This window comes from Glycine soja, chromosome 4 (genome assembly GCF_004193775.1).
Source record: "Glycine soja cultivar W05 chromosome 4, ASM419377v2, whole genome shotgun sequence".
In the NCBI taxonomy this organism is placed as follows: Eukaryota; Viridiplantae; Streptophyta; class Magnoliopsida; order Fabales; family Fabaceae; genus Glycine; species Glycine soja.
In genome coordinates this window covers 6,443,316-6,550,734 of record NC_041005.1, presented here as the reverse complement: position 1 = coordinate 6,550,734, position 107,419 = coordinate 6,443,316, and the positions used below count along the sequence as shown (strand labels likewise).

Below are 107,419 nucleotides of genomic sequence, written 5' to 3'. Positions count from 1 at the left end.
CTTCGAACACCCTTATCAAATATAATTAATTACTAACCCCCTTATCAAAATCTCGGGAGTGTTGCTAGGTGCATCCAACAACACCCAATAATTATATGATTTTTCCATTTTGTTTTTTGGTAAAAGGAATATGGATTAATTAATTCATAAACCTTGACCAATTTGTATCTGTAAGTCTCATACAGATTAATGGCTCAAGCAGGAGTCGAACCTATGAGTTTCGCGTTATTAGGACGATGTTCTAGCTAATTAAGCTAATAGATCAATTATGTTATAAAATAAATGTTGCTATATATAACACTAAAACTTTTAATATATATTTAATGCGTATGTAAATTTAAATAATAAATTTTGTGAGAATAATTTTAATATAATAATTAATATGTTTACATATATGAATTTTTATGAAACATATAATTTTTATTTAAAATTTTTATATATAAAAAAATGCATTATAAGATCAAAATCAATTATAATAAGATCATTTATAATTTATATATGTAAATATATTAATTATTATATCAAAATTAATTGTCATAAAATTTATTATTTAAATTTATATGCGCATTAAATATAGATTAAAAATTTTAGTGTTATATATAACAATATTATTTATTTTATAACATAATTGGTCTTAACTCAATTGGTTAAAGCGTCGTGCTAATAACACGAAAGTAATCGATTTTACGGATGAGCTAATCCGTTGCGGGGTGTACCAACTATTTTGCTGGATGTATGTAACAACGTTCAAATATCAGGTGTCACTTGTTATTTAAGTTCAAAAATACATTAATCGTTTCAGTCCACCAACCCACCTTAAAAATGTATATTATGTTTTTATCAATATTGTATTAGACTATTAGTAGAAATAATTAAGACTTATTTACTTAAGGTTTAGTATAACACAATATTCTTTATGTGCATTTCGATATTATTTATTTTGATATATATATATATATATATATATATATATATATATATATATATATATATATATATATATATATATATATATATATATATATATATATATCCAATAAAATGTCTTAATTTTAGTGTTATAATTTTTTAAATTTTACAATTTAACTATACATAATATTAAAATTAATAGATTATATTGACAAATTGAATTGATCTAGTTCATCTGTTATCTTGTTTCCAATAGGTTGAGTTCAAGTTTAAAATTTTGGCTTCAATAGAAATAAAGAAGCATGTGTCATAAACAACTTTGTATAAATTGGTTTATTGTTTATCGATGAAATAATGAATCAAAATTTGATGCATGCAAGTGTAGAATTGAAAGCAAGGGTACACAACAAACATCAAATAAAATAATGTGATACAAATAATAATTTACAGCAGTGAAAAGAAAGGTAAATCCGCACATCACATAAATTATTTGATAATTCTTTAATAATAATGTAGCTTCTTCTAACACCGTTATCGAATATATGATTTAAACAAATATCATCAGTCTTCACATTCTCACTCCAGCATCATTACTAAATATCATCATAATTCACAAACAATGAAACACTTTCTTCACGTATTTTTTTTTTTAATCTTAAATACGACTTGTTAGAACGTGTTCAATAAAATGAGTGATGGGCAAAACTCAATAAAAACAACTGAGAAAATAGGGAGACAAGCTTAGCAAGTGCTGTCGCGTGAGTACCAAGAACCAGAGGTGACGAATGACACTCCTTTGAGACTTTAGGAGACAATTTAAAATTGAACATTGAGACATTGTGTTATATCAGTATCACTAGGTTGTGATCTATCACTAAATATGATGACAACGACTTATATGATGTGTATCAAGGCGTGAATATAGGAAGAGAGTATCAAGTTGCAATATTCACTTATATGAAAAAGGACAAAGAAATTAATGTGACAATGAACAATGCATGAGTGACTAAGCTTAAGCCATCAAAGATACCTAAAATAAATTGCTTAAGCCATCAAAGCAACAAACGAGGCAAAGGGTATATACAACTCCACCTTTTTATTTATTTAAATTCATTTTTTAACATTTATATTAACCAACTTAACCAAATCAATTGCAACACGGATCAATAAATTAAGCAAAAAAACTCATTTAGCCCAAGATTTGAGAATGAGCATAAGACACTGACACTCACCAATTGCAAAATTTTCAAAGGACCTTGGATAAATCATACATGTTACCAATTAAAATAAGGCAAGATCAGTGTTCTTAGAATTCGATTTTACAAAACCATTCAAAGCAAAACAGTCTCTGTTCAATTCACTTATAATTCAGTTCCAATTGAGTCCACCAATATTCATCCAGTAAAGCAAACTCAATCAATCAACCCAGTGTGTAATGCAACAGATTTTGAACCAGAGTAAATTATTTTGTAGATACTAAACTACATATAATGCAAAACATCATTTACATCCTAATTAACAACTAGGAAGTATTTCCGCCATTACATATAGATGTTTGGGACAACTTATTTTTGAGATTTCAGCTGATTTTTTATCGTAAAAACACTGTTTGCAAGACTGTTCATTCAAATTTGTGAATTGAATCGTACAAATCTTCCTTTACTCCTAAATCAAATCAAACCGTAATTTGTGAACTAAACCATACTGACTTCCTTTCCAACTAAATCAAACCAAACCTTACACAGATAAATAAACAAAACTAAACCAGTTGTCTCTTGTTTCTTTATAAAACACATGCAGATCAGGAAAGACAATATAGCCCTCACGTAACAATAAGTCAATTAGTTCTCTATGTTGCATAATATGAGATTACAAATGTTTTGCGATTTTCAAAGGATAATTCAAGAAACTTGAACAGAAAAGAAGGGAGAGGGGGGGAAATCAGCAAGTTCCAAAGAAGAATAACTCATGAATTAATTTCTTTTAGTAATAAATTTCAAGTTCCACAGACAACCGCAATAGACAGAACTAGTTCTGATTCTGATAAACATACATTAAGTGGAAACATTTCTACTATGTCAAGAATTTAAGAAAATAAAACCAACAGGAAAAGGGAGTGCAAGGAATTTAAGAAAATATAACAGTGATAATACATGAACATCTAAACATACTGTGTGCCCTTTTCTACAGTGAAACATCCTAAAGTTACCTCACCCAAAAAAAGAGAAGTAAAATATTCGAAACCCCACACGACAGGAAAGATATATCCCCTCAATAAGCTCATGCGAACAGGAAAAATTATCTGCAATAAACAGAAACGGGTATGTTTAGAGCATTGCATTTCAATATAGTTAGTGGGGAAAAAAATGATGTTAAAAACTAAACTGCACAATAAACACTAAGCCTGTTAATGAAAGAAATGTTGCATTGCATCATAGTTTCATGCTTCCATTTATGACAATATGATAGACCACCATCCAGATGTCCAATTGTCTCACTACATATGGAATTTAAGAAGACTTATGGGCACCGACCCCAAAGTAATAGGACTCATTTCAATCAACTAAAAGTGATTTGTTACCCATAAGATGCTCAGACAATGTTGCCGATAGCATTCTACTTTCCTTTCTTCTATTTTTGTTGGCCATCATTCCTCTGTTCATATCAATTGTCAAATTCATATAGCTTTGAGCATATGAAGTATCCTCTAAAGTCTAAGACTCTTGATGCTCTTTACTTGTTTTGCTTAGATTAAGAAAATATTAAAAAACTAGTTTTGCAGAAGGGACTTAACTCAAGTGGCACCTAGCCCTTAAGAGATTGTTTGATCCTGGGACCAAATCCCCTTTTTTTCCTCCATTTTAACCTACTCTCCCTCTCCCTACACTAGGTCATAGACCTCCTTTATAACACTCCCAAAAAGTATTTTCAAGATACTAATTTCACAAGGTAGGTGGTCATTCTACTGTGATGTATCTCCAAATGTGAAACAAAATTATGATGGTCATACAGATATTGGTTTTGTTTACCCTTCCAAATGGAATCACATAAATTGACATAACCTAAGCACATTAACTAAATAACTTACACGTGCTATGGAACTTAACATTTTACCCTTATCCTCAAAAACAATTGTACTATATGCCAGCGACTTATTAAACACCACAACATGATATCAAAGCAGAAATTGAGGAGGAAAATGAGACACTCGTTTTTTTCTATTGTTAACACTTTGATCCAGGAGGAGTGTTAAAGAGGCTTCGTTCCAATCTCACAATTTAGTGAATTAAGAGATACAATGTCTGTTTTCCTCTCAAAAATATCAATTCACAATAAGGTGGTTTTGGTATTTAAAAGACCAAACAAAGCTTCTCAAGGATGTTCAGTTCAATACTCAAAATTATTTCCCCTTTAGTTTTCAATCTTTATTTCCCCTTTAGTCTTCAATCTTTGAAGAAAATCAAATTAGCCACTCAATTGAAAATCCAAGATGGCAAAGGAGTTCATTATATAAAAATTGAGAAATGTCATCAACATACTCTTTAACATACTTTGTTGTACCCCCAACCAACAGAGACTAATCCCTTTTGAGGTGTAGAGATCATCAATGTAGGCTTTACCTTTACCAACAAAAACATTTCCATATACACAGCTAATAGAACATATTTTTCTAAAGGACTCCATCATTACACGAAAATCATGTGGAACCTGTTAAAAAAAGAGTAGGGCTCAAATCATTTAGTAGAATCCACATTGAGTTTGTCCCTGAGAACTTCAAATCTTGCTGCAGAAAGGGGCTTAGTTAGTACATCAGCCCATTGATCCAGAGCTGGAATATGCACAATGGAAAGCTGCTTGGCCAGAATCTTTTCTCTTATGAAGAAGACATCAATTTCCATGTGTTTTGTACGGCTGTGAAACACAGGATTGCGAGCAATAGACACAGCACTCTGGTTATCACAAAAGATTACAGGAGTAGTGAATGGAACTTGCAACTCTGTTAGAAGAGCATGAATCCATGTTAACTCGGTGGAAGTTTGAGCTAAATTGCAATACTCAGCTTCAGTACTAGACTTGGCAGTGACCTTTTGTTTGCGAGACCACCAAGATATTAAGTTTGGACCAAGAAATATGGCAGCCCCTGAGGTGGAACACCTGTCATCCACATCAGATGTCCAGTCAGCATCACAAAAAGCGCGAAGAACCAAGGGCTTTGTAACAGAAGTAGGCTGAAGAAGTAGTCCCTGAAACAAAGTACCCTTGAGATACCTCAAGATTCTTTTCACTACTGCCCATTGAGAGTCTAGAGGTGCAGCCATAAATTGACAAATTTTATTGACAGCAAAGCTGATTTCAAGTCTAGTAAGAGTAACATATTGTAAGGCACCAACTACAGATCTGTATAGAGTTGGATCGTGAAAGATATCAGCACCATGTCGAGATAACTTGCAATTAGAGACCATGGGGGAAGAAATAGAATAAGCTTCAGCCATGTGAGTTTTGTGGAGTAAATCACAAATATATTTACTTAGAGTCATCAATATAGAGTTATTGGGTAGATACTTGATCTCTAGACCCAAAAAATAATCAAATGACCAAGTTGCTTGAGAGAGAATGCAGTGTGTAGTTTGGTTGTGAGCTGCTGAATTAGAGAAGCAGAGCTACCCGTGATGATGATATCATCCACATAGACTAAAGATAGACAATATGCATTTGTTGCCTGTAGATGAAAAGGGAAGAATCACATTTGCTCCCAACAAATCCAAACTGCAGCAGAGTAGTTTCAACCTATCAAACCATTGCCTTAGGGCCTGTTTCAAGCCATAGAGAGCTTTGTTGAGCTTGCAGACTAGGGACCTATTTGCAACTTCAAAACTAGGAGGCTATGTCATAAATACAGATTCTTCAAGAAGCCCATTTAGAAAAGTATTATTCACATCAAGCTGAAACAACTCCCACCCATGTGGCAGAGCAAGGGTGAGAACAATACGAATGGTGACAGGCTTGACCACAGCAGAAAATGTCTCATGAAAGTCAAAGCCATGAATTTGATGAAACCCCTTGGCTACCAACCTTGCTTTGAACCTGTTGATGGGCCCATCAGCATTTTCCTTTACTCTGAAAACCCACTTACACCCAATAGCCTGTCTTTTTTTTGCTCAGCAAAAGTAGGTGATATATTATAAATAAGTACCAGAGGTACTAAAATACATAAAAGGATGGGTATACAGCAGGTTCAGAGCGCCATACAAGGAATACTAAGAACCTGATTGAACCCATAGTAGGAAATAAAATACCCTGCATGAGCTATTGGAATTACTACATCTGTCGTCACTCCCTAATTATAGAAAAATGCTTTGAGGTGGGAGGACCAGTGACTAAAGTGCACTGTGAAACCCTTCTCCATTGCCTTAAGCCAAGACCATAGTAAGAATAGTGCATCATCCATCACTTTGCTTCCGTCGAAGGATTTGTTTTCAAAAACTACCCCGTTTCAATGCTTCCAAATGGTCCATGTTAGCGCTACCCACCAGCACTTCCATCTTTTAGCTTTAATTCCAGCAGCACATCCATTGTCATGTTGCAGAAAGTGGTGTTTGGGATTTTGTGGGAATACACCCAATGAGTTCACCCATGACAGAGATTCCCACCATAGAGGTAGGGTTTTATTGCAATGGAAGAATAAATGTGCTGCATCCTCCTCCGGGCTGTTACACAGTAGGCACCGTGAATCATTTATCTCCACTTGTCTGCTCCTCAGGTTGGTCCTAGTTGGCAAGCGGTCTCTAATGAGCCTCCATGTGAACACTGCTGCTTTAAGTGGGATCTTGAGCTTCCATAACTCCACAAAGGTCTGATCTTCAGCAGCCCCCGTTGTTGCTTCCACCAGTAGCTGGTATGCAGATTTCGTTGAGTAGTTCCCACTCGGGTCATCCTTCCATACCCATAAGTCTGGTCTGTGTTGATGAACTGTTACTTGTGCTAGCTCCTCTAAAAATTCAGCAGCCATGCCAATTTCGTTTTCAAAAAGAGATCTCCTACAACTCAATTCCCATTCCCACCCTGCATCCTTTTGACTCCCCACCCCAATAGCCTGTCTATTAGAAGGTAAGGGAACTAAGTCCCAAGTCTTGTTTTTCAGAAAAGCATCATACTCTTGTTGCATAGCAGCAAGCCAATCTACATTTTCAAGAGCCTGTTTCACAATTTTGGGCTCAGAATGTAAGAAATAAAGAAGGATGTAGTCTAGGATTGTGAATTCCAGACTTGGACCTTGTTTGCATAGCATGTGTATTAGCTGGTATAGAATTAGGTGCTGAAATGGACTCAAAAGAGGATGCACTAGGGGTTGTGGATTCTGAAGTTTGAGGATGAACAAAGGTAGGCTTAGAAGATGTGGATGGATGAGACATAGAAAGAGAGGTTGTGGGAGAATGGATTGGAATAGGGGGAAAACCAGGAGGAACAAAAGGTACAGAAGGAGAATGAGAGGGAGACAGTTGAGAGGATTGAGGGGTGGGAATAACAAAAGGTGAAGATAGGTTAGGATTAAGGCTGAAATAGGAATCAAGATTCTTAATGGGGTTAGAAGAGGAGGGAAACAGGTTAGAATAAGGGAACCTTAATTCATTAAACAAAACATCTTTGGAAATATAGACTCTGCCAGATGAAGAAAAACATTTGTGACCTTTGTGGGAGGAGGAATACCCCAAAAATAGACACTCCTGGGATCGAAAATTTAGTTTGTGTATGGTAAGGCCTCAGCAAGGAAAAACAGGCACAGTCAAAGGTTTTAAGGAAATGAAAATCAGGATCCTTGTTGAAAAGGGTAACAAAAGGAATGGCAAAATTGAGGGAAGCAATGGGAAGTCTATTAATCAGATAGACAGCAGTAATAAAGGCATAATCCCAAAACTGTAAGGGTAAAGAAGCATGATGCAACAATGTAAGGCCCAAATCAACTATATGTTTGTGTTTTCTCTCAACTACACCATTTTAATGATGAGTGCGGGGACAGATTAGTTTGTAAGAGATGCCATAGGAGGTTAGGAGAGCAGAGAAAGGTTTGTATTCACACAACCCCCCCCCCCCCCCCCCCCAAAAAAAAAATCAGATTGAATACTTTTGATTTTAGTATTAAGTTATAGTTTAACCATAGATTTAAAAGCTTGAAAAACAGAAAGAGTTTCAGCCTTCTTGATAGGAAATATCCAAGTGTACCTGGAAAAAGCATCAATAAAGGATACATAATATTTATAACCAGCATCTGAAGTCAAATGAGAAGGTCCCCACAAATCTGTGAAAATAAGCTCCAAAGGAAAGTAAACAGAAACAGAAGTGTGAGATGGTAATCTATGAGACTTTCCCATACAGCAGGAAGAGCAAAAACCTAAGAAATTTTTATTTGATGGAGAAATGTTACAATGATTGAAGACCATTAGGGTGACCTAATCTAACATGCCAAAGACTAGCAGTACTAGAAGAAGAAACAACAGAATTGGAAACCGCACTAGAGTTATTATTAACAGTAGCAGCTGTACTAGGCAAGCCAGTATCTGAAATTGAGGTTGAGGTAGACAACAACAGAGGAGAGTTGTCTTGAAGCTTGAGATTACAAAAGGAGTAAAGACTATCAGCACCAACAACTCCTTGAAGAAGTACTTTATTGGTTTCCTGAGATTTCACAAGACACAAGTGAGGATGAAATTCAAAGAAAACATAGTTATACTTAGCAAACTGACTCACACATAACAAATTTTTCGAAATTGAAAGAACATGTAATAACTTGTGAAGTTTAAATGTTATGTGAGAAACATTGGGGGACACAAAAGAAGAGAAACCAACACCAGAGATACTCAAACCTTCACCATTGCCTATGAAAATTTGATCAGGTCCATCAAAGTGAGTGAATAGCTTGATATTTTGGGATTCACTAGTTTAAAGTACTCAGCGATGGATGGTGAACATCACGAGATTTCGTATGGAGACTAAAGTACTCATGAATCTTCTCCCAAACTTGATAGGAGTGATTCGAGCCAAAGTACGCACGACAGAACTGATTTCGAGAGAGTAGATTGAAGCCAAACAAGGAGCGTTTGGTCTTGAACTTCCCAAGCTTCATACTCAGGATTCACACGATCTGCAATGCGATCATCCTCCGTGAGATAGCGAGGCAGAACGATGGGATTGACGACGAAACGCTGCAATTATACAACTTGATAACCAGTTCTACATGTTGTCGCTAGTGGAGATAGTTTAAGTCATCAAGCTTCTCGGCAATGGAGTTTGGGAACGACTGAGAAACGAAATTAAAAGGAGCGGAAGCCATGGATGCACAGATCTGGAACTTGTGAGAGAAAGTGAGAGAAAGAGAGAAAGGAAATTGATATTATTGCAATCTGAAAAATTGGTTAGAGTAAGTTACAACAAAGGTCTATATAGACCTCTGACCCTCTGAACTAACACTAACAGAAATTGACTTCCTAATACTAGTGAGGTGCTGTTAGCAAAAGCTAACAACCCTTACATTCATTCTACAAAACTGTTTTCACAGTTATACAAGCACATACTCTAATACTTTGCATCATTCATGCCGCATAAAATAATTAGTATAAGATGAAACTGGGCTAGTCATTACATTTATAGTAATGAAGGCATCCATAATCAATTAAATAATAGAATACAATAGCATACCTAATTTCTTTCCAAGAAAAAAAATAAAGCAGGAACCAACTTCATGTTGTGTGCTTGTCTAGATGCCCTCGCTTAGGTTTACGTCGTGCATGGTGAGTGTTTCCATTTCGAGCAGGTTTACTCACTTTTTTGCTACTGCAGACAATAAAAGTGTCTGTTACTATAAGTTCCAATCACACACACATATATCAAGAGGACATACACATCAACAAAAAGCAAATCAGTATATGGATTTTAAAAAAGACATTTAAGACTGACCAGAAAACAGCTGAAAACACTCTAGCCATTAAAACAATAGGTAAAGCCAGAAGGGCAGAGGCCTGCAAAAGTGCAAAAATTGACAATATTATTTGTCAAATCAACTGATCACTGTCAATTTCAGTAATATTAATCAGGAAATAGAAACTCATTCATTGCATACCGCAAACCATTCCAACTCTTTAGTAGCAAGAGGTCTAGTAAGCTCATGCTTTTTCAGTGTCTCTTGGACAGAAGCTTGGACCTTCATGAAATAAAAAAATCAATACTCAGAAACTGCAATTTATCCTTATATCAATACCAGGCCTAATTTTCAGCATTTCTTGATTAAACAATAATTAAAAAGTTAACAGAACTTTTTACTAATGCCGTGGCATTGAAGGAAAAGGTTATTCCAGATCCTGGAACTGTCATGAAATTCAGTGAATATGCAGTCAAGAAAATATAATCCTAGTTTTATAAATCACAATCACACTACATGATAAGCGAAAAGGAACTTAAGAAACACTTTTAACCAAATCTGTCTTCAACAACATCACAGCTATGTCTAAATCATGTTATGATCTCCAAACTAAAGAAATGTTAGCATGTAGCAGTCACGACTAATGAGCAGACACTCATACTGCCCCCTAAAATTAATAAATACACAAATTTAGTTCTGCAACAATATTAAGTTGGTTTTCACTATATTTCGTCATTGATAAACAACCAAGACTGATTGCACGAACGGGCAACTATAAATTTCAAAACACAGACTGCCAACCAAAGTTCATATTTCAATTTTCTTAAGAGTAGATACAGTGCAACAGGAATAAATGGAAGAAAAAAAAACACAATAAAAGCATTGATATCAGCAATGAATAATGAAAAATACAATAAGGATTTGCATAATTTTTTTCAATATCTTAAAAAAAAGATGAAGCTTGAAACCTGGCGATGATATGTAGTAGCTGATTCCAAAAACTTCCCATAAACACGAACAACCTCCTTTGTGTAGGGCTTCAAAACCTCTTGTACTTTATCAACATGAGGTTTAGCTGCAATAGCAATCTGATCAATGTATGGCTTGCTGAACTTTCTAGCTTCCTGTCAACCAGTAGTGAATACCTTAAGAAACACATCAGCAAACAAACAAACCATGAGGATGAATTGAAGAGGTTTATACCTGATAATAAGGATCTACAACTTCTTTTGCCTTGCTTAAGTGGGGGGAAATTGCATTCTTTGATGCCTCATAAACTTCAACAGTTTTCGTGGTCAATAATTGCACATGAGGTTCAGCATTTGTTTTCACCACAGACCACTGTTCTTTTACGGCCGGGACCCATTTCTTCAATTGAATAAGAGAAAAAGTGAGGAAGAAAATAATTAAATTTGGCTGGATGTTAAAGAAAATTTAAAGTTGAAAGATATGAAAGATTGATAACAAACAAGCAAAGCATAGCAAATAACTGAAAGATATAAAAATGGGTCTTACAGTTTTAATGGTTTCCACATGAGGTTCAGCCCACTTTCCAGCTTGTGCCTTTTTCTCTAGGGCCTAGAATAAATAGGAAGGACAATGAAATGAAGAAGCCAATATGACTTGCTTGTAGTAATAAAGAAATAAAATAAACCTTGTATCTGTAATTGATTAACATGTCAAAAGAAATAACAGATAAGAAAGATTGATAGCCAAAATGAAAACCAAAACATTACCTTTTGAGTAACCATTTCCAAAGCAGGTTTCCCATGTTTGTTCCAATGACTATCAACAAAAGACTGGCAGAAAGATAAAATTCTCAGAACTTGTGAGGAAGGCTGCTTTAACAACCATTAGAGGAGATACAACATAGACACACCTTACTATGAATATAGTGAACAGCAAGCCAAGGGGGAAGCCAAGCACCATGAGCCTGAGTATAACACCAGTGACCAGTATGCGTCAATTCAATGCACATAATTATAATTATTCGTATTCATATCATCAAAATTTCATGAGGATGGAATGGTTTTCTCAAATCTATCATTCATCGTAGCAATAGGAAGCTGTTGCTTACAAAACCAAAATGAAAAATCTAAAACCTACAATTTAACAATTATAAAAAAAAATATGGTAAAATAATTATAGAATGCATTTCAAAACAATAAAATTGTGAAAACCTGGTTTCAACTAAAGATTTTACATTTTCATATTTGAAGGGTATTTGGGCTGGGTGTTCTAGGTTATGGATATTAAACTGGAATTAAGCAAGGCTTAAAGCAGTTTGGCATTTGTTTGGAGCAACATAAAAATTCACATCACAGGTTCAGGTCTTACCCTGGCTGTCTGTTAGTGTGACTCAAACATATTAAGGCTGACCTTTCTATGATTGAGTCACATGCTAGTTTGAGTTACAGTGTTCCACAATGGTTTGAACTTTCTAAAGTCCTTTACTGGTGTTTGCTCTGTTTTCAATAAAATTTTGGAATGTCAAGTGTTGCTGGTAATAGCAGCTCTCTCCAGGCTAACCACACTCAAAAGATCAAATAAAGGATGAATTATATAAGATTTTATAGCTTTTCTATTTTTGTGAAATACAAGTGATGAGCTTATGGAGTCCATTCATTTAGTACTTAATATAATTTGGAATTTATACCTCAGAAACCAGCATTTTATGTACATGTATGTGTGTAATTTTAAAAAAATTATTTTACATAGTATGTAACATCTATACTTTTACAGTTCACTTTTACTTGACCCTCCAGTGTTTTTAGGTAAAAGAAAAAGGGGTTTTGAGAACCCCGGTCAGTGCCACCATGTTTATCACAAAGAATTTCCTGAATTTCTTGTTAAGATTTTGACATTGTAAGTAACAATCCGAAAACCTTAGCCACCGAGATGAACTATTCACAATTGTGCAAGGCTATAAAATGAAAAGACAGAATTAAAAGAAATTCTTTGGTTTCAAATAGAAGGCACAACATTGATAATTAACCTGGACTACTTTGGAGGTTCTCAACTGGCTATCAAAATTTACAGACATATAAGAAAGATAACATTGTTTAGATAGTCAACTGAATTGATGAATTATTACCTCCCTCAGCTCTTTTTCTATGGCAGTAGCCTCAAACTTTGCCTTTAACATTTCTTCCTAAACAAGAATATTAGGTGAAAAACAAGAGACTTCCATTAAAAACATCATCAAGCATCCTGCAACATAGATAAGATCTATGCACTAACATACCTCAGCAACTTTAAGAGCGCGTTCACTTTTTTGAATTTTTGTCTTCTGTTCCTCATTTATCTTTTGAAGCTGTGAAGAATGTACCACTCAAGTCACCACATCATCCTTAAAGACAAAATGTTTCGATAACTTGAAATTTAAATTGATTACAGTACTGCAGGTAACTAGTGAAAAATAATAGCATAATGGTTTTTAATTTAATGTTGCATGTGATAGAGCCAAATAGCTGTAATAGTAATTCTCTTTGATCTACAATGAGTAGGATCATCCTAAAGCCAAAAGCAATAAATATTATACTGACTAATACGACACTAACAGCTAATTACAATGCTGCAGTAATACACAATACATTAGAAGAGGAAGGCACATCAAAACATGTGTAATTCAAAAGCATGCACCAATCAGGAAAAAAGAATAGTAAACAACCAACCAGGTGCTGCTGAGTTCTAAACTTACGTTGCTTAGACCTACAGAAGGATCCTAAAATGAAATATCCTAATTCACACTTGTTTGTCATTAATGGCATAAAAAAATTTACACCATCAACAGGTCAAATTAAACTCAATAAAAATTGCCTAATTTGAGGATCAATACAACATATATTAAGTCATAGTGGGAGGGGAAAAGTAAAGGTAACAGGATTACACAAGCAAAAAATTAGCAGAGAAGTATTTTTTTAGCATGTTGATCACAACTAGAATAATACAGTTATAATCACAGTACCAAGGAAGAATGGAGAAAGAGAATAACATGTGAAAAGCTAAAACTAGATATGGAGAAAGTGGAGAGTAAGATGTCCTTCCCATTGTGAGCATTGAAAATGATAAGCTGCATAGGGTACTCCTAGGACAGATCAAATATATATTACTGGGCAAATTGACGAGAAGGGAAATGAAAAGGGAATATAACTCAGTATAAGTGTTTTCAAATGAGTAAACTAAGATACATTAGTAATGACTTTACCAAGAACAATTACACCAAAATCAACAGTAAAAAGTGAAAAAGTAGTTCCAGAGACAACAAACTTAAGATGTAATTGAAGCAGGTTTGGAAAAAAAAATGTAGCCAAATGTAAAACTTACATCTTCTAATTTTGAGTTCAAGTCATGAATCTTATTCTCTAACTCAGGTACTCGAGTTTCCCAGTTCACTTTCTCCTTGTTTTGTGTTTCTAGTTCCCTTTTAAGTTTGTCCACCTGCATAAAGAATTTCAGAGTATGCACTATAGAATATCGATCATAAATGATACATCTACTAGCTCATTCATGTATAACCTGCTTCTGTAGTTCACCAGCACGTGCATGAGCCTTTCCAACCTGCTCCTCAGCATCCAGTGACCCTTTTTTCTGGGAGGAAAAATTGTTATCGAAGGTTTTTTATAATACAATATATAAACAGAATAAGAAAAGATACTAATAATAAAGTATGAGAATAACATACTAACATTTACTACCGTTACTCAAATTATTAACACATGAAGTAAGAAATGCAACAACCAATATTTAAAAAAAAATAATACAATGAAGAAAAATTGTAAGCCAGTTCTAGTCCCACACCTGGAGAGAAGCAATCTCATTCTGCAAGGATTGTATGGTAATTGATTTATCTTCAATGGAATTTTCTTTTTCTGCTATAATTTTGTCCTTCTTCTTCACTTCTTCCAACTTTTCACTGATTTGAGACTCTTCAAATTAGGCACGACATGTATTAGCCATAAAAAGAAACCATCAGAAACCACAACATAAAATTCGAAGTATATATAGAGGTCACTTCAATCGTAAATCATTAGCCACTACGCAAAAAAGTGACTTGTATAGAGATCATTCAACAACACTTTCGCCAACAACATAAATTAAACTCAAAAAATTGTTTTTTAAACACAACGCTTTCTCCTATTCAGTGACTGCAACTAATAGAAAATTGTAAACACGACAACACAACGACTCGCGATTATAACACGGTCCTTATTTCCTAAACAAAAATAGCACAGAAATATAAGAAGAAGAAAAATCGTAAACGTGGACTTCTCTCAACGAAACAGTGTAACTACTAAAATTGAAATCTAAGAAAGGAAAAAAAAATCGAGATTAAAAATATATTTAGGTTTTATTTCGCATAGAAGATGAAAACGTACCGAGAATTTGGATCTTGGAATTGAGTTGATCTAATTGGATCTTGATGGCGGAGGTATCAGGCTCTGGAGTGGCTCCTTCGACGGAAACATCGGCTTCGGCCCCAACGATGGCAAAAATCAGGGTTACTGAAAGCGCAAATACGAAGAGCTTCGGAGGCGCCATCGCTATGCAGATTTGCTTTGCCGCCAACAAAGCTTCGGAGTTCGGAGAACAGAAAAAAAAAAAACTCTTCTGTTCTGATATTTATAACACCGTCGTCGTTTACAAGGAAGGAAGGTTTCTATTTTTCATTTTCATTTTCATTTTTTAATAAATAACATATTCACTCCTTTTCTTTATTTTTAGTATATTCACTCTACGCTATTATTGAATCAGAAATCATCATAAGCAGGAAATTTAATTAATTTTATATTAAACACGTTAATAATAATGTAAAAATTAGTACCCATTCAAACCTAGAAATTAAATTAGACTCTACTTTTTTTTTTTCTCGGGTGAATTAAGAAATTATAAACTTTTATAGTAAAAAGATGAAAAATAAATAAAGAAAAAAGGAAACACGAGGTGGGCGTGCGTGGGTTGATTCTTCCTTGCGGGTCCAGTCTATGTTCTAAGAGAATCTAACCTGATCTTTATTTATGGTTTTTTCCTTTTCTTTTCTTTTTTTGTGACAATCTAATCTTTATTTTAATGCGATGCGATGTGAACATGTGGCAAGCCAGGGCCACCAAAACCCAAATGATTGATTGATAATATTATTGATGGAAGACCGTTTTCTTCACAATTAATTAACTTCTTCTATGTTGAAAAAACCTTTTAGCAAAGTAGTATATCTCTCGCTTACCCAATACCAAAATTAAACCAAGTATGTATCTCTGTTAATAATATTCATTTTTTACTGGTAATTAATACTTTTAAGTCTTTTTTCAAATGTTTATGTTATAGTTATAATAAATTATTAATTTACCATTCAATTTTTTATGACATCATTTTTAGGGACAAGACAACATTTCATTGCACATTTAATGGATCGATAAAATATGGGGGGGAAATTTGGTGATAAAATTTGAAAAAAAATGATAATTAGATGGTAAAATATGTAATTAAGCTAAACATAAAACTTATAAGAAATTCCTTATATAATTTCAGTGTTTTTCTCCGATCCAAAATTGGAATTCACACTTGTAATATAGTTTAATGAACTTAAATTCTCATTATCAACCAAAAAACTTAAATTCTCATTGAAAGAGGTAAAAATATGTTTAATGATCGTATTTTTATAAATAAAAGAAAGGTGAATATTGTATTTTTATCAAGTGTAAAATTACCAGAGGATAAAGTGATTTTTATTTCTTTCAAATAGACTTAAAATAAGGCGGTATTCTGTGTAGATTATTTTCCAAGACGAGGTGAGCTAACCTAACCTAACCTCCTTTTAGCGAATCTAGGTAGGTTAACCCAACTTCTTATATATCCTTAACATGCATATAAAATGTAAAGACAAAAACTTAACATAATAAAATTATTTTTAATAATTAAAAATTATAAGAAGTAAATATTAACTATTATAATTAGGATATCAAAAGTATTCATAGATAAAAGAATTGAGATAAGAAGTATAATTAAGCTCACATTGTTTTCTTGTTTAAAACTTTAAATATAAATATATATATATATATATATATATATATATATATATTAACAAAATAAATCTTTCTTACCTCATAAAAGGATGTGAAGAAGAAAAAAAAATGTTATATTGCCTTTTTTATTGTTAGTTTCTCCAAGTATATATGAGTATAAATGAGAAATGTGGTTGAGTAGTTGTGTTCAGGGGTAGGTGAGGACACATGAGTGCCGCCGAGGAAGGTCTGAAATGTATCGAAGGGATCAGCAAAAAGTAGTAGACTAATAATAGGATCTGAAGAAGAAAAAAAAAGTTATACTATTTATATAATATTTTATTATTATTATTATTTCCATTACATTATTTGTACTATCACATATTTTAGTCTGTTTTATTTCTTTTTTTCATGTTTATAACTTTTTAATAAATTTATATTACCAAAATACTTTTTCTTAAAAAAAATAGCGAAGTCGTTGGCAAAATGCTCATACGAATTTTATTTAATTATGGAAGTCATGGCTACTTATTTATTAAACGGGAAAACATTGATATTTTACGTGAGACATGGTGAGTGTGATCATATGAAAGGTTGGGATTTGTGGTTCTGGCGAGTGAAAAGGGGAATTCTACGGATGGCAGCTTCTTCTTGTTTATTCCATATTCAAACACAGGTTAACGTAACAAAGACGACGACGACTCAAGCAATTAAATCAGATAGATAACCTAAAAATATGACAGTGTCCTTCCGTTGATCATGAACAAACTTATAAAATAAGTGGAAAATAGACATAGGCCAAACGTTTGTTGAAAAATATGCTACGAAACATGATAGGGGAAAACAATCTTCTGTTGTAAATGTTGAGTTTAAAGTTGAATAATTTATGTATCTTAAAAGTAAACTTGTAGAATTTTTAGTGCAAAAACTACATAAGATTTCTGTTAAATCACGTCTAGCTATATTTTTATATTACTAGTAGTTTTTCCAAACAAGATTGAAGATAACAAAACAATTATCCTGATGGCAAGCTGCAAATGTATTATTATTATTATTATTATTATTATTATTATTATTATTGCATATCAACTTGTTTGGCAAAAAAATCATTTCTCAAAATTAATTACACCGTGTGTAGAGTTGAATTTAAAAGGAAAAAAAAGTATAAATTGAAAACTTTTCAGGTATAAAATTATTCTAAATGTGAGACCTTTTGAGAGAAAAAATGTCTATACTTATCGTTCAAAAGCAATTATAACTTTATTAAAAAAAATAATTCACTTTTAAAATAATAATATTCCCCAAATGCAAAACTATTTTACTAAACTACAAAACAAGTTGACAGCATTTATCTGGACAACATCTGTAAACATGATGCAGGTGGCAAAACAAGTTTTATCTTCATAATTTTCACGAATGTATCTGGACAAGTTTCTCCAATGCATGTAAACATGGTTTGGTGGCAAAACAAGGATGCAGGTGGGCTTGAAATAACAAAACGAGAATTTGATCCTATGTTTTAATCTCTTTTTTCATGTTCCTTTGTTGTCAAATAAAACTATTTTTGTTCGTAAAAGTATATTGAATTAAAGTGTATATTACTCTTAGAATGTGTTAATTAAGATTTTCGTATTACAGATATATAAGATCCATTTTGTAGTTGAAAAGGGATAAAGAAAGAATACAGGAAAAAAAGATTTCGAGTTCAAATTTTCTCAAATAATATTTTAATAAAATTAATATTTATGGATAAAAAAATATTTATATTACATTTTATAACAAGTTGTTCATAAAAGTAACTCGTGTAAAAAGAGAAAGAAGGAGAGGAAAAATAGTTAAACAAGACCTTATTATAACAATCAAATCATCAGTACAAAAATAGGGTTTTTACATTAAATTTCTTAAAAAATCAAATTAAATTGATTTTTTATTTATTTGGATTTTTTTAAATTGATGGTTTAGTTTGGTTTAATTTGTGGTTTGTATTTTTTGAAAACAAATCAAATCCAACTGTTGTTATGTGTATATCATTTGAATTTCACACTATCTTATAATTTTATGTATATGAAATTTATAATGTGTATATCATTTTAGACAACTTTTTAAACATATGTTTAATTTAAAGTGAATAAAAATTTGATAAATTTTTATTTTAAAAGGTTTAACATATTAATATTCATAAATTATTATTAACAATTTTTAATGTAATTTAATTTAAAAGATGAAAAGAAAATATATAAATTTCAATAAAATAATATTTTAATAAAAATCATAGTAACCAAACTAAATTAAATAAAAAATATTAGTTTTATTTTATTCGAATTTTATTCTAAATAAAAATCAAATCACATATGTTTTTAAAGTTTAGTTAGGATGAATTTTTTTAATGGAAAATGGAATCAAACCCAACTGCCAACTATGTAAATATAATTTTTTTATAGACTCACAATATTAATATATTATTAATTAGTTAATAAGATATTATTTTACACAATGATAATATATAAAAATTAAACTCACCACATTGATGTTAAACTGTTTTTTTATTGTGTACAGTACAATGTATTTCAAAGTAGAGTGTTGTTAGAAATTGTTTGAGACATTATATGATAAAAGCACGTTTTATATTAATAGCTGAGTTAAATAATTACACACTTTCTTGGTGTGTGATTTATTTAAATGAATAATAGTATTTTATTTATTTATTTATATTAGTTATTTTAATTTGAAGGAGAAGTCTTAGGAATTGAATGTAGGTTGTCGTGGGCCAACTCATGTGGAGTAGCTCAGTACTTAACACCAACAGTAAACCGTTTGCTCCTGGATTGGTTGGTTCGCAAATTAATTTTGGAGAGGCCCATACGATACACGCATTTATACATCTTTGGGTTTTTAGTTTTTTTTTTTTTTGTGTTTACCTTTTTGTTATTTCCTTCTTATTGAGAAGGGTTAAAATACACTTTTTAAGACATTTTATTTAATATTTTTTAATTGCGAATAAAACGCTTTAAATAATAAATAAATTTAAAAAATTATGATTTCAATCAATTTAGCCTAATAGAAAGCATATTAAAAAAATATGTTGGTGACAGTTCTCGTTTGTATTTCATCAATACTTGCTCATTGAATTTGGATGTTTCACACACGAAAGAGAGGAAATGTTTATATTGGGGTGAGACAATTTTAATATTTTTTTAAAGGACAAAATTTTAATCTTTTATGATTGATATTTTTATTCAGGATATATTTTTGTCAATTATAAAAATTTAACATTCGAATATCCTTTAACATTAAAAAATTTCATTTATACAAATAAAAACTAATTTTTGACATATATATAGGTAATATATATTATTAAAATTTGATTCACGTGTTTTTTGAAATAATATTATGTGATTCAATAATTTGATTGAATTTTTTTTTCCATAAGTTACTAAATACTCTATTTCACAAAATTTTATTATTGGGCTAATGTCTTTCTTGGGGTCCATATAAGATTGCTAAAGGGTATTCATAAATATACCCCCAACAGTTAATATACCCCTTTTATATCTTTTCTCTCAAGAATACCCCTTAAATCTTATACCCCTATTAACATACCTCCTCAACTGTTTCCGGCAATTTTACACTTCCGAAAATAACTTTTGGGAAGCCTGCATTGACATTCATTGGACCATGCGAACATCATGATCACCATGATCAGACGTTGATGCCATTGTTTCTAACCACATTCAGTAGCAACGAAAACTCAAGTTATTCATTTCTCAATACCCCTAAACCATTGATTCTTCGGTCTTGCTCCTTCATGTTGCTTTCGAGTATTGTGTCTACACAAATTTTACTCCTTATCCTTTCTGTTATTACATCTTTATATACATTTTGCTTGTCATTGTATTTAACATTTTTATGAGGATACCATACTACCATGTAGTTTTTGTATTGTATGTACATCACATTGAGTTGCGTTGAAACCTTGCAGGTTATCTTGTATCTTTAGATGTATAAATAAATTCATTTCCATGTTAAAAATAAGTGGACCCATCACATAAGAGAGGATATCACAGCATTTGAACTTGGCTGTGTTGCACACAAGGGGGTATTCTGGAAAGGGGTATACTTGAGACAAAATATAAAAGAGGTATATTAAATAGTTAAGGGAGGTGTATCTATCAATTGTCTTGTTAAATTTGTTATGAGTTTGTCTAATGATACTGGGCTCATCCAATACAATAGTTAGACTATTAAAAATTGAGCCCATGAAATTTTTTATTTTTTATGGTGTAGGAACTAACAACCTAAAAATTGATTCACTCCCCAAAAAACCACAAGTTCAAATCAAATTACCGGAGAGAAAATTAAATTAATCAAAAGGCAGATGCTATTTACATTCCTCTCTCTTTTTTGTTACTTTTCGCCAACCAATCTTTTTTTGTATTTTTTTAAATAAAAATATCCTTAACAAAAACTAGTTTCGTGAAAAGCAAAAAAAAAAGAAACAGATCAAAATAGCCCATTATGGCTTTAAAGAGATGAAAATAAAAGAAAACTAAGAGGAGTGGGTGTAGGGAAGGGGAGGGTGGTGAAGGTGGGGATAGTTTTGCTATTTTAAAAAGTTCAAAAAAGTTGGGGTATGTGGATTAAAAAAAGGAGTTAGCATTGCCCTAATCAAAATGCTGAAAATACCCTTAGAGTGTGTTTGGATGAGGAAATTTAAGAGAATTTTAAATTTTGAGAATTTTAAATTTTTCAATTTAAATTCTTTCATTTCTAAAATTTTGTGTTTGGATAAGAAATTAGATTTCTTCATTTTTAAAATTTTGTTCCCAGTAACTACTTTTTCTCTCTCCCTATCGTTCCCAGTAACTACTTTTTATCTCTCCCTGCTTTCTACATGTATAATTAACAATGACAAAACAACATTTTCTGACTTTCATTTGTTCCTGTTTCCACTATTTTCTATACAAACTTTTGAAAATAGAAAATGAAGTAAAGATAACATGATTTTTTTTAAAAATAAAATTGAAAAAAAAATATATTTTCTCCAGGGTTTTAAATATCACTATAGAAGCAGACCTTGGCTGCTACAGGGGATGCTGTAGTAAATAGCAACTGTAGTTGACAGGATAACAGCTCTATGTAGTTTATTCTAGAAAAGCCCTCTAAACAGAGAGGTTAGGCTTTTTCTGGGGGGCTATTTTTGGGGTTTCAATTTCTAAAGTGAAACCAAATCTACCTGTAGTAGTGAAAATGATAAATAACAAGACTTCAATTTAGAAAATGATGATTGTTGATTGATAATTCTAATCTTGAAAACTTGTATTTGACTTTTTTGGTATCTTCTTCTGTGTTTTGCTTAAGGCACCTACAACTTTTCCTTGTTGTTTATGAATGTCATGAATTTTGAGTAATTTGATAATTTATATGGATATATAGTATATGTAGTAAAAACTATATAAAAAAAATCAAAGTAGCAGCTATCCTGTGATAACAGTTTTGGGGTCAGCTGCTACACACTGCTGCTATCTCTGGGTTTTAAAACACTGATTTTCTCAAACCATATCACCTCCTATTTTCTTAATAAGAGAACATGAATAACTAACAATATGTTAATATTATTGCTTGTCGATATGAATCTTCAGGAATTTCAAGCATATCTCTGCTGTTACCAATTTTAAATAAAAAACTTCCCCTAAACTGCTTATTATCTTTCATTGTTTCTTCAACTAACAGATCCCAAAAGCTACATCTCTCTCAAAAAACCGGATGATTTAATACCCCTAAAACACATTCTTGAATCTCATATTTATACCATAAAAAAACTAAAAAAACCAACTTCCCTATCACAAACCTACTAATTTCACTAGCTTTCTTTCTTCAACAAGGATTAACTTATAGGAATTGAATCTTGTTTGAATGAACTATTATCAAAGGAGTCAAATTGCAGGCATCAATAAGAATTAGAAATTCCAGCACAAACTACATAGCATATGAAAATAGACAAGAAATAAATGAACACCGTGATTTCTAGATCTACGCCTTATTACGCTTAGATTGAACAATAAAGATAAAAATAGAAATAATAATCGTAGGAATAATGAAAAATGAACCATCTATTTGAAAAGTGCATCGGTGGAGGCGAGAACTAACCTTGCTTATGATCGACACCTTTTTCAGAATAATGCAGAGGAAAAAACTGCTGCAAGAGAGAGAGACAAGAGTGAGAAGCTTTGCAAGAATGAAGGAGGTTTCCGATGCTGTCAAACTTTCCGTTGCAGTCAAGAATGAAGGAGGTTTTTGATGCAGTCAAGAGTGAGAGAAGAGGCAAGAACTGACCTTGCTTGTGACCAGCACAAACTTTCCGATGCAGTCACCGGAAACCACCGTCGGCAGCTGAGTGCGGAGGTTTTCGATCCCGAAGCCAAGAGAGAGAATAGTGAAAGGATGAAGGATGTTTCAAGAAGCTGTGGTATTCTGGCATAAAAGAATTTCAAATTCTTTCATAAAAGAAAGGAATTTGAAATGTTAATATTTAAGTTAACTAAAATCCCTTATCAAAATACTCAAATTTCAATTTCTTTTCAAATTTTTATCCAAACATCTTATTTAATTGAAGAGTAATTAAAATCCTTTAAAAAATTAAATTACCCTATTAAATTTCTTCATCCAAACATACTCTTATGGTATTTTCGGTTACAAATAGTAGTTACATTTTTTTATTTCTGAGGTGCCATTTTTTTTGCAAAATTTTTGTAACTTAGTGTAAGTTGCTTTCGTTAAGCGCAGTTTGAAAGCATATTTGATCTCCGATGGTGTACGTGAATTTTTTAGGAGTATATGGTGATTTTTGATCAGTTTTCGTCGTCGAAAAATGAGAGGAGTGTCAAAAACAGTTGACGTACGTACGGATTGACAATCCGTATGACCATAAGGATTGTCAATCCGTACGTACGTCAACTTTTTTTTTTATACCGACATTTTCGTCCTTTCATCCACATTGTTGATGTGCCAGCAAAAATGATGGGTGCCCCAAACAACTCCCAATAAATTACATGCATAATAGATTGTACTATCTTTTCTTTTGAGTCAGAATGCTCCTTTACAAACCACCTTTTTCTCTTGCATAATATTGTTTATTTCGACATAGTAGCAGCAAATCCTGTGTATCTGTGGTACATTTATAGTACTAGTTATGTCTAATGGCTTTGGGGATTGAATCTCGCATTATTAAGCTGACAAGCTTTTGATTTTTAACTATCTAATATTCAAATCACAATGGTAAACAAATTAAAAATAGTCCACGTGATATGGACACAATTCATGCAGGATTAAGGCCAACAAATGTTTGAAAATTATATTTAAATACTTGTTAGTACAGCAACAAAACGCGGTTTCAGACCATACATGTTTTAAAAAATGGTTGTAGCAAAGTATCTTTTTCAAAAGCTTGATTCGATCTAGAGCATAATATTATATATTATATTCTGGAGAATTGCAATAGACTATAGTGTCTTCAAGGAAGGTACTGCCTAATGGGACGGAGACTTAACCAAGCAAGTGCATGTTGTTGTCCAAAAATCTTCACTTTTTTCTATACCAGTTTTCAATTAAAATAAAATTTTACATTATTACATACGTGGGTGTATTAAAATTAAGCAAAATGCTAATCAATGTTAAGAAATTTTTCAAGAAATTATAAAATATATTAAAAAAATATAATTAATATACGTAATTAATTTACCACAATTTCAAATACATTTCCACTTAACATACCAGTTTCTTTCAAGCACGTACTGATTAACATATTAGGAAAAATCTAAGACTTACATAGGTAAGGCTAATGCCAAAATAAAACAGAGCAATTTTTATCTTTCAAGTTAGTTTTAGATTGAGTTAAACTTAAACTCAAATTTTAAAATAATAAACCCTTGAAAATAAATGTAGGTCTATAAATAAACTCAAGTGAACGTGAAGCAAATGGTATTTTTAAAGGAAACTGAATGATCTTTTTAGATAGAAGAAGGTCACACTAACTTGATACGGGAAGTGGGGCCACAAGAAGCTTTCCCTTTCACAAAGAATCATCTGGAGCACGAGATAGTATTATATATATAACATGTTTGATTCTGCCTCTTTTAACAAAATTTATGCGGTTTTAGTGTCCAAACACACTGTAATCACGACAAATGTTAGCAACACAGTTTTCTTGTCTTTTTTTTTTTTTTTTTGTTAACGAGTGATTTGTGTAAGTTTCATTGAATAATCTAATCACTTTCTATTTAGTTACATTTACTATATCTGTTTACTTGTTTAAAAAAATTATATTTACAGTAAAATACACAGAATGTAATAAAAAGTTTAAAATATTGGTTTTAAGGAAAACATGAACTTTAATTACATTTCTTAATTAATGTATAAATTATTTAAATAAGCAAATAAAAAAGAACCAAATGACAAAATACATGCATCTTGTTAATTATAGCGGGTATTGATAAAAAGAAGACATCTCACTGTAGAGTGTTGAGGACTAGGACACACAGTATCAACTAATTTATTTATATTCGTTAACGTATTAGTGCTCAGTAAACTTGCCATGCCCTTGGGTACAGTGAACCAAAATGTAGAATACATCTAATATGCACTACATAATTAATGCATACATACATACATATATATATATATATATATATATATATATATATATATATATATATATATATATATATATATATATATATTATCCCCTTAGCGAATGCAATTTGCATGCCAGCTGCCTCTATAATGCCAATTAGCTGTATTCAATGATTATTATTATTATATAATTGATGATTTGCACCATACAATGGCACTTGAGTGATTTACAATTGAAACAAGGGTGTAATATCAAGGATCTAACTATAAAAGAGGTGTGTCACAACAAGTTTAAGTTCTGTACCAAAACTTGCAATTGCTTCGTAGCTATTGCTAAGTAAATCATAAGTCACAACATATAGACTCAAATGGGGATAGCAGAAGCATGCTCCAGATTCCTTGGGGACTTTTTACAAGCATTGAAATGCTCCCCACAAAGCTCAGTGTCTCACCTTGATCACAAGCCCCAGAATGTGCTCAAACTTAATGACAAGATGGTTGGTGCCCTTGTCAGTGTTTTTGGCATGGAAACCAACGGAAGAATCAAGAAGGAAAATGCTAGGCAAGTGGTGGAGAAGCTAGGTTTGATGTATGATAAGTCCTCATCATCATCAGGGTTTGAGCTAACTAAGGGTGGCTTGCTGGATGATGAAGTGCCTGTGGAAGAGGTGCTTGGTGAGTTGGAGGACATGTCAAAGCGGAGTGAGCTTTTGCATGAAGCCTTCAAGATCTTTGATGAGGATGGGGATGGATACATAGATGCAATGGAGTTGAAGAGGGTGCTTGATTGCTTGGGGTTGGACAAGGGTTGGGATATGAGTGCTATTGAGAAGATGGTGAAGGTTGCTGATTTGAACTTTGATGGCAAGGTTGATTTTGGTGAGTTTGAATTGATGATGGGGTAGCATGCACTTAGCATCAGTTAACCAAAAAATTTCATTGATTTTAGGAATAACTATTGAGCTGATAATTGTACATTAATTGATGATACCAGCATTCTATGACAAAAATATGAAGATTGTTATTGTTTTGCATTACCTGTTCCCCTTCATTCTTGGTTGCTATCAATTTTGTAGGCAAATCACATTTAGTCTGTTCATCATGTGCGATTTCTTCATTTCTAGAGTTCACACATAAATTTTTGTTTGTTCTATTTTACTATGCATGCAAAATTGAAAATTTCAGCTAATTAATGAATTTATATATATATATATATTTGTTCCACCGTTTCCTATTTATCAAGGAGGCAAAAAATCTAAGCTGTAATATAATACAATGACCTAGAAGCATATAAATTTGCTAAATATTTAAGCATCGATCTGTGAATTGTACGAGCAATATTGCAGTACGTAGTTGTCGAGACCAGTTGCTATGAAAGGAGAATAAAATGACAGGTGACATAGAAACGATGGTCTATACAAATCATTCATGTGCTTTTCCTAATTAGTCGTTGGAATATTATAATTAAAGAAAAATGATATTGATTTTTCTTATTTTTTCAAATACTTATATTTTATTTTAGAAATTTGAATGGCATTTATTTAACATATAATGCTTGCGCATTGGCGCGTTGTTGCCGTTTCATCACAGGGAGAAGGTCAAACGAATATAGAATTAGAATTTTCGTAAGTGAGAAAATAAGGATCTATTCACTATTGATTTTTTAAATAAAAATAATCTATTTCAAATCAATGGTAGATAAATGACCCCTTTATCACTTTACATATCTTTTCATTTTAAGCTTAACTGAACATTAATTTTACCATCCAACTATTATTATTTTATAAATTTTATCATGTAAGTTTTTTTCTGCCTATTATATTATTATGTTTTCAAATTTTTGTACCGATTGGTCAAATATGTAACAATGTGTTAACATGTCCATAAAAGCGACCTTTTGTTAGCAACACAATAATAAGATATATACAAATTGAAAACATAATGAAAAAAATGATCCGGTGAAAAAAAACTTGAGTTAAAATACACAAAAATTAAAAAATATGATGACAAAATATACAAAAATAAATAAATAATAAAATTCATAAAATAAAGAAAATTGATTGATAAAATATGTGATTAAACCTTTATTTTAAAGGAGTTAAACAAAACCGACAGGGATTAAATCTAGCAGAAAGGACTAATCTCTTATAATTTAGTGAATTAAGAATCAAATTTATGTTAAAAATAATGTTTATATTTAGTGCAATTATTTCTAAAGAAAAAAACGTATGAGACAAAAAAAAAGTTAACAAATGAATTTAACTCCTCTCTTTATTTTTATTAAAAAAATTTGTAAGCATAACTTATTTTAAATTAATGGTAGATAACTATTATTTTATTACTTTATATATCTCTTCAGTTTAGAAGAGTTAAATTCAAAAAAATAATTTTTAATTAAAATATTTTGTAAACATAATTCAGTTTATTTAAATTAACAATAGATAGACCACCTTATACATCTCATGCAATATTACTTTAGAGGAGATAAACTACTTAAACAATTTAGGGTCTATGAGTCTATCTACCAAGTTGATCCAACGATTTATGATTTAGGTTGAATAGTTCATTATCCATTCAATAATAAATGCTAATCTAATCTAGCTAATTAATTCATTTTTATTTTTATAACTGAATAAACTAATTGAATTTACGCATGGATGGACGGGATAAATGTATAGTATAGGTAAATTGGTTGAATTGTCACTCATACCATAGGGTCCGTACCTTTCTATGCAAATGAATATATATATATATATATATATATATATATATATATATATATATATATATATATATATATATATATATATATATATATATATATATATATATATATATATATATATAGATAACGAGGTTTTGAAACAAGAAAAGCATCTAACTATAGTTTAGATAAACATTATCGATTTCAATATATAATTTATTTATACAGCACACGTGAATCTTCCCCAGACATAGCTTGTGAAACGATTCACTCATCACTTAATCTGATGATTCCTGCCAGGTGTTTGGCACATGAATTACTGGTATATTCGATCTAAAACAATAATATTAATGAACAAATAAAGATGAAGAAGAGAAATAAGTATGTCCGTCCATCCGAATGGAAGAGAGGTAAGTTCTTTAAGAAGTATTTAATTTTATGAAATAAGATGGAATAACGAAGTAAAATAAAATATTATTAGAATTATGTAAAATAAGATGGAATGAGATTGAATTTGGTGAAATGTATTTTATTTCATTCTATTTAAAACTTTAATTTTTCTTCTCATTTTAGAAATATGAAATATTTATTATTTACTAATCAATTTCTCATTCCATACATTTTTTAAATAATCAAATAAATTTTTTATTTCATTTTATTATAAAATATCTGAATAATATGTTAATTTTGTTCATTTCATTATTTATTCTATATTTCATTCCATTCCATATTTCAACTAGCTATCTAAATATTATGCAAGTATGTATGTAGTCTGAGATTGATAAATTCTTTATTTATGTGTATAAAAAGAATATTTTTTATCTTCTAAAATCTCAGTTTTGGTCATAACATGAAAAATTAACATCAGGCAAACAAACCGATCAGTCAAGCAGTCTATATAAGTCTTAATCGTTTAGTGTAAACTAACTAAACAACAGTATTATTTATGATTTCAAAGGCCCATTTAAAAAAAAAAAATTGGCATGCTTATTTTCAAAGAAATTTTGACTATTGATAAGCGGTTGATAGTTTTTGGAAAATGTTTAATGTCATATATATTTTGGGTGAATTGGAGTGGAAGAGAGATATAAAAAGTATTAGATACAATAAGCAACGTAAAAGAAAAAGAAGTGAAAATGAAATGGAAAAGAATATAATTGTATATTTATAATAACCCATAGCAGATATAAGATTCTCGGATTGTTAAGAAAGAAAGAAAAGAGAGAAAGATTATAAATTCTATATCTGTTACTAAAAAATAAGAAATTAACAATTAATATTTATCCATAAAAAATTATAATAACTCATAATTTTAGTAGCAATGATTTATTATTATTAAGAACTTTTGACTCTCAATAATCATGAAGAATTTTCTTTTAGTGACAATTATATTTAACTACATCTAAATGTGTTTTGATATCTTTTTTAGTTTATTGTAATTTTTTTATTAATAAGATTCGTAATCACTTAGTTTAGAGGAGTTTAATCACACTTAAAAATTATTATTCTTACACAGGAATATATTTTATGAGAATCAAATTTATATTTTTTTAATTCAACATGTGAGTATGTATTACCAACTAAATTATACCTCTTGACTAGTTTATTCTGATTTCTAAAGTAATATTTCATATATAAATGAAGTAAAATAAAATAAACATTTTTTTCATTACTTTGGTGATTGGTCAGAGCCAAAATATTCTACTTTTTAATCTTATGTCTCATTTTGTTTTCTTTAATTATTTTGTCGTATTTTAATTTGTCAGCCAAATGCTTCGTAAGCATTGGCATGACCCTAATTAGTAATTAGAAACCATGTCTTATAGGTTTTGTTGTCTGTCTATTAGATGATATATATGGCAAGGTGAGATGTTTGTCTTTTTACAATTACATTCAGAGAAATGGATAAAGCAATCATGTCCTTTTATACAAAACTAGATACAACGAAAGAAGACACCATTTTAAACAGAGGCATCATTAAAGAGGAATCAAGCGAAGACAAATAACACAGCTTGACATTAACATAGGCTACTAATCAAATTAGACAAGACAAATAACATAGCTAGAGTCTAATCAAGTGGCCAAATAGTCCCACAACTCATAGCATTGTTCATGACTCCATTGTTGATGTTGTTGAAAGTCATATCCAAGTTTCCAAGTGCTGATGAATTCTGTTCACCAACTGTTACACCATTGTATGAGGCATCATTACCATGGACGGTGATGGTTGGCGAAACATGCGCCATGCGGCGAAGATTAGTCGTGTTCAGTTGCGGGGGTGTGCTCATTTGATGTTGTTGTGTCTGAAGAAGCTGATAGTTTAACGTAGTAAAAGAGCTCCTAGTGACCATATCCTCCGCTAACTTCACCTATATAAGTGGACACAAATTTCTTCAGTCATGGGCAAATTGCTGGTTTATGCCGAGAATGTAAAAGATTTTTATAAACCTTCCTTCAATACCAAATTACTAGTTTATTAACTTTTATAATAACTATCTTAAACTCTTTTTAAATTAAACTAGACAGATTAACTTATCTAATTGATTCTTTATCTAAAAAAAGTGTATCTTAATTCTTCTGAGCACTACTCTGTTGGAATTCTATTGAGATGTTTTTCATCATCCTTAATTAAAAACTAAGCTTCCTTTATTCTTAGTTACTACTCCTTTTCTTACCTTGGCTCTCAAAGCTTCTACATCTGATTTTAGCACTCGGTTATTCGTATCAGCCTCACGAAAATGTTGACTAGCATCCGTGAACTGCTTGTATAGGGTTGCATTTTCCACTTTGAGTTTTTCAACCTGAGAAAGCAAAATTCAAACGAAAAAAAAAAAAAAACATTATATTGCTTCTTGTGCATTTGACCAAATATTGAATGTTGATGTCTTAAATTCCAAAAACAAATTATAGATTCGGAGAGCGAGTAACGTTCCATTATCTTAATCACAATTCATATGAATTAGCTCTAAGAATTAACATTACTATATTTTATTCCCTTATTTATCAAATTAAATACCATTAATGTACTCCCCCAACAGACCAGTTTACCTGCAACTCAAGCTCAGACAATTGCGCTTGCTTTCTTCTTCTTGACCTTCTAGCAGAGTCGCGATTAGAAACCTTCCTAAAACCATAACATAATTTAAAATCTCACGGTAGGTTGAAGATCACTTAAATTCTATATGAATAATTTCTTTTATAAGTACTTATAAACAAAATAAGAAATTAAAAATTGATTGAATTTCTCTCGGTCGGCTAAAACCAACTTATAGACCTTGTGAGTCGTCTTCTCACAGAAAAATTTATCCAAAAATAACCTAAGTTTAATACTTTATCTTTGAGATACCTTCTAAGGCGCTTCATATCAGCTGGATTTGTGCTCTGTTCACAAGCACCTGCTTCATCATCCTCATCAGACGGCTCAGAGGAACCACTCGTGGCTCCTTTGGTACGATTCTCTCTGCCCTCTGGTTTATTTGCCGAGATTGGGCTCCCAACTGTGCAGTTTGCAATTCAATCCAGAATGTTAAAAAGAATTTCATGGTCACACACTAAGAATGTAAAATAAGTTTACTATGTCATCCAATCACAAATTATTGTTATTATGATTTAAAGATAATTATTATAAAAATTAACAAATTTAACATATAATGGTATATAACTAGATAATGGTATAAAACTGTTTTATTCGGTCTGGTGTGTAACTTTTTTTTCCTCTAATAATAATATGCTAATATGAAAGGCACTTGACATGCAAGTAATAATGGCTATATACAATATACGTAGTGCTCGATCATACCATTACTGGTGGCGCAAATCGTTGACTGAGAATCAATGGTAGCAGTGATGGTGGAATGCATGGGAGTGAGGTTTTGAGAACAATGAGGGTCTATTAGTCCACAAGCTGAAAATGAAGTCATCGCCGCATCCTGCAATTACGAATGGATGGTTAAGCTAGCTGGAAAATTGTACATCGTTTTAGTCACTATAATCATCTTTTTCCATATTTTTTTTCTTTTTCACTTTGTCTGGGCAGAACTTTCTTTAATTTTCTTTACATACAGAACAGCAATGGGGCAAATTCACGAAAGATACGCTGTACAGGGGGGAAGTAGCAAAGCACCACTCCAACAACCCACAAGCCTAAAAACGGGTCCACTTAGATAGAGGCCATAATATAAAAGCTTTATAAAAAGTTATGTTCAAGTTGAGTTGCATAAGAATTTAAAAGAAAAATTCAAACCTAATCAACCATATATACATTGAGTTGATTTTAGTCGAGTAATTGAGTCGCATATGCTCTCTTTTTTCACTCTAACGATCCACCATGCATTAAAAGTTTAAAAATAATTAAAATTGACAATTTTCACTCTTTGAGAACTGTGATTAAAGATGCAACCTTGAAATTTTGTTTCTAGCCTTTAGGTCTAATCTAAACCGAATTAAAACCATATTCGTCAATGCAATAAGGTTAATTTTTCAAATTAAGTCTAACAATCATGTTAATTTATCTAACTTACTCAACTTAGTTGAGTTTCTCTCAAACAAACTTAACTAATAACTTACTCCATGAACCAAAATGACCCTTCCACTTAGTTAGGTGTTACTCAAACAAACCTAAAAAGTTTAAGTTAAGTTGAATTAGGTTGATCGGTCAATGAGCGAACCTAATTTCTTAAACTTTTTTTAAACTAATTTTGATACATTGTTACTGTAAATACTTTTATGGATAATATATTTTTGTATTAATTACTTACTTAATGACTTTAATTATGTTAACAATTTAAATTCATTAAATAATGTATTAGTATAAAGGTAAAACTTTTTTAATTGAAATCATGTTTCTTTTGGTACACATATTAAAATGTATTAAAAAATTGACTGTAAAAATTTATTGAATTTAATTCTATATTTTTTTATAAGTCTCCATGAAAGTAAAAACGTTTGGGATTTTATGTAAAAACAAAATAACATAAAGAAAATAAGTTGGGTTTATTGACACAAGTCATTCAATAGGTATAACTTATCTTTTCCTTCCGCACCAACCAAAGATAAAGTGATTTAATCGTACTGTTGTTACTGACTCGTGACCAATGGAATTCAATTTAATTTGGTTGTGAAATATTTCATGCACCCGTGCTCAAAGTTAATTAGTCCAATAGTAACAAGCTTTCTTATTAATATTAATTAATATGAATATTTAATATAAAAATATTAAATAAAACGAAAAGGGTTCCAAAAAAGCAAATATGTAAAAATAAATTGACATATAAATTATACAAAAATATTTAATATTGTATACATTTAAAGATAAATCTAATGGTTTAAAAATAGACAAGGTTTTTTTTATTTTTTTTGCCAAAGGTTTTTTTACAAGTTAAACAAGGGTGTTTCTTTACGTAATTGTAAAGTAATTATTTATTAGAAATATCACCCAAACAATCTTCATGACAGTCCACTTGAATTGACAACAGACGTTTGATAAACTTGGCATGAATTAATTTTAAAATCATGAAAACTACTCGTATTTGGACTAATCTATAATGAAAATAGTTTAGTATTGTTGTTTGCTTTGTCACTTTGCAGAAAGCTTTTCAAACAATTTTATTTTCTTATAAATCTGCGGCGGAGTGAAGTAAAACTACTTATAAAAAATAATAGAACAAAATTATTTTACGATAATTTTTATACACTTATTTTATCACACGTTTCACCCTAATCTTTTGTTACACTCCCTTAAGTATGCATTGTTATAAAATTGTGTATGGAAGTATTACTCAAAATAAATAATACTAAAAGGAAAATTTTATTGATACATGTCAAGGAAAGTCATGGCTAGTGAATATACACAATTTTATTTTTATTTTTAATCAATACCTTTATCACTAATTCTAATTACCACAGCTATTTAGACGCCTAAGGCCAACTTTTTAAAGAAATTAAAAATAATATTAACTATTAATTTTCTAAATTTTCAAGTTACAAAATTATTTATTAATACCTTATAATCAAGTTATTTTTTATTAATTAATTATTAAAATATTAAGACATAACACAATTATTCTATTGTGATGTACATCTATACTTACATTTTTAATGGACTTAAGGCAAATACCTTGATGCTCTTGGTATCTATACGACCATGCTAATAACATTAGGATTGATGATTGGATGTAATTATGTAAGACTTCATTGTGTCATCATGAAAGTTGGAGAATAATATATAACAACAACAACGTCTTATCCCACTAGGTGGGGTCGACTACATGGATCAACTTCCGCCATAAAGTTAGAGAATAATATATTTAACTAAAAAACTTATATTTAATTTTCTTCACATTTAAAATTTTCATGGATTAACGACCATGAGATAGATTCGCAAGCAGATTATTTTGTGATCCAATAGATTAAGAAATCCCGTAACCTCTTATTCATAATTAATTACGGTTGAATTCAATATACACAATTAACCGGCTAAATATTTTGTGCAAAATTAGAGGAGTATAATGGCCAGTGACACGATTGGCATGTCAAATAGTGGGGTGCACAGTTGCAAATAAGAAAGGACATCATGGGATGGGGACCCACTCCAAAGCAAGAAAGACAAGAAACAAAATTATAAAAGAGAAAGCGCAATATCACAAAGTCCTGCGTTCACACAAGTTCTCAAGTCTCAACACAACCCAATAATGAAGAAGCAGTCCACATCACAAAAGTCTTGTTCACGAACAAACTTCACTGCAACCTTCACTCACCCACTCACCTTTTTATTCAGCCCAAACATCTCCTACTCCTACTAAATTCTTTTTTTTCTTTTATTTCAGAGTAATTTTACTTTCACCTTCACAACAAAAATCTAATGTTTGAGATCTTAATCTTAATCCACCTACCACAACACTATTTCTCTAAATATCTTTCTCTTCTTATATTTTCCCCTTCAATAGGGTGCAGATCCTTTCCTACAACAAATTTTCAATAGAAGCATATACACATACAGATTTATTTGATTTACAGGAAAAAAAAATACTTTTGAAGGATTAGGATCATTATTTTTGTTTTTATTAGTTAGATTTACATTGAAACATATTCACAACATTTCTAAATTCAATTGAAACATATAATAAGTAGTTAAAAAAATTAACACACTCATCATTTTCTTTCTGTAAGATCTCTCTTCTACTGGATGTTGGAGAGATTTTCACAATTACAAATTACAATGAATCGAAATGGTTATATAGGGTACATTCATTCATTTTTAATTAATTGAAAATTATTATCAGCTTTTATTTTATTTTTTATCAAATAGTTTATTTATTCTCATTGTTATTAGGGTTAAGGAAGCGTCAGGCGCGAGCGGTAATAGATTTTCAGTTTGGCACGTCATAGGTCATAGAACATGTTTGATGGCGTGGCAAAGATGGCTCCAATCGAACGTGAATTGAGTGAGTGAGTGAGAGAGAGAGAGAGAGAGAGAGAACTGACCGGTAATAGGTTTTGGAAAGCGGTGAGGGCATCGATTCCGGCGAGACTGAGATAGCGAAGGTCGTAATCGAGATCGGGGAACTCGTAATCGAGATCGAACTCCGTGGTCGTCGTCGCCATCCGTTGGAAGTAGCCGTGGCCGGAGAAAACCGACAACGGCGTCAGAGATTCTTGGGACGCAGCCAGAACGTCGACGGAAAGAAAACAGAAAACGTTAACAGTAGGAGAGAGAATAGGGAGGGAAAAGGGAATGAGAGTAGCAGCTTGTGGGGTATAAATAGAAGAAGCCAATGTGCATGAACGTGTGCTTACTCTTGGGAGTTTTTTTTTTTAACAAAAAAAGAATAAAAAGGAAAAAGTATGGGCGGCACTTGACATTAAAAAGGAAAAGGGAAAGTGTTTTTGCTGACTGAAATCACGAAAGTGACCTAATCTGTTACGTGTAATTACGTGTTTGAACGGTGACTAATCTGGACCGTTTATCGACGAATCATGGAAGCGCTCGTGAACTAACATGTACTATAGTGAAAATTACACGCCGTTGATTTGTGTATTTGGGTCCTTGTTAGGATTATAATATTATTTTATAAAAAATTAATATGTTTTATTATTATATTTGTGTAAAATTCATTAATCTCGTGTTATATACTTTTCTCTTGCAATATGAAATTGTTGTATTAATAAAAAATCAGAATAATTTCAAGAAAAAAATTTATATGACACTGTTGTTAAATCATAATTCATTATTATATATGATAAATTTATTAATTTTTATGATGATTATTTTAAAAATTATATTAACAATAAATTATGATTAAACAAGATGTAAAATTTTTACAGTATCAATATATACTGTTCAACTCTAATACTAAAACGTATTCAAAATAAATTTGAATAAAGGGGGAATAAAGGGGATGGGAATAGGATTCGCCCGACACCCGTCCAAATTTGAAAATTCCAATCGAACTGTATACTAGAATAATGGCATGCTCATGAGCTTGAGTCTTATGTTGTTGGCTACTTAATCATCATTCTTCTCTCCGTTTCGTTTCGTCTTATATATGTCTTAAAAAATTAGTTGATTTGTTTCAAAATATTTTTCATTTTAAAAAAAATAGTCTTGATTATTTTTTAATAATAATATTTATTGATGTTTAATTTAAATTCTTAAATACATTTATCATTACATGAATTCTTCTAGTAAATATATATTTTATTGATATTTTATATAATTAATTTATATTGATTAAAAGAACATAAAAAGGAGAGAATAATTTATTTTGTTGAGCAATAATGACAACTTTGTTAGTTTATTGATCACTTGTTAAGGCCGGTTTGACTTTGATGGGGAAAGTGGAGACGGAATTTCATTCTCTCAAAATGGTGAAAGGACAAATCTCCTTCAATTGAGGTTGATGCCACAACTTGCACCAACTCTCGTCCAAAACAGGGAGTGGAAAAGGAGATGAACAAAATATATCACGCTTCCCTCTTTTTTTGTTTTTTCTTTTTTCTAGAACAACATACTTTTTATAGGACATTATTTTATTTAAATTAAAAAATTATAATATAATAAGAACTATTTCAGATTCAAATTAAAGTTTTTTTTCCTGAAGTTAATTTTTTCAAGTATATACTACTTGAATCAATTGCTCTTTACTCTTTAGTATATCATGCCTCCTTTGAAAAATGATTTTGTTTTTATTTTATTTTTATAAATAACCATAAAAAATACTTTTCATCTATTGTTATTAATACTATTTCATATATAGTTTTGAAAATAAAAAATATTATGTTTCTATGGTTATTTATAAAATAAAGTATAGTTTTCCAAATTTATTATTTTTACTATTACATATGCAATTTTTTATTATCTATAGAAAAATGAAGTAAATTCGGAAGGTGATATTTTTATCATTTTATAATTTTTAAAATAGTGTTTTAGGTTTCATTTAGTTTGACAAAGTATTTTTTAAAATAGTTTTCATCTTTAAATTTCAAGATTAAGAAAATATGTCTACTATATTAATTAATTGTTAATAAAAATAATATTAAATATGTATTAATTAATTAGGTGAAAAAATATTAATTAACCATAGAGGCTAATCTTTGAAAAAAAAAACATAAAAATAATTGACAAATTTAAGTCATTAACTAAATTTTTAATTTTGTGAAGCAAGTACACAAAGATCTTATATATAGAACAAGATGTAATACTTATTTTGGGATTATCCCTAAAATTATTGGGCCTTAATCTGCTAATCTATTTTTACTTAATTAATTAATGGATTTGCACTTAAGTGATAAACCTTTACATTGTATAGGAAAAGGAAAGTCAATCTAATAAGTGGTTTCATTCAATGATATTCTCGTATCCTTATGATGGAGGGTCCAAGAAATTGATTTATGGGATTTATAGTTATCGATGGGGAAAAATCGTTAAATAATTAAGGGCATAAAAAGTTAATGTAGTAAACAATTTGGAGGTGGTTTCATATAAAAAAAAAAAAACTTCAAAAACTATTTTTATTGATTTGTTTGAGATGAATTATGACAATGTGTCTAAGATATAATGTATATAGTGTTCGAGGTGGACAAGTGATTATGTTTAAGCTCTTAATGAGTATTGATTTTGATGTATTTCAACGAATACGGTCATAGTTCTTGTGAATTTACTCATGTTACCATGCGATTGAGACATTATAAAATATGGATTATACTTGCAAGAATACTTTGACACTAAGTTGGTATGAATTTCACCTCATTGACAATGTATATTAAATTATTATTTGTTACATTAGTGGTATATATAAGAATCAACTATACGTTAGATTATCTAAAACATGGCCAAAGGCCTCTTATGAGTAATGATATCTATTTACGTGTAGTGATATTGGAGTTTTACTCCTTACCAATGTGTGATCTATTATTAACGAAGTGTACATTAGTATTCTTATTACAGTAGTTGATTTTAGTTAACACTTATGACTTTGTTCAGTCCGTCCAATACTTAGACCTAAAAGATCATTATACTATTGAACTTAAAGTCAAATTATAACACACTTATAAAAAGAACAAGGAGTACGATATTTATTATCCTTAAATCAAATTAAAAAACCATGTGTAAGAAAATGTTAGTGTCTACTTGGAATTTTTTCAAGTGTTGGAAACTACATTTTGATTAGCCATATTTCAATTTTTTAAAATTCCATAACCTGAATATTGGAGTTGATTTGAATCATATTGAGGAAATGTTCAAGATTTTGAGGAAGATTCAATTCAACATCTATATTTAATTAAGGCCAAATGGCCAAGTATGAAAACAAAAAACAATAAGATATGAAAGAGGCGACTTTAAGGACGGGGTTTGAGTACTCTAAGTTAGAAGGATCAGTCACATGGATCAAGACAAATGTCATGATCCTAGTTAGTCATTTTCAACCAATTTTAATTCAAAATCTTTTACATTCCCGCAATTTTATATATATTGCTTTCGATTTTTCCCCCCTGGTCCTTTACTTTAATTTGTTATTCTCTTCAACTTCCCCTTTTTTTTTTCCTTTTAAGTTCCACTTTTATATTGAGTTCTTCACATTTTCGATTTTTTACTATTTGATAACATTTCTTCTTCTTATTCTTCTACTCCATTTTCCTTTAAATTTGAGTCTCATTTTGTATTTCAAGTTATTTACTTTTCCTTTTATTTTTTCATGTAATTATTCTTTAAGTTCCTGTTAACTTTATTTGATTCCAAAATTTAAGTTTCTTGCACACTTTAAGTTTCAAGCATGTTTACTTTTGTTTTGCATTCTTTGTGTATGTTTAGCTAGCTTTTTCAATTAGCTTCTACATTTCTTCACTACCTAAAAAACTTTTTTTTTTGAAAATAGTAATAGTCTTTGATAAATAAGTTTTTGTTAGCAACTTATAGTGTTTTTTGAGATACTGCTTCACAAGTAACAACTTTAAATAACTAACTTCTAACTTTTCATATTTAATTCTTTTTTACCTTTGAAATATTTATTAAAATTCCTTGTTACATATTTTACATAAGGTGGGGTTATTATTTTAAGTATAGAGACTAAACAAGTAGCATTTGCACGTATATGGATTAATTAATTTGATAGTGTTTTAAAGTATAATGACCAAATTAAGAATGCATAATGGGATTAATGGTCCATGCAAGATTGTTAGAGATAACATCATCAAGGTAGGACTAAACATGTAACATTTGCACGCATACAGATTTATTTAATAAATTTTTGTGTATAAACACTTAATTAAAACTGCACTACCCATAGATCAAAATATGTGTTAAACCATTTTTTTTACAGTTAATACATTTCAATTAAATCTACAAAACTTAGTTTCAATTATTATCAAATAGTATTTTTGTCTACATGATAAAGTTATATTTATAGAATAAAGATGAAATCGCAATCCACGAAAAAGTAGTAGGGTACGAAGATACAAAAGCAAGCGCATCATAATTTTTCGTTCTTTGTTTTCTTCTGCGGATACAAAACATGTCTATTCATAAAGCAATAATTAATGAAGTAATTGGTGTCATCAGTTACGGAAGCAGAAGAGTTAAACAATGTTTACCACAGTTGGCAGTCACAATTTCAATCACACAAATTAAAAGTTCACCTTCTCGATTACAAAAGAACAAATGAAATCAAAGATTGGTATCGTTTTTTTTTTTTTTTCTCTATCTGTTCGGCTGGAGTTGATTTATTGTTAGCTTTTACTGCTTTTTATTTTGTATTCTGCGGACTTTTGCTATGAGCTGGTGATAATAATATTTAACAGTTGGCCTTTCAAAAAAAAATTCAAAGAGTGGTAAACTAAAAATGAAGAGAAATAGTATTTTTATATACATCTTCTGAAAAACAATTATACAGTAGAAATAGACTAAAAAGAGAAAAATATAATATTATAAAGCATCATATATATTTAAATGATATAAATAATATATATATATATATAATAACAATTTTTTTTACATCATCATCCTATCATAATATACACTAACAATATATATCTACTAAACTTTAAATAATATAACTCAAATAAAATAGATAAAAATCTGGTAAAAGTGTTTGTGCCACTTAATACAGTATTCACCCAATAAAATGCGGTCCAAAACCAACAAAAGCCACTGGAACTTTACTTTTAGAAAAGCATTAAAGTCATTTCAATGCCTTGACGTGACTTTTCCAATAAGTATTGGCAAATTAAAAGTAAGAAAAAAAAAGTGGGAAGGGGGTTGGGTGGGGTGTTTCTTCAAAGGCGTTAACTTAGGGGCAATTGAGCAAATAAAAGTGGGTTTCTTAAGGAGGAAGTAGTTGTGGTTGAAGTAATGGAGTTTGATGGGGACAAGCACCGACCCAAAGGAAAATAAGTTAGTAACATAGTAAGATACATACATGCTTTATGGGGTGGTGTTAGAAAAGCAGGTTAACCCCTCACTTTCTCAGTTTTAAAGGTTACTATACCTAGCTAGCTTTGCAATATTTGTTTATTTGTAACTTTCCTTTTTTCCTGTTATGATCATGCATTACTTAATTGTGTAAAAACGAATGACCCAGTGACCTTCCAGACACGTTAAAACCACCACGAAATAGTTTATGCAAGTGTGTGTATTGTTGTATCTGACGGGGACAAATCAGGGGGCAATGAATTGGAGACTAATAGGAATGCATTCTGCACTTGTTCGTTTTTAGTTGTCATATTCATTCATTCATTCATATTACATATTCTTAGCATTCATAATGCCTCTCTGCTCTGTCTGTCCCTCAGATAGGGCACGTCACACACGCTTGCCTATTGGGTAAGTATATATTTTGCCTTAGCCCAACTTTAATCACAGCATCCTTATCTTTGATTTTTTTTTTCTTTCTGGTTTAATTATCTTTTAGTCCTATATTTGTAAAAAAAAAAAAACTTTTTTTTATTCTCTATAATTTAAGATATCTTATTTCATCTTTATAGTTATGATTTCTTAACCCTCTTAGTTCTCACCGTCTAAAATTGGTTAAGGTTGTTATATCCAGATCTTTTGTAAAACTATTAAAAAATTAAAACAAAAAACTACTAAAAAAAAAGTTAAGACAGTTTCAATTTTGCAGTGGTTTTAAAACATTTGCATATAATAGCATTAAACGATTTTAGATAATGATTAAAAAAAAGAAGTAAAAAATCATGTATAATTATAAGAATCTAAATAAGATATTTTAAACTATAGTAATTAAAAAAAAAGTTATTGCAATTATAAAGAACAAAAATGATTGTTAATTTTTTTAAAACGAGTGAATGATTGGTTTAGTGATGAAATTATGGTATACTTTTACTAGTATTTATTGTTCTTTTTACATAAGTTAAAGTTGAGAGAAAATAAAGAATGGTATCACTGATCATGATACTGCTGAGAAATATCTTAGAAGTTAGAAGTGTTGGGCGTCATATGAACAGCGTTATTGTTAACACAATGCGCTGGGTGGGACACACACTTGCTCCACTTACAAATATTTAAAGTTCGTTAATTTTTATTTTTTTTTAAAAATGATATTAATTTACATATTTTTTTTAAGAAAAAAATCTTTCGATTAAATTGCCAAATTTATTTTTCCACTGAGCTTAAACCAACTTCTTATTAATGATGCCAATTCAAGTTTCTTAATTGGTAGAAAATTGTATTTATATAATTTTGTTGGAAAAAAAAACGGTATAATAAAGAGAAATAGAAAGAGAAGAGAGAGAAGTGAGAGAAGATGATCCAATGAACTGAAAGTAGATAAAGAGAAAAATAATATTGAAAGAAAATATCAAAAAATGAGAAAAATAATTATGCATTGATATTTATACTATCATTTATGATAAATTTGTTGACTTTCCCAATAATTATTTAAAAGTTATACCAACCATGATTTATGATTAAATAATAACATAAAACTATTTCAGTCATTAAACTCTTAAAAAATTATTATATCAACAATATAACCTAATTGATAGAGATATTAACAATGAAGGCTAAAAGCTAATTTCTTTGCCAAATAGTAGTTTTTTAATTGAAAAGATGGAGCTTAAGCAACATCAACCACCGGAGCTGACTGATGAGGTACCAATTATATGCAGTAAAAAAAATCAATTATAAAGAGAGAAATGCTACATACATACTATAGCAATAATAAATATCCAAATAAATTATATAATACAGATGTTTTTCAGTTTGCTTTCTAGCCTCTCATGCAAAATCGTCACATAAATTGCATATAATGATTTAACACAATTTGGTCAATTGATTGTAAGATTGGTCATTTTAGGCTTTAGGATTTCTTGATCAATCTGTGGTAAAATTAATCAGTCTTGAGGCCAACTAATCAATTATAAAACAAATCAGCCAATCATTATTAACTGTTACATGCAACCTAATTGTAATTTTACTAGAGACCAAATCAAAAGTTATAAAATCCCGAGCCTAAAATGGAAATGTAAGCGTAGTTAAAGTTGTTTGAAGAAAAACCAAGGCCAGGCCCAAACCTATATAGCCCATATAGGCTCTTCCGTCAATCTCACGGTCCAATTTAGTGGTTTGCTATCCTTCACGACAATGGAACGAAAAAGTAATTCTATTTTAGTTTTTAAAATGAATAATTATATTAATAATCTATAGACATAGTGTAAATAATTATTCCTTGTTTATCCTTTTTTTTTTCCTTCCTTGCTTGAGCAACAATGAACAAGTATGGTTCAACGGCAGCATGTGTTCTGCAAACAAGTACATTTTAGATAATTCACAACAGGTAAATGTGGGTGATGACTCACAACCAAGAAGACGGCATCTTTGTGGCTGTTGCTTCCTGCACTTCCCAAGTTACTTCATGTACTCTTTTCCGGAATATTTTTTTTATCTTCTGGATTGATTATTCCAAAAGCCAAAAACGAAGTGAACTCCGGAATATAATTTTACCTTTTGGATTGATCATTTTAGAATACAAAAAGAACTGCATGAAGTAATAACCCATCTATGTTGGTTAGGCAGAGAGCAGATTTATTCAATATGATTTTCTAAGGACCGGGTCACACATTAATCAGGAAAGGCCCACTATTTATCATGTGATTAAATAATTTCAATAAATAGATTTATAGCATGTTTTCAAAACTAGCGTAACAGAGAAGTAGGTAATTGAAGAATTTAATGGAATAGTGCCTCCGATAAAGTTCATTCACAATTGAAATATCCCCTATAGTAACTTGTAAGGTTATTCTAGCAAATTACTCAACTAATTAGGAAAGGACAATAATTTCTCTCGATATTTTCGAACGTATTATCTGCGAACAAAGCAAATCTCCAAACCTAATGGTATATTTACTTCAGTTGCACGAAACTAACCCAAGTCACATCAACATAATATACCTGCTTAATGCCTAAAGATTTTAACAATTCTCCCAGTCCAAACTGTTAAAAGACCAGATAATCTTGCAGCACACATGTATTTTTATGATACCAAGGTTAGACAAGTGGCATTGACCACCAAAACATTTAAATGTTCAAAGCCACCGGAAGAGATTTACCACAATTGAGTTCAACAAAAATAAAAATAGATAAAAACAGATGATAAGCTAGTCACAATTAAGAAGAAAACAACAGCAACAACAAGCAACGTGACATCGGAGTAAAATAACCAGAGTGCTCATGCCATTATCTTGGCAGACCTAACATAAAGACTGTCCACGACTTTCCCAACATTGGAAATGGTCTCTAGAGTAGCAGGATATATAGCATCAGTCTTGGGATCGTCGAATATGACAAGGCATCCAGCACCTTGATCCAATGTTCCAGCAAACTTCTTGTCCAAAATCATCTGAGACAACTTCCGCTCCACATGATCGGTGGGAAGTTCAATAAGTTCAGCAATATGTGCAATCTCAACCCTTGAGAAAGGCTCGATCAATCTGCAAAGATTCTGCTCCATAAGGGTATCGTACAAGGATGAAAGGTGCCTGTGTACAATTGGGTCTTCCTCCAACTGTGCCTTGTAGTCCCTCAAAGCAATTTCAAACAACTTAAGGGACCGCTTAGAATGTGCATCAGCAACAGCTTTCATAGCATCCAAGTCAGGGCCAAGATATTGCAGGCCTGCTTTAGAAGAAATAATTCCTCCTACGTCATCAGCTTGATTCACCATGATCTTACACAGCAACATATATTTCAGGCTAAAAACAGCCTTGGGGTCATCAAGAGCATTGAATGATTCAAAAGCTTCAAAGAAATAACTATAAGCAGTTTTATAATCCTTTTCTTCAGCATGAAGTATTCCACTCTGCAGATCTATGGCACCTTGTTGAGCTGGGGGCACATAAATAGCATTTGCAGCTGTTCTTGCAGCCGTGAGTGCAGCTTTTGCCTTTGGAAGGTTTCTTAATGAGAAATGCAGCTTGCTTTCCAGCAAATCTATATCCACAAGAAGAAGCTTGTCATCTAATCTCCTAACTTCTTTGACCAAGCCAGAAAGAAGAGTCAAAGCTTCTGAATACTCCTTACTTTCCATCAGAAGTGCTGCAAGCCTTGCCTCAACTCGCTGTCTCAGAAAGGTCCGCTTTTCAGCACGAGTCCATAGCACCATTTCTTTGCAGAGTGCAATTTGTAGATCAGATGTCCCTGGTATTTTAGCAACTGAGTCAATTATTCCCCTAACAATCTTTGCAGTTTTTGCCTTAGGTATCAAGGAGAAGAATGGCCTCAACTGAGTGAGAAGGCTGCACAGATCCTCTCCCCTATTTTCATCAGTGAGAAGCTTAGTGAGGTTTGTGATTGCTTGCTCTTTCATACGCAAAGCATCTGGTGAAGAAGAAGGATCATCAAGTACCCGATAAAGAATGGAGATGGCCTCAGATGGGTCTTTGGCCTCATTTGCCAGAGCAAGTGACTCAGTTGTGGCAGGAAGATAAGAGGAAGACATTGCTCCTGCTTTGGAAAACCCCTGCAAGGAAACATTTGTAAATGCAGATGAGCATTTAAAACTAGAAACTTTGCATTACTATCAATCAATGGGTGAGTGGAAATTATTATCTCATTTTGTGGTTGCTTTTCCCTCATTAAAAATTGGACACCAGTAAGATAAATAGATAAGGGAGACTTCTTTCCCAGAGAAAGGGAAAAAAATGATCAGGTGAAAGGACAAGGGATGGCAGACCTAATAGGTTTTAATTTTACGGGTTTGGAATGTTTTAAGTTTCTGCATTAAGACTTGTTGAGTTGTTTAAAACTTTGCCAACCCTCACTGCTATTCAAATTGGTCACAGTGATTAAATAGATGTCTTTTGGTCTTCATTGTTGTTGGAAGTACTCCTATCTACAGTGAGATTATGCACAGAATGAAAATTAGGAGAAGAGATTGTATTATTTTGTTGAGAAAAATAGGAAGATACCAAAATAGTGTGCTGAAATAGTAAGAACAACACTTGCTCCCAGTCGGAAGGAAGAATTTCCCTAAGCTTCAAGCTAGAAAGTTAAAAGTATACAGAGGCCCTCCTTACTCTTCAATTCCACTATTTAATACACAGACCTATTCCCTCTCTCCTCAAACTAACTCCACGCCCCCCAATCCCCTTCTTGGGCCTTTGAGTTGCAGGGATTTTTCAGTAATTGACCCAGCTATAGTAGCCCCTGGGTTAAACAAATCCTGGTCCACTAGGGTAGTTGGATCCAGACAGATCCCTATCAGTTGTCAATGGCATATACAGTGTAGCATTGGCAACCACTACAGACATGCCCCAAAGACAGATCATAGCACCACAAGCGACATTGCGGCAAATAATGTAGCACAACACAGTAACTTTTGAAATACAACAACCAACTACAAAAGTCTTTTCCTGCTAGGTGGGGTTGGCCAATGGCAGTATCAGAAATAATAAAGTTTATTAAATGCACTAGAAGAAATGAAAAGAAATTCATATATTGCGAAAAATCATCATAAAACAAAAAATATATACTTCATGATAGCCCAAATTTAACAACTCACAAAAATCAATATTGAAGAAGAGAGATTTGTCATCACCTAAGGAAGAAATTATGAGAAAGGAATAAAAAGCTTGATGGTGGATGAAAAGAGCCTTAGATTATATCGGAATGAAACAATCGGTCTTGATTTTAAAAAAAATAATAATAATCAAAATGACTTTGCCTTGCCCCAAAAATGTAGTGTAGTGGGAGGTTTCAGAGTTCATTATCGAGTTGCTCCCCCTGTAGTGATTCCTATGTTATTTTATCTAAATATGGCAGCATGATCCCTGTGCCTCTTACAACTACAAGCTCATTGACCAACTGTGATAAAAACAATGGTTAAAATATGCAAAAGCAAGCCACTTTCGCCCCAAAAGACACCATGGCATCATTATCAACAAAAATCTTAGCGCTTCCAAGAAGCTCTAAGTCATTCTTCCATGGAGGAAGAAATCATTGAAAACCATAATCACTAAAAATATAAATGAGACTACACTCTCTACAACAGACAAAGAACATTATCATTTTTTTTATAAAAAATGAAGACTATTGTCTCCCGTCACTTTAAATTGCCAAGATTAATTCTCATGTCCCATTGATGTCTCCAACCACCTCTCCTCAACAACCCCCTCTCCTCCCAAGAAAAAAAAAACTATGAAGAAATGAATTATCAAAAGGGGGCCTTCGTAGCCTGCATGCAATAACCGATGCAAACAAGCTTATGGTCTAGTGTGAAGAAATTAATTATCAAAAGGGGGCCTTCGTAATCTACGTCCTCCCATTTTGAATTTATTTTATTTTTTACTCAAGTGAACACAGAAGTAGACACAAGATCCTGAGGAGACACATCCTCACAGAAGGCTCCATAAACTTCATCCTACACAGATTTTTGTGGACATCTCTCTCCTCCTGACCTTATCAATCTTATGAAAATCTCACACGAAAGCATCCAAATCCCATCTATTGGAATTCACAAGAATAGAGAATAGATAATTGACTTCAAAAGCAGTTTGAAGCAACCACGAGTCCATGACGAACAACAAAATTAACTTCAAAACCTCGATAAAGAAATTGCAAGTTAATCTACCGAATAAATAGATAATTAAACAGTTTGAAGCAACCACGTAGACGAATAGAGAACCTAACTCGTACACACAAAAGCATAAAACTCTGCTACGTAACAGCATACACAATTTCATGTTCAAAACACAGCACACGGAAGATCAAGGAGTGGTAATTGAAAGCAATCAAATGTTAAAATCAAATCTGGAAAAGGAAAAAAGAGGGCATCAAGGAACGAACACCGTTACCTTATCGGCGAGTACTGTAGAATTCTTTCCTTGCGGAAGCAAGTATAGGGAAATTTCGATGCTGTGCCGTATAGTTTGGGAAAAAATGGAACCGTGCAAACCCTAACAAAGAGAAGAGGAGTAAAAAACGACGACGCAGAAGCATTGTCAATTTAAAAGTTTAAACGCACCGTTTCAAAGTGAGCAATCGGGCTCTACAAAGCCCAGAATATTAAAAAAAAAAAAGAGAGTCAAGTTAGATTTTTTTCCTGTTTATATTTATTTAAAGTTTTATATTATTTTTATTTTTTAAAATATGAACTTAATTAAATAAAATTTTCAAAGTTTCAGTCCAATTATAAACCACTAGTTTGATAACATGTGCGCTACACTAATATTAATTTAAAATAAATGGATATACATTAGTAATTTGCTACCCATACCTCAAGTTTGGACCATTGCTTCTAGAGTTTTATTGATCAATCGGTTGAAATCTATTCACAAAAAGATTACTTCCCAAAATTTTCACCTAGTTCATCACTGAATTGGGATTGATCTATATTTCTCATCCCTTAAGTACTATAGGTGTGTTTGAAAATACATTCAAACTCGGCTCAATGGAGAATTCTTGTGTTTTTATGCAAAAATTCTAAAGCAACTCAGGTGATACTTTCACTTTAATGCTGGTTACGTTTAACATAACTCCTTCATAAATAGGCACTATAAATTATGTATTTTTTTTAGTCTCAAAATTATTTTGGTAATTTTAGTATATATGATTTGAATATTTTGTTTTTTTATCCTCATAAATTTATTTTTTATCATTTTTATCCTTATGGACAACATATGTTAGGTATGGGTAAAAAACAAAAAAAGATGTTTTTAAATATCAAAATAACTACAATAATTTTACAGGGACAAAAAAGCAAAATGAATAAATTAAAAGGACTAAAATATATTAAAGCAAAAGAAATTCTATAACATAAACATAACCGACTAGAAGTTGAATATTGAACTGGACATTATATAACAAAGCCTAAAAAAAAATCAAAAGATTCAAAACAGGAAAAGTCTGTTTAAAATTCTGCATAATTCACATGATTAAAGCAGAGGTTGAAAGGAGGAAAATTATGTGTGATTGTAATACAAGATAGAGAATAAACCTTTGATCATTGAGAAAGATAAAATATCTTCTACCTCTCTGGTGTCAATGGCTTTACCAACTAGAAGTAAGACACAGAATCAGCAGCATTTTTGCAGCTTCACCAAACACCAATGCTTGTGAAAAATAATCGGTGTTATTTTGCGATTCTTTAATTAGTTTTTTTATTCTCTTGAGTCTTGACACTTTCTATCTATAAGAGTCCTTCTTTGACTGTATGTGCCCATTCCCTACCATGTTCTTTTTTCTTCTTGGTTTAGGATATGACAAGTGTGTGGAACTGAATGGAAAATGAGGAGGACAAAAAATTGGATCCATGTCATGTGATGAACCCAAAGGATAGCCTAGCTAGAGTTCCATCTTCATGAGGAGGAGGAGACTTCTCACTCTTGCTCTTAGCATTTGCATGTGTTATCAGTCGCCATATCTGTAATAAGAGTTAAACCATTACTACAATATTAAGACATGAAACTAAGATGTGATACGAACCAATCTTATGTGTAAAATTGGAAAATTTGGAAAAATGCTTTATTTTATAGTTAACTGGAAACATATATACCTCAATGCTCAGAGGAGAAGTTGTGGGTGCATATATAGCGATCAACAACATTCCCCTCTTATGAACAAGGAACTTGGAGAAGTTTCATTTGATATTATCCCCGAAGAATCCACCGTTGCTTGAATTTAGATACTTGTGGAGTGGAGCAACAATATGACCATTCACATCAACCTATATTAAATGCAAATAAACATGGTCCCAATATAATTAATAGTACAGTAAATTTGATACGATTGCAATTGAGAGACATGATTGGGATGTGGGGTTAGGACCCAACTCAAGTGGGTTGTATGAAATAGACAAAAGAAGTGGGCCTGCGGTAGTGAATAGGCCCAAATTGCCAAGACCAGTTCGTGACAAAAAGGCTCCATACTGGTTCAAGGACTACAAGAAGAAATATAGAGATAAATTGAATCTTAAGAATATGCTGATACATTGTATTTTTCCCTTTAGTGCATTTACCTGCTTTCTATTAGAAGATTCCTTTTCTGTTAGCATAGAGTCTGTGCTCATGAGCCACGTGTCTTGTGATCCATGATTCAGGGATTGTACTGACCTATAAGAAGTCATTATCATGAATTAATCAGCAGAGAATTGAAACCCCAATAGTTAATTCTGTAGCTTGTAGAATTCTTCCCCCTTTGAAATATTTATTCTAACTCGACCATAATCAAACAACAATAAGTTTTTCCTAGTCTGAAATTTATCTTATTTTCCCTATCTTATTAGTCCAAAATTTATATTTATTTGTTTAGGTAACTCGACCATCACCAGTGTTTTGCAATTGCTTACGTACTCTCACCAGTTTACTTAAACATCTGCGTAAAACTCTGATTCATTGATCCTTCTTGTTTCCATGTGAAGTTACCTCAGTATCAAATATATCCCCCATTATACGAATAATTGAATATGGACCACATATATAATGAGAGAGCATGAAATTATTAGCATCTTTTTCGTTTTTCCGACCCAATTCCGTGAGATTTTTTTGGCGTATACTTTTATGTTCTCCAAAAGCACAAGTAAACCACACACACACACACACATGATCTGCATTCACAACGTTGAGTCAAAATCCCTTCTAATACCTTGTTACAAGGGTAGAAGTAGAACATACTTGTTTCTGATCATTGAAATACAAAATACCAACTTCATAAATTCTTACTTAACACGATTAATATTTATATATTACATTAGCTAGCTCATAAAAAATCTCTATTCTGATTGACGTCGTCCATCGTTCCCTTGTTAGTACTAGTAACCACAAAGTCAAGATTGTAAAGCACTGGAACCATAGTGAGAGAGCACAGGAACACCAACACGGGGCCAAATATCCAAAGCAGCAGAGGAAGTGCCGCATAAAAGAGTCTGTTTCCAACAGTGTTTAGAAGGAAGCCTTTCTCCAAAATCTCATTGACATATTCAGGGGTGACCAAGGACGACATGGGGTCCTGAGGGGTGTTGATTAGGATGTTGACTTGGTTTATGAACCTTATGGACAAAGAGTGGCAGAAGAATGAGAAGAGGAAAATAGAGAGCAAAGTGACATATTTGAGTGATATCATGAACTCTCCATGACCCCCATAAACTGTGTCCTCAAGAGGCTTCTTCACACTGTAGGTGCTGCTTACGATTGCTGCTAGGCCTGAGCATAGGAGAATAGAGGTTGTGGCCATTAGGGTCGCACCCATGATTGTGTTCCTAAGTGATTGAACAGCGAGGATGTTCTTTTTGTCATTGTCCTGCCAAAAAAACATCGTCGTTCTTGAATTATTATATATGGTACCATGTGCTGTTTCTTTTTTCTTTCTTTTTTTTCCAATATTGAAAACTACTTTGTATCACAATTTCGTGTACCGCAAAATTAGTGGAAGAAAACATTTTGTCGTGTGATGACCCTTTAATTTGAGGTTAAATAGTACAAAATAATATTGAAAAGTGCAATGCAATGGCACATGCTCTTCTTCGTGCAGTAAGCTGGGTCGTGATCTACTTATATAGCATATTATTATAGATGCGATTAATCGAAGAACACTTACAAAACAGAAAACTCTGACAGGAATGAGATACGACAGATTTGGAAAAAGTCAAGAGTCTATAATTTTGTGTCTTGATTATCTAGCTACCTTTTAACAATGAGATAATATTGTTTAAGAGTATATGGACATCATGCATGTGAAGTGTGAACATGTCTAATTTCCATCTTTTTATTTTTTTTTATATAATACTAATAAATAATCATTTTTTATTAAAAATATAAAATAACTAATTTATAATTTTGTACTTATTCTATAACTTTGTGCCTTAATTATCCACCAGTACCTAATAACACAGGTACGGACATTCTTGGAATAATTAACATGCTTTTTAATTAAAAAGAAATAATTAAAATGAAGAATTTTAAGAATAGGAAATTTAGAAAGTAAAAATAAATAATAAAAAACCATCTCTCGAATAATTCTAGAGGTATATCATTATGCAAACTTATTGATTTAAAAAAGGTGTTAGTTAAAGAATTAAATTCAATAATTGAGAAAATAAAAAATAAAACTCATTATATAATTTTTTAATTTGAATTTGAGATAACTATGGCTATATGTGTGTGTGTTTTCTGTTTCATAAATTTGAGTTATTTTATTTTATGGTCTTTTTATTTGTATCACCATAAGTCAGGAGAAATAATTGAAGATAAAAAATAAGGAAAGATGAATGCTTCTAATAATATGAATAAAAATGGTTTTAAGAAAAAATTTAAAAGTGAAATAAATTATATAATCCTTTATATTAAATTAAGTTTTTTTCTTAAATTTTAAATAATGATAAATTTGGAAAATAATACTCCCTCTATTTCTATATATAAGACCTAATTAGTTAATTATTAAAAAATTGACTAATATAATTTATAACATTAAAGGTGTCTTAAATTTATATTTTTTTTTATAAAAATTATTCTTGTAATAATATTTTTTTCTCTTCCAATTGTTTGTTAATATATTATCTCTCTTCTTTAAATTAGAGGTATTTATAGTCTAAAAATAATTAATAAAAAAATTAATATTATAAATTAAATCTTATAAAAATAAGCCAAGATCATTTTTAAACGTTACATCTTATAAATAGTAACTAAGGGAGTATGAAAGATAAAAGTAGAAGAGAGGGAATAGACATGCCCTTTCTATTTTAAAATATTATCGTGGATTTGCATGCACATTATCTAGGTCTTGATAGAAGTTAGAACGCTATTTGCATTGCGTATTCACCTAATTATACCATAAAGAAAGAACATTCCCATCTCTCTTTGTTTGTGACTAGTAATTATAAAATGGCATAATTGTTATCCGGTAGGAACTAAAACAAATTAAGAAAACCCAAGTGGAAAAATGTATATAACATACAAAATTAATACTGTTTAGGAGAATACTTTCACTCCTAATTACTCCATTATTCTCTTATTGCGCACTCCCTCAAAATGCCTCAAGATGAAAATTCTAGCACTATCACCAAGTTGCTAAACCTTCCCGATTATTAATTTGACGTGGAAAAATACCGTTCCTCTAGTGCTGAAAAGAAAACACATGAATATATAGGCTATAGCATGCTAGTGTTAGATACAAGTTTGTTCTCTAATTATATTTAAGTTAGAGCTTTTTAAGATAACTGATCAATTAAAATTATAATTAGCATGGAATGCATCAAACTGGACCTAGCTTGGATGCTAAAATCCAGAGGTAGAATTAAATTAACATACCTTCATCATGGCCGCAACCCAATTTCGTCGACCACTGGCGTTGATGCCAATGATAGTTGTATGTGGATGTGTTCGAACAGTGTACCACAGCCAGAAATGATAACCAATGCTTATAAGAAATCCTAAGGGCACCAATATCACATCCAAATAACACTTCTTCCATTCCATCTTTTTTCTTGATATTACTAGCTTGTGTCTTAAACGTGAAGAGTGTCTGTGAAATTAATTTGATATTCCTCTCCTCTATGACAATGCATGCCAACCCTGCTTTATATACACATCAAGAAAGGATGAATGTGGACTTGTTTGACTACACGATTCAGTCTGTACCATTGTTAGAAAAAGAATAATCCTTACTTTTATCACTAAATTACAAACCTTAGCCTAATGTATTACCTGGTAGGGTTCTTTTGTACAACTTTAATCACCTATTTCATGTGTTTTTCTTTTATCATCTTCCAATTAGTCAGGCCCATTTGCAACTTGCCTACTTGGTATTTTTTTTAGATCATTATATGGTATAGATTGATTTAAAGTGACGTACGTGTGAAAGATATTGACTGATTATATTATGGGAAAAGTCTAAAGAATTCCTTTTAGTATTGTTTGACGTAAATTTTGATAATGAAATAACATTTCAATGTGTATACTTTACATATCATTGGCACGTAATTCTCAAAATACTTTCAAGCTAAAGCATGTACATATATAATATGAGGATATTTTGAAGATAATGCATGCAATAATAGACACACTCGTTGTTGGGGAACACTTTATATAGGATGATTTATGATCTATTATAGTATCGTTTTTAAATGCACTCTAACTATTACTAGTATTTTAGTATGTGCAATTCATAAAATAAATTTTTTATTTTATGTAACTAAAATTTATAAAAAAAAAATACTTTTGAATATATAAATTTTATTATAATTAAAAATTATAATAAATAAATATTTTTGAACATATAAATTATATTTTAGTTTTATGATAAATAAATTATATTATAATATAAGGTTATTTTTAATTATTGATAATTAATTTTAAAAAGTATTGAAATTTAATTTATAAATAACAATAAAAATAATAATTTGAAAGATAAGAGGTTAAGAATAATCTCTAAAAAATATTGACGATTACTTTTAGTATCAAACTTTCACAACTTAAAGTATGGAGTGATTGGTTTAACAAGTATACATATGTACCTTTTTTTTAAGTGAATTATGGAGTTTTAACATTAATATAAAAAAGAATTTTACTAACAAAATTAATTTTACCATATTTTAAATTTTTCCAACTCAAAAAGATTATCAATTATCAAGGAAATCTGAAGTACGTCTCTCTCTATAGGTTTTGAGAATAATATAATTTTTCACCTTCCAATAAAAATATTTATATTTTAAGTTTCTTAATCAACATCTTAAATATACTAGTTAGCATTTATATATATATATATATATATATATATACACAAAAAAAAAACTATTTTGTTCTACATGATTATCATGAAAAGGACAAAACAAATAAACTTACTTTAGAGTATAACGATAAAGTTTGTGCCATTAAGAGTATTAAGTGCCAAAAAAGAAAGAAAAAAAGAAGAATGGCATTTGGGTTAAAATAAAATAAGTGAGGGTTGGAAGGATAAGGCTACAATGGATTGTGAGATTCTGACAAGGCCAGTGTCCACTGGGCCCATAGTACGTAGTCCAACACCAAGAAACTGTGCACTCTTCACTCGTGGGAGTGGCCGAGTGCGTTCCCTCTTCATCTCCACCCACTTCACCACTTTTACATACCCCTTCTTTGCATGACATTTAATCTTGTGCATGCCGTCATCCGTTTTAGACATTACTATAACTTATCATTGGATAAACGATACTGTCGCGTTATGAACGTTTCCAAAACTAATGTTACTGAATATACAAAAGAGCAAGTAGAAGAACTATCAACTCAATTAATAATGACTTAAATTGTCCGAACGTGTGATCATAAAAGAAGATCTCCTCTCTCGCAAAGTAAGAGATAGAATGAAAACGTATCTAATCTCAAGATGGTAACATATAAAATAAACAAAAATCATTGTTGTTCCGATATAGTTTTTTCCTAGGGTTTGGAAAACCTAGCAAGCATTTAAGTGCGTATGTTTTGTCTTTCTTTGCTCAATCCCCTCATTTCTTATACTCCTTCGTGCCTAGAGCATCTTCTGCTATTTTAGGGGGTGATTTTTCCTATGTCGTCGTTTAGTCGTTATGCCAAGATCTTTGGAAGTATCTCCCAAGTGGTTATGCTAGTAACATCTAACGTGACTTTAAAGGTGCAATAAGAGATGATCCTTCCATAGAGTGGGTTGGTCGGCCATCGAATCAAGAGCTGGTGACCAATCTTATAAAAACAGTCGACATACGATTGGGAGGTACAATTGTTAAAATTAATTAAAAATCAATCTTTTTTGTTTATGCCCAAAATTCATTAATTAATTTTTTTTAATTTAAAATAAAATTGAAAAGATTAAGTGATAAGAAGTAGAGGAGGGCTAACTCAAAGTAAAAAGAGAACAAAAGTAAGGAAGGTGATATGTTATTTAGAAAGTATAACACATTAATTTTTTTTAATAAAGTATCAAACATTCATGATAAATACGAAATGGGTGAAATGAAATCCATTTTAATTCGCATGGTGGTGTATGTCACCATATCTTACATGTCATCCTCAATTATTTATATGTTTCCTACTTTCCTTAGCTAGTTAGCTTGTAAATCACTTCCGACTTTGAAAAGGCTGGTCAAAGAGAAACAAAAGCAAATTAAAGAGTAAAGAAAGACAATGATAAACTTGCTGGTTGCTGCATCCCGCGTTCATTTCCATGAAGGCTCAGTTTGGGAACATTGAAACTAATGTTATTTAACTAGAATTAAACTGATTTAATTTATTTACAAAAGTTTTTCAGTATACACTCACAGACACACTAACATTTTAGAAATAAAATTTTAATAAGTTATTCTTTTATATAAATGTATAAGAAAAAAATTATACTTGTTGTTATTGTTTTTTAAAAATATATATTGATAATATTTTTTTCAAAAGAAATATGTTGTAATAGTAAGTTACATTTATATTGTATTTTATGAGAAACAAAACCTATTTTTTCCTATAAAAAAAAACACAAGTGAATATTAGTAAATTTCTTATTCATAATGCTACAAAATGGAACCAAAGTAATACTTATTTGGAACAGTTCAAAGTTCAAAAAAAAATCTCCATTTTTGAGTAAATCAAACAAATTTATGCTTTTATTTAATGATTCACGACATTTATTAATTAGCTAGTTATATAATATTTCCAGTTGCTATGAATGAGTAATGTGATTTGAGTCGGTGTCTACATTTTTTATACTACTACCACTTGTTGTTTAAGTAACAAATTTTAAATAATATCTTGAGTTTAAATTTTGTAAGCATAAAAAAAGTATGAAAAGAATTTTACCTCTTTAGTGAGTTCATTCACATAGTTTATATGGAGAATCCTTTTTTTTTTCTTTTCTGATAAGCAAAATGAAAGTTTATATGGAGAATCTAAACAGAGAAAAAAAAAAAAAAACAACAACATTTGGCAAGAGGATAGTGGGATATGCGTGATTGTTAAGGACATTGCCTATTGAATTATAAAACTTCTTATGGCAAGCTATATGAGCTAAGGGGAAAAGAAAACCCTTTCAAGTGAGGAAAAAAAAAAGCTTCCATGTCTTTGCATCACTACCTTGCTGAACTTAACTTCTATAACTATCCTTGATCTGTAAGCCTTTTACGCTTATGGATCAAGTTCATGTGTATGCGTTTAATATTAACATACGGATCAATTTGATCCGTATCAACCTTACAGAGAGGAATAAAATGATGTTGTTGGATACACTCAACATTATTGTTAGTGCACCCAGCACTTAAGAGGAAAAGACTGAAATATTCTTGATCTGTAAGCCTTTTACGCTTATGGATCAAGTTCATGTGTATGCGTTTAATATTAACATACGGATCAACTTGATCCGTATCAACCTTACAGATCAATTTGATCCGTCCGACCCTCACACATATTCATCACAAATACGAAGAAGTGCAGAGACAATTTTGACATTTTTAAAAAATATAAAATGCATCAACAATAATAATAATGCTAGCTGCACCTACCAAGAATAAAAACAAGGAAAAGTTAGGACGCGGCTATGGTGAAATCTGCTAATGGTGAACCATTGGTTAGGAACAAAAAAAAAAAAGGCAATTGAAGGTTGCAAACCGGAAAAAAAAATTTAACTAAAAATAAAAACCCTTTTCTCTTCAAATATCCGACCACGGCAACTTCATCTTTGTCGGCTCGCTCCTCCTTTGCCTTACTGACGATGGAAACAATGCCTCTTTTTCACGATTTGAGATCCGTGGCGGTAACAACGTCTATTTTTTCAGATCTGAGATCCGTTCTCGATAACAATGACGACAACGATGATGCTTCTCCCCCAATGCGGGTGGATCTCCTCCGATACTATCCGCATCTGGAGGATCCGTAACGACTATCAGTGGAAGCTTGTAGATTTTATTCGAATTCTTTTTCTTGTGTTTCTGGGTGGGTGTTTTGTGTTTGGGTAGCAATTTGTGTCCCCAAAACGACCCAAATCAGTAGCACGGAGGTTTATATATATATATATATATGTTCCAACTTTGTATTCTTTTATTTGTTGGATTCTGGTTAGTTTGTTTTGCTGATTGGTGTTATAGAGTTGCTTGAATTTTCATGTTGTTCTTTCTTGATCTAAGATTTGAATTTGGGATAGCATGTTAAGGGAGGGAGACGAAAGATGAGTCGGAAATAATCATCGTGGAGGGCGTGGTTGGCGATAGGGAAGGGGAGGTTGTGTGCATGCAACAATGGTGGAAGTTACCGTCGAGAAGAGTGCGGAGGGAGGCCAGTGCATATCTGGAATGACGGTGGCAAAGATGAACTGATGAAATTAGGAGGGAAAAAAATAAATTTTTACATTATCTGAAAAAAAAATTGAAATGTATTTAAAAAAATACTGATTCAAAAAGTCTCCTCTCTTTCAATTCAAACTTGATACCTAGTTGTAATCTTTTTTCATTTATCTTTTTATTTTATTAATGTTTTGTGTTGTTTAAACTTTTTATTATTTCTTTCCGTTAGTAACGGGGGTAATTTCTTGATTCCTCCCTGTTGCCCACCATAAACAATCTTCATCCTAGCCGCGTCCAAAAAGTTAATTAAGCAATCAATGAAAAACTAAAGGGGCACCTTGTCCAATTAAACATAGGATACCTAATGGAATGCAATAGAGCATGGGAACTGTGGGTGGGCAACAAACCTTTGCTATAAGTGGATACTTGATGTCCACCTTGTACCTAGTGCTCCAAGATCAAGGGACAAAACAAAGGCAGCACAAAATCTTCATGTTCCTTGTTCCAACTTCAATCACTAATGCATGTATGCAATGCAACCTTTGAGAAATAACTCATTTCAATAAGAATTTTGAAACAATCTTGATATTTTTTAAATATTTTTATATTTATTGAAAATAATAATAGTAATAAATAAAAACATTCGATGTTTTAAAATATAAAAATCTTTTTTTATTTAATAGTTATAACTTATTAAAAATATTATTAAAAAATTAAATAAACTTAAATATATTTTTATCCCTAATAAATATTTAACTTTTGTATTTATTTTTTAATAATTTTTTTTGTGTTGAGTCATTAATAAAATAATAATTTTATTTTTAATTTTTAATATTTATTTTTAATCCTTGATAAATTTGTCAATTTTATCTTTTCTCTTTTATAATTTTTTTTTTCATTTGTTATTAGTTGAAACTAAAACAAAACATGTTAATTATTAGAAAACGAATATAAAATTAACTAATTTAACAAGGATTAAAATAAAATATAAAAACCAAAAATAAAAACATTATTTTAGTAGGACTCAAGGAAAAAAATTTATTAAAAAGTAATCCAAAGAATCGGATATTTACTAACTATAAAAAACATATATAATCCTTTTAAATAATGTCTGCATTATCCAACATTTCAACACGTGTTCACAATTGAATTCTCTCGGGATTTATCAAATTGACAACCAGAATAAACCCATTAATGAGAATATGCTTAGAAGATGCCTGCGCACAATTAGTCTGTGTACCGTAAGCAGGTAATTTGGGTGACCTCCTATAGGATGATTCATGGAAAACGTGTTCATTAATGGTCCAATGGCGAGTTTTATCAAGTATTTTTTTTTCTATTTTTTTATAGGATCATTTTTAAAAATGGGATAAATCATAACAGGTTTTATGATTTCTTGATGAAAGTTGTGGTATTTATCATGATTTTTTTTAATAAAAGTCATAAAATTATTTATAATTTTAATTTATTTTTTTTATTTATTTACGACTTCAAAGTCATTAGTAGTTTTTTTTTACAATTTTGAAGTCATAAGTTTTTTTTTTATATATTTTAGGATTTTGAAATTATAATTTTTTTTACTTTATTAATTACTTGTATTTTATTTTCTTTTGTTTTCAGTTTTTTAAAATTATAAATAATTTTATTTAATTAATTATTAAATAAATATTTTAAATTTTACTTGTTATTAATTTTATTTAATATCCTGTATATTTTTTTATGGTTTTATTTAATATGTTATATATTTTTTAATATTTTTTTATTTGAAATATTTTATATATTTTTTTAATATTGTTTTATTTAATATATTTTATATATTTAAAATTTAGATAATATTTTAATAACAAGACATACTAAATTAAAAGGAGTCAAATGTATGAATTTTGTTCTGAAAGCAACCCTTCCCTTCTTCAAACTTGAACCCTTGCCACCAAGCCATCATCCACCATGTGCTACGTATGCACCTTTGCGCCACCGTGTGCCACCTTCTCACGTTAACTTGGGGTCGCCATGTGAAAGCATAGGGAAGGTTCGAATGACAACAATTTTGGTGTAGTTGAAGAGAATGACTTTGTTATTGGTGAAGATGAAGAGGGTAGAGTCCACATTGAGGAGGAGGTGGTTGGTGGAGTACCAGCACGAGTGGTGAGGAGTTCGAGCCAATGACAAATGGCGACGATGAAGGGGAGTTTGAGCCAAACATAGGTGACGACAATGGTGGGGCAGGGGGAGAAGGTGTAGACATTTTTTTTTACCGTCAATCATGGTGGGGCATGGGCAGCCCCACATCCGTATCCTAGAAGAGAGGGTGCTTGGCTGGCACAAGGAAGAGGGAGAAGAGGTGTTAGGGATGAGGGTATTTTTTACCATTGAAGCTTTTTGGGAGGTGTAAGATTCATATTAGGAGGTATATGATATAAATGTCGATTTTCAATGAACAAATTTGGCAGAATGGATCATTGATAAGTACTAGCCTACTGAAGAGAACAATATGACATTTGTTTCATGCACTTTCAATATTGCATCCTACATTTTTCATTATAGTTTGAAAAATCCATTTCAAAATGCATATTTACATCTCAGAACGTGCTTTTCCGGAATGCAATGAAAGGTGCAAGATACAATAGTAAAAGTACAAAAAAAATAGTCGAACAATATTTGCTAAGAAACTTGTTAATAAATGAAAATGACAACTTTAAAAGAGAGATATTTTCTAGGGTGAACTAAATGGGCCTAGAGGTTATATTGTTAGGCTCAATTATTGTAGAGAAAAATAAAGGAAAAATAATTAAGAGCATGTTTGAGAATGAATGATTGAGAGTATGTTTGGGAATTTATTACAACATTACGTTTGAGAAAAAAATAATTTTATTAATGGATCAAGACTTTTACTTTTAAATTTATTTTATTTTTATCCATTAGATTTATATTGAAATATATGCCACATTATTTTTAACTAAGAATCAAATAGAAACTAAAATGATAATTGAAATTTATAATGTGCTTGCAAGTTATTATTCAAAATTAAATTAATTTCAAGAGTGTGTCTTTCTACATTTTGTCGGTCAAAATTTAACTTTTAATTTGTTAAGTAATAGTAAGTAAAATACTTATTTGACGATTAATGTCAACATGGGTGGAAGTCAATATGACATTTTGACCATGTTAACTTATTGATAAGTACATCAAATTGTCTCAAGTAATAAAGTACTTGGAAGTTCGAATGTCGAATTCATAAAAATTTTGTTTGTACTTAGATTGATGCAAACTCAATTTACAAGCAAAAGATAAGAAATTTAAATGTAAAATTGAAAGGAAGTAAGAGATAAAAAGGATAAGAAATTTAAAATAGAAAATTAGGAGATAAGATAAAAATTTAAAGAGATAATAGATTTAAAGATAAAAAGTAGAAGATAAAATAGATAAAAGATTTTAAAGTAAAAGATAAGAAATGTAGAAGATAAAAATAATGATGCTTAAAGATAAATTCAAAATTTAAATAGGTTGAAGCTTAACATGCCAAAACTACTTGTGATGCAATGTTAATGATTTTCTCTTTCTAATGATTTCCATTCACATTTACTAAGACACTTTATATTTGATTTCCCGTATGAAGAGTCTAATTTATCTATTTTTTTTTCTCCAAAATTTCTTTCCAAAGATAAAAATAATAAATGGCATTAAGACTAGAGATGCATGAAATAGGTTAAACGAATATCAATCTATTTCTAGTAATGATTTCATTTAGATACCATTTTATAATCCTTTAGAAAATAAATATTTTTAATGCATTATTTCTTAAAATACTATATGGATGGCAGACCATGATAAACAATTAAACAAGAAAATAACAATAGAAACAAAATTGTATTAAATAGATAACAAGAAAGAGTTACATTACAAGAGTTGGCCTATTAGCCTCTCCAAACAATGGGGTTAGCCTCTCATTGTATTGAGAGGCTTTACACTTTAGGGGCTGATATGGATAGAAGAAAAAGAATGGATAAAAGAAGAGAAGAGAATAATGGACATAGAAAGAAGATTTCCCCTATTAGAGATACTTAAGCTTATGATGTATTAATTAGAGAGCTTTGAGTCTTGATGTCTCGATGTGTGTTTCTCCTTTGCTTCCTACTTCTTTTATAAGACTAAGGTAGCTTAAAATTCATGCAACCACACTAAGCGAACCTTTTGGGCTTAGCGAGTACGGCGGTGATCACGCGCTTAGCGCGGGATTCGCCCTAAGTGCGCCGTTGGACTTTCTCGTGGGTCTTCTTTGCGCTAAGCGTGAACTGACGACTAAGCGAGGAAACACGCTGGATCTATCTTGTGCGCGTGTGCTAAGCGAGCTGTCTCAATCTTCAACTTTCTCTTCAAGATTTTTTCTTTTAATTTTTGCATCAATTTTCTTTCCAACTTGAAATTTTTTTTTTGACTTTTGCTGATAAAAAGTTACATTAATATTAATTTCTTTATTATTTCATTAAAAACAACGTTAAAGTAAAGAAATTATAATTATTCTGAGTTAAAATTGACAGTCAATTTAACTCAAATTTTACAATTATCAAGCAACCACATTAAAATCATTCTAGCAACCTAATTGTCAAATAACCACTCATGTTATTGATCGTTATATAACATGCATTAACTAATAACTAATTTTCATTGATGTATTGCAAATTGAGGAAACGTTTTGGAATTGATGAAATTTCAAGGACTAACTACTAATACTTTATAATTTGAGGAATGATATCGATTTTGATCATTCACTCATATTATGTCTTACATATTTAAGTTTAACGTGGAAGCATAAAGAATTTTAGTTAACAAAAATAAGAAATGACTTTGCAAAGAGATCAAATTAGAATAAAGACCTACTTTCTTAATAATAGGGATGCAATTAACGTCATTAGCTAAAGTGTAAACCAATTTTAATTTATGGCATATCTTTATACCTTATGGCCAGTAAAAAGAGACACATATATATAATGAGAAATTCAACATGAGACCTATATGCTGTTTGCCTTTTCCTAAACACAATGTATACTATATGCAAATCGTATATGTTGCTTCTTTCTATCAAATAATGAAATGGCTTTTAGTTATGTATATAATTGATGAAATGCAAAGGCCATGTATGATGAGTACCTACAGAAAACAAGTATTAATTGTTTTCTTGTTCCAATGATTCAGTTATGGTTTAAGTAACTGCTTTAAAATAATCACCGGCCATTCAGTGATACTTTGCTATTTCTCTTCAATATCACCATGCAAATTCAAAGCATTCTTAAGTTATCTCAAATGGTGCAACGGAATGCGGACCTCGGAGATAACTGTCGAATCAGAGCAAAAAGTCAAATGGGACTTAGTTTTTTCTAGCAGCATCTTAATATTTTATTAATCTTGTTCAGAAATACATATTGTTCACCTTTACCTCCATTCTGTAACTGTTGACGTAAGTAAGCACCCTTGATTTCTTTTACAAATAGTTGTCGTGGCATTAAACATTCAAACAAGGTATGTATTTTATTTTATCAAATGTTAATTTGTTAGAAATAATTAAAGTGTTTATTTATTTTTATTATTATATAAATATAGAGGGTATATGAAAAAAAAAATTACACCTAATTAATTTTTTCATTAATTGATATATTTTGAGGTAAAGTGATATTTTTAGTTGAAGATACCATGTCAAAGTCAAAGATGAAACCCCAAATTTTAATTTAGAGACTAATATTCAAATCTCTTATGCTAACATTATTTTTCACATTTTTATTTAGGGGGAGGGGAACAACTTTTGGTTTTATTCGAAATTTCATTGGTTTCTGATATATTTTTTGCTTAATTTTTTTTATGTTAAAATGCATAAGTAAACGTATAATTATTTTTTTCTATTAAATTTAATTTAGTATATTAATTTTAATTTTAATTTGCTAATTATTTTAAATTCTTTCATGGGTAGGATATAAATGTACCAAACTCTTTCACCCCTCAAACTCTTTCTCTTTCGAAGTTTATTAATTTAGTCGCCATTAGATTGACGTACTTCTTGAAGTTGAATATATATTTAAATGGTAATTTCATTGTTAGCCACGTACGAGGAATTACAATAGAAAATCTGTATAAATTCAGCTGGAAACCTAGAACTTTCAGTCTTTTTATAGCTGGAGTGATGATTTGAATATTTTAGTCTTTCTTATAAGAAAACAACAAAAAGAGTAGTTATATATCTTTCTTTTTTTCTTCTATTTCGCCACCTATTCTTAAGTGCATTGAACCTGTAAAATGAAATTATGTTAAAGTTGAACATGGACCTATTTAAAGTCTGAAAAACAGTCTCATCAGGGAATGATTATGAATGAAATATTAACAGAAGCTCCTCCATACAATACAACTCTTCTACAAGCCCCATCAGGGATAAAGCCAAAGAAAGAAAGCATGGAAAGAAAGAGGAAAGCCAAATGCCTAAAGATATTCAGTCGAGGAGAAATGTTGGAAAATGTTTGATATCTTTAGTTTTTTTTAGAAAAGAATAATTTATAAGTTTATATTTTAAAAATTGTTATTTGTTTTAAATCTCCAAGATATCTTTTAAATTAAAAAAGATATTATATTTTCTAAGATATTATTTAGATTTAAAGATATCATGTATATTTAGGATTTGTTTCCTTTTTTATGATTAAGATTCTAGTATAAATAAAAGCTTTCTGATATCATAAAAATCACATAGTTGAAGAGGTCACCCTACCATGTCAATATTTTTATAAGTTCCACAAAAACTTGTCACATATGAAGAAAGGATTTGATAGTTTTCCTTAAAAAACTTGAGATATGGATTTGATAGTCTTCCTTTAAAAACTTGTAATATGAGTTTTACAATTCCATAAAAACTTGTGATGAAGATCATATCCGAGACTTTGCAAGTTTTCCTTATCCATACAAACTTATAATATTCATGACTATGAATGAATAAAATATTGAGAGAAATTCCCACACACGACATATCTCCTTCCTTTTCCAAATATATATGTCATACACAAATATAACATATCAGGCCCTCGATATTAGTCCATTTCCAAATAATTCTTAAAACAACAAAAAAAAAAATGAAAAACAAAAGTGGGATGCGATTGGAGAAGTGAACTTGCTTTCAGCTTCAGGCTTTTGTTCTGTCTACAAAGCGAGCATGCGCATAGCAGATAGACATTATAAACAACGAAAAAAACAAGATTAAGGTAATGCAACAAATTAATTAATCAGATATAGCTGCATTTGCAAACTAGACAAGCAGGAAGCAAATAATATTTTAATAAATAAGCGTGCTAATAAAAAGTCAATCATTTGCCATTGAAGTGAAAAATTAATAAAATTCTTGAAATTAGTGTAGTGTATGAAAGGATCCAAAAAAGAGTTAAGAAACTCAGATGATATGTTCGCTATTTGAAATGCTCTCATCATAATTTCTTAGTCTTAGTTATCATATTTCTTCATCTTTTGATTTATTTTCTTAATTTTTTTACTGAATTAATTTTCTTAATTTATTAGTTAGGATTATGATTAGTGTAAAAGAGGATTATATTATTTATTACACTAGGTTTTATGAACATATCAAATACATTTACATTATAATATTAAATTGGTTGGTTTTGGGTTACCAATCTTGAATTATTATCTATAAAACTGAAGTCTTTCTTTGATACATTTCGAGGTTCAAACAGGGCTATAGTGCATGCGTTTGATCTTAAACGGTAGGTACACATGTACAGTTGCGTTGTACGAGGGTAGGCACCTTGACTGTTTGTATAGGACTTTGCGTTGGAAACCAAATCACTAATCAGCACCTATATATCTTTCAGGCTTTCACTAAGTCTAATATATATATATATATATATATATATATATAATTGATAATAATATATTATTTTACTCGTAAATCTCTCAGACCTAGTCATCCTTGATTTAAATTAATCAAACCACAGTGGACTTAACTTTCAAAACAAAGAATGGTGAGGTAGAAGGAAAGCTCTATCTGACTTGCACTAATCACTCACATGTGAAGCATGGAAAACGCAACTTGACGTTTAACTCATCCTAACTTGGACAACATTTTTTTGTTGGTTTTCTCATGCATGCATGTGATATAGAAATGCCAAATACTGATCATAAATATAATATATACCTCGCTAATAGAATTGAAACCTTTTAATATTGTGCATCATGAAAGCATATGTCTTCTATAAATTGGAGCTAGCCATCCAAAGAGAAAATCAGGTTTTAATCCCATAACCATTAATTCTCTAGCAACAATCCCCTTATATATGATATATATATAGCCAACTGAAGTAACCCTAAACCCAATAAAGAGGGTTCCACTTTCCACCATGGATAATCCTCCAAAGAAACCTAACAAGATCAGAGATATTGTGAGGCTTCAACAGATCCTTAAGAAATGGAGAAGGGTGGCCAACTCTTCAAAAACAAGCAGAAGTAACAACAACAGTAACAACACCACCAGCAGAAGCGTCAACTTTCTGAAAAGAACACTTTCAATATCTGAACGTGAAGGAGGAGGAACAAGCAACGTTGTTCCCAAGGGCTATGTAGCTGTTTGTGTTGGCGTGGACCTTAACAGGTTCGTTATACCAACCGAATATTTGGGTCACCAAGCCTTTCAAATGTTACTCAGAGAGACTGAGGAAGAATTTGGGTTTGAACAAACTGGGGTTTTGAGAATTCCTTGTGAAGTGTCGATGTTCGAGAGTATCTTGAAGATAGTGGAGAGAAAGGACAAGTTTTTCACTCAGAAATGCAGATTAAGCATTGAGAAGATGATGGGATACTGTTCCTCAAACAACCTTGCTTATTCTCATCAACCTCAAAGTCCAATGTGCAGATAGTTTAGGATTTTGTGACCATTTTAATTAATTATACATTTTTTTTATTTCTTTTTCTTTTGCTCTTTTGTGGAAGCCAATTAATGCATGTGAGGTAACCCGTTTAAGCAAAGAATACAACTTTCATTGTCTAAATGTTGTATTTTAGGGATTAATATTTTGTCTCACGCAATTTTGGATCAGGGTGATGATAAGGCAGCAGCTCCCCTAAATGACAAATCTGAATACTACTTGTTAATTTACTATTCTAGAATAGGAAGTTTTCGTATTTTATATTTTAATTCATAAATTCAATACCTTAATCTTACTTTATTTCTTATATTCTTACACCTATATTAGGAATTAGCAAGCTTATGATCACACAGATGCAGTATTATACGGAAGTTCGATCTTTAAAAACACCTTCCTGTTATTTTTTATTTTTTTTTGTTGAATACCCGTTGAAGTTGTTTACTTTCAGTTTACCAAGGATACAAATACAATTAGTGAATCAAGAAATATTATTTAATTCGAAAGAATCAATCCAAATCTTTGAGCTAGCTGATCAATTAGCTCAATTAGACGTCGCGCGTAGAGTGTAGTTTCAGATCGAAGAGAAATATTTAACCATCTTTTTTTCTATGACTCTAAACTAAATATATCATTTAATAAAATAAAAAATACATGTTTTAAAATGGAACTATATATGCTGTTCATTTATGAAACACTACCCATTTAGACGTTTTAGAAACAAACTTTGCCTACAATTCATAAGAAACATGAAAAATATCAGAGCTGCACAACCCAACTTTTAAGAATAACACTTCCATCCGTGGGACCTCTTTTTTTTTTCATCTCTATTTTCTTATCATATTTATGTTTTTCCTTTTCTTTTTCTCTTTCTTTTCTCTAAGTGTATATTAGCAATAGGTGTCCATGGACCGGCCCTGGATTATTTAACTTTCAATTTGTTTGGAATTCGGATTGATTAGCCCCGTGAATAGATTTCCATATCTTAATTAAGAAAGACTAGTCTCGAGAGGTCATTGATCATCCAAAAAATAGAAAAGTAATAATTTATAGAAACTTTATTTTTTAAACATTCTATTAATAATTTTCATTTCTTTCTCTCACTATATTTTAAATAGCATTTGAGACGTCTAAAAATCATTTTTGAAAATAGAAAACATTACATAAAAGATATACTTTTTTAGTTTTTAATGTAATTAAGTTACACTTTTATTAAATATATTTTTATTTTCTTAATAAATACTGTTAACAAAACCTTTGTTATAATTGAAAAGGCATTTGTCGAAGGTGTATACTAGTTGCCGTGTAGCATCCTTAATATATAATTATTTATTAAAGGTGGTTTTTGAGAAATTGTGTTTATACATTTTGTTTGCAGAATTTTTTAACAAGAAAAAGAAGGAAAAAAAAGCTGCATGTGAAATTAAAACGATTGATGTAATGGGCAAATAAAGAGAGAGGAAAAAAATGAGTTATGAGAAAGTATTATAAATTAAAAAATATATATGTTGTATGAATGGTATATAAGAATATAAGTAATAATCTTTGTGAAGTTAAATCTTTGATATCTCAGAGTGCCCACATGCGAGATCTCCAAGTGATAATTGGATGGAAGGTGGAAATGAACATACGGATAATCTACGGAATTCTAATATCTTAGAAGCCATATGTTATTGTTTCCCTTGATATGAATCCCCTCCCATGTGCCTTTTGTAAAATCATTGAGATTACAAGTTGCAATGCCAGGATCATCTGCACTAGGCAAACACATGTTTCAATAGTGCAGTTACCCTCAATAATATTCAATTGCAGTCACTATCGCCTCTTGATCAAATCCTGCTCATTTAAAATTTATAAATGACATACTGAGTTTAATTTTGATGTTATCTATCTTAGTGTAAAAAATTTCCATATTGTCATTTAATTGTCATGCTATTCACTAAGAATTTAACAACACATCATTTGTAAAAGAAATTTTACACTGATATTGAAATTAAATTCAATTTTCAAACTTCTATTACGCAGTTCACATGCCGGCATTCATTTCAAGCAGCTGAAAACACGTGTAAACAGTGAAACTTGAGAAATCAGCCTTCGATATCTGTGGTATATCACAAGACTAGACTTAAATTACAAGCTTCTGTAACATATGGAATCTTCTATTAAGTTCAAGAAGACTTATGTTAACTACTAGTATAATGTAGCACATGATCAAATAATTAATTAGCGGCATATATAATTAATATGCACGCTGCTGCCTTCATCAATTTAACAGCAAAACATTATTTAGAGGTTACCGGTGTGGCAGTTTCTTAATAAAGTGTATATTTACAACATGCAAATCAAACATGTATATTTTCAATGTACGTGGCATTTAAAATGCAATAGAATCCATTCAAGAAAGGTACAATAGCAGAGAAGTGAAATAGCTATATATCTTTAGATCCAAATTCAAGAATGTGATATCTGTACTCGGGTCATGTGTAAGAAAAAAATCCAGAAGCGACTCCAGTCAGATTCCCAAGAACACCACGTGGTGCCTCCATATTTATAGTGTCATATCATTAGAATATGTCTGTGTAATTGATTCATATATATGCGAGCTAGTTTTATCCTTGTTCACTCACCATGTTAGTTATGGAGAGATGTATCTTTCAGACCAGATAGATTGATAAGGCGTTTCAAAGGAATTTTGCTTTGTTGTCCATATAATGGAGAACATGCAACTCTTTATTTTCAACACTTTCTTTAATCGAATTAGATTTTGTAAATTTTCCTAGTTTAGAAATTGAACCCATATAGTAATTATGAAGATTTACATGAATTTTATCCAATGAAATAAGAATATATGGAAACGTGAGTATTAGAGAATATGTTATTGACATTTCTTCGCCCTCCAATGGTATGACACCCTCAGCATAACTCTAGTCATCAAACAAGCAACCACATTGATTTTACAAGTGTTGTTTTATAAAGCCCCTACTCTTTCAAGCTATCAATTTTTAACTTTTCACAGACTCATCTACAAGGTTCAGGTTACAACATGCAACTCCAATACTAAAACACTGTTAACCACCTGAGAGGCTGAGACAGACTATTTTATACTGTGATGATAAAATTAAAACAGTCTATTATCTGTTTTTTTTGCTTCCAGTTTTTTCTCATACTTCAAAGGATTAGCAAATGTAGGATTTTGAACTGTTACGTGTTGGGAATCAAAGTAACAGAATAATATCTCATCACTAAAATAAGATATGAGAAAAATAAGAATTGATACATAATATTTTAACGTGAAAAACTCTCAACATTAGAAAAAAATCACTACAATATCACAGAAATATTTTCACTAAATGAAAAAAAATTATAAATTTTCTCTCAATTGGAGAGAACAATTACACTCTCTCTAGTAATTGGAGACTACACTCTAGGAGAAACTCACACTACGCTTATAAGTATTTTTTATCTCTTGAAATGGGATGCAAAAGCACGTAGCAATGCTTGCTATTTATAGGCGAAGATGGAGCTTGGTCATTTAATGCAATGACAATTTTTTCTCCCTCCAGCTAATACCTATTCCTAGCATGCGTAGAAAAAAAAAATTACTAGCTGCTCCTTTCTTTTTTTACTTTCATGCCACAAAACTTGGCTTTACAGTTTCACATTCCACACTGAAACAGTTTCCATGAACCCCAGTTTTCAAATTGGATATATCTTTTAGCCAAACCAAAATGTAAAATATAGAAGAACAGAGGGAAGAGGAAAGAAAATGAAAAAATAAAAATATGCTCAGATGCTGAAGAATAAGGGGGGAATAGAAAGGTTCAAAGGTTTGTGCAGTAAGGTAAAGCTCGAATAACAATTAGAAGTTAGAACAATTACACAATAAAAAAGAATGAACTTAAAAGGGAAAATCAGCTGTAAAAACATTCAGCATACCTAGTTCATGCAACATTAAATTTGACACCAAGAATATTTATGACCTTTAATCATTTGCTAAAACTGCAGTTGGTTTCCATTTGTTAAAGAGTAAAGGTATCAAAAATGTGTCAATTGAACAGGGACCCTTACGTGAAACTTGACTGAACAAGAACAAAGTATACTCCTAGATAAAAGTTCTCTCAACTTTCTAACTATGAACAGTTATTTTGTTTCTAAATTTGTGATAACTTAACATGGTTTGAGAATTATTCATCAATTATACATCAGCAAAGCATGCATGCTAGAAATTTGACTGTTAGAGGAAACTACAAACATTTACAATGAGTTACTTACAAGGCCTGCAAACATTGAATTAAATTTTAAACTTGATAATTGATATTTATGATTTCTCATAAGACTGACTGAGTCAGCTACATTAAAAAATAATGAAAGGCTGGGGAGGGCATAACAGAGTCAGAGACTATTATGTAATTGCTTTTTGGCGATTCTATCCTCTTAACTCGAAGTCTCAAACAGTGCAGAATCTCATCCTCAATTAATCATTTTTTACCATGCTTAAAAAAGAATAAGGTGAATCTATAACACAATTTGTCCTGGCCTCCACTTGTAATCTAAAAAATAAATTTTAAGATAGAAAAATAAAATAAAAGCTGAAGTTGCAAGTGAACACTAGAATGTGCATCAAGAATGCATGACAAGCTTCCAAATTTACAATTCTTTGAATGGCATCAGTTAAAGTGTATCCATAAGATACAAAAAAAAAAAGATGACAGTGAAACAGTGAATCATCTCTTAATCTCCTTCTTCAACTTTTTTGACAAGTAAATGGAATTGGTTCCTCAAAAAGTAGTAAAATCGTACAAGTAGGAGACAAGACTCAAGAGCAGGTGTGAAGAATGCAAAGTAAACAAGAGAAACAACGTTTGTTGCTGAATTTTGGCATTGAAAATGTGAAAAAAGAAAGTTGATGATGAATTCAGTTCTCAGAGTCGTTGAAATTAGGAAAAGTGACGCATTTGAAGACCTTGCACTTTGAACACAAGACATATCCAACCTGAAGTTTTAATTTTTTTAATGAAAAAAAAACAGAGAGAGTATTAATATATATGATGATAGTGATAAGTGATAAGTGAATTGTGTTAAAAAATGACTGATAATTGATGGGTTACTTACGGCTTTGCAGGAGGGACATCTACGGTAGATACGTTTATTGTTTTCGGCTTTGACGTTGGTCTTTTGGCCATTACAAAAGTCACAAACTAACCACCCCGTTCCATTGCAAGGCTCACAAACAATACCTGCCTCTGCACCAACCTTCATCAACAATACAAAAAACCTATGAGGGAGATATAAGGTTGGTTGAACGGTTAAAAAAGAAAGAAAGGAGAAAAAGGTTGCGAGTTCGACCTCTGTCAACAAAAATTAGCAAAACTAACAATTAAGATTTGCCGATAAAACACACAATAAACCTATGAGATAAAGGATTTTGGGAAGTAAAGATCAGGTGAGAAGATAGAGTAGAGTACGTGGCGTTGTTGAATGGGAGTGCAGTGGAGGGGCTTGACGTAAAGAGCACGGCCATGGCATTGGCTGAGAGAGGGGATTGAAGGAAGTGCAAATGCAAATGTAAGGGACATGGTTGCCATTCCCCTGTCCTGTTTCTGGAGTGGACACGCTTCCTCTTCGTCTTGTTATCCCTTTTATCAACATTTCCATTTCTGACCTTGTTTTTCCTCCAAAATAACACGCCTGCCATTCCCTTTCTTTATAAAGCACTTTTTGTTACATGTTGCTTTCCCTAACTTGACGCTGCCTTGTAAGTAAAAGTGTGTTTGGTCGGAGGAGAAAGAGGAAGGAAAAGGCTTGGAAGCAAAGTAATTCAAACGTTAATTTCATAATGGGATATAGAAAAAATAAAATGTTTTGGAGCCCTTCAAACTAAATTTTAGTATTTTCAATTTGGTTTGAACTAGATTGAATTGGTCCGAACTGCCTACACTAAATTTCTTGGTTATATAAACTTTGTCTTTATGTAAAAGCTTCTCAAATAGAATTATATTTTGGTTTTTCCACATTTCTTGTCGTTTAAAGGTAATTCTATTTAAGACATAATCAAACATTAAATAAAATCAAACATTAAATGTGAACATCTTTTTTTTATGAAAATTTAAATTTTAGTTCATCACATTATGAAATACTAGTCTCTTTTATTAGACATTGAAACTCATCACATTGTAAAATACTAGTCTTTTTTATTAGACATTGAAACTCAATTCTTGTTAGTTCTCAAATAGAGTTATATATATTTTTCTTATGATAACATAGATGTTAGTAGACTAAAAAATACACAACTGATCAATTAAAGAAGATTTTATTTTATTTAAAAAATAAGTTGTATGTTTTTATCAATGTTATGAGATTGCCTTGTCAGATAACAAAATCAAATTAAGACTAGTTATTTGACTCTTGTTATTGAAATCAGTACTCAATACTACTACAATCAAATGATTTGAACTAAAATTTTATACTTGATCTTTCCTCACTTAACATCAAAAACCATATACATCTTTGATATCGTTTTTCAATAGGTATTAAGGAAAAATTTACAACAAATCGGTAATAAAAAAGTAACACATTTATCTATATTCATATTAAAATTAGGTGAGAATTGATTTTGAATTCGTAATACACAATAAATGAAAAAAATATAATAAAATATGTAAAAAAAAGATATAACAAAATATATTTAATTGTTCAGAATTTAAAAATTGATAATAAAAATATAATTATTCAAAATTTCAAATACTTATCACAATTACTTGATAATAATTAATTTATTAATTATCATAAAAGAATTATCAAAAAATAAATTATCGAAATATTTTTCACTCAAATGTATAATATGATTCCCTATGAAAATAAAGATATTGTGATAGTGACCCACACATACTTATATATAAGTCCGGTTTAAATTAGATTAAATCAAAATTTGATCAAACCCAATATTTTTAATTTTCAATATTTATTGGATTAGCCAAACATTAATTTTCCTAGTACTTGATTGAATTTGTGGTGTTGAAGCCATTAAATTTACTTGTATGGATTGGGCCGTAGGGAATGCAAAGGGTGGTATTGGGCTCAAACGCGTGGTCCCTCCCTCTGTTTATTATTTCAGCAGAGACAGAGAATGAAGGAAGACAGAGGCAGAAGAGAAGAGAAAAGAAAGCCTCTCCCTCCGTACCAAACCCTTCCAACACTGAATAATGATCTCTCCCGCAACCTCTGAAGCTGCGACGACGACGTTTCCCAATCGAACACAATCGCACAAAATTTGAGCAATGAAGAAGCGCAAGGAACTTGGCCATGGCTCTCCTTCAATTTCTCCCCCTCCGAAATCAAGAAGACTGGTAAGTACTAACTGTCTTTCCTCTCTCTTGCGCATCACTCACTGCTTAGTGTTTACTAATACTTGTTGAACTGAAACTTGAAGGAGTTGGAGCGCGACGTGATGATGGAGGAAGAGGAAAATGTAATGGTGAAGCAACCCTGTGTGGACCCCACACCTTCGCCTGTGACGGACATGGAAGAGAGAGCGATTGTTCTTTATGAGCCAACCGCTACTACGCCTTTTCTCAAGTCCCCAAGCTCGCCTGAGTTCTCTATTGTTATCAAGTCTGACTTGATTCCCGGCTTAAAGGGTAATCGTTTACAATATATAATTATTTGACTTGAAGTCGTTTTTCCGTTTAAAATTGAAACGTGTTTGTTATTTGATTGATGAGTTATTGGATGTGTATCACTGCTCTCGTGCTGTTTCCGTTAGTTATTGTGTGTGGTAATTTGTTCAGGTTCAGGGTTTAGGGTTTAGGGTAATGTGTTTTATTATTGTTGTGATTTAGGGTTGTTTGGGTAAGCTTCTCCAGAAGTACTTCTAGGATAAGAAAAGTAAGAAGGAAAAAAATTGAGCTTTTAGCTTATGCATTAGCTAATTTGTAAAAGCTCTTTCACATAGCTTCTATAAAAGATGAGAGAGCTTTTACAAATTAGTTTATGCAGAAGCTAGTTTTAGCTTATGGAGAAGCTTATTTCATTTTTTTTTCTTCTTATTTTTTTCTCCTATAAGTGCTTCTGGAAAAAATTATCCAAACAGACCCTTAATCACAATGCACTTGTTGTGGATGTTTGACGAGTTAGAGGAAGAAAGAAAATGACACGTGAGACTTTGTCTTATCAATCTAAGATAGACTGTTTCTGATTCCATTACATGTAGAGAAGTGATAGTGATATACTCTTCACATTTTCTTCCTGTGAATCTCACTAAATAATTTGGATGCACAGCACTCTCTGTTAGTTGGGCTAGCATGGGATCTCATCCTTTAGTAGTACATATTGAGTGCTGAAAATAGTGTGTTGCTAGCATTTCTCTGACATGGCTTTGATCCTGCATCTGCATCTGCATCTTTTGCAGGCTCATAAGGCCTCATATGAAACCAAAAGTTTGTAAGATTCTTGTTTATTCTTCTATGTTGGGGGTTTATGAGTTTAGTCTTCTTTATTTGTTTGCATATTGGATTCTGAGTAAACTTAGAACCCTTTGCGGTATTGCAGTTGCAGATAATGAATTCAAAGGCATAACAAATCTGAACTTAGAACCCCATGTATAACTTCTTAATTTACGCCCATGAAAAAGACTTTCTAGTTTCTATATATTATCTGGAATATAATTTTCTGTATTTCTCTTAAATTTAAAAATCATTTCACACGATCACAATAATAATGTTCTCACCATCAACCCAACCTTCTAGGCTTGAAAGTTGAATTATATTTGAGAGGTTAATATGGGATGGAATACTTCTAAAAGTTTTCAGTTTATCATATCATTTGCTTCTCTTGAGAACAATCAAATTCCATGGATTGTTATTGATTATCTCTTCCAGAAATTTATCAATACAACTAAAGAGTTCTGAAGCTTTTTTGAATTCCCATGGAAAGGATATCCAAAGTGTTAAGTTTTATAAGATATTGCTATGGAGATCAGAATGATCGAGGGCAATGATCATTACAGATAAGAAGATAAATACAAGGAAACTGTTAGAATATGAGTCAGTCTAGAATCTAGTTGCAGTATGCATGTGTATCTTTCTGTGGTATATATCAACGCTAGGAATCTTCCCAGGAATCTACTACATATAGGAGTAAATAGTTTCTACAAACAAAATTTTATGCATGTGAAGTGGACTATGGTTTTAACTTGCCTTAATACAATATTTGATTTATTGAATGAATTGATGACTTGGTACAATTTTGACATCAAGTGACATCACATGATGACTACTGTCCTTCCTTGTAATTGTACTGCTATGGTTATTGTTGTAAATTGGCACGTGAATTAATTATTGTCTATTTGTAACATACATGAGAACTTTGATGGACAGGAGAACAGAGATATTTGTCCTGTTGCCCTTTTAAGCTTATTTTTTTAGGCTGCTCATATTAAATTACTAGTTGAAAAATAACTCAGCCTCTGGCATCTAAACATCATCTTGTTCTTTTCCAACAACTATTTAACAAGATCAAAGTTTTCATATTGCTTATATTTATTTATTTGGGGGCAGGGGTGAATCCTTTGGTTTTCTTATGATTTAGAACCATATATTATTTTAGCCATGGCATTCAATGCGCATCACAGTTTTGATGAGCTTATTGATTTATGGGTACTCTGGATATCTTTTGAACAATTCTTGCCTTTTTTTCAGATTATTTGTTGTCATGGGGTATCGCCAAGCAAGATGACCCTGTTGAAGATGAAATGAGGAGGGAGAAGAGTTCTGAAATGTCAAACGACTGTTTGGCTGTTGTCCCATGGGTTGCCTTCCATTCTCCTATGACATGTGAAGAAATAGTTCCAGAAACTGGTCAACCTTTAGAGGTGGAAGAAGGTGACATGATGGAAATGGATTAAACCTATATCTATAATAACAACGACAAGGCTATTGGAATTTTTGAGAAGGTGGAAGCAGCCGGAGCATCATCATTATGGTGAAACCACTACCATGTGACGTCCAATTTTGGTCACCCCAATCCCTCCGATTACATTTTATGCATATTATATTATAGAGCAACTATTGGAGGTCTCTGCAACAAACTGTCCAATTTTCGCACTAGGATTGGTTTATTTGCATATAATATTGCCATATATCCCAGACTGTTTTCTAAAATGGTATACATATATTATTGAGAGTAGAGTTGTAAATGAATCAAGTTGAGCTATTTATAACTATGAGTTCTACTTAAACAAGTTTAAAATTTGATTTAATTATTTAAATGAGTCAAGTTTAAGTTTTTCAAGCTTAACATTTTGCTATAAAGAATTGAAATCAAAACACGTTCATTTCATAGGAAAAAAGAAACATATTTAAGAAGAAAAAAACAACAAAAATACTTTTCGATGGCACTACAAACCAATGTATAATAGATGTAATACAATTTGGTATAGCATTTGTTTTGGGTAATAAAATTTCACGGGTTCAAATTTTGTAACCCTATCCATTTGTGACATTGTTGTAATTCTTTCATCAAAATTAAATTAATATTTTTGTTTATTTAATTAAAATTATTTTTTTCAATTAATTCTTAAATATTTTCAATTACATAATGCATAACAAGATACTAAAAAATTTCCAATTAAATAATCTTCTATAAATTTAACTAAAATTTCAAACCGTTCAAATTAAAAATCTTAAATACATGTGTTTATTTTAATTTGATTTTTATCAACTAATTACTTTTTGTTACATTTTTTAAACATTGTATTTTCTTTTATTAAAAATATCTATATAATACTCGATATTCTTATTTTTCTGTTTAGAGTTCATCATCAATTGTAAGGATGTCATTATCAATATTATTTTAACTTTGGCCAACAATTGATGGTTTTACCATTATGTTATGTTAAAGTTAACTAATCTTTTTAAAAGAAGAAAAAGAGAAACAGCTCACGATTACTTTTTGGAGCCTGACATCAGTAGAAATTTGTCAGAATAAAAAAGAAAGTAGAAATTATTGTGAATGTTAAAATTTTGGGTGGATAGAGTATTTCTTAGTCGAGAGTGAAAATTTCAAGATATAGAGATTTATGTATTATTATTATTTTAAAAGATGTAGAGATTTATCTAAGAGACTAATTTATTTTAACAAATATCCTTTTTTTCGTATATACATGTCTCAAAAACAAATTCCTAACTATAGGTTTAAGAAAAATGATTATCTCGCTATATTAATGTAATTATTTGTCAACCTTATCATACTATATTGATGATATTTTTTTTAATCATATACCCTCCTTGAAGGATATGATTATGTTTCAATTATACCACATACTTAAGTGTATATAAAAAAAATTGTTGGAAAAGATAAAATTTAATTAAATGATTTTTCTATCTCGAGAAATAATCTCATATCTCAGAGAATTAATCTCATAATTTTGAGTTATGAGAATATCTCAGTTTCAAAAGAAAAGAGATAATCATATTACTGAAACAACAATTTCAAGATAGAGACAGGAAAACTCAATATGGTGTAGTGTAATATAGTTAGTAAATAATTTATATTTTTAAACATGTAATTAAGAATTTAAATCGTAGATCCATGTATAAAAAAACATTAAAAATGTTAACTTTTCAAATAAATTTGTATATTTCGAATGATTAATTTGAATTTCGGTCGAAAGACTCTGATCACACAAAAACAAGGACAAGGAAAATACATTTGCCACGCAGGTATAGAAAATATGCTCTCACGAATATAATCATATAATATCAGCGGAAATGATTAATGTCAGATTTTTTGTGCTACATAATATCACCCCCAAACCTCAATATGCGACAATGTTTGAGATAAAGGAAAAATAATTAATTAAAATAGAACCCACTTATCTTATATTTTATTCACTCCAAACAGAAATTTGTAGTTTCTTAATACACTTTTAACTCATGTTAAAATTTTCTTCTCACTGAATGCATATTGAGGCATGGAAACGTGAAATTCGCAGTGTAAAAAATGTTAAACAAACAGGCTCTAATATACGAGATTTATGTATAAAAAATAAGAATTCTACTAATAAATAAAATTATATAGCATATTATTGTAATATGTTATATACCAATTAATTTTAACTTTATATTAATTCTGTAGTTTTTAAATATTTTTTATTGTTAATATAAATTATTTCTGTCTTCAGAGAGATGGACACAAGAACGGACACAATTTACCGCAACCCAAGAGAAGAAAACAGGTGCGTAAACATGAGCCTTTGGTTAGTGACCAAAATTAGCATAAAGTTTTTTTAATGTGTCTAATCCAATAAAAGAATAGCACTCCTAGTTTTGTTTTGTTTGAACGAATAGCACATTAGCACCCCTAGTTAACAGAAAGGAGATGTTATGATAAATAATATTTTTAAGAATTTAAAATTGAGTCCGACAACGTCGTGTAATACTGTAATTCTTATAATCATTTCTTATTTAATGGGGGAAAGTTATAGTTGTCATATTTTTTTAAATGAAACCTAAGAAACAAAGTAGGAAACATCCTGCATTTTCAAACGATGTGATATAAAATGCCATTAACTTGCTTAGCTGAGTGATAAAAACAGTGAAATTTTGCATACTTCAAGTTACATTAGCCACAAGGGGATGATCAAGTGTTAAAAGGTGGTGCAGAGCACTCCAAGTTTCCCATGGTTTCATGATAACTTACTGAGGCTGTTTCAGAGAGGGGACAGTAAAGAGGGACAGGTGTTACTTATTTTGAACCTCATTTTCATGCAAAGCCGCCACGACATGCAATGCACCCTCACCTCTTGCCGCGTAACCTCTCACACCTCCTCATACACTACTATATACCACTTCCATTCTCTCACACTCGTTACTCTCATCACATTATTCTATATCAATTTTGGTTAAGAGTCTTGAAAAAGCAAGAGAAAAAAAAATACCAACCATGGCAACCATTTCTGATCAACCTAGAGGGTCCTACTCCTATGGAACCTCATATGGAGCACCCTATGGAACCACGTATGAGACCAACACCAGCATTAACAACCCACCTTCACGCCAAACAGTGAAGTTCATAACTGCTGCCACTATTGGCATCACACTCTTGCTCCTGTCTGGGTTGACCCTCACAGGCACTGTCATAGGTTTGATCATTGCAACCCCTCTTCTTGTTATCTTCAGCCCCATCCTTGTCCCTGCTGCGTTTGTGCTGTTCCTAGTTGCTTCTGGCTTTTTGTTCTCTGGGGGCTGTGGTGTGGCTGCCATTGCTGCTTTGTCTTGGATTTACAACTATGTGTCTGGGAACCAGCCTGCGGGTTATGACACCCTTGACTATGCAAAAGGGTACCTTGCCGATAAGGCAAGGGATGTAAAGGAGAGGGCAAAGGATTATGGAAGTTATGCTCAAGGTAGAATTAATGAGGCCACACAAGGAGCTTATTAGTCATGCCTGCTTATATATGCATGAGTGTATGAGGTTGAATTGAAGGTGGTGATGGTGGTGGTACCCTTGTGGATTTGCATGTTCAAGTTCTGCAGTTTATTTTGAATCTTGTTTGCATTGTTCTATGTAGTTCTGGTTTTTGTAATCTCGTTTGTTTTTGAAGCTAAATCGTTCGCCTTATTTGTGTAACCATCATGTTAATAAATCTCTTTTGTAGCTAGATCAATGATTCCTTCCCTCTTGTTGTTAAAATGTGATTTGGGTTGTTTCCTCGTTTAATTTTGTAATCTCTTATCCCTTTCTGTTGGTTTTTTTTATCTATCTTGAGGTAGAGAGGGTAGCAGGTTTGTCTGCAAGGTAGCAAAACACTAACAGGAATAAGGAGAGGAGGGTCTCTGAAGACCCCAAGTTTATACTCAGGTTGAGAGGACAGAAAGTAATCAGAAGACAATTATACAAAATACCAGCATAACTAAGTTATGAGCATCATCTCAAGCAGCATGAGATCGAGACAACAAATACTAAACTTCTCCTGAATTTAGTGGTCATGTCTCACTTGATGTAATAGAAATTAGTAGTCAAAAGTGGCTTCCGAAGTTCTATATTCTAATGCCACATGACTGTAGGAGTAGCAGAAATGATGAGAGATTGCTGAGTGAATCTTAAATCCGATGCTATTTTGACGTCATCATTCTCTGAATGATACATGAATTGGATACCATACCGTTCCCGTCTTTTTGATTGCATGTTAATGAAACAGCTCATTTCCTGTCAATAAGATTTACCTGTCACTTTCTGTTTGTGATTTTGCTTGTGTCAGTATTTGTTTAGAAGTAATCGTTTAATGTTTTCATCATGTGTCCGAGTTCATTTTGGATTCTAAAGTATAAATTATATTACTAAAAGTTTTATACATCTAGAACTATAGGGTAGTATCAAATTTATGACAGATCTCTGACTGTAACATTCTAGGGAGTTTCATATTAAATAAACTGTGTGCCTACTTACTCTTTTCTTCGGCACATGAAGTATTAATTGATAACACAGAACAGAAGCAACGAATGGATGGTTCATGATGGAAATAGAGAATAAATTCCATTTAAAGGCTGTATTCCCGTTCTTCTGTATCCTATATATTTTTTTATCATTCTGTATCCTATATATTGGGATAAGTCAATATGACACTTTGTATCTACTAGAATTCTGAATGGAAACTTGAAAGACAAAAATAAAAAAACTTATTAATAGATAAAAACTTTTGATTTGCAGCAAGATTATCCTATTACAACTATGATGAAAGGTAGGTATCATGTCGGTAAGATCATCTTAAGACAATTATGATCAAAGTTCAGTCAAGACAGATGCAAATGATACAAAGAAATATTAGAGATAGGGGAGCAATGTGAAGAAGCTTGAAAAAAATTTGTTTTTTTTTATATGTTTAACTCTTTGAATGGTATTTGTATTGATTGTTGTATCTTAATCTCTATTTTTTCATGTCTACATCATGTAGAGTTAAGAAGATTGTTTTTAAAGTTAGAAATTTCTTTGGTGCATAAAACTCTCTGTTTTAATTGATTACAAGACTAATCATAATCGATTATACAAGTGTTTGTAGCTTGCAGAAAGATTCTCATTTCCATTTAATCGATTATTAGTTAATTGTAATCAATTACACAGTTTAGTTGAGACTATGTATGATTTTTTATGAATCTATATTTTAATCGATTACATTGTTCTTGAAAGTTTTTCATATGTTGTGAAAAATACTTTAATCGATTGAAATGATAATATAATCGATTACTTCTTCGAAATAATCGATTACATTGAATATTTAATCGATTACAGGCGGTTATAACTGTTTTCTCTATAAATAACCACCTTATGTTCTCATTTAATAACAAACGAACGAAAAAAAAAAAGAAAAAAAAAAGAGAAGAAACAGTGCTTTGAATAGTGTGTGCGACTCATAATTTCTAGACTTCGTTTTTATGAAAATCTCGTGATAAAGAGTGAGTTGTAAATTTTTCTTGAGATAAAAAAAGACACACATAAGCGAAGGTTTTTGCATGTGATTGATCAGGTTGTGTTTCTCATTGACTCTTTCCTTGACTCGGTTTGTCGTGTGTTTTACATGTTAGCATATGCATGAATTTCCAAGTCACGTTAGAATAGGTTTTTATAGTTTAGGCTAAGGGTAGGTTTCTCTTAAGCTCTTATTCACAAAAAATTTTAGGGTTAGGTACCTTAATCTCTTTTCCTCGATAGGAACTAAGATTGATTGTGATTGCTTATAAGGATTATATCCATAGTAAAAATCTAATTCGGTTTGAATTAGATAACTGGATTAACTTCTTTAGAGATAGAGAGTGAACTAATATAAAAATTGGTGTATATATTCTCATGAATCTTTCTTTCTCATTGTAGTCTTGATTAATTTACTTAAGATTAAAGAAGATATCTTTTTGAGAAGGAACATTAACAAAAAAAATTTGTATTAGGTGATTGATTAAATATTACTTCATACAAAATTTGTGATACCTTCGAAAATAAGTTTTTTTTTAAGTTCGATTTGATTTAGAAACCAATTCACCCCCTCTTAGTTTATGAGTTCCATAATTTTTTCAAGAAAACGTTGATAAATTTTTTATTTTATAAACACTTCAAAATTTAATTTATCCTATAATCAATAGATAAAAGAGAATAAGAATGAAATAAATATACCGAAAATTATCCTAATTCACCTTTCAACACAGCTGAACTTGTCAAGACTTTCACCTTTAAGCCTAGATGAAAATGCTTTAAATGTTCCTTCTGCACGAATTTGCCATGGTTCAAGAGATACAAATAGGACTCCTAACTTCCAAAATGTAATGCAACTCCCCCCGCCCACCCCAAAAAAAAAGCCCCCAGCTATGTATAAACCTATAATATTGGGAGATTTACTTTATTTTCAACGGGGCCTCCATTTTGACACTCTACTATGAAATACTAAGGATTATAAGTTCATTTTATATCTTGCAACTTATGTTCTATTTATTGTATATAGATCTCTAGTGAGGGGGTAATCAAATATTAGAATTAAGACTGTACAAGATAATAATACAATAATATAACATAAATATATTACTGAAAACTTGTCATTGTTAGCATTGAGATGCTTATTAAATCATCAAATGAATTATTTGAGAGTAACTAATATTTATTAACAGTGAATGGTATGATTCTTAATTGAATCATACAACTCTGCACAGTGCACATAATGCAGAATTTTTTACAAACTGCAAACATCAAGGTTCAAGTGGCTTATCGTTTTCTTGCTTGTAGAAGGTTTCATAAGTCTGCACTCTTGGCTTTGATTCTGGCAATTCCAACTCTTGCATAAAGCCACCAGTCATCTTGACGAAATCATTCAAGTGAACTTGTTTCCATTCCTTTCAAATAAAAAATCAGAATAGTCAGAAAAAAAAACGACTTCTAGAAAAGGGAGGGATGCAATAAAAGGAACTTAAATTTGAATTCAAATTTGAAACGAAGAAATTAAAAGAACATGTAAAGTTTAACGACATTGACACAAACTATGCATATACTGATGGGCCAACAGGCTTGAAAAACAGGACAAACTCCTATTATCGATCCTTTAAAACCAATTACAAAATTAATCTTGAATAAAACCTCAATGAAGTTTCAATCATTTATATAAGCATAGCATAACTCTTTAATTAAGAAGTTTGAAAATCTTCACCAAAATCAAAACATGAGGGAAGTAAAGGGAAAGCACAAAAGGGAGGTGGTCAACTATGTACCAAGTCACCAAAGTATAACTATTACAGTGCTATCTGCCTTTTAATTTGTATGCACATAAACAAGTAGTCATAACTTGTTCATCAAGGAAATTGAATCGTTATGTCTCTGACAATTACTCATGTTACACATGGTTTTAGACAAAACATTCTCATCTGATATGGAAATCCCGTCTTCCCCCAATTAGCCTGCGGCAAAATTCCTTTAACTCAAAGTGTTTTACAATGCAACCAAGGTTTTAAAAGAAGTTCCCAAATGTGATTGTGGACACATTGTCAAGATATTTAGGGTCTCCATGAACACATAGCAACTGAAATTGTGGTCACATCAGCTGCATTTGTTCGCAATTTCTCACAATACCAAAAATTGTGAAGAAACTGCAACCATCACCTCGACCACAGCTTCAAACTTTGAATGCAATCACAAGTAATCATAGCCAACAAAGGCCTCGGCCACAAATTAGCTGGCATCACGAACTAATGTTTCCAGCATACGAAGAAGAATAAATATGTTTGAACTTTGAAGGTCATTTGATGTTTCTCTTTTGTCCCCAAAACATTTGAGAATTGTATTGATTTTGAGAGGAGAAAATGGAAATAAGAAAGATGGCATGGTTGCTGACCTCAAAATCCCACTCTGCATTTAAGTTAGGATCATTTGGGTTGCTCCAAACATAAGCGCAAACTTGTAACTTTTCAGACTTGTCCTGTACAATTAAATTTAGCATTCAGAGATTAATAACGTATTTTTGGGAAACGTAACATTTGCCTCATTTGTTATAGAAAGAGAAATAGTAAACAAGAGAGACTGACCTTCAAGGAAACCTCAACATCAGTTCTAGTATATTCAACATCCTCGAACTCATCTAAGATATCTAGTTCTACTCCGGAGATACCAAGAAGCACCTGATTAAAAATAAATAAAAAATTAACACTCTTCTGTTCAAGATTTGTTTTAGAAAGGAAAAAAAAAAAAAAAAAAAGATAAATACAAGGATGGATGCAATATATTAGAATTATGAGGAATATGTAGAAAGAGAGACAGACCCTGCCATTAACTTTGTTGTTTTGGACGGGGAGAATAGCGGGATAAACGCGACCTTTGATCTTAAACCTGTGACTGCAAATCAAATACTATCAAGTTAGAGAAGCGATAAAATCCGAATGAAGTGGAGAGAGAGAGAGAGTACTAAACTAGTCGTGAAGGATGGCGGGTGCGGTTGGAGGGACGCGCTTCAATAGGGTATGGACAACCTCATCGGCTAACAGACTACCGTAAACGAAGACGTTGTGAGTCTCGCCACCACCCACGCAATTCAACTTCACGCTCATCTTTCTTTCCTTCTTCCCCTCTACTGTCACTTAACTCCCTCTATTTTAATAACTATGCTTTACTCATTTTATTTTTTATAATTAATAAATAGCTTTTTTAATTCCTGAAATATATTAAATCAATTTTATAATTTTTTAAATTTATATTTTAATTCACAAAAGGTTTTTATTGTTAAATTTTTTAACTCTGTTGATTAACAAGTTTTAATTGAAATATTTTTGAGAATTAAAATATAAATTTCAAGAATTAAATAATTTAATTATTAAATATAAGAACAAAAAAAATAAGTTTAAAAACTATAAAAATTAGATAAATAATTAAACCGACAACTATTTTATTTGTTACCAAAATGACGTCCTCACTCACTACTTTAATAGTGGTATAAGAAAAACATTAATAATAATACTAAGGGTGGAGATGTTAACTAGATGAATGTTCGGAGTGAAATATTAGTAGGGAGTGAAATATTAGAGTGGAGATGTTAACACCTATCCTTATTTTTCTGTCACACTTTTGGTTCTTCGATTTTTCATCCAACTTAAGATTGACATGTTTTGGAGTTACTAGAACCTTTCAAGAATACCGAAGAACCACTCATTTAATCCCTAAATTACCGCATTGTCTCCAATATGGCATAAGTTCAAATCTCAAATTTAAAATTTCAGTAATTTTCATAATTCCTTATTCACCATAAATTTATCCTAATTAATGGTCCCATTGATCATTTCTTTCAGGCTCGCTCTAAAACAATGGTTACTAGTTTCTTTCGTTCTTTTTGTTAATCTTCGTCCAACGTATATGCTATCGTATCGTGATGATTAAGCCCTTCAAAACAATTCTTTTCGAGCTTTCATTTTTTCAGAATAGAAACCATCATTAGAGATCCTTAGTAAAAATTTGAACGAGTATTCAATTATGTTATCTATCAAATAAATTACTATAAATTCAACTTTTTTTAAAAAAAAAATCTAAAAGTTTAAAAAATCAACAAATTTTATATAAAATTATTAACCGTGTACTACTTGAAATTTCTGGTATTTTGTATCACAAACTACCACGAACAAAAACAAGTTTAAAATGAATTGTGATAATTGCTTTCTATGCAAGACCAATTCACCAAAGTACACGTTACTTTGGAGCTATATGATGAAGGAAACAAAGGTTAATCATGGTACGTAACAAAAGGATATAACTCAACCATCAAAAATATCCAACCAAACAAAGTAATTGACTACACAAATCGTTAGCTAGTTCATAAAAGAGAGAAGACAAGATATAATCTATCAGGAAACATTTCTGAAACACGGCAACTTCTTCACATCACATGCTCATCGGCTCTGGGGCACCAAGAATGTCTAGCAAGGAGTTGTGGGGCTCCATTTCCTCGTGCCATAATGGAAGTTGGTCGCCAGGGTAGAAATTCCTGGTCACTCCCTCTGAGTTTATCTACAAGGATTTCGAACATCAAAATCAGGTGATTTCAAATCATTGTGCATATGTAAAACAATATGAACTTTGTTTTTAAAATACAAGTTGTCAATTCAGTTTATTACTATTAAGACAATGCATTATGCCTCTTTCTCAATCCCTTATCCACCCTCCTTCCTTACAAGACCTACTAAGATTCTCACTATAAGGAAAAATAAAGAAAACACACAAGTCACTGGTCAAGATGTCTTACTATGACTGTTCGGACAACCCCACCACTTGCACCATCACGAGCAATAGCCAGTGAAACAGCCTTTTTTACTAAATCCTGCCATGCAACATCAAAATATACTATCAGCAACAAAGATTCAAACAAAAATTTCACCCAAAAAATATCATCCTCAGAATTTCTAATAGCTTCTAAATTATTTGGCTATATTAGTTGGTGTTCATATCTTTGTTGCAACAACGAGAAAATCAGATTAGGTTCCCAAAACTAACATCCACGACAACTTCATTGGCACTGAAGACGTTTTTGCATTAAAAAAAAAAAAACTTTTAAGTGATTTTTTTTCAACTTAATAAAAGCAGAGCAGTAAGAATCCAAACACATACCTCAGCTTCATCCTTGGTCATTCCCTCTTTCCAGGCTTGGTCAAAGAAACCATACAAGTAACTGGAGCCAGATCCTGCAAAAGAAAAATCAAGTAAACCAGAGCTTTGCAAACAAAAGCCATGCATCCCAAGGAAAATGCTAACAGGCTAGCAATTATAAATTTAGAAATAACAATGAACACAATAGAAAACCCATGCCCACATTTGCAACAAGCAATTGATATCAAGGGAATAACATGGGCAATTGATACAGAAAATATATGTATATAGGGATACTCACATGTTTAGCTGAACATGAATACAGAAATAATAATAATAAAATTGTACTTCAACACATTTTTAACAGTGAAATACCTCCGATAGCAAAAGGTTGTTGTACTATTGTTCCACCCAGAGGAACTCCATAAATTTGTCCACCTTCATATTTATCCCATCCACCAACAATTAACCCGGTCTCTAAGAAATTCTGCCAATTAAAGTAAATGTACAGCAAAGCCATAAATATTTGAGAGAGAAAGAGCAAAAGTAGGAGTATCCATCAGGCTAACACAATAGTGGATCATTCGGTAATATTTGGAATCAGAATACTTAGTTTTCCTATATTATTTAATGTCTAAGTCTAATCTAAGATTGAAAATGGTTAGCAGCAATGACAGCTATGTAACAAAATTGTGTCAGTATCATTCCGTATTGTATCTCCTCCCACTCAACCAATATTAAATCTCTTTGCAACTTAAACTTCACCTAAAACCCCTTCCATAATGTAGCCACTTTCTGAAACTTTTCTGCAATCGCCAATACCTAAACTTCCAAAAGTTTCACAATTCTAATCCTAACCATCAAAAGGGATGTTGAGCTGCTCAGTGGGAGCTTTGATTAAATATTAGAGATCATCAGAAAAATTGGCAATATGCGATCCATGTAGACAACCTGTCCTAGAGGGATGATAAGCTTTTGTTGTTGCATTAGTGACATTTGCCAGCAATTCTAGCAGTATTTAGTTCTATGTGATTGAGAATCTTAGGGTCCTCACATTTTTCTCATAAATTTTCAAAATAAAAGGAAGGGCCATCATATTATTATATCCCTATACAATGAAAAGACTCTAAAGTTTCAACTAGGCTTATGTCCACTTCAATGATCAAATTAATCCAGTACAAAAATAGTGACTAAAATTTCAAGTAATCACTTTCATTTTTTAGCTCCTCATTTCTTGATACTTTCATTTTGTAGCATCTCTTGGTCTCTTCCTGATTGAAATTGGAGATCAATGGTATGATTACAGCCTAAGACTAATATAATGAACCAACCAGTTTTATCAACCAATGTGAAGTTAATTTAACACTTATTCAACTCAAAGTTTCAACTTTATCAGTTTACATGCGTAAGGTCTAAAATGAATCTGATAATGAATCACCAAAGTGAACAATAAAACTTAGGGTAATTAAAGCTTTAACAGAGCAAGCCTTAAAGTCAAATCATGTGGGAAGAAAGCAAAATTTTAGAAACACGGTGCTTGGTATTGATACTATCATTATTGGTGGAAACTCAACCATGCAAATCGAACTACCAAGAAAAGGCCTTAAGGTCAAACCTTATTGTTATATGAGAGAAGTCGGACAAGGTTTGCAGCAACTTTAACTGTTGCAGGTTGTCCAAGTTGTATTCTACATAAATAGAAACTCACAATTTTATACACCAGATCATAGCCTAAAACTTCATTTCACAGAAGAGAATACCCTATTAGTATATAATAGGGGAAGTAAAGTCACTTACGTGTGTTGATGGAGGAAGTAACGCACATAATCAGAGACAATCTGAGAATCAGCAGCCTGTAAAAAGAATGCAGATTGTTATTTTTAAGGCATAAAACAATAACAGTGTATGAGAGATTCCATAGTCATCTTCTGCAAGATTATAATACCAGTATGTTCAGTATCTCGTATGACTAGAACAAACAAAAAATTAATATATTAGATTATTAGTTTCAAGAGTTCAAACAGAACCTTCACCAAATCGTCATCCACAGATTCCACACACATTGATAAGATTACTTTTAGTGAAGGGCAAAATTTGAAAATGACCAACATATTATGTAAGAAATCGAGGGGAACATTGATACTAAACAGCCAAAAGCCTCATTCTCTGCCAATAAATTCAGTTAACAACAACTGCATTTGAAACCCTATATTTTTAAACCTTAAAAAAGATGTCCAACACCATACATTATGAGTGAAACAGCATAATTGCATCAGACACAGCAAAGCAAATATCCAAATTAACAGTAACACGCAATCAAATCCAGGCTATTAATAATGATAGGAACAAATCACCATAATTACACAACAATTTGGCATTTACACAAGAGTGATAGGATTAAAAGAACAATACCGATCCAGAGCGACACACGTATACATTATCAGTGAGCTGAGTGATTTTGTCCGATGCTCGGTTGGCAACATACACTCCTGAAAGTGGAAAAAATAAACAACTAAATTACTTCACAAATCAACAACGAGAATCTAATCTCAATCCTTAAACAAGAAGCTTGTAATTACCCAGAGAATGAAACAGTCAAAACAAAACAAAAGAAAAAACGAAAACCCTAAATTAATATGGGATCGGCTTGGAAAGGAGAAAGAGAGTGTACCGGTGCTGGTTCGAGAGTCGGCTCCGAGAACGACACCGCCGTTGTAAGTAACGCCGATGATAGTGGTTCCCATGGAATGGGGAGCGCTGAAATCGACCTTCTGATCCATGATTCAACAGCGAAGCAACAACGAGAAGAAGAAAAGAGTGTAAAATGTTGAGTGCCCTAACGCAAAAGATGGAAAAAGAAAGCAGGTCTCGCTCTTCTTATTATAGCAGACCAGCTTGTTGCTTAAGTTTTTCTTTTCCCATTTTGGAAGTCAATTTTTTTTCTTTTCTTTTTTTGTTTAAATGCATTTTTTAATGTAATAAAATGTTGTTTTCATTTTCTTTCCTAAATTTTTTTTCTTAATTTTAATCTTTATCAAATATGTTTATTTTATTTTTCATCTTTAAAACACTTTAAATAACATTTTTTTACTTTTTAAAATATTTTTTTTAGTGTTCAATGCACATTGATATCTAACATGTTCTAAGGATAATTTTGTAAGAACTAAAAAAATATAAGAACAAAAAAATGTTTAATTACAAGAATGAAAAATATATTTAAATTTTTTTCTTTTCCTAATTTATGTGAATTTGATGTGACACACTTTTCTCATTTAATAATGAATTCTTAATTTCATGTATTTAGTCAACTCCACCTCTTTCATGTATATAAGAAAGTTATTTAATCTAAATTCCAATTATATCTAAACTTTTATCAAAATTTTATTTGATGTAGATAGGTTATATTATCAAGTCTTGTTTGATCTCATTTTTTCTTTAAAAAGTAAAAAGGGAAGAAACATATTTCTACTACGTAATCTTATGGTATGCATGAGTTGTCATAATTTTTTTTTTTTACACTATCTTTCATTCTCACAAATAAAAAAAATGTTAGATTTAATGAAAAATAATATATTGAATAAACTAAATATCAATTATTATTATTCAAAATAAAATAAGATTAAAAGAAGAAGAATATTGATAAAATGTATTTTCTTCCATTTTATTTAGCATTATATTTTTTCTACTCAATTTAAAATAATGATGAAAACTTATCACTCCCAAACATCTAAAGGAGTTTTCAATAAACTCTAGCAAGTAACTTTTGTGTAGCTTACATGAGTTACACTTATTTATTGAATGTGACTGGACTCAATAGTCAAGGCTCAATTGTCTTAAATTGAATGATTAATTGTCACGTTCAATCTATCTATACAATTAAGTTCATAATCTATCAAGCGCCAAGTTAAAAGGTGTGAGTCCTTATTATGTTGATCAATTTATTTGGACAGTTCACAATCCTTCAAGCATTGAACCTAAAAAATGTAAACACTTATTATGCTTAATCGACTTGTCTAGATAATGTAAAATTCATTAACAGTGTGTTTGGATTGAAAGTTTTAAAATAACAAAGAATTTAAAATGCAAAGTAATTTAAATGAAGAAAATCAAATTTCATTCAATTGCATAAATAATCTGTTTGGACCATTAATTTAATGTGGATCATTTGGTTAATATCTACTTCTCATCCTTTCAAAACTCAATTGATTCGTCGTCACTATATCCTTCTACCTTAGAAACTTGTTCAACGACAATGGTCCAAGATTCTAACTACTGCAATATTCTCATTGATGGATCGAAGATCAAGCATTAACCATGTTTGAAGCTTTGTAACACTGATAGCATTGACGACAAGGAGGCACAACACCACCACGTTGAGGGATTCGTGTCAACATCGTCGACGGTGATGATGAGGATGTCAGAACTTGTACATCGATAAAACATATCTATTGGTAGAGATCAACGTTGTGGTGGAATTTGAAATTCCACCTATTTCAATAGAATTGTAAATTCCTTATTTTAAAAAAGGACTAAAAATTTGAAGAATTTATGAAATTCTGAAAGTAAATATTCAAACAGAACATTTTTCATAGTATCAATTCAAATACTCTAAAAAAATTACATTATCCCCTCTAAATATTCTATCCAAACACAACAAATGTTGAACCTGAAAAGTCTGGACACTTGTTATATTCGACTACTTTATAAATTTTTATAATAAAATATCTAAATAATGGTGTGAAAAAGTTATTTTATCCTATACTTTTTTCATTTATTATCAAAAAAATCCTAACATATAATAATAAATAGGTAAATTTACTCTCTTCTACTACTTTATAAAAAAATGAACTTGCGTTACATATGTATTTCTCTACTATTTTTCCACATAAAAAAAGGTTTATCATAACTTGTCATATTGAGATAAGAGGGTTTTTATAATAACTATTTAAAAAATCATGGTATTATTTTCAATACATAAGAAAAAAATACTGATTTTGACAACAGAATTGACAAATTGCAAAATTAACTCTGAAAATGGCAGCACGGTATGACACTTTTTTTATTTGTTATTCGGACAGAATTGACAAATTGCAAATATTCCAAAAAATATCACGATTCCCAGATTCGGCTTTACCATGATAGCATAGCAACAAATTAAATCCACCATCCATACGGATCAAGAAGACGAAACCAAACACCAATAAAACAGAAAAGAACTTTGCTCAAAACAGAAGTAATATTATTCATTTCGAAGTACCAGCAATTAAAAGCTATAAATAACTCCGTAAGATTGGGATGCAGAACTGGTGGAAAAAAAAAACTCTGTAAGATTGCCGTAAACGAAATAAATAGAAAAATTGAACTTTTTCAATTATAACATCTGCGAACATTCATTCCAATTCAAAATATTGCGCCTCACTGAATTTAAGCAATATCTCAAGGGAATGGCTGAAGAAGCCGCTAAAACTAGGCGAAGAGGAATATATGTGATGTTATTTAAAATTTGAATTAGGGTTAGTAGGGTCCGCAGTAAATCAGTTTAGTTGCCGAACTCAGCGTCAGTTTCCGCGTCAGCTATCCAAAGCAATAGGTTCTGGCAGCGGGAGCAGTTGAAGGGTAGGGATTGGCACATGAGGAGGGTGTGGAAGTTGTGCTGCTCCAACCTGTTTCTTCTCCTTTGGTACTACATTTCCCACTCCAAGTACTTTCTTCACTTCATTGGCAAGCTCTATCACCAAGTCATCCTCATGGCCTGCACATCAAAATATAAATGCGAAGCTCGTGTCATGCAAAGAATAATGTTTGACTGCACATGTATGTGTATGTTAAGGAGATAACTTACCAATATCATGCATGGCCTTTTCTAGAAGGAAAATGTAATCCCTGTTGTTTCCGCAAGGGCCGTATGCAGTTGCTATTTGCCTGAACGAGTAAGAAAAGATTAATGCAACCGAAGGATAGGTCACTACTTCCACATATAAATATGGGGAGAATAACATACCTAGCCATGTCTTCAAGTGGAGCAGGTCCCAGGTAGTATTTGTTGTTCACTTTGTCTGGAGTAGATGTGAATCTGTAGATTGACATCACATGATATGTATTAGCAAACTTGTCCTCGTAAGTACGAACATACCAATTGTGTAGCTTAGTGCATGTTTGATTGCTTATTTTAGGAATAATAGCTTATTTAATATTTTTTGCCTCTTTCCGTCAGGAATTCTGAAAAACAAGCTATTATTTCGTTAAAATAATAAATTTCCAAACAAACACTTATATATAGGTATGAATAAGCTACAGAAAATCACAAACAATGTATAATAACTTACACTATTACATCAGTTAAAGTAGGATGCAGTGAATCTCCTTCCTGAAGAAATAAATAAATTAAGATAGCAAGTTAGAAGTAGTGAATATTAAATATTAAAATAACAATCACTTGCAAGTAATTGGAAAGAAAAGAATAAACTTGACAATTGCATGTAACTCACCTTGAAGAAGTTTACAAGAGTCTTTCTGTCATATTCACATTCCCGTCGCTCCAAATACTAAACAACAAAAGAGTGGACAATTGAAGCCCAAAAGGTATATTTAGTCTGAAATCACTAATGAAATAACCATAGAGACAGGCAAAAGTGGAATTATAATCCACTGATCTTGGATAGAGACAGGCAAAAGTGGAATTATAATCCACTGATCTTGGATAGAGGCAGGCAAGATAAGATTGTAGTGGACAAAAGGCAAAAAGAATCCTCCTCATAGGGCAAAAAATATGGCTTCATAGAGATTATTAGCGAATGGCCCCAAGTTAAACAAAAATAGAAAGCATCTATCGTATTGAAAACACAACAATAATTTTAAAAGGGCACACACAATTAAGAGCCAAAAATCATTACAAGTTACATTTATAGTTAGCTTGGTATCTGTAAGGTGAAAATAATTTTACCTGCATAGCCAATTTTTCCTTTTCAGGGCCTCCTCGAACACAATAAGCAGCTCCCCACTGCAGAAAGATCGGAGAAATTATAAGAAAAACAAATCAACATATAAGAATTAAGTTCTGCAAAGACATAACAATGCACTTACGCAAATAGCCCCTTCTTTCTCCTCCAATGTGCAAGTTCTCGCTGGGTTTTCAGGCGTTCCCCGGTGATCAATGCACGCTGCAAAAATAATTTAAAATGCCATGTCTAAGAAACTGTGGAAGTTGTGCCAAAATAGTTTCACCGGCGCGTGACTTACCTAAATCAAACACGCGTCTGTAGTCCTTGATGAAACCAATAATCTTCTCGTCGTAATCGAATCCAGGGTTCCACACCAGTGAACCGTAGCCAAAAACCCAGAAAACCATGATTTCTGAGGAGAAAAGAAATGCAGCATAAGTGAATATTCATAAAATGAATGTATAAGATTAAATAACCATAAGAAAACTAAAGTGAATTAAAAAAAATAAATTAAATCAATTGTCTAAGCTTCAAATCAACGCCACATTCTGAGAGATTCGGGCGTTTTATTGCGGAATAAAAACAAATTAAGTGGCTAATAAAAAATCACCGACACAAAAACGAGAATGCCTAAAAAAGAAAGGGGGTTCTTACATTTGGATCTGGAAAGCTACCGGAGGGAATGGGAGAAGATTTACGAGGGAGAAGAGAGGAAATGCCAAACAACTAGGGTTTAGCAGAGAAATTAGGGTTGGAATGGTCCTCTCTTTCTCTCTGCTCTTTGTTGTTGGTTCCTTCTCTTTCTCTGGCTTGAGAAATGCCGCACACGAAAGATATGTATTTATGGTGTGTGCGGGGTGGCACGCGGATTCGGCTTCCTCCAACAACACAACATGTCTATCACGTGCCTCTTTTTCATACTAATAAAGAAACTAAAAAAAATATTTGTAATATTATGAAGATCATAGAAAAACAAAATTATAAATAACTTAAATTTTCATTAACTGGAAAATTTATTTTTAAAAATTTTGGAATTAATATTCTAAAGACATTGATTAGGATTTATCATTAATTAATAGGTATGGCTAGTTAGTACTCTACTGCTGTATTGGAAATTAGTTACTTAAAGAAATTTATAACTACAATTTAATTTTTTTTAGTGAGAATGATCCTTTTAAGAAGTTATCGTCTTAATAAGTTAATTAAAAATAATACTACTAACACTTAAGTATTTTTTAAAAATGCAAGTTATCTTAATTGAAAGACACTATGAAATGAAAATATGTTGTTTAAGTAACATATTAATTACATTAACTGGCTAAATAATTGTTTTAGATAACAGATTGTGGAAAAAGATTATCTACTTTTTAAAGTTGTAATTTGTGAGTTTATCTGCTTGATTTGAAGAGTCATTCTTGAAGAAGGGAATTCTGTGGAGTAGGAAGATACATTGAACCTGGACAATATGGGATTGGTATCGTTATCTGTGCGAACCACTTGAGTCGAGCCTGAGATTCAAAATGGAGAAAGAATTAGAATGAGAATTTAGAAAAAGTGACTAAACTGTAATAGGTTCAATGAATGTGGACATTGTAGTTGTTGGTTAGGTAAGTACTAATTAGGTTCCAGCACAATTGGAAATTTGAGATGATGACTCGTGTTAAATTCTATGGCATGCTTTTTACCTTCCATTCAGAATCGTGTAGCAGGATTAGGATTAGGTAGTTAGTTGGTGGTGAACAATAAAAGGAAAAAGTATATGAGGTGAGCATGTCTTTGTTGGGTTTTTTTTAAGAGAATAAATTATTTCTTTGGGAGATTTCACATTGGAGAGAAACTATTTGATATTCTGAATTTTTTTATAATAAAAATAATTTCTTGTATAAGTAACCAATACAGTATGTGTTGTGTAAAAGAAATATTAAAATAAATATTATTTTAATTTTTGATATAATATTAATTTATGTTCTTATTTATATTTTTTTATAGTATTAGTCATGAATGATAAAAATTATAAACAAAATAATAATTATTAGATTATTTTTATAAAATTGTTATTTTTTTCATCTATTTATTAAATTTGTATTTAAGTAAATAAATTTAATACGACTTTTATTATTGAACAGTAAGAAGTACTACTTAACACACTCTTTTTAAATACTATTTTTTATTAGTTAATTTTTTAAAAAAGTTACTAGTAAATAATTAATAAATAAATTCATTAAATGGAATGCGACACTAATTTTTGTAAATTTTAATAAATTTATGTTTTAAAAAAACTATATAAATAACGTGTTTCTAACATTTATCAAATTAAAAATTATTTAAAAAACATTACCAATGCATTTTTAATATATTTTAACGTGATTTTTAAAAAGAAAATTCTTATTTATTAATTATTTAATAATGTTCTATGTATAAGGTAGAATATATTTAAAAGTAAGATGATTACCTGTATTGTCTGATAACAACAAAACTGAAAAAAAAAAATATCTTTTCACTTTTTTATTTGTAATATATATATATATAGTAAAAGTATGAATAATTTAATATAATTCCCTCACTCCTTTTCAATTTTTCCTCCGAGACCAACGGATTGAGATTGGCAGTATGTCTCACAATTTTATTTTGTTTTTTCCCATTCTTTCACGTTCTAAAAAGTTTCACAAAATTCTTTCAAAATAATTTGTTTTGCGTTCATTTGATATCAATCCGTCCTGATTCATGCATTGTCTTTCAAACGTGTTTGGGATCATAACGAATATTATACTAGTTTAGGTAAAAAATTAATTGTTAGAGGTGGAGTTTTTTTAAAAAATAATAAAATGAGAACCAAACAATCCTTATTTTCTCTAATATATTTTTTTTTGTCACTGTGGTAAATTTGGATGTTGGTAGGGCAATTTGATTTGATTATTAGACAAAAAAATCATCTAAATCAAATATAAAATAAATAAATGGATTAACTTGATTCGGTTGTGATTTGATTTGATATTTTTTATTTTTTTAAAATATTTATCATAATTTAAAAACTATTAGCTAAACTTACATATTATATTATTTTAAAAAAAATTGTCAAATTATTCTTAGTAGAAATATTATTCCTCACATTTCCCTTTTATTTTCTTTTAATTTGGCACTCAAATAAGAGTTATTGGTTAAAAATGTTAGATTAAAAGAAAATAAAGATAGGAAATGAAAAATAACTCTTTTTAGAGTTATTATTTGAGTAACTTGATCTCTAACTACTTAAAATATTATATAATTAAAAGTAATATTATGTAATTTATTTTGTTAGAAAAAAAATGTATGAATAGCATGAAATGTGAAGAGGTCATTGCCCTAACTTGTTTGGGCATGGTGAATTAGGGATGATGGAATTAGAGAGGATAGAAATGCATAAGAAAAATGATATTTTTTTTATTTGGATGGATTGAAAATAGGAAGGAATGAAATTCATCAAAATCATTGTTGTTTGTTATAAAAAAAAATAGATTATAAAAAAGACACACCCTTTTACAAGGGCAAAAAAGACACACCAATCTTATAAGAATTGATAGTGAAACTCACATATCACTTGTTATTATCAATAGAAAAAATTAAACACAAATCATGATTAGTGTAAGTAAAGACTCAATTAAATGTGTCAAGCCCCTATTAGCCCACTCAAACCATGTCATTCTCATAGAGACATGAAATTTGTGTATGTGTTGTGGTGGGGTGGGGGTAATAAAATGACTATACATATTATTTGATTAGGAAACTAATAAAAGAAGAAAATTTGATTTCATACGATATTATATGAAATGAGTTTTTTTTATAATATTTCTTTTAAAGCAGTCACGTTAAAATAATTATTAATATTTGTCAAATTAAGAATGAGTTTAAATGTGTTATTAGTATTTTTCATGATTATTGTTATTTCTGAAATACATTAACTATATGTTTTTTTATTATTATTTGAAATGTTAAATGTGTATAAGGCCACTGGTAAAATGACTATACATATTATTTTACTAGGAAACTAATAAAAGAAGAAAAATTGTTTTCATATGATATTATATGAAATGAGTTGTATTTTTTATAATATTTTTAAAAATAATTTTTTAGCTAATCACATTAAAACAATTATTAACATTTGTCAAATAAAAAATGAATTAAAATGTATTACTAACATTTATTATTATTATTGTTACTTCTGAAATACATTAATTACATACTCTTTATTATTAATCGGAATGTTAAATGTGTATAAGCCAGACCCACTAGATAATCTGAATCTCACTTCTTAATTAATAGGATTCATATAAATTTTACTCAATGTTAAAAACTTTTGATAAGTGTTTTAAGAAATTGTTATTATTATTATTAGTATAAAATATGTTTTGGTTCTCAAAAATTTTGAAAAAATTATTTTAATCTTTATATTTATAATAATTGTGATTTTAATCATCGTATTTTTAAAATATGATAAAATTGGTATCTGGTGTCATGTGACTTTCGGGTATCAGTCATTAGTGGCATCAACAAACAAGGTTAATAGACTTAGGATGAGAGACTAATTCAACCAATTAAATATAAAAATTAAGACCAATTTTAATATAAAAAAAATGAAGAAACTTAAAAGAAGATTTCACACAAACAAATAGTATTTTACTAAAATTGTATTTTGGAACTTTCCACGCTATAAATTTATCACACCAAGCAAGAAGCCAATCACCATCTTCAATAAAAAAGCACAGAGAAATTTGGGTTACCTAAAATTCTTGATGATGATTTATTTTTTATTTTAACTTTGATGGTAATCAATGATATGGTCAAAGACGAGAAGTGGCCCGAATACGATGTTTGACGACCGACGTGGTCTTGAAAATTGCTAGGTATATTTTTCTTTAGTCAATGTTGAATTTCTTTTTTTCAAGGTTTCGAGTACATAGTCTTTCTAAACGTTTTTCAGACTATAATCCCGCGAGTGAGCTACGTCGTATACAATGAACTGACCAGAGTCCAACGAGTGCTTGTTTCATTTGGGACTAGGAATTAATTTTGTATCAGAAATTGATTTTAGGTTGAAACAATTTAAAATATTTTTTGTGTTGCATTTTATATTTTGTAATAAATTTTATTCTTAATTTAATTTTATAATAAAACATCTAAATATAAATCATGTTATTTTAAAATTAACTTTACCAATATTTATCTAAACACAATTAAATGTTACACTATTTCGCGTCACCATTAGAACATGGATCACATGTTAATTAAATTAAATTAACTCCTAAAAGAGGATTTATTAAGATGGAACCTTTTTTCTATTTTATAATGGCGCCGTCGTGCACATAGAAAAGACCGGAGAGGCTGGTGTGTAAAAATGGCCAGAGTTCTTTTATTTTTGTCATTATATATATATATTCAATTGAAGTTGGAGGAAAACTCCATTTGGAACCCACTGAAACTTGAGGACGGAGCTTAGATCAATAGTTTAAGGTAAAGCGAAAATTATGCGTTTTTTTTCTTCTTAAAATGAATTATAACTTACATTTAGTTTTGCGAATACGGGGTGCGTCATGGTCTGGAGCAAAGTGGCTATTTGGCTAACAATAAACATAAAGCAAAATTATTAATATTGTGATATATTTTAAAATTAGCTGTAAAGGAAATAAAATATTTTTAAATGGATCCTCAATATTGTATTATAGTTTCAAGATAATTGATTTTTTTTAATTTTTTTTTGGGAAAGTGAGAGTTGATTCTTGAATATAATTGCTTATATTTAAATTATAAACAATGGAAATACAAAAAAAAAAAAGGAAAGAAGAAGAAGAGTGCAATTAAAGAGAGACAAAGATTGCAAATAAAATATCCGTTGTCTGCTAATTAATAGTTGAATATATAAAAGTTATGACTTGAATTTAACTTGTTCTAAACACATGTAAACATTTTACCTTTGTTCAAAACATAAAGTGTCCGTTTTTTTTTAAGTTAAGATATATTTTTTCAAAGGCAACATGATCAATTATATGCCAAGCTTTTTTTTTGTTAGACAAAATATGCCATGCTTATCCTCCACATTTTAAGTTGATGACATATAATCGATTATATACCCAAAATCAATTCAAAAGCAAAAGATAACTCACGGATCATATTTGTCTCAATTTTCCTTTTCGACTCTTCATGGCCTTATTGTTCATTTCAAGTAGGGGTGTAAATGAGTCTCATTTGACGAATTCAAGTTGATTTAAATAATTTGAGTTGAATAAATTTTATATTTGGATCAGACTCGAATTAAATCAATTAAACTTGTTGAATTTTAGATTGGATTATGGATTTTAATATCTAAATCCACTGACCCGTTAATTTGCATTAAATTTTTTTTATTATTACTATTATATGTAATATATAATATATATTTTTAATTTTTTTTAAAAAGTTAAATATTATTAACTATTGATTAAACTTATCAACCTGAATAAGTATCAACACATCCTTAACCTTCAAGATCAAAGCGATACTAATTTTATTTATTAAAATATTTCAGATGAGTTTCTAAAAATATTTTGAATCTATTTACAAAGAGTATGTCTTGTAATGTTTCATTGATTTTGCTAGAAAAAAAGTATTTGAAACTCATTTCCACTATGTTTATTGAAACTCTTTATCTCAAATATGGAATGTTTAATTTCTCATTTCCCATATATAGATAAATAGTTAGTGAAGTGGGGTGTGACAACATTACAAAATTTTCTTTAATAAAAAATCTAATAAGAAACAACTGTGTGCCTGATTTATTTAATAAAAAATTTAGCTCATAAAAAATAGTGTTAAAAAAATAAACAAAATTAAATGTTTTAACTAGATAACCCAATCCAATCCAAATAGTTTACAAATAGATTAATGGGTTGAGTTTTATTTTTTTCTTCTTTAAAAATCGATTCAAATCAAGTCATTCAAATATGATTGGATTAAGTGATAAATTTGACCAAACTCAATCGAAACCAACCTGCTTAAACTCCTAATTTCACACATCTTTTATCCCTATTTTGTGTGAATTTACTATAACATGGACCCATGGACCCATCTTATATTTGAATATTTCATACCAAATTAAGCACAAACAAGCACAGATGATTAGTTACAATTTATTTAAAGAAATTTGTTTAAAATTATAAACTTATGCAAATCAATTTTAAATAAAAGTTAACATTAAAATAAAAATATTGCAAAATATACATGATTAGTTTAAAAAATAAATAAAAAATCATTTTGGAAAGTACACCAAAAATATTAATCTCCTTCCAAAATAACGAATTCTAGTTCTACATACATGAGTGAATATAATAATTAAAAGAATAAAACATAAGCTACGATGATATACGGTTATATGCAGTAAAAAAAATATATGATATACATAGTTATACATACACATTCGGTTCATGCAAGGCATTTTCTGCACTTCATTTGGTTAAGACCAGACAGCCACCATACTTAGAATCCAAAGCACCATAGAGAACTCAAAGGCAAAGAGAGTATGAAGCAACCCTCGATCAAGCACAAACCCAAATAGTGTTGTCCCTCCATAGTTGTGCTGCAAATACGTCACTGCAATAATCGAAGACAAAACTTCGCATCATTTCAGTTCTTGCGCAGAAGTTAATCTACTTTCTTAACCAAAACCAAATATACGTTTAAAAATATTATTAACAAGACACTTTGTAACACACTATTTAGAATACACTCTTTCCTATCAGATAAAATTTATGTGAGCTAGTAAATGGTCCGAGTTTCATTCTTGTATAATGAGTTTAATTTCATTATTTAGTGAAACCCACGTAAACTTCGTCTAACACCTGATATTGAATTGGAAAGAGTGTGTTACATTGGTGACCAATGACCAAGTACTGTTTGATATATATATATATATATATATATATATATATATATATATATATATATATATATATATATATATCACAGGTATATCATGTTTGAATAAGATAAAACTATTATTGACAACAAATTCTACTTGTTTGATATCCCAGTAACATTACTATTATAAATAGCTTTAATTATGTCTTAAATTAGAGATAATGCTCACCTAAAGCTTGCCTGGTTTGGAAAGAAGAAGGTCGTTGTGGGGTTACTGATATGCATATGTCCGAAGAATCCGAATCCCTACTGGCAGCAGGACTGGGTACCCCCTCTGGCATTTGGGTTTTCCATTGTTCAGATTCAACAGATGCATTGGTCACCACCATGTGCCACTTTGTGGCAATTGACACTATCCCTTGTGCTCTGTGTGTGATTCTTGCCGCACCCATAAGGCATAAAGAAGAATCCACATAATTGCACAGCCGAAAAAAATCTGCATAACACAAATCAATCGACAATCTTAATTATAATAAACACTGTAATTGACTGTAAATTATTAGATGGCGTAGAACTGTTATGGTCCGGATTAATTTCTACATAATACATAATCAAATATTGTAAATTAAAAAACCAGCTATGCTATTTAGTGCGAAAATGAATCGCATGAATCATTTTGGTTAATTTCAAATTAGAAATTTAAAATCTAAACCTCTAACAGAAATCAAAGGCGCATGAATCATTTTGGTTAATTTCAAATTAGAAATTTAAAATCTAAACCTCTAACAGAAATCAAAGGCGGAGTGGGATTACAAGTTTTTTCATACTAGTACGAATTTGTGCTAAAGAGAATTTCCCTTAAAAAACTTAGATACATTTCACATAAAAATTAGTTGTGACTAAAGACCACGTAAGAATACAAAAAGAGCAAAATCTATCGAAGTGAAGCAATAACTTTACCACAAGGTCACCGGAATTGAAGAAGGTGGTGTCAGATTTGGATTCCAAAACCATCAAGAGAGAACCCAACTGGCTAACCGTGACTGTCACCAAACAACTAATTATAAAGAACCTGTACCCATGACTCGTGATCCACAATTGCCTCCTAATTCTCACGTGCTCTCTAAATGTCATGTTTGCATCAGACCCACACCTTTCAAAGAGCTTGTGAAGCCCTTCAAACCTCAGTATCTGAAGCTCGCAGTTAAGCCTGAAAAGCACACACGCCAACAAGAACAACCCCGTTCTGTAAACCCAGGAAACCAAGACTAAAACAAACACAGCCCAGTTCAGGGGGGTCCCACATGGGACAGAAATTTCCATGCTAGAAAAGAAGATGGTTTTGTGAACAAGTTCTACGAAAAAGGAAGGTAATATCATGCACGCTAAGTATCTGAACGCTTTCTGAAGCTCACGCGTGTACCCACGTCGAACATACGTTGAGTCATCTTGTAACACATCTAGGAAGTAGGAACAGAAGCTACCTAAGCCCATGCCTGCAAACTCATGCATAGATTGAAAATTCCGTTACGATAACAATTTGTCAAAGAAATGTTTCAACAATCAATTACAGGCGAAATGAACTTGAAATACTCATCTTGTACCTTCTAATTGTTTGGAATGGAATTATAATGAAGATAAGGTGGAATAAACTTTAATTAAATGATAAACACAATGTAAATATGAGATGGTGTGTGTGGTTCTTTTATGACACCACAAACATCCTATTTAGGAGTCAATCCTGTGCGAGTCAAGTATGACCATTACGAGCTACAAAGTTTTTTCTTGGAGTATTTAAAACAACTACTTACCTAAGACAACTACATACTTAAAACTTGAATTTGAAACTACTGATTAAACTAAAATAACTTTGTGTTAAATACTGAATTATGAACACTAATTGAAAGAAAGTGAGGTGTCAATATATGCTAAAGTCCCTACGCATTTGTTTTTACATGATGTGACTTTTGTTTGGTACCTTGGGAAGAAACGGTAGAGAGTGAAGAAGGCGATAATAGCGAGGGCTGATTGCGGTAATTGAAGGAGCTTCTTGAAGTTGAAAGGGTAGAGTTGAGAAGCAGAGGCAGGGACATGAACGAAGAGAGAAGTGAAGAGAGGGACAGCAACGGTGAGGAATATGAAGACAACGTAGGAAATAAGTTTTCCAACGAGGGAAGAGTGGTCGAGAGCACACCATTTGAGGCTCGTGCGAAGGTTTCGCAGTTCGTGTGTCGCATAAGATGGTTGGAGGAGGAAGGGAACATTGAGTTGGTGTTTTTCTTCGTTGGGGTGGTTTTCGACAAATGATGGGGTTTTGACAGAGGAATCGATGTCGATGATAATGGCGTTGTCTGATTCTGTGGAGGGGTTCATTGTTAGTTTTGTTCTGAATAGTGAGAGACAGAGACAAACAGAGAGGGGAAAACAGAGCAACGAGTTTGTCAGTGTGTTTTGTTATTTTGACAACCTTCCGGTGTATGAGCAGAGAAACAGCAATGAAAAAGAAAACAATGATTAACATAGTAAATAAGTTAGTTTCAAGTTAAAAAAAGTTTGTTAAAAGTACAAAAATTATTTTGAATTAAAGGTTGTTGGGTTTGGAATAGTGTAAAATAGTATAAACGATAAAATATATATTTTTTAAAAAATATAATTTGTTTTATAAGTTAATCTTGAACTTTTATAATATGTTGTTTAAAGACATTTTTATTAAACATTATAATAATTAAAATATATACAGTGATGTTAAAGGATAAGTTTTGTTTTTGTTTTTCTTCTCTCACTTTTATTCCTATTGTCATTGCTTATAGGAAAGTATTGGTGACATGCAACATGACATTTCTAGTATTGAGTCTTAAAAAATATTTAATTTGTCCAACGAGAAAATATGTTTCTTTTTATCATATGTTTTATACTGTAATTGTTTTTTTTAAATATAATTATAAATATTTTGTATGAAATTAATAATTATATGTTTATTAAATAAACTTTAATTTTTATAATTGGTCTTTTCTATTATCTAAATTTTCCTTGAATTTTTTTATTCAAGTACTGAAAATGAAAATGAAAAAGAAAAAATAATATGAAGGTAAAAACTCATATTTTTTCGAACGGGATTTTTTTTAAATGTTACAAAATAATGAGATAAAATTATTTATTGATTATTTTTATTTTATTTAAATAAAACTATAAGTTAGTTAAGAATTTATAATTTAATTAAAATGACTTGTTTAATATATTTGAAAAAAAGGTTTTATTTTTATTTTTTTAGTTTTAAGTGGATAGAAAAGCAAGATAACAAAATAAAAGTAAAAGGAATAAAACGGGGAGCAAACAAATTAAGTTGTATATCAACCGTGGGTTATGTTGTTTGTATGCCCATATCAGTACATTATTTTAACTCTTTATTGGCTAAACAAAGTTAGAAAAAATATAATGAATTTTATTTTTTATTTTATTACTTTCGAAGATGAAAAATAATGTAGCTTTTTTTTAGAGAGAATTATTGTAGCATTATTATAATAAGTAGATATAATTATAATCAATGTACGAACAATGAAGAGAAAAGGAACACAGAAAGAAAAGGATATAAACCTTGTTTTTTGTCTTTTGAGAATTTTTTAGGTTGCAGGTTAAGCCAGGAATAAAGGACGTTTAAGAGCTAAATGTGTAGTTTGTTATCGGGCCTCGAAATTGAAAAAGGAGTGGGTTATGTGTGGGAGGGAGCTTTTTTGGACCCCTTTTGATTCCTCTGTCATAAGTAAGATATACATAGATGATAGATCCTGTGGTAAAAAAAAAACATGAAATATTCAAATGTTAATTTAACTAGTAGTAATTTAACCCATACAATATATGCACAGATTTTATATTTTATTAATATTTTAATAAAATTAAAAAATATTAAAAAGATGATGATTTTAAAACTTGAATATTTTTTTTTAATTTAAGACCTAACTTAAACAAAAAGACGAGATCAGAATTAAATAAGACCTAACTTGACTTATTTCAACTGCTAAATGGACGGTAAATAAGTGTCGGATTTTTAAAAATATATCTATACTTTCTTTTGGTTTGTCTTTTTTTTTTTTTTTTTGATAATGAGCTTTTGGTTTGTCTTTGGCACGTCTGGGAACAAAAATGAGAAATGATGGATTTTATAATAGTATATTAGTATTTAGTCGATGACAGGCTATAGTCTTCAACAAATCACGCTTTGCCTCGCCAATTTTATTTTCTTTTATTTTTTATTGATCGTGACAATAATTTAACTTTGATTATTAAAATTAGTTTCTTACTAAAATACCTTTTTATATATAAGATAACTATAGCTATAATACAAATGATTACAATATTAATAGTATTGATAAATCTGTCCAACCTCTTATCATATGACATGTTATTTCAAATTATTTTCCCGTTCAATAGCACTTTACTCATCCTTCTACAAACAATGATTATTTTCAATATTTGGTCACTGGAATTCATGCTGATGCACGGGTATTGCTATAATATTTCAAAACCTCAGTCAAGACTCAAGGGATACATAAAAATAAATGGAATCAAATATGCATGAATGTATTTAATTTCTACCATTTTCCCGTTTTCTTTATAATATAAAACAAAGTCTAATGATCAAGTATCCATGCTATTTATTGGTTAAAAAAAGAATTAAACAACTAAACTCTCCAAAACTACAGTAAGATCATACTTTCACCTTAATATAACATTTTCTACATGGAATAAACG

General features: G+C 30.9%; 13 protein-coding genes across 16 annotated transcripts; 4 read left to right on the top strand and 9 right to left on the bottom strand.

Annotated features, from left to right (window-relative positions):
* Positions 1-2,858: 2,858 nt before the first annotated feature.
* LOC114409070 lies at positions 2,859-15,456 on the bottom strand. Of its 2 annotated transcripts, none has more exons than XM_028372364.1 (15): positions 15,202-15,455; positions 14,624-14,751; positions 14,342-14,413; positions 14,150-14,263; positions 13,068-13,136; positions 12,918-12,974; positions 11,703-11,756; positions 11,560-11,622; positions 11,339-11,401; positions 11,027-11,191; positions 10,792-10,947; positions 10,025-10,105; positions 9,862-9,923; positions 9,604-9,738; positions 2,859-3,211 (listed from the first exon to the last, which is right to left on the bottom strand). In XM_028372364.1, the coding sequence occupies exons 1-14, from the start codon at positions 15,362-15,364 to the stop codon at positions 9,645-9,647; spliced, it is 1,341 nt and encodes a 446-aa protein (XP_028228165.1). In that variant the 5' UTR covers positions 15,365-15,455; the 3' UTR covers positions 2,859-3,211; positions 9,604-9,644. The 2 variants fall into 2 exon arrangements, with proteins under 2 accessions (XP_028228165.1, XP_028228166.1); XM_028372365.1 differs by lacking the exon at positions 2,859-3,211 and adding an exon at positions 8,295-8,583 and having other exon boundaries at positions 15,202-15,456.
* A 10,271-nt stretch (positions 15,457-25,727) lies between these two features.
* Positions 25,728-26,551, top strand: LOC114409069 (probable calcium-binding protein CML43). The gene has a single exon (XM_028372363.1). The coding sequence runs from the start codon at positions 25,821-25,823 to the stop codon at positions 26,355-26,357; it is 537 nt and encodes a 178-aa protein (XP_028228164.1). The 5' UTR covers positions 25,728-25,820; the 3' UTR covers positions 26,358-26,551.
* A 3,462-nt stretch (positions 26,552-30,013) lies between these two features.
* On the bottom strand, positions 30,014-35,910 carry LOC114409068 (basic leucine zipper 9-like). 2 transcript variants are annotated; one of them, XM_028372361.1, is made up of 6 exons: positions 35,639-35,910; positions 31,956-32,085; positions 31,503-31,653; positions 31,205-31,280; positions 30,832-30,957; positions 30,014-30,525 (listed from the first exon to the last, which is right to left on the bottom strand). In XM_028372361.1, the coding sequence occupies exons 1-6, from the start codon at positions 35,756-35,758 to the stop codon at positions 30,226-30,228; spliced, it is 903 nt and encodes a 300-aa protein (XP_028228162.1). In that variant the 5' UTR covers positions 35,759-35,910; the 3' UTR covers positions 30,014-30,225. The 2 variants fall into 2 exon arrangements, with proteins under 2 accessions (XP_028228162.1, XP_028228163.1); XM_028372362.1 differs by lacking the exon at positions 35,639-35,910 and adding an exon at positions 32,219-32,297.
* An 8,192-nt stretch (positions 35,911-44,102) lies between these two features.
* On the bottom strand, positions 44,103-48,108 carry LOC114409067 (26S proteasome non-ATPase regulatory subunit 11 homolog). The gene is made up of 2 exons (XM_028372360.1): positions 47,957-48,108; positions 44,103-45,624 (listed from the first exon to the last, which is right to left on the bottom strand). The coding sequence occupies exon 2, from the start codon at positions 45,601-45,603 to the stop codon at positions 44,335-44,337; it is 1,269 nt and encodes a 422-aa protein (XP_028228161.1). The 5' UTR covers positions 45,604-45,624; positions 47,957-48,108; the 3' UTR covers positions 44,103-44,334.
* Positions 48,109-50,707: 2,599 nt separating this feature from the next.
* Positions 50,708-53,659, bottom strand: LOC114409066. The gene is made up of 2 exons (XM_028372359.1): positions 53,405-53,659; positions 50,708-51,398 (listed from the first exon to the last, which is right to left on the bottom strand). Exons 1-2 carry the CDS (start codon positions 53,570-53,572, stop codon positions 50,859-50,861), a joined length of 708 nt encoding a protein of 235 aa, XP_028228160.1. The 5' UTR covers positions 53,573-53,659; the 3' UTR covers positions 50,708-50,858.
* Positions 53,660-66,578: 12,919 nt separating this feature from the next.
* On the top strand, positions 66,579-67,566 carry LOC114409065 (auxin-responsive protein SAUR72-like). Its single transcript, XM_028372358.1, has one exon. The coding sequence runs from the start codon at positions 66,747-66,749 to the stop codon at positions 67,260-67,262; it is 516 nt and encodes a 171-aa protein (XP_028228159.1). The 5' UTR covers positions 66,579-66,746; the 3' UTR covers positions 67,263-67,566.
* Positions 67,567-71,851: 4,285 nt separating this feature from the next.
* On the bottom strand, positions 71,852-72,938 carry LOC114409064. 2 transcript variants are annotated; one of them, XM_028372357.1, is made up of 3 exons: positions 72,734-72,938; positions 72,381-72,521; positions 71,852-72,261 (listed from the first exon to the last, which is right to left on the bottom strand). In XM_028372357.1, the coding sequence occupies exons 1-3, from the start codon at positions 72,851-72,853 to the stop codon at positions 72,184-72,186; spliced, it is 339 nt and encodes a 112-aa protein (XP_028228158.1). In that variant the 5' UTR covers positions 72,854-72,938; the 3' UTR covers positions 71,852-72,183. The 2 variants fall into 2 exon arrangements, with proteins under 2 accessions (XP_028228158.1, XP_028228157.1); XM_028372356.1 differs by having other exon boundaries at positions 72,381-72,511.
* Positions 72,939-74,388: 1,450 nt separating this feature from the next.
* Positions 74,389-77,487, top strand: LOC114409063. Its single transcript, XM_028372355.1, has 3 exons — positions 74,389-74,614; positions 74,698-74,905; positions 76,964-77,487. Exons 1-3 carry the CDS (start codon positions 74,546-74,548, stop codon positions 77,167-77,169), a joined length of 483 nt encoding a protein of 160 aa, XP_028228156.1. The 5' UTR covers positions 74,389-74,545; the 3' UTR covers positions 77,170-77,487.
* A 2,633-nt stretch (positions 77,488-80,120) lies between these two features.
* On the top strand, positions 80,121-80,957 carry LOC114409062 (oleosin 1-like). The gene has a single exon (XM_028372354.1). It carries the CDS (start codon positions 80,208-80,210, stop codon positions 80,703-80,705), a length of 498 nt encoding a protein of 165 aa, XP_028228155.1. The 5' UTR covers positions 80,121-80,207; the 3' UTR covers positions 80,706-80,957.
* Positions 80,958-83,802: 2,845 nt separating this feature from the next.
* LOC114409061 (AIG2-like protein D) lies at positions 83,803-85,896 on the bottom strand. The gene is made up of 5 exons (XM_028372352.1): positions 85,704-85,896; positions 85,556-85,628; positions 85,322-85,414; positions 85,132-85,215; positions 83,803-84,139 (listed from the first exon to the last, which is right to left on the bottom strand). Exons 1-5 carry the CDS (start codon positions 85,838-85,840, stop codon positions 83,996-83,998), a joined length of 531 nt encoding a protein of 176 aa, XP_028228153.1. The 5' UTR covers positions 85,841-85,896; the 3' UTR covers positions 83,803-83,995.
* Positions 85,897-86,912: 1,016 nt separating this feature from the next.
* On the bottom strand, positions 86,913-90,732 carry LOC114409060 (proteasome subunit beta type-6). Its single transcript, XM_028372351.1, has 8 exons — positions 90,535-90,732; positions 90,276-90,352; positions 89,661-89,716; positions 89,479-89,551; positions 88,239-88,350; positions 87,885-87,958; positions 87,523-87,597; positions 86,913-87,287 (listed from the first exon to the last, which is right to left on the bottom strand). Exons 1-8 carry the CDS (start codon positions 90,641-90,643, stop codon positions 87,162-87,164), a joined length of 702 nt encoding a protein of 233 aa, XP_028228152.1. The 5' UTR covers positions 90,644-90,732; the 3' UTR covers positions 86,913-87,161.
* A 2,441-nt stretch (positions 90,733-93,173) lies between these two features.
* On the bottom strand, positions 93,174-95,630 carry LOC114409059 (gamma-glutamylcyclotransferase 2-1-like). The gene is made up of 9 exons (XM_028372350.1): positions 95,459-95,630; positions 95,103-95,216; positions 94,947-95,023; positions 94,807-94,863; positions 94,352-94,408; positions 94,190-94,230; positions 93,865-93,936; positions 93,706-93,785; positions 93,174-93,615 (listed from the first exon to the last, which is right to left on the bottom strand). The coding sequence occupies exons 2-9, from the start codon at positions 95,209-95,211 to the stop codon at positions 93,434-93,436; spliced, it is 675 nt and encodes a 224-aa protein (XP_028228151.1). The 5' UTR covers positions 95,212-95,216; positions 95,459-95,630; the 3' UTR covers positions 93,174-93,433.
* Positions 95,631-103,082: 7,452 nt separating this feature from the next.
* Positions 103,083-105,043, bottom strand: LOC114408335. The gene is made up of 3 exons (XM_028371358.1): positions 104,649-105,043; positions 103,631-103,880; positions 103,083-103,166 (listed from the first exon to the last, which is right to left on the bottom strand). Exons 1-3 carry the CDS (start codon positions 105,041-105,043, stop codon positions 103,083-103,085), a joined length of 729 nt encoding a protein of 242 aa, XP_028227159.1.
* Between the last annotated feature and the right edge of the window lie 2,376 nt (positions 105,044-107,419).

Coding starts and splice junctions, on each gene's coding strand:
- LOC114409070 (XM_028372365.1), bottom strand. CDS start 15,364: ATGGCGCCTCCGAAGCTCTTCGTATTTGCGCTTTCAGTAACCCTGATT. Junction 12,975..13,067: donor GCGCTCTTAAAGTTGCTGAG/GTATGTTAGTGC, acceptor ATTCTTGTTTAG/GAAGAAATGTTAAAGGCAAA. Junction 11,623..11,702: donor TTCACTATATTCATAGTAAG/GTGTGTCTATGT, acceptor TCTTTCTGCCAG/TCTTTTGTTGATAGTCATTG.
- LOC114409069 (XM_028372363.1), top strand. CDS start 25,821: ATGGGGATAGCAGAAGCATGCTCCAGATTCCTTGGGGACTTTTTACAA.
- LOC114409068 (XM_028372361.1), bottom strand. CDS start 35,758: ATGGCGACGACGACCACGGAGTTCGATCTCGATTACGAGTTCCCCGAT. Junction 31,654..31,955: donor GATTTGCGCCACCAGTAATG/GTATGATCGAGC, acceptor CAAACTGCACAG/TTGGGAGCCCAATCTCGGCA. Junction 30,958..31,204: donor TGTCTGAGCTTGAGTTGCAG/GTAAACTGGTCT, acceptor TTGCTTTCTCAG/GTTGAAAAACTCAAAGTGGA.
- LOC114409067 (XM_028372360.1), bottom strand. CDS start 45,603: ATGTCTTCCTCTTATCTTCCTGCCACAACTGAGTCACTTGCTCTGGCA.
- LOC114409066 (XM_028372359.1), bottom strand. CDS start 53,572: ATGGAATGGAAGAAGTGTTATTTGGATGTGATATTGGTGCCCTTAGGA. Junction 51,399..53,404: donor GGGTTGCGGCCATGATGAAG/GTATGTTAATTT, acceptor TTTTTTTGGCAG/GACAATGACAAAAAGAACAT.
- LOC114409065 (XM_028372358.1), top strand. CDS start 66,747: ATGGATAATCCTCCAAAGAAACCTAACAAGATCAGAGATATTGTGAGG.
- LOC114409064 (XM_028372356.1), bottom strand. CDS start 72,923: ATGGAAATGTTGATAAAAGGGATAACAAGACGAAGAGGAAGCGTGTCC. Junction 72,512..72,733: donor CTCCCATTCAACAACGCCAC/GTACTCTACTCT, acceptor AGGTTGGTGCAG/AGGCAGGTATTGTTTGTGAG. Junction 72,262..72,380: donor GATGTCCCTCCTGCAAAGCC/GTAAGTAACCCA, acceptor TTAAAACTTCAG/GTTGGATATGTCTTGTGTTC.
- LOC114409063 (XM_028372355.1), top strand. CDS start 74,546: ATGAAGAAGCGCAAGGAACTTGGCCATGGCTCTCCTTCAATTTCTCCC. Junction 74,615..74,697: donor CTCCGAAATCAAGAAGACTG/GTAAGTACTAAC, acceptor TGAAACTTGAAG/GAGTTGGAGCGCGACGTGAT. Junction 74,906..76,963: donor CTTGATTCCCGGCTTAAAGG/GTAATCGTTTAC, acceptor CCTTTTTTTCAG/ATTATTTGTTGTCATGGGGT.
- LOC114409062 (XM_028372354.1), top strand. CDS start 80,208: ATGGCAACCATTTCTGATCAACCTAGAGGGTCCTACTCCTATGGAACC.
- LOC114409061 (XM_028372352.1), bottom strand. CDS start 85,840: ATGAGCGTGAAGTTGAATTGCGTGGGTGGTGGCGAGACTCACAACGTC. Junction 85,415..85,555: donor ACAACAAAGTTAATGGCAGG/GTCTGTCTCTCT, acceptor ATTTTTAATCAG/GTGCTTCTTGGTATCTCCGG. Junction 85,216..85,321: donor ATGTTGAGGTTTCCTTGAAG/GTCAGTCTCTCT, acceptor TTAATTGTACAG/GACAAGTCTGAAAAGTTACA.
- LOC114409060 (XM_028372351.1), bottom strand. CDS start 90,643: ATGGATCAGAAGGTCGATTTCAGCGCTCCCCATTCCATGGGAACCACT. Junction 88,351..89,478: donor TTCTCTCATATAACAATAAG/GTTTGACCTTAA, acceptor TTTAATTGGCAG/AATTTCTTAGAGACCGGGTT. Junction 87,959..88,238: donor ACAACCTTTTGCTATCGGAG/GTATTTCACTGT, acceptor TTTCTTTTGCAG/GATCTGGCTCCAGTTACTTG.
- LOC114409059 (XM_028372350.1), bottom strand. CDS start 95,211: ATGGTTTTCTGGGTTTTTGGCTACGGTTCACTGGTGTGGAACCCTGGA. Junction 94,864..94,946: donor AGAAAGAAGGGGCTATTTGC/GTAAGTGCATTG, acceptor ATCTTTCTGCAG/TGGGGAGCTGCTTATTGTGT. Junction 94,409..94,806: donor AGGAAAAATTGGCTATGCAG/GTAAAATTATTT, acceptor TTTGTTGTTTAG/TATTTGGAGCGACGGGAATG.
- LOC114408335 (XM_028371358.1), bottom strand. CDS start 105,043: ATGAACCCCTCCACAGAATCAGACAACGCCATTATCATCGACATCGAT. Junction 103,881..104,648: donor CTCTACCGTTTCTTCCCAAG/GTACCAAACAAA, acceptor TGTGCTTTTCAG/GCTTAACTGCGAGCTTCAGA. Junction 103,167..103,630: donor TCAATTCCGGTGACCTTGTG/GTAAAGTTATTG, acceptor TGTGTTATGCAG/ATTTTTTTCGGCTGTGCAAT.